This window comes from Macrosteles quadrilineatus, unplaced genomic scaffold (genome assembly GCF_028750875.1).
Source record: "Macrosteles quadrilineatus isolate MER2022 unplaced genomic scaffold, UCM_ALF_1.0 Scaffold_8__2_contigs__length_117827958, whole genome shotgun sequence".
Classification (NCBI taxonomy): domain Eukaryota; kingdom Metazoa; phylum Arthropoda; class Insecta; order Hemiptera; family Cicadellidae; genus Macrosteles; species Macrosteles quadrilineatus.
In genome coordinates this window covers 76,470,263-76,606,657 of record NW_026542601.1, presented here as the reverse complement: position 1 = coordinate 76,606,657, position 136,395 = coordinate 76,470,263, and the positions used below count along the sequence as shown (strand labels likewise).

At 35.3% G+C, this 136,395-nt stretch overlaps 4 protein-coding genes across 8 annotated transcripts; 3 read left to right on the top strand and 1 right to left on the bottom strand.

The window, feature by feature from the left end:
- The first annotated feature begins 27,048 nt into the window (after positions 1-27,048).
- On the top strand, positions 27,049-34,429 carry LOC128999324 (actin-5C). 2 transcript variants are annotated; one of them, XM_054425755.1, is made up of 6 exons: positions 27,049-27,199; positions 31,172-31,380; positions 31,663-31,977; positions 32,331-32,566; positions 33,176-33,464; positions 33,969-34,429. In XM_054425755.1, exons 2-6 carry the CDS (start codon positions 31,191-31,193, stop codon positions 34,067-34,069), a joined length of 1,131 nt encoding a protein of 376 aa, XP_054281730.1. In that variant the 5' UTR covers positions 27,049-27,199; positions 31,172-31,190; the 3' UTR covers positions 34,070-34,429. The 2 variants fall into 2 exon arrangements, with proteins under 2 accessions (XP_054281730.1, XP_054281731.1); XM_054425756.1 differs by lacking the exon at positions 27,049-27,199 and adding an exon at positions 27,917-28,038.
- A 6,010-nt stretch (positions 34,430-40,439) lies between these two features.
- LOC129000159 (leucine-rich repeat protein SHOC-2-like) lies at positions 40,440-61,191 on the top strand. Of its 2 annotated transcripts, XM_054427094.1 has the most exons (9): positions 40,440-40,613; positions 48,801-50,012; positions 50,266-50,430; positions 51,524-51,656; positions 53,579-53,666; positions 54,955-55,019; positions 56,374-56,573; positions 57,685-57,727; positions 59,783-61,191. In XM_054427094.1, exons 2-9 carry the CDS (start codon positions 48,816-48,818, stop codon positions 59,944-59,946), a joined length of 2,055 nt encoding a protein of 684 aa, XP_054283069.1. In that variant the 5' UTR covers positions 40,440-40,613; positions 48,801-48,815; the 3' UTR covers positions 59,947-61,191. The 2 variants fall into 2 exon arrangements, with proteins under 2 accessions (XP_054283069.1, XP_054283070.1); XM_054427095.1 differs by lacking the exon at positions 57,685-57,727 and having other exon boundaries at positions 59,783-59,917.
- A 4,313-nt stretch (positions 61,192-65,504) lies between these two features.
- On the bottom strand, positions 65,505-136,173 carry LOC128999352 (glutathione S-transferase D7-like). Of its 2 annotated transcripts, none has more exons than XM_054425806.1 (6): positions 75,117-75,171; positions 69,975-70,117; positions 68,599-68,657; positions 68,360-68,498; positions 67,623-67,790; positions 65,505-65,882 (listed from the first exon to the last, which is right to left on the bottom strand). In XM_054425806.1, exons 2-6 carry the CDS (start codon positions 70,113-70,115, stop codon positions 65,739-65,741), a joined length of 651 nt encoding a protein of 216 aa, XP_054281781.1. In that variant the 5' UTR covers positions 70,116-70,117; positions 75,117-75,171; the 3' UTR covers positions 65,505-65,738. The 2 variants fall into 2 exon arrangements, with proteins under 2 accessions (XP_054281781.1, XP_054281780.1); XM_054425805.1 differs by lacking the exon at positions 75,117-75,171 and adding an exon at positions 136,096-136,173 and having other exon boundaries at positions 65,507-65,882.
- On the top strand, positions 74,296-126,409 carry LOC128999350 (uncharacterized). Of its 2 annotated transcripts, none has more exons than XM_054425803.1 (10): positions 74,296-74,881; positions 92,931-93,122; positions 97,079-97,483; positions 98,004-98,218; positions 113,951-114,152; positions 114,545-114,904; positions 116,390-116,625; positions 117,571-117,748; positions 118,685-118,787; positions 126,280-126,409. In XM_054425803.1, the coding sequence occupies exons 2-10, from the start codon at positions 92,933-92,935 to the stop codon at positions 126,350-126,352; spliced, it is 1,962 nt and encodes a 653-aa protein (XP_054281778.1). In that variant the 5' UTR covers positions 74,296-74,881; positions 92,931-92,932; the 3' UTR covers positions 126,353-126,409. The 2 variants fall into 2 exon arrangements, with proteins under 2 accessions (XP_054281778.1, XP_054281779.1); XM_054425804.1 differs by lacking the exon at positions 74,296-74,881 and adding an exon at positions 75,452-75,559.
- Positions 136,174-136,395: the final 222 nt, after the last annotated feature.

Below are 136,395 nucleotides of genomic sequence, written 5' to 3'. Positions count from 1 at the left end.
TTGGGATTATAGGAGGGTTGGGTTTGCTCAATAGCACTCCGCATCCAGGTCCTACAGGGAGAACAGGGGTTCGTTACGATGAGCCCTTAGCCAATCAGCAATCAGCGGTCCATGCAGCTATGTTTAGCAGACAAAAAATCCATCTATCATGGACTGTGCATGAGATGAGGTCAGCGAGTAGTATGTTTTCTGTAGCGATGGGCTTCTGGCCCCAAAAACTTCTCATGCCCTTTGGCCTGGGTCGATTGTATCGATTTGGGCTTAAGGGCGAGGCTAGGAGCGCTTTTGAGTCCATATTTACAATTTCAGAGATTTGATATGGCAAAAAAAATGGATGATTAGACACAAGTTTCCCAATCACCATACAACTTTTTTTGTTATTTTTTACATTTTAAAGTTTTTGTTTATTTAATAGGATAAAGTGGTGTGACATCAGTTCTCCAAATCATTCACGTGACACTATTTTATTAGACATTGTAAAGTTCACATTGAACACTGTTAGTGGTCGCCCGTATAAATAACTAGCGTTCGTGCAATACTTGACTGTTTTGCGGGTTGCGGTCACAGTAGCGTATGAATGTTGAAGGCGTCGAGTAAATAAAAAACTGTTGGTATTACTGTTTTTAAACTCTCAGAGATGTGTCGTTAAAACTGATTTGGAATTTAAAATTTGATTCGATCAGATTCTTAGTTATGAAAACGTTTTGTAATTTGTAACGAATTACTTAACTAAAAAAATATGACATTGCCATAAAATACTGATAAAACCCCTTTCATTATTTAATTATGATATCAGTTGAGTGTCCTCCTTTTTCGTTAAGCTACGTATTTTTATGAACTGGCATGAACTTCCTCACTAGATTTTTCCCTCCAACAGTAATTATTTTGAAATCGTTCCTTGAAAATATACCTTATATACCTTACAGATAACTAACGTTAGGGCCTTTCTCAGCAAGCGCTTCTTTGGCGTTAAAGCATAACATACAAGCAATTTTCCAATGGATATCAACAACAAGTCTTTGCATAACAGTATAGAATGGACACGATTTTGTTATTGGCTCTTAAAGCCAACCTCAACATGACTGTCATGGGCACCGGGCACGCCGGCATGCCTTTGATATTTGATTCCCTTTGGCATGTAAACCCTCGTATTTGATGAATAATTGTGTTAAAGCGATTTTCCATCAGCTGATCCACTCATCCTCATGTGGTGTTGTAGTCAGCTGTTTTGTAGTCTGTTGTGTGGTATAGTATGGTTACACAACAATAGACCACCGCATTCACGCATCCTCGCATTGTCCCCGAATCCTAATCGAATTTGGAGATCCACATTTGGGTCGCCCAGTTCACACGACACGCCCATACGCCTGCCTTCGAATGACAAGTTTTCATGAAACATAGTTTCCAATTATAAGAATTTGTGAAATAGAATATAACTACGATTAGGAATAATCTTGATGTTATGGGTTTTTTAGGGTTTTGTTGGAACCTCTATTTGTTCAACTTCAAATTTTACTCCAATTGTAGGTGATAAAATCTTACATCGACATAAAAATGTATATAACATTTAATTTTCTATATAAGGTTCGCTACATACATTTCACTGGGGTTAATGTGTTAGGAAATGTACATTTTAGGTTGTCTTTCTTTCTACTAGCCTAAATTTAATCAAATCATATGATATAATAAAATAATGTGTTTTCATGGAATCACTGATTATTATTTTTGTAAACAAACGTTAGTTGTTGAATTTTAAGTAAGACCATTCAATTGGGTACGACGTCTTGTGATTTTTAGATTATTATTTAGAAACGAATAAACTATTTGGACCCAGAACCATGTATAAGCAATTTTTCTTTTGGGGCTTTGCAACACAACAGTGAGTAACGATATCGTCAGAGTTGTAAGTGTAATTACTGTAGTGAAAATTTCAATGCAATACCTAGGCCTACTAAATAATCTCTCTTCTGTTCTCTTAGTAGTATTATTATATGTATAAAACCTGGACTAATGAGTAGACATGTCCACTCAATCTATAATAAAAAGTAAATAAAATAAGCAATTCATTAAATAGCCCATTTTAGTATGTTTCCCTTTATTGTAGCCCTCCTCCTCAACCTTCTTTTTCTTCGTCGTTTTCTTCATCTACATTATCATCATCAGCATCTTCTCTCTCTCTCTCTTCTACCTTCTATCTTCTTCCTTCTATCTTCTATCTTCTACCTTCTCTCTTCTCTCTCCTCTATTCTCTCTTCTCCCTTCTCTTCTTTCTTCTTTCTTCTTTCTTCTTTTTTCTCTCTTCTCTCTTCTCTCTTCCTTCTCCTTGCTTCTCCTTGCTTCTCCCATTTCTTCTCCTCGTCATCATCTTTATCCTCTTCATCGTAAAGATGGTGACGCCACTTTTGGGTTCCCCTCCTATTCCAATTCCAAACCAATGTAGGTATCCGATTTTCAGTTACCAGAACTGCGGACGTACTTCTGTAGATCGACTTAGTAGAGATGGCAAGTAAAATGCAATTATAGCCGTAGACAGAAATGGACAAAGCCTACGTATCCGAGAAAGACTATTTTAGTCGACGGAACAATCTCTATGATACGAGTTGAGAAAGAAATTTTTCGTCGAAAAACTCTGCTCTAAGTATAAATAAGTAGATAATTGTCATGGTTACTACTTTATTTCAACTATAACCCATATAGGTGTTCAAATAATGTTGAAGCAATATTCTATTGAAGGCAATAGGCAACGATTCAATGTTCGAGATTGACAAAAATACATGGGGAATGATATCGCAGATTAATTCCCAATGCAAGGCTAACTTTTAGCCATGTAGGTACTTTTAACATTTATTGGATACGATTTTCCCAATACAATTTCGTAAAATAACTTATTCACAACCTACAACGTTTCCCCTCTCTATGTGCTTGGCACCTACGGAAATAGGCACCACCTACCTACTTCCCCTATGAAGGAATTCGTTGAAAACCATTCAAAACCTCAGACAAGGAACAAGTACTTATCCCCTTGTCTGTGATAGAATGATAAGAATTTATAAGAATATGAACGAGGAGTGTCTCGCGCAACCACTACGTTGTGCATTATGCCTCTATTGTGGTTTTATAACCTCAATAGAACTGGAAGATCAGATAACACAGGGTTTAGTGCATCACTGCGACTCTGTCTGAGGGAAGGGTCTTGTCAACAGTCAAAGTAAGATATTTGGTGATAAGTATCTGCTCGACAGCCTTGTTATCGACTTGTAGCCGTATGAAGAGAGTAAACATTAACGACTGCAAAAATAGGTTGACTGTTTGGATTCCTCCGTCAACCGATCGTCGTCAGAGATAACCTAGCAACAAATTGAGAAGATTCTTCTTTAGAAATATGGGAAGTCCATGAACGCCAGGTAAAATACATATGTTCAGAGGCACTCCCATATAAATCCCATACTGCTGCTAAGGGTATAGTATTTTAGTCGCTTAACCTAGCAAATAAGTTAGCTAAATTGTCAACGAAATCCTGAACATCACAATATTCACAAGTTCATTTTGTAAGAGATTCGTGTTAGAGTTTCGTTCGTTGTAAGAGATTTGTTCGATTTTGTTAGACATGCGTGTAACATTAGATTCAGAATACTCGACTGAGCGGTAGGAAAAATATAGGGAACTTGGTTTTAGCCAGTTTTATCTTCTATTTCACCTAATTTGCTATCAAATTTTCATTTCACAGGCCTGCTTAACTTAAACGCAGTGTTTCAATTTGAATCGGTACCAGTTTACTCTTAAGAGTCTTCCTTAGTGGTAGCCATGTTGGATTTCTTCCCCATAAGAACAATGTTAAACATTACATCATTTGTGGACACGTAACGGCGTTATTTGTTAAGATATAGCTTTGAAATTTATAATTTGTATTTTTAACATAATAGACTCGTGACTGAGGTTTTTGAATTTCGAAAATCCATTTTCATTTCCTTTCAATAATTAGCTTAATTTTAAGCTAATTAATAATCAATTATTCATTATAAAAATTAAAAATTGTGAAATAAAAAACGTCAATCTCTAGAGGACCGCAATTCCTTAAATTTAACTCCTTATCCATAATTATATGACAATTTGCTGATGAGATATTTGGACCCAAAGTTAACATTGTTCTTATGGGGAAGAAATCCAACATGGCTTCCACTAAGGAAGACTCTTAAAATATCGCTCCGTTTGCTCTACAGACCTTTAGTAAAATGCCATGCTCTTGTGGGAGTGGTGGTAAAAATGTTATCAGTAGCACTCAGTAACCTCGTCCCACTAGATAGCGACCACTTAAGCTCTCGAGGACTGTGATAAGTGATGATAGCTAGACGACATTGACTGGTCGTGGTTTAACAATGTAACACTACTTCACACCAAGGGATACAGATAATGTGCAGTGTTAAGATAGTATATTTGATGCAGTCCGTAACGTTCAAGGTTTAATAATCATACATACTGGGCGACTAAAAATATTAAAATGTTATTATGTGTGATTCAATGTAGCATTATGTATTGATGACAATAAACTCAATAGCTAATTGGACAGTAACTGGTTGCTTGCCGACTCCAAACCTGGTGGTATTTTCTGGCATGTTATCGTACTGAGTCGATTGCCAGCTATTGAATTTTCTCACATTAGGCATGGACCTAGATAAAATGTTATTTATTTTGTAAACCCATAACCGGCAGATAAATTAGACTGTAGCTTTAGATATATTGAACAACTTAAGTAACCCCTGATGGGAATTAATTTTAGTATTGTTTATCATCATATATATTTACAACTAAATGGCCATTAAATTAAGACTATACAAATTACTTGAGGATATCATATCTAAAAGATTACTGAAATATCATTCATGCGTAGCCTACACTAGCTGAATCAACCAAATGAACATACTTTGGCTACATAATGTTGTCATAGCAGTGGCATAGTTCTAAGTCTGCCTACAAAAAAAAGAATACAAGTTCCTCCTTTCAAACATGGATAAATTTCTCTGTTGGAAAACTCGACAGTATAAAAGCAACACGACAATTAATTCTTTACTTTATTATGTAAAATTATGCCTAAGACCATGGAGACATTTAACTCTGGTGTTAGTTAAAGAAAACACAGCCAAACTATGGGGGAATTCTAGCATGTAAGACCCGTTTATAACTGAATCATCGTCTTAACTTCATAACCACGTACCGGTCTCTCTTGTGGTTATTTTAATCCCGGAAATAAAACACATGCCACACGTGTGAAAGGTTCCGGGATGTCACAAGGGTGGGTGACGAGCGTTTCTTGAATTGATGACGTCATCCTTCATACGAGATGTTACACTTGTGTGGCTGTGGAATGGATTTGCCATGAAAATCAATTATTTTGTTATGTCAATTGTTTTTTTACTGGATGCAATAATGTAACACGTTAAGCATTTTCGGATGGACGATTTAGATAAAAAAACTTGATAAGATTATTTTACTAAATAGCTTCTTGATCAGAATTTTACAAGTTATCAAATTTACGGAAAGTAAATAAAAGATATATAATATATATATAATAACAGTTAAAACATATATTTATGCTTACACTGTTACTCACAAGACGGTAAATATACATAAAAGATGGTAAGTGGTGATCGATTTCGATTGGACACTCCAATAGGCCCAATAGGCGAATGACGGTCATTCCACCTATACAATCGAAATCGACCATCTTTATGTATATTTACCGTCTTGTGAGTTAACAGTATAATCGTGAATATGTTTCAAGTATTATAGACGTATCTTTATTTACTTTACGTAATTATTTTACGTCTAATCTGAACAAACTTCGCTCGACCATAGATAGTGTGTTTCATCGTAGATTACCATATCTTATGTATAATCCTATTCTAAACATAGATTGTAATATTTTATCTGTCTGTCCAAGGTCAATATAGTATTACGTAAACTCAAAAGGTTGAATTAATCCATATTAATCTAATTATCTGAAGTGTTGCAAAGTGTACGATAATCATGCATATCTCTACAGTGGTTGTAAGCCTCTTTATTCCCTTAAAGAAGTATACTCTAAATGGTTCCCTTGTTGGCGTTGTTAGTTGTAGAAAACATTCTACTATAGTAGTATGTTTTCTGTGTTGTAGAGGACCTAAATTTGACCACCTTCCCAAATATAATGCCACTCAGTCATCTTGTGAATAGAAGTATCCTAGATGCTGCCCCTTGTTAAAATTAAATATGATGTATTCTTCCCCCTTTTCCCATTTTCAACTTCTGACGAAGGCATGTTTGCTAGACATACAATGCATTATTGACCAAACATTCAGAACTTTTCTTAACTCCATCCAAACTACAAGCTCACGTTCCTGTATCGGTACTGTTCTGCAATTCGGCATTATCTATTGATCAATTTAGCTCAATAAGATTTACTTATTGCAAGGATAGCTTACATTTTTCATAGTTTATTTATTGAAATTGAGTTGTGTTTTGGAAGGATCCAGATTCCTTCTCTGTGAAACCTGTAAGAATTATTTTAAGCTTTCATGTCATGTAATTGTTCGGACTCAGAGTCTGAATGTCACAAAGGGAACCGTGAAGTTTTTACGGATCGCATTATGCGATGCTCTGTCACTTGAAGAGAAGCATATGTTTATAATTGACAATCCAATAGTCAATGCAAGCTTTTAGCATTGACTATTGGTAGTCAAATCTTTTAGAAACTGAAGTGTGCATCTCATATATGAGCCAGCTATAACCAACTTCTGTTTAAAAAGAGCCACAAACCGAATGTGCTACTGTATAAAATTTTAATCAACCCTTGTTTTTTGTTCTGTGATACTAGATTCTATGGTTTAAAATAGGTTGACCTTTCATGTTGAGTTGGTTAGTTGGTTGAAATGTTGCCGTATTTGACAGAATTGGAAGATTGAAATCATCACACTAATTTTTATTCTATCCTGGCTACTTTGGAACCCTAGGAAGTGCTGTATCCGTAGTCAAATGTGTTATGCAGTACCCTGACACACACAACACCGTCGACCGTCTGTGTGTCCTGTAGTACCCATGGGTGCCTCAGCTAGCCCTGGAGTTTATCGCGCACCTTATATAGTCCAGAGGCCAGTCCACTGTCTAGCTGTGAGGGACGAGCTTTGGAACTCTTCCAGCTCTGTTTACTAGAACGTGTGACGTTTAGCATAGAGCGTATTAAAATATGTATACAGGACAAATGAATGGAAAATATAGTAAAAAATAAACCATGAACTCGTGTTTTGTCAAGACTTGACTTAGAGGGAAACATCCGTTCATTCATCAGCTGTAGTCGTTTTAATACTCGTAGAGAATATAGATATGGACCCAACGATCACATATAATTTCCTCCACAGGGCCTTCTTTAAGTGTTCAACCACGTAAAAGGTTGGTGTATAAGACAAACTGAATTTTAATTGGAAATCCAGGATATTACGTGTAGCAAGTGCTCTCTTTCGTTAAACTATGGACACAAAACAATAGTTAAACGTTTATTTGTAACGCACAAACGTGAAAAGTGTTACTTCGCTTAAATTCGTTTTGAACTACAGTTGGGCCTACTACTGTTACACCGAAAGGAAAGATAAAATAATCTGAGTAGTAGCTGTGATGCAGGATTTCAGCGTTCGAAACTCAGTTGTTTATCTTAAACTATTTTTTCATCACTCTGTATTCGAAAATAGCCCATTTCCATACAGTTGAGATTTTCAAAAATCTCCAATTTCCATATACCAAAACCAAACAGTGATCAGCTGACTTTTCCTGACATAAACGTTACTTTCGCTACACAAACAATACTTTGCCTGACATCAACAAAGTTACGTTTTAATTTTGTTAAGTTTGATGAAGTGGTTTTTTCATCGTGATCAAAAGTAGGTACCTACCGTTCAATACTCGTCACGAAATTCTAGTAGTGAAATATACTATTTACTGAGCTTATTTGCATCCCAGAAAGAACTAAATACGTAAATCGATACAGCACTAAAATGATTTTTGTTTCCCGCTATTACCTAAATTTTATTTATTTAGTATACAATATTAACCATTGCACCTATCGTTCGAGGAGTGGCTTGCACTTTCTCTCTGCTACGCCTGATTGCCTTGTAAGGATCGAACCTTGAGAGCTATACATGGTGTTGTGTGAGAACTAAGGAAGTCAGGAAACAGGGGACAAGGTCAATAGCAACCAAATATCCAAATTTGGACACAACAAAAAGTCTTAAAATAATTTACGACAGAGTAACATAGTGTTTTAAACTGGCAAAACAAGACAACACAATTTTATCATCTTGCTAAATAATCAAAACTAATAAACAAATATGCAACTGTGTGAAGATGACAACTGATATCAATACTTGCAAGAGTAAACGATGAAATAATATATTTATAATTATATAATATGTTAAATCAATGTTTTGAATCAATGTACATAAGGCGGGTATCGCATGCTTAAACTCTGCACTATGGAATTATATGATATCACTTTCATTAGATTGGCCTACAGTATTTGAGAACAATTAGATCAAAAAGAATAATATTTCATAAAACCTTTGTCTTTTTACCATATTTTCTTTATAGTCTTATTCAATTTCGTCATGATTAAAAATCAGGACACAAAGTTGCTACCAACAATCAGGATGTTCAGTCGTTTCCGTTTCCAACACCCGTTAAAACACCGAAGATGACAGGATCTATAAAATAACACGCAGGATGGCTTCCACATTCAGGAGATTTTTACTACACTAATTTAATTTGAGAGACTTCTTGTTCGAAGCGTGACAAAAATTGTGTTACAGTGGAAGTTGTATATTACTGGCGAGTGGCGCTAGGCTAGCACATGTAGAAACTGTAGACTACTTGCATTAAAAAAAACACCACCAAATATTTAAAATATATATATACGGATTATGGACCAATTGTACTACGTTATTTTTTGCAAAGAGAGTATAGTTGTTGGAATCTGCTCTATATTCCAGTTATTTACCCAATGTTGGATGTCAATCAAGCTTGTTATGTGGCTTGATACGCAAGTTTGCTGCGTCGAGACAAGTTTTCACTAGAAACCAGCGTTGGGAAAGTGAAGTGAATGTGTATGGCTGATTTTGGCAAAGCATGGCCAAGGTCAAGGTTAAGAGAAAGGAGTGAGAGTACGGAAAAGTGACAAAACACTCACAAAACTATTAAAAGATCCTAGACTTGTAACATGTACATTCTCTCTGACGGAATGAGACTTGATCCCATTCCATCGAAGTTCTCAAACGTTCGATGGATGTAGCCCCGGCCAACAAATCGCCCGCAAAGTGTAAAGTAACTCTAATGCATGTTAACCAATATAACTCATAGAAGGGCAAAAGTCGTCACCAGTTACGTTTTAGAAGCGGAAACTCGGTTGCTCAAAATTCACACAATCAAAGACGCAAACAAAATTTTTTATAAAGTGGATGCCAGGGGTTTTTTCCTAGTCAGTGCCGATTCTAATCAGAGATTTTGATAAGACAAGGATAATTAACATAAAACTATAACACCAGTTTAGTTTTAGAAGCAGAAAATCGTATTCTCTAAACTTAGAAATCAAGACGATAACTCCAAGAGTCCTGAAAACAACAGAGAGTTGAAGTCTGCGGAGTAATTCGTATTTATTTAACGAAGAGAGACGGCGAGACAGAGAGAAAGAGAGAGTGATAGATACGGAACGATGACCGGGTATTTAGTGCAAGATGCTTCAGGCCTTGGATCTCCAGATTCTGGATTACTCCAGAATGTGAACCGTTCACCAAGCGACTTTCTTTTGCCCTTTCGCTCCTGATTTAATTCGGATGAAACTCGCTTGAAAGATTTGCTGAAAGCAAGAGACTTTCCTGAAAGATTATGGAGACATCGCTCTTGTTTTGATATTACAAAAAAAATATTTTATCTATCATGAAATAATTTTCTGGTTGAGGTTGTAGCTAAGTAGGTGGGTGGGCATGACATGAGTCAGGTAGTCGAGTATTCCTGAATTGCGCCAAATGGTGGCCTCTTTGACTATCATTTAGTATGTTAGGTTAGTTTAGATTAGGATATGTTAGGATGACAGGTAAACAAGGACATTCCTTCTTCTGCCGGTAACTCATCCCTACCTGGCTTGGGCTTGGCCCAACTAAGGAACATTTTTCGGACCCTTTGAGGGATTTGGCGCAATTATGGAACTCTTTGGCGCAATTAATGCACGACCAAGTAGGTTTAAAGGAGTTATAGTGACAGTGTTCAAGGACACCGGTTCGATCCTGACAAAAGTATAAGTTTTTTATTGCTCACAACTGGACCCAATTGGAGATCGTCCATGGATCACTAGGAGTTTAATAAATGGAGTATTGGGACACTACCTATGTATTTATCTTCATTCTCCGGCTCTAGCAGAACATAAAGACAGAAGTCATGGCGTTCTCCCATACAAACCTATGTAGCTGTTTAGTCTCCAATAAACAAGCCCGTTTAGTTCTAGAGATAGTTTACAATAAAGCCATATTGTTCTAACGCAAACCTAGTCAAGAGTTGCGTCTTTGCATGTTCAAAACATTTATGATTTTTTTTTTATACCGTAATCAGTGGTGTTAACCAAAGTAAACATGTTCATGTTTGGTGAAATAGATTAGCCTATAGTACACAAAAATTAAAATGCAAACATAAATTAATCGTCTAAATAAAAAAAGCGTGACAGTCAATTTAGACCTTTCCCGTTGGGGAATGTAACCAGCTCTTTGTAATTTATTTAATAGAGACGAGCGAAGAAGTCAAGGAGGCAGAGAGGAACCGGTTTAGTAGTAGGTTAGTCCGCGTCCAGCCCAGCCGGACTTGACCCCTACCATTCCCCATTCCGACACACCAACCACACCGTCACCGTCACCTGCTACTGGGTCGACGTCGGCAACATTCGCGTTGGAAAAGACACAACACAACTGACACCAGCAGAAGTTATTTGATTTGTGTGATAGAACTTGGGACCCTTCGTCTATTTGGGACTGGGTCGGGCCATTACCATTGGCCCAGGTAGACGAAAGGTTAGCAGACACATTCCATTTTACAGACTGACATCCATCTATTTACCATTCGGGTAATCTTTGTGTCACAAAATGTTGTACGATTGATTCTAGAGCAAGATACCACCGAGTAAATGGTTATTGTGCACACACCTAACAATAATAAGTTCACTGGTTCGATTCTGAAGAAAGTCTGAAGAGTTTTGAGGTACGGCTCTGAACCCAGCTCATTAGGCTGTTTAATGGTGCTGAATAGTCAGCGAGCTAGTCTGATGATCACATTCTATTCTATACCTACTCACATTTAGCAGAAAATACTTTAACACCGTAATCTTATACACTTCTTCGCACGCGAATTCATAATCTATTAAACCACTGTCTGTTGACTAAGGTCAAGGAACTCATTACTGTATGAATCAGGGTCTTTAGTCTAATGTCTAAATGTACTCATGATGAGTTGTTTTCCCTAAGTCCATATAAAGAACTATCTAATTAAACTCTTGTAATACAGTTAGTCTAGGCCTATAGTAACAGAATGGTTAACAGTCTGATGTGCTCCATGATCTGCCATTCTGCTCCTTGTCTTTTTTATCTGGTGTACTCTTTTACAAATCTACTAGTAATTAGTAGGTTTGTAAAATAGTACACCAGATTAAGAAGTATTCTCAATAGCCCTAATGTGTGCACTATTTTTATGGAACAGTTAAACCATGTTATTCAGGGGTGTTCACTTTTACCTTCCACAGCTACCCCTACAGTCTGCACAGCTAAGGTCTTCCTCAGCTAGCACCTATGACGACAATGTTTGAATGTCACGTCTGACTATGCCCTCCTTTTTCTTCTATAACATCTAAATATTCAATTTACATTCATACTGCAAGGAGATGTTTCCTTAGTATATGCTTCTTGTTGAAAAGTCGTGTTGCAATAATACTCCAGTTTTGGTGCACGAACCATTTACTTTTCAAAAAATTACGAACAGTAGGATTTAAGTTACGTCATACATTTTCAAACAGTGGACTTGATGAAAGCGGCAGCAATGATGCTGTATTTCCAAACGTCGCAACTTCAGCAGACGCTCAGGTTTACGTTGTGCCAAGGAAATGTTGCAAGGACGCTATGAAGAGATGAGGATGCTGTTGCGAACACTGTGGACTGCGGAGGGTCAACGAACGCTGCAGTGGTGGTAGCACTGTTCCCTGGCACACTTGTGTATCTTAGATTGGCAACACCGATAATGATTGCATTCCCCCAGGTGTTGCAAGTTGCATTCTTACTACTTTTTTAACAAGGTGATTTCGTTCACTAGGTTAGTCGCCGAGTAGAACTTCTCTGTGGGTTAGTGTAACAGAATTTTAATCAGCAATAGACGCGTTAAGTGTAATCTTTATTTCAGTTGTTTCTTTAACCAAGACATGACAAATGTCTATTTTCGCTGTTTACTTACGGACCTGTATATTCTTTCGGTGCTGAAACTAGCTACCCTGTTCCACTTCTCCTTCGCAACAGTAGTTGACTTTGTGGTTTGCGTTTCCCAAGATTTTGTTATAACCAGTTTCTATGACCTTGACTATGTCTAGTTTTAGTTAACCATATCCGATCTGATAATGGTATATGTTTCGGAAAAAAATTAATGTTTAGATATATCATAAATATTGCCATAGGCAAAAAGAATGAAATATAGACCAACAGCCGTGCTGCGATTATCATAGGTTCTAGCGTCCACCTCTGGTAGCACCGTGTAGTTACGTAGCGCGTACGTCATAACTACATGGCGCTCCTAGCGGTGGACGCCAGCACATTTATTAGTTGCAGCACGGCTGTCGGTCTACATTTAATTATTTTTGTCTATGTTATTACAATCCTAGTTCAGCATAACGTTGAAATATTTAAAAATGTTTCACTTCAATTCATATATAACTTATTTAAATACCCCTACTTCCTCTTATATTTTGTGTTCTAGAATGTCACCGCGTTAAATATAGACATGTTTTTGTTGTTCTAGACATGACAATCTGCTTGTTATAGGTAGTCTTTCTAGTCTGAAGGTCGTTCAAGGACGTACGAAACTTATTTATGGAACTCTGGAATAAAAACAAGTTACTCGTATGTATTGTGTCACACATAAAACCATAATCCATGAAAATTGATTTTTTAATTGTAATCAGAAAATGTTTTTATAATCAAAGTTTATGTCTACTTAACATGACTCATTGTCCGATATCTTATCATGTCATGATAACAAACAGATTACTAGACATTGATTTATGTGCTGTATATTACGATTATTTATCAGGGTCATATTTCGGTTAGATTAGGATAATATGCATTTTTTGCATATGCATATGGGTTAGGGAATTCACGATTTAAAATCTTTTTGAAATCAAAGACAAATCGATATTTTTATTACATTCTTTCCCTTTTGGATTTTGTGTCCAAAATACAATATTATGGTTTATTGCTCTTTTTTACTGGATTGTCTCAAATGGTTTGAATTTACTAGTAGGCCTTTTACTCCACGCTAGAGTACTTACATATGAAATCAGAGTAAGTTTATAAACTAAACATTGTACTGTAGTCGTCGTCTGTTATTAAGTTCCACGTTTAAGTGGCTATACACAGTAGTTATATTTGGCTATGGTCTAAGAACGGCTATGGTCCTACAAGTAATACCGATTGTACAATACGGAATGTGAGTGCTTGTCTGCTGTAAAATTTTAAACAAAATGTCCATCCTCATTTACTTTTTACGCAACGCAAAGAACACGTCACCCTCAAACGGACGATGCCGTCCTAAATTTGGATCCGCGCCAAAAAACAGCCGGTGCCAACAATCAACAATGTCGTCATCAGCGAACCAGCTGATGACTCATTTGGATTGGAATCAATATGTTAACCTGAAGGTAACTTTCCAAGGCAGGATCAATTTCCGAATTTTAATCGTCGTGTATGGCAATGAATTTGTATACAGAGTAGCTACCAATGAAATTAATCTATTTAAGAAAACGTATCTATTTATTTTTATATCCTTTGATATGTAAAAAAGGACCTAAGTTACTGTAATTTACTCTACGTACATTTTGTCAGTATCATTTAATTAATGTGATAACTATTAAAAATGCCCAGCTAGGTTATACTTCACACAGGTTTTTAGAAGTGTAGAGTCGAGTCAAGTTTGTAAGCCATGTTCCACGACTTGTAATATAAAAACCTGATTTTTAACAGTAGCAAATTTTGAAATGGGTGAAAATCCCCTCCCCCACGCCCTTATAAGTTTGTATCTATGGAAGTACAACGCGGATACTTAATTTTAATTGTAGCTAAAACCAAAGCCTTTATTTAATAATCCTAACAGCATCCTTCATATTTGAAGGCGAGCACTAAAACCACTCTTTCTGTAGACAACAATAATAACTTAGCAACCATATAACACGGTTGTACATGTACTTCGACAAAAATTTGAGGGAGTACAGTATACCAAAATTGATCAAAAAATACTTGGGATTTGAATTACGAAATTAAAGTTATCGAATAGCTTTCACTTTCGTTATCGGGGTTACCAAAATAACAAGAATTCCTGCCAATCGAACTACTTTGTCAGCTATGACGCTGGAAGAGTGATTAGTTGTCCGCTCATTCCCTGACTCATCGCCGGCGCTAACTGACGTTTCGTAGTGACTCACGCTGCAGTCACGCCTTCCTCAGGGCTCGCTGTATTGAAGCAAGTGTATTGCTCCTGGAAAAGCAATAAGCTTGGCCAGCCTGTTGCAGCTGGTTCTCAAGTAAAATACTATGACTTTGACTTTTATAGCTAGTTTTACGAGACGTCACGGCTGTTGCAAGTACTTGTAGGTTCTAGCTTCTTGTGAATACTGAAGTAGATATCCCTTCTATATGGACCAGCTGTAGAAATCCATATATAAATCCCAAAGTACCCATGAACTTTTGAGAAAAGTACAAGTCACACTCCCATAAACAACATACTTAAACTAAGAGAGCACAGAATAGAAAACTGTTCATCTTGACGAGAAACCTTGCGCAAAACTATCCATTATTCATAAAATGCCCTTTAAGGTCGTAATTACTTTCTAAAGAGAACTTGCCATATACCTAATTTTAAAAATACCCCAGCTGTACTTATTTGTTTGTTATTCTTTCAATTTATTACCTTATTGAAATCAGGCGTGATTATTTGTTTGTATTACTGTATTCTGTTTTGTTTATTAACTTTGTTTATTAATGTTACGCTAGTGAGTATAAAAAAAACTGCTTATTTATGTCATCAAACTGGCAACAATTAACATGGGAATAGGATGTCCAGTTCTGTTAACAATCAAAGTGTTTTCCAATCTCACTGCTATCTCATTGTTCAAATTAGTTTTGTTTGATTTTGGTCTGGGGCCTAATTGATTTTTATGAGTAGACTAAACAAAACATGAATCGTGTCCGTGGCCCAAAAACTGATTGATAAAGGAAGGAAAGTCCGGCAAAAACTGTTAAAATATCCAAATAACAAGGCTGTAACGAGAAATATCGGTGACGTAATGTTGAAGGCCGTGGCTCGTTGTGGCAATGGAGATGCTATTGAGATGGCGGTGGCAAGACGTTGCAAGGCCAAGGCCCCAGTAACGTATGATGTTGCCGTTGCGTTTGAATTTCAAATTTGAAATTGGCAGTCATATCCAAACGTTTTATTTCAGTTAATGATTGGTCATCGTGACATTTTGGCAACTAATTAATTGTTAAGTATGTGGTTTTGATGTTATTGGAATGTAAAATTGTCTTATAATGTTTACTTTGTTTGCTATAATTGTCCTCCACTTATTCAAATTCTTAAAGATATTTTGTTTGAGGTAAAATCGTGATATTGCTAGACATAGATGATATCGAATTGATAGACATGATAACATCGCTTAACACCAATAATTTCGTTAAACGTCCATGTTCTTACGGTCGTGCATTAATTGCACCAAAGAGTCCTTAATTGCGCCAAGCCCTCAAAGGGTCCCAAAAATGTTCCTTGGTTGCGCAAAGTCCAAGCCAGGTAGGATGTGAGTTGCCGGTAGAAGGAATGTCATTTGTTTACGTACGTGTACTTCTAACCTAACCAACCTAACCTAACCTACTCAATAATACAGTCAAACACGGCCGCCAATTGGCGCAGTCAATGAACATATCGGGTTGCTCACTGGAGTAGTTGGCGCAATTCAGGAATACCCGACTGACTCAGGTCAGTTGGCGCAATTAATGCCCACCCGATGGCTTGAAACCCAAGCTGCGTTGAATGTATCCAGGACTTAAATTATTCCTAGATTAATCTGTAATTTTAGTTTTATTAATAATGTGAACAAGAAGGCTAGGCTGAGCAAACGTGGACTAAAGGTTAAATGCGTTTCTCATATTGTTGAGGAAATAAACATTACAAGCAATAAATCAGCTGAGAATTGAGACCGAAGGCCGAGGTGACTCAGAGACCTCGTGGAAGGAATTTGTTTACAGAAATGTTGTGTTTTATAACATGTTATCGTATTCAGAGTTGATTTAACAACTTGAGGCAGAGGAATGTTCGAGGGCGTACAACAATTTCGCTCCTAGATCGTAATTAACTTTCTTTTTGATCACTGATTGTTCATTTTTCTTGTATATTCTTTTACACTTTACTATTTGGTCACTACACTAGGGCCAAACAAAACTTGTATTTAAAATTGATTTGTTATTTAGTTAAAATTGGTTTCATGGTTGCGAAACAATAAATAACAAACAAAAACACCATCTACGTATTGGACAGAAATATAACCTACAAAATTGTCTAATGAAAAACTTATGTGAGAGTATTATATGTACGTTGTGATTTTGTTTTGAACTTTACGTCTCTAGGTAAATTATTTTGCCTATATCAATACATTAAAATATCAGGAGGTACAGTATAAATGCAAGACATAAATGGAGCTGTTTGGCTGCTCATTTAGAAGCATAACCTCAAATTAAAACCACACAGCGAATTCCACTAAACAGCTGACTTGTTCAACTTGGAGACTTAATTGTTTAATCAGCTGTCAGAAAGGTCGCTGAGCTGGTGTTTGCAACCGGAGTGGCGCAGTGGAGTATAGATTTGCAAAGATACATCGCTAAATGTATAAATAGATTACATATGCGTAGCTTTTGCCATTATACTCAATGTGAAAACACAATGAAAAAATCCCAATTGTGACGGAATGGAGACACAAAAGAATGGTTGGAAGAAAATTACTTTTTCAGTTCGGTAAGATTTAGTAGGGATAAGAATGGTAACAGTTGTTTACATTATCTCTGTCGAGGGCTTCTTGGACGAATTTATATTTATTTTTGAAACATTTTAAAATGAAAATGTCTATTTTCTGATATCATTTGTATTTACAGTCGAAAATTAATACAACAGCTGATTTGACATGCATTTTATATCTTTGTATGATATCTAATTATAAAATCTATATATAGAGTCCAAAGTACCCATGAACTTTTTAGAAAACTACAAGTCACACCCCCATAAATTATATTATGTACTTAAAATGTTCGTCATGACGAGAAACCTTGCGCAAAACTATCCATTTATTTCATAAATTGCCCTTTGAGGTCATAATTAATTGCTTTCCAAAGGGAACTTTCCATATGCCTAATGTTAAACATACCTCAGCTGTACTTATTTGTATGTTATTCTTTCAATTTATTACAATCAGGTGTGGTTATTTGTTTGTATTACTGTATTCTGTTTTGTTTATTTCAGCTTAACTTAACCAATCAATAGTTTTATTAATACCTATGAAGTCAAACGGGGTGAAGCCCGTGGGTAAGAGCTAGTTTTAGAATAACTACAAAATTATTTTACAATTCTATAAAAGGTTTATTGTATGTATATATTTTCTCAGCTATTCAATTTACCTGCTGTCAAAAATGCGCCAGTCCATTATAAATTTTATCCTACAATAATACAGAACCCATTCAATACTTAGTGGATAAGATTTAATATGTACTAGAGGTAGTCCAGTGGTCGAAAACTCGACCAAAAATATGTAATGTACATACTACCCTATTTTGACTCCACGTTGTAAATCAAACATATGATTGGAATTTCTTCCATTTGTTTTTTTCGGTTTATATTTAGCTTATTTCGTCACTAGCATGGCAACCCATAAGGCCCATGTTAATTTTTTTAAATTCAATTTGTGTGCTTTTTTGTGCATATTTTAATTAATAAAGGGATTCTGCACAACTACAGGAAATTATCTTTCTAACAGTATACGTGAATTTTCCCTCGATGCACACGAGCTGAGAAAAAAGGTCGTGAAACATGCTTGCCTATTACTACAGTATATAGACATTCTAAAGTCTAATGTTTTGCTTAAAAGATAAATTAGCAACTTTTCCCAAACATAAGTAATTATAGTTGTGTATACAAATCCTTGACATTTTCTTAGCTAATATATCCTTTAGTTTGTTGACATACAGTGCATTTTTATTTATCTATAAAGTCAATTGAATAACGTAATGAAATAATCCCTAACAGAATTTTCATATTTTGTAGCTGGTGATTTTATAGTTCTGTGTAAATATTAAATCAAAGTGAATCAGCTGGGGTTTCCTCCAAGATCTTGTAAACTTGATCAATGAGTCACTGCTGCAAGTGTGTGTGAGTGTGTGTGTGTTGTGATTGTGATACTTCAGGGTGTTGGATGAGTCAGAGGCTTGAGTCACATAGGGTGGCTGATCTTTAGCAATCAGCTGTAATCAAACGGAAATGTCGGTCCGGTCAATCAGCACCGGAAATGGTGGTGATAGCACAGAGAAAACTGCGTTTATTCACGCTGTTTTACATGTGTAGTATTAATTATACAACTGTAATAATATTTTGCTCTAGTATCTCTCTAATTTTGCGTTTGTCTGTTTTAAAGTTGGTTTTAATTGTCTTTTGCTAATCTGTCCATGTAAAATTGCCATAATTTTTATTAAATGTAATACTGATTCAATTGTGAATAAGTTGACCATGCTAGATCCCCTGCTGATCTTGAGAAACTCGGACATAAAAACCTATAAATTATCTGTTTCACAGTAGTAAAATACCACTTACAAAATATGTCCCTACTACTTGTATATGTTGACTTTTCCAGATATCGAATCTTTACTAAAAATCAGAGTCGAATTACAAAATTGTACTCACAATTTGTAGCAAAAAACGTTAACTTAAAATTTATTTTAAATTCTTTATCTTTAAAAATTACGAAAAAGTATAAAAGGCATGGAAAGATTATTTATTTATATTTAGTAATGTTTAATTCCACTATTTTACATACAGAACAAGACCATCCAAAAATTGTGACCCTGCTTGGTCTCTTGTACCTAGAAAGATTTAATACTTGGTTAAAATAATTACTTCCGTCATTTTTTAATTGCTTTTCCTGGACGTTAACTTATATGTCCTATCTAGTTTGCACGGATTATCACAATCGACCAAACATTAAATGACCTTAGTAAAATTTGTGTTTCTTAAAAGAACCACCCATACTGCACCAGACACTGAGCCTTAAAAGGCGAGATAAGACGTTATCAGCTGTGGTCCTTATATGGTGAACTCTCTATAAGGCAGTGGCGGGCCTTGGTAGGTCATGGCTGTAGGTTAACCGTGTGAGATCATTAATGAAGATATACCGGGTGTCTGGCGTAATGAAGATGTAGGCCTAGCTAACTTTGCAGTGGTAATTGGGTGTCTAGCATACTATAGAGGCAACTTGCTAGGCATGAGCCTATTTAATTTCAGAGTTAGTGACTATAGCTAGAGTGCTAATTTGTTGTAATCCTACTACAGAATTATTGCCATAGAGTGATAAATGGATGTATGATGTTTAGTAGATGAATATACTACCGTAGATTACCCGTCGTATAGTAATGATCTATTATTTTATTTATAAATTATCGATTTGAGATGGGTACGGTGGACGCCATCTAGGTGCGTATTTCAACCCAAATATGAGTGAAGGATGAGTGTGTAATTGAGTGAGATGATATGTGTAGTTTTATCAGCTATTCCATCAGTCATGGTTATTTAAAGCCCAATGATCATAAAACAGCTGGGTCCGGTTTCGAACCATCAACAAGCTACTGAATTTTTCTCAGGATCGATCAGGCAACCTTTTGATTGTTGTGCGAGCACTAACCCATCCAGTCATATGAAATTATCTTAACCGATATAATAAAGTGCAATGCAGATTTATCAGAAAATACTCGTAGGAATATCAAAAGCTGCTTAGAATGGTGTGCCAACGACCGAGCCGTGTTTCAGAGATATTTATTATGTTTTGGTGCTAACCAGAATCAGAACAAAATTGCCTGAGTATCCGAGTGCTTCCAAGTCTATAGAGCTCACCTAACAATTTGAAGGTCGAATTCGAAGGTTCGATTTCAAGCAATTTCAATTTCTGGTCCTGATGACATTTGCCACAGTGCTATAAATTATGTTATCTATCTAACTAAAGATGCTACAGGTCAAAGGTAAATAGTAGCAAGATCAGAGGTCGGATGGTTACATAAAAAACGTAAAAAATTCCAAAGACGTTTATATGCACAAAAACCGTATTGGAATGCGTTCAAAGGTTCACCATGGTTAAAAAACAAAGACGATATTGAACTTTAATTTATATTTTCCAATAAAAATTTAAAATCCAGCTAATACGCCACTACTGGGACTAGACTTTAACTGAAACATAACAGCATAAACAATATTAGCTGTTCTAAACGTAAAAGTAGGTTGTAACACAAATAAAGTTTTCTTATTATATCCCATAATGCTTAAAATGTTAAATATAAGAAACCAAACTATAATAAAAAAACCAAACATAAGCTGGATTACATATAGGCCTATTACACATACCTGGGTGTTGAATTTTATACATTTTATAATTGTTTATCTATTTAATTAGAGATTTTGACAATTTAACTAATCTTGGGGACATTATAAAAAACTTTGATCAAGATAGTTAATCAATTGATTAATGGTTTTGGGTCCGTGCCAGTACCTAGGTAGACCTGAGGGTTCAGGAGATTCATACCCAGTATAGACTTGGTCAATTTGTTATTTGTTTATTTTTTGTTTAGGCTACTTGGCATTTGGGAGAATGGAGTGAGATGAGTTTATCAAAATCAGTAAGATCAGCTGTTCTTTAGTCAATTGCCATGACCAATCATTTAACTCCTAACAATAAAAAACAGCTGATTGACCTACTGTATTTCCAAACAAAAAAAAACTGCTCACTTTTCTCAGAATCAACCGGAGACTTTTTTCTTTTGTTCCATTCACAAGCGATGAATCCTGAGCACCAAATCCTTTAAGCAGCTGATTGACAAGTCTTCGCAACAAAGGGATGACGTCAGTGGCGGAAGCAGGCTGGCCTTGGCGACCAAGGTGGTCACCGGAAGGCCGCAGAGCGGAAGTCACCGTTGGACGGTGGAAGGTGGAACTTGGACCTCCTTTGGGCATGGAAATCTCATGGCCAATTGCAACGTTCGCCTTGTGACGGTGTGGGTGATGTCACCCTAACTGGCTGGGGTGATATGTTAACGATGTTTGTCGAGGAAAACTGCTTCCAGTGACTTAGAATTTTAGCCCAACCTGAGCTCAATAGTATTGGGTTGTAGTATAATTATATCTGTATGTTCATTCGACATTCATACTGTTAATACTGTTCTATGAAATGGCGACCATACAAAGTAGGTTTAAGCATTGACTATATAGTCAATAGCTTAAGCCAAGTATATGGAGATGAATGTAGGATGAGTGGCGCGATCTTGTAGTCTTGTTAGTGACTAAGGCCGACATTCCTTAGACACAGGCCATACAGCTAATGGCAACTAAGGGACCTACAGTCTATAGTGGAATCCGAACCACATATATCCACCATGATCCTAAGTAGTCTATTATATATGCTACAGTATATTAAAGCCTACACACCCCATGGCCTAGAGGAATGTTGCCGTTGTAGCCATATCCTTGATAAATAAAATACTGTGTGTTATCCTTGACTCAATAATTGCACACAAATTTCTACATAATAAATTATTAATGTTTTTAAATTGATTGAAATCCACCAAACATGTATACTTAATAAGTGTGAAAGATTTTTAAATAACCAAACCATTAATTTAGTATTTCTCAAATGTCATAAAATGGTTAACAATTACTTAACCATTTTTAACGTCCTAATTTTTTTTTGTTTTCTTACAAATACCTCCTACTCAATTGTTTTTGTTTAAATATGTTGTTTATTGTAATGAACCATAGCAACCTCTAATATTCATGTGTACTAGAGAATGCTATGAATGAACACATTAAATAAAGTGTTAACATTAGCTTTATTTTAAGAAACGCTTTATCGGGGGTTAAATTTCATTTACACTAATACCGTATTTGACAGACAAATAAGTGAGTCAGTTTACTTGAGCTTATTTAAATCTGTTAGTCTAGGAGATAAACCAAACTGCAAACACTATCGATTGTGTAAGTTCAAAATCCATTTTACGAGCAAAAACATGTTTCGTTTGACAATGTTCACGTTGGTATCTGTTTGTCAAGAGTGGTGGTGCGAATACATTATCTGTATCTTCAACAATTTACTACTTATTTACTACAAAGTGCCTTCTTGTATAACAACACAATTAGTAACGATAATGAGCCTTGTTCGTTATCACTCAATATGCAAGAGGTGAAACGTTCAAGATAATGTTTGCCAATTTCAAACCACTGGAAACAGTATTAAATCTCTCATTGGATGTTTAGAATTTGTTTATATTTGCGTATTTCAATGCAACCACAATTTTTTGTGTTTGACATCAACTACAGTGACAGAGTGACAAACAAAACCGAAGGGTGATATTATTGCAGCAAAATTTATGTCAGAGGCTAATTTATTGTTGGATACAAAATTGGCTACAGAGCTGGCTCATATATGGGATATTTAAGTGTCCAAAAGTCAACGATAAACCTATGTTTCACTTCAAGTGGCCTATGCAGAGTGCGACAAGTAATGACATACATTTTTTAACTCTGGTTTGAGTTGAGTTCTGTCACTGATTTCTGTTGAACCCTCATTTTTTAAAGCAATGAAAGTTTAAAGAAACACTTCTGTAAACTAGAGTATCAGCTGTGTCAAATACATTTTCTAACTGAGAGAGAAAATTAGTAGCCAGTATTTTTATTTGACAAAATATTGGCTACAGCTGATTTATTCCATATAGATGAATAGATGGGAAGTATAGTTGAGTGAGAAGACAAAAGTCAATGACTAGTATTAACATAGATAAATAACTCAACCGCACAAACAAAATGATTATTTAATTGTTAAAACAATACAATATTAACTATAGCAAACAACAATTAATTGTTGCCGGTAGTCAGCTGATCGTCCCATTGTTGAGGTGCGTTCTGTGTTGACTAGGTCAAACCCCTCCCCGCCCCATTTACCACCCCTTGATGGGCTTAACCTCCGCTCACTGACGATTGAATGGTTTCTGTCTCACTCACACACGAGAACCAACAGTGGAAACTATTTTTGTAATGCCATATCTGAACCAATTTGCTATTTTCGCACTCACGTGAACTATTTTGCGAGTTCTTTTCTTGGAACTCTAGACACTATTCTCAATGTGGTTGGAATGGTTTGGAACTGTTGAATGAAGTATTTACCGACCGATTCCCTGAGTCACCATTATAGTATTGTTTGTAAGCGCAAAGCCAATTAATTTATAACCGCTTGTGTTTCCGAGTGCTAGTTTAGGAATCTTTAAAGGGTAAAAAATCACATATCACTAACATTATGAATTTAAATAAAATTTAAATAAGTATCTTACTCGCATCCCCACTTAAATTTGTTATAGCATATGTTTATACTTAAAAAATTTAGATACCATGGCCATGGATAGCCTATAATCACAGAAAAGGGAAACAAAGTTTATTTCCTTTTATTTCCTTAGTCAATGCTATAATCAACTATAGTCTATGCCATGTCTAATTTTTTTGACTTAATTGATTTTTCTCACACAAGCTTTACTTTTAAACTGTACCAACATTCTGTACTACATTTTGAAAACTCTTATGAAAACCTGTACACATACAACCTTGTATCTTGATTGTAAGTATTTACTATCGAGCTACCAATACTTTAACACTTTTCATTGAATTGGCGACCATACAAAGTAGGTATTTAAGCCAAGTATGAATGGAGATGAGCTGTTTTGCCTAATGAGGTAAAAAATTGTCTTATAAAAATGTGGACTTAACAGCTACGAGATTTTATTACAGTATTCACAGCGAGAAGCGAGAACCATAGAAGTTTGAATTCAGGAATGTTGGTCAGAATTTGATGGGAGAAGAAAGCAACTAAAAATTCAAGTAATTTTACTATGATTTATTGCGCAAGTTTCACCTCGTCTGAGAAAAGTAGAAAACAGAAAGATGCGACGAACTTTCCTCCGATGTAAAAGGCGACGAGGAACTGATGGACCGGATATGGAGGAATTAAAGAACCGGATATGGAACCGCGTCTGGTAACAGGAAACAAGTGGTTTCTTCTCTCCGCTCCGCATTGTATATAGGTCAGTTGGATGATTGGTTCTTTGGACAAGGATTAATTAATTAGACTATGCATTTATTTGTAAAGAGTTAAGTTGAAGAACATTTTAAACTGCTGTTTATTATCTGGAGACACTAATTGCATATTATGTTTTATTGTTTTGACAGTGGTGTTACTGACAAGACCTTAATTCATAAATAAATCATACATCTCCACTCGCATTATATTTTTCCTACAGTTACTAATAGGCTTTAAATAAATTTTCCAAACACTGTCAGAACGTTTTTAAGTTATGTTAAATCAAACGTTGGTTGAACGAAATGGTAAACGCTACACCAGCTGATAGTAGTCGTAGTATATATATATAAGTGTGTTGCCAACTTAATTTCAAGCGTACACGTATTACGTGCCTAAAAAAGTATACAGTTTTTGTGTTTTTTGGAGTGTGGCAAAAGTAAGTAAATGCAGCAATTAGCAATTAGCTACTTTGCGTGCTATAATCAGTGCAAGGAAGCCCACTTTGTCAGGTAGCTTAAGAAAAAATAACTTCTGTGCTATAAAACATTTCCTTTATTCTTCGTTTTTGTTAAATTTGTGTCTTCCTTATTATAAATCTGGGTTAAATCTTTGTTCCGTTTGATCCCAAATTAGGTTTGCCTCCCGCGTTGCTACTGTGGGTACCAGATGTCCTTATTTGGCCCCATGTAAACTAACTCCTAAAATGGGATTGGCTGGTACACATCTCGACCGGAATTCCTTGCAAAGACTTGCAGTGGAAAGTAGCCATGAGAACGCAATGCTTGACGTATGAAAATCACAGATGAAAATGCATAACCTCTTTCATTATTCCATATTCCATTCGTCTAGTATCTCCTAGATAAGCCAATTCGAATATTTAGGGAAAGTTTTAATGTTTACGACATTTTCCATGTTATTTAGCTTAGTTTAGACCCATTTTAACTAAACAAAACGATAATTGTCACATTCTTCTAGTGTATACCACCCAAAAATTAATTTTGTTTAGTAACATAAATGCACGATAGCGAAACAAAACACATGAAACAGTCTTCATATTTTACATTGATGTCGAAATAAAAATAGGAAATATGTCTTACTTTTTGCATACAAGGATACAAGTAGTAAAGAATAACTATTGTCGAGGTATAGAAGGTCATGTGAAACCTCTCAGTTATTATGTATTGGCAGGCGAGAAGTGTGTATTCAACGTACGCCAATTAACTAATTACAGTTTTAATTGCCAATTAACTCTAACATGCCAAACTGGATAAGTAGGTCCCTTTCTTCTTTCTTCTGCCCCGTCACTACAAAATGGTATAAACGTGAAAACAGCTGTTTACGTTAATTATTTTTCATGGTTAGGATTTTTAAATCGTATCTTTCATTGACAAACATTTCTTTTGGGTAAGTAGTTTTAATTATTATTCAATTCAAAGTTGTGTAGCGTTTATGTATTATACGTGGGAAAAGACTGCGAAATAAATTAAGTTGGTGCACCTAATTCATATTTAGATAAAGATTAGAATTTATTTGTAGACATCCTTAGTTGAGCAAAATACGAGTTACGGGATTATGATAGTTGGTGAGTAAAATAATTTTAGATGGGTCAAAAATAATTTTTGTTTATACAGTACATATTTTGTTTGTCTCTTGACTTTAACCCTCGTTGCAGATTCTGTCGTAATAAACGACATGCGCACCCAACAATCATCGGCAAAACTTTAATTTTGAGCGAATCCCTAACAAATTGTTTTTTAGAATAATTTTCATCATTTTATACAACTAGAACAATAAATTATACTCGTGTTAAATTTTTCATTTTCTCGTTAAGTTCATATTTACACCAACCCTCATTTACTGTAGAAAAAAGTCAATAATCATCAAATTGCAGATTCCACACGCACACGCGTCGTCTGCAATTTGAAACGATTTCCGATGGAACCCAACCCCAAGAGAAAGGTTGGAAACGAAACAATGCAGTAAAAAGTGAAACCTTTCAACAAACTGTTGATTGAAGAAACCTCTAATTTAATTCTAGTGGGAACGGAACGCTGAGGTATTCATTCGAAATTTCCTACTAGTTTCAAGTACACGCTTGCATTTCGCTTGTGAATCAACCGCCCGAGCCTCTCGACCAATCAGAGAGCGCCATCCGCTTTATAACCATATATGGTATGAGCGGTGTTTGTTACGTGGAGGGGGTTCGGGCGAGTCCAAGTAGTACGGTGGGGGAGAAACCTTCGACTTTTGTGCGACCGCCGACTCGGATTTCATAAAAAACGAGTGAATTTATTTGCTTCTACTGGGATTTGGAGTTATGAAACCATTCTAAACAGATTTATTACTGTTTTTAGCTCGATTTTAGTTTAAATTAGTGAATTTAAGTCGGCTGTATTCCCTTCAGTGTAGACTTCCTCTCCCCGGACGAGTCCATTTTCAGGACGAGACTTTCCCCAACGGTTCAATTGCTCGGTTCACTTGCATCAATTTAGTTGTGGTGCCAGCACTCATTGACGTTCCTCTATTTTAGAGGTAAGTTTAGGAATAATTAAGGTTTACTTCTCAATTTAATGTAGAATTATTCTATGTCTTATTATTTTTCATTAAAAAACAGTTATTTTAGAGATCGGTGGGTACTGGTAAGCTTTTTATATTAATTTGTCTGCTTAGGACTTGAATTGACGTTTTAAAAGAAATTAATACGAGCTCGATGTTTTTGTCAGCTGATGATAATTTTTCATCGGTTCCAGTGTTGCATGTAACCTTAAAGTAAGTGAACGACGAAAATTGCAACTGTACGTTATTCTCGCACACGCCGGCTCGCGCTAGGTTTACTACATAGTAGGGTAGCTATTTTCGTTTTACGCGCATCCATAATTAACTTCATTCATTCCCGCCGTGCTATTTTTAAAGTTGGCACCTCTCTACTAAACAAATAGTTGCTATTTTTACTCCTTCCTTAGATCTTCCAGACATAACCTATTGCCAGTTGGGCGTTGTCCATCTACCGGCGTGATAGTAACCATGAACTTGTACACACTTCATTGATTTAATCTTTCCCTTTGGACTTGGAGAATAAAATAGTCAATATTTTCAGACCCAAGTTACTTAGTAAATAAAGAGTTTCATCGAGATTACCGGCTTTTGAAGATGTTAAGCCACGCCGCAAGCTTTTTCCTTATATGGTAAAGTATGCTGTCATTGGCGCTCCCCCCCCCACCATTGAATATTGGGAGGGGTAGGAAGAGAACTTAGTGAGAGGTTGCTTATAACCTAACCCGTCTGCTAGTGTCAACTTCAGTTCAGTCTAGTCTTGTTAACCAAAAGGTGCAGTTCTGTGCATCCCTATTTTGTACATTTTATTTATTTATGTAAGTTTGAAATATTTTTGTGTCTTCTTGTAGAGTTAAGTGCTTTGTGTTGTGCCATATGGATTACCACCAATGAAGATTCAATCGTTTTTAGTGCCAGCTGTGTTATTTTTAAGTGTGTTTTAAGTTATTCAAGTTGTGGGTAAAAAAACATAATTTTTTAATATTTTAAACTCAAGTTTAGGTTTAAGCTTAAAGCTTTTCATCCTAACCATACTTGAATACCTACAATTTTATTTTTACTATCCGTTTAACTCGATGTAACTTGGAATCAAATCAAACTTAAGTTAGCCTACCTCAGCAGCTTAACTTGTGCTTAAGTATTATTAAGTACCGGTACCCTACTTGTTAACTTAAAGTTTACAGTAAAGAAGTACTTAATAATCTACTTATGTACGGTACTGTACTAACAGACCTGATCTCAGTTTGGATCAAAACATTTTGAATTGTAGCTGAATCTAGCTTCATTTGAGTTAAACTTAATTGAGTTAGTTGGATTGAAGTGAGCGGTTGTTCGGGTCCTTGTTGTATCCATTAAGCCTTCAGATATTTTCCCAAAGAAATTTAACTAATTTATTTAAATTACTGGGTACACTAAGCTATATCTGTTGACACAAACAACCGAATGAGTAATATTGATTGTTCGATTGTTTAATTCGATATATCATTTGGTTAGTTAGGTTAGGTTAACCTTACCTAACTAACCAAACGGTATATCGAATGAAACAATCGAATAATCAATATTTTCATTCAAATGAGTGTAGGACCTAAAGTAAAGTGCAGCCTTCCAATTAAAATTTCAAAATGGCGGCCATTTTAATTTTATAAATTGAAATTCCAAAAAAAATTTATCGAATAATCGATAAGTTATATCGATTGATATTTCCATTACGTTGTTTGTGCCAACAGATATGGAAGTGAACCAAAATTACTTACATTAACTTAATGTAGCCTACTCACATGGCAAGCTAAATTAAGTATTAAGAGTTTTTTTTTTAAGTGTTCTCTCATAGTATGTACAAAGATTTACAAAATTTAGGCTAGGCTAAGTAACTAAAAGTCTTTGGCCTACTTAGTGAAAAGTTGTGAATTAAAGTTAATCTTAATGACAAGCTGCTGTAATTTCAGTAACTTGATTTTGTTTTGTTGTATTTAACTTCCTTTATAACTTTGGCGCTTAGCTTAAACCTAAGTCAAGCATATCTTATCACGTCTGCTGATTAAACCATATAACTACTCTTCATCATTTAATTATTGTGTAGGTGTATCTAATATAGGTGAGCTAACTTTTGATCGCCTAGAAATTAGCCGCACCAATTAATTGTAATTTAACACCTTTTTAACTTAAATAGAGCTGATTACAAACTTTTTATGATAATTAAATCCAGACTATTATTTGTGACGGTTATTGTGTTCAAGCTTAAAAAAAGTTAGTAGTGTTTAATTTGATTAGTTGTAAATTTGATGCTTTTTTGGGGGGCCTAAGGGGGGGGGGATATCTGCCTTATCTACATGGGATCATGATCCTTTTAGGGACCATTAACTCAGGCCTATCCAACTAATATGTCATAGGCCTACTCATTTTCTACAAGCATTCAAGCTTGAACAGAAGAAAAAAACCATTAGGCTACTTAGTTAGTTGTTGTAATTTAATGTTCTTTGTTGTTTGAATTGTTATCCTAGAGAGTCCATTGAAGCTAACGGCCATCTTGGATTTGCCCGCCAAAAGAGCATGCTAATTTCGTTAATTCAAACAGCCATTGAAGAGCTATTTTACCAAAAAAATTTTCAAATGCCAGAGTGATAATATAATTTAAATAGGTATCTAATTAACACGTTCAGTGCGGAATACCTTCAAACAGGCGCTCGATAATGGCGGCGAGGCCCGGGCGAAGCCCCGCAGCGCAACTGAATTGGTGAACGCAATTGGCATTAAAATATTTCAGTCTGACGAATAAAAAAAGAGCAGCGGTGATTGTGCTGTGTTAGCCCGAGAGTGGACGTAGTTCACTGAAACACCCAAAGGTAGTAGCACTGCCTGGATTCGTAGCCAGTGTCTTTGTAAAGTGGCTCGAAAAGAGAAAATTGCCGGAACCGGGACAAAAGTATTGCTAGACGGGATTTTACGGGAAATTTTAGTACCAACCTACACCAGACTAAAGCTACATAATCTAAGCTACAGGCTGGCAACGATTATAACGTTCCCCGGCAATAGCTGAGCTCACACTAAACTAACGTGGAGAGAGTGGCATGACGTCAGCTTTAGCTGATGTCCGCCACCAGTGCTAGTGTCGGACATCATCTATTGATGATGCCCGCACTCAACGTGTTAACTGTGAGTTTAGAAATTGTCTTTGTAGTTTTTTAATTGTTTTACAAGCTAGAACAAAGGACTCTTGGAAATGATATTTAACAGACGAATAGTTGTTGCATTCTTTATTCGTTCAGAAAGGTTTGAGATAACTTGTGTCGAGCAAAACAAAAACTCCTAAATTTACCAAGTCTTGCTGTTATTATAACAGCAGAATTGATATGTGATTATAAGTAATCAATAAAGTTGTTGAAGGCCTAGTCTATGTGCAAGTGATGTGTGAAAAAACTGTCCAAGTTGACCCTGATATAGATCTCTCACCATTTATTGTCAGTAACTTTAAATTTTGTTCAGGTATTCAAAGGCGAGTTCAAAATGTGAACTAACATGATTACTCTTTTGACTTTCCCACATACAATGTAGGAAAATAACTACTACCTGGAAATAAAAAAAATATATTATTTTTTTAAGCTCCATGCATTCAAAAAGTTAAGGATTTAATGTTTTTCCAATTTCCATCAAATTTCCACTTTATCTTAAAAGTAATAAACTAATGTCACAATTTGTACAACAACATATTAATTACCGGTACTCAAATAAACATTTAAGACTTAAGCTTGAAAATGTTAGGCCCTACAAAGATGCATTTAGTAGTTCTTATGTAGTTTTAAGATATGTTGGGATAAACCTTTTGGCACAAACCATAGTCTACATTTAACTTAAGTTAGTCTTACAGTAAACTATCAACAACTTCATCTAGTTTGTAAATTGTATCCATATACTCTTATCAATCACTTGTAACATATTATGTTTTTGTTACAGTTAATTTATTACAATCACAATGTGTGACGAAGAAGTAGCAGCTCTGGTTGTGGACAATGGATCCGGAATGTGCAAGGCCGGGTTCGCCGGTGACGATGCTCCTCGGGCTGTCTTTCCCTCCATCGTGGGACGTCCTCGCCATCAGGGAGTCATGGTGGGGATGGGACAGAAAGACAGCTACGTCGGTGACGAGGCTCAGTCCAAGAGAGGTGTGTTTTTGGAAATACCAAACAACTGTATACATGAAAATATTTTTAAAGGGTTATAGCTAATCTAGGTATTTCACTTCTCCACAATCTCAAAAATAAAAGCTTTACAGGTTACTTAATTTTTTATTGAGGTGCAACTTGTATTTGTTGTGTCGTAAATATTTGTTTTTAAGTTGCAAGATTAGCTATTAATTAGAATTGTAGTGTTTAAATTAATGTAACCATTACCACATATATTATAAAATCCAATGTGAGTGACTTATAATGACGTTCATTTCTCAGGTATCCTTACCCTGAAGTACCCCATTGAGCACGGTATTGTCACCAACTGGGACGACATGGAGAAGATCTGGCATCACACATTCTACAACGAGTTGAGAGTTGCGCCTGAAGAACACCCTGTACTGTTGACCGAAGCCCCCCTCAACCCCAAGGCCAACAGAGAAAAGATGACACAGATCATGTTTGAAACCTTCAACACACCCGCCATGTACGTCGCCATCCAGGCCGTTCTCTCCCTGTACGCCTCTGGACGAACAACTGGTATTGTGTTGGACTCTGGTGACGGCGTCTCTCACACAGTCCCCATCTATGAAGGTAACATATCCAGACGACAGTTCCTAAGTTCCACCATTTGTTAAGTAAAAGTAAGTTATCACAATCAAAGATTTAGAATGAAGATTTTATTTCTATGAAGATTTAGAATGTTTCTCAAATATTAAAGCTTTTGTGTGACAATCAACATTTCCCGCCACCCTCTATAGGTCATTTCTTGTTGACTCGGGTACATTTTATGTACCCATAAATAGTAGGCCTATTTACAAGGTATTGTAAAGCTTTCTACGCCATTTCTAATTTATCAATCTTTGTACATAAAGGTCTTAGGTTGTGTAATGTAGGTTTAACTTTTAAGATGGACTTAAATTTAAATTATATTGTGTGCTGTGCAGGATACGCGCTGCCCCACGCCATCCTCCGTCTTGACCTGGCCGGCCGAGACCTCACAGACTACCTGATGAAGATCCTCACCGAGAGAGGATACAGCTTCACCACCACCGCAGAGAGAGAAATTGTCCGTGATATCAAGGAGAAGCTGTGTTACGTCGCGTTGGACTTTGAGCAGGAAATGGCAACGGCCGCCAGCTCCAGCTCTCTGGAAAAGAGCTACGAACTTCCTGACGGACAGGTGTGTCTTTGCCATTGTTTTGCAATGCCTGTAATGGCCTGTTTAAATGTCCAATTAATTCTCAGAACCTATTAGAAAATGAATAAGCCTAATATTTTTTAATTCTTTGATTTAGCCTATTTACACCTCCTTTAACCAACAGACGTAGACTTCTCATCCCAATGTAAGTTTTAAAGCTTGTTTTTCGAGTCTTATTCATGTTAATGACACTGATCGCTAGTGCCGACGAAATTTAGTTTTTTAATATTTTACGACAATTTTATGATTTGTTATTTACTGTTCTTGGCTATACAACCAAGGAATGAGTTAAGATTTAAGATAAAATTGTTTTATTTGGTTAAATGAGGTTACAAATGACTGAAATGACAAGAAACAAATTGTAAACTAAACACGACCTCTACACAGTGCACCGGACGACCTAACAATAAAAGTGTCTTTAGCTGATCCATAAGTCATGGATGATAAGTCTACTAAAGGAATACTTATTATTTATCTATGCCTGTAGCTTTCTACTGTTTGTTTGTAACATTTTGTCATTTATTTTACTCTTTTAAGATTAAGTTGTCAGTTTCTATTATCGATTATTTATTGATTTATTATTTTTAACAGGTTATCACAATTGGAAACGAGAGATTCAGGTGTCCAGAGGCTCTCTTCCAGCCTTCATTCCTGGGTATGGAAGCTTGCGGTATCCACGAAACCACCTACAACTCCATCATGAAGTGTGACGTAGACATCCGTAAGGACCTGTACGCCAACACAGTCCTGTCTGGAGGTACCACTATGTACCCTGGTATTGCTGACAGGATGCAGAAGGAAATCACTGCCCTCGCTCCTTCCACCATGAAGATCAAGATCATCGCTCCCCCTGAGAGGAAATACTCCGTATGGATCGGAGGTAAGGAACATTGTGGTTTTCAGCTAGATTTAGGATTTGTGTCAGAAATTGAATCATGTAGTATTGTATCATCTTCACTTTTCAAACTTATTCTAATTAATTTTATTTATTTACTTATTCAAATTAATCCTGTTTATTTATCGATGAATGTATGTAATTTCATTTACATGTACAGAATTATTTAAATATAAAAAATAAACTTACTAAGCCAGTTATATAACTTTTGGAACAGGATATGGTTCATGATGAGGTTTTTCTCAATTCCCTTTTGGATCAACTAAAAGACCTATCGGTACCCTAGTTAGTAGAATATTATGATTTCAGTTTATTATCAGTAGTTAACTGATGTTTGTCTGCCACACTTACAGTTGTCTAATACTTGTCATTTCACTTACAGTTGTCTAATGCTTGTCATTTCACTTTCAGTTGTCTAATACTTGTTTTTTCACTTTCGGTTGTCTAATACTTGTCATTTCACTTTCTAATGTTTTTTGTACTTTTCAGGTTCCATCCTTGCCTCCCTCTCCACCTTCCAACAGATGTGGATCTCCAAACAAGAGTACGACGAGTCTGGTCCCTCCATCGTCCACAGGAAGTGCTTCTAAGCGTGACTCTACTGTTAATATGTGAAAAGTTTGCTTCGGTTCGGATCACGGTGATCCGACAGAACTTTATTTATTGATTACAGTTTATAATTTGTAATCGAAACCTTTACAAGACATTTATCGAGTTGTTAAACTTTTATACTGTCTCAGACGTCGTTTCCATTCCATTCGCACTGAGCCGAGAGGTGCGATCCGTTTATGTTGCATTTATGTTAGTCAGTTGATATTTATATAGCCTCTGTGTAAGATTTTGTGATTAAAATGTTCGGTCCTATTTAATTTTTGTCCTGTATATTTTTTATTACGAGCAATAAATGTGAACTGCCTCGAGTGTTGGAAATAAATCGCTTAGATTGCTCATGTCAAGCATTTTCTTTTGAGAACCTTTAGATATACTGATAGGAATTCCCTTACATATTATATGAAGGAGTACAGTAGACTATTCGTTTTAAAATGAATCTATTAAAATATCTGTGGGACTTGAAAAAATTATAGAAATTAAGAAATAATTTACTAAACTTTACCACAGAGAAGTAAGATAAGATACAGAGGACACAAGCTTATAGTACAACCGTGCACATTTAGATCTGGTATGTTGGGTTGAAATGCACTTATACTGAGCAAGGAAGAGCCCGAACCATGATGTCCACTCTCCTACTGCATGAGCGCTGTAGTACGTGATGGTGAGGGGGAAAGACAGTGAAAGGGGGCGACAAATAGAAATGGCTCTAGACACCAGCGACCGGTGCTAGACACCTCAAGTGTACCATTGTATCCTCAGTTTCTTACTTCTCTGTGTCGTCACAAAACTTGATCAATGAAAGACTCTTGGCCATGTTTGTGTGTAGAATAAAGGGATGGCAGGTAGTGTTGAAAAAGTTGCAGTAACTTAAGATCTCGGATGGTCACTAATTAATACAATTTTACCTACGGACAAGAGTTTTTGAGTTACCTGACATGCTAGCTAGCTGAAGGGTTTCCTGTTGTTAATGGCTGCAAATGGGTGCTGCAATAGAATATACTTATGGTGTTTTGTACAAATTAGGTAACTATATTCAAACAAATGTGCCTAATGCATGTAAGCCTCATTATGTAGTGAAACATGACTTATTTGAACCAACAATGGTCTTTCTCACGGAGAAGTAATTATTGCATCAGGATCTACATTAAGGCTAGATGAATCTGAACAGGGAGTGACATGGTAGGTATTGTTGGTAATGGTAACGAATGCTTGACATTCGTGAAATTGCTCACTTATGAACACAATTTAAACCGGCTTAGAAAAGGGTAACTAATATATTCATTGGCAAATAGCTTGAGTTTTATTAGCCTCTGGGTGAAGAAGAAAGGGTTTCCTTTGAGAAACATTTATGCACTCAAATACAACTGCTTAAGTCCAGTAGGGTAGCGACCAGGTAAGAAAAACAAGAGAGCCGACCAAATTACCCTGAGTCAATCAATTTAAACTGGAATATTAGAACCTTATACTGTACAACTGTTATTTTATTTTTTAAGTAAAAGAATCTAGCCTTATTTTATTACTATTTTTGCAATTCAATTACATGATAAAGACTGGACCTATAACCATTGACTATGTTTTATCTATGCCATATAACTCACTGAGCCAAAATAAGTTTAATTTGAATCTGCCAGTTTCTTTTATGCCATAACTCACTGAACCTCTACTGAGTTATGGCAGTGTCCACACCAGAATCAGAAGCGCTGTTGTCACTGAGTTTTATTTCATCGCCCTCCCTACATATAATTGGAGAAAGCGTTATTTTCCTCAACATTTTTGACTATGAGTTATTTATGGTGGACATATCTATTTTGGGCCCCCTGAACCTAAAAAGTGATGTCTGTGTGTGGATGTGTACAAAGCTACAGACAACACCTGTGGTCTGATTGTGATGAAATTTGGTATGTGCATGGATACTTTTCCAAGGTATCCCCAGGCTTTACAATTTTTATTTTTAATATTGATTTTCTCATGGAAAATCTAATTTTACAATAACAGCTCTAACTGTTAAAGTGAAATGTAGCATGTTATATACAGTCCTTTTAACTCTAAACAAAATTATACAACCCCCATTGCTCTAAAAATTATGTTTGAATGTTTTTACAACTGTTGTGCCTATACCCAGTAAATATCAATGTTATTCATGTTATTCCCAGAGCTTACACATACATAGTTGATGACAAGCCAGAGAAAGTTGTGTTAGATTGCTGATATGTTTATTTTAAGTAAGGTAAAAGCCTTAAAGTAATTCAGCTAAGCCAGGCAGATTGTGCCTCTGTAAAATATAGGTACCCGTACATATATTTAATTACCTGTATTTACAAGTGCTCGCCTATAGCAATCAAAAGGTCACAGGTTCGATCCTGAGAAAAGTCGTTAGCTTTTTGATGGTTCAATTCAAAATTGGACCCACGCACGCCTTGACACAGATCATCTCACACCATTCTACACTCATTTTGGTTTAAAATACATACCAAATAGTTTTACCCATCTCAATGATTGGTAATTGATAATAATTAATTGTTGATTGCCTCAACACCGCAGGCAAAATCGGAACCAATTACTGTAAAACATCATAAGCCATTTACACAGTCTCAAAACAATTATTGTACCTACTTACTGTACCTTAGTTGTAAATATGTTGCTGCTACAAGAAAAATTAAGTGTTATTTTTATTGAAATGTACCTATCTATGTTATGGCTTAGAACTTGATTAGAAATAAATACATTTTCAAAATTTGGGCAGCAACTCGTGCCAGGTCACTGTTAGTGACAAAATATTATTGTAGACTACACCATAAGTTTACATACACAATAATTATTAAATATTTTTTAAAAATTGTAAATATTTTAATCTATCAAATAAAAAAATATAAATAACCTATTTGTTCAAATTTGTTGTTTATGAAAGAGAAAGTCAGACTGGAGCCTTCCTTTGAAAGGTTTCTGTGGTACCGCGGGTACCTATCTCCGAAGATGTCGATACTGACCCCCCAGCACCAGTGTGTTTCCAAGACGAATAAATATTGCCAGGGCCAGAGGAGCATGCTGATAATCTTTATTAGTTTATTGACTATAAAGTGCCGCCTGCCGAACAAATCTTGTGAACTGGTTCTAGAAGGCACGAAGATCCACTTGGGCAAGTGAAGCTGGACAATTAATTTGGCCATTGAGCCGTTCGTGGAGGAAAACAACGTCTACAACATAGCGTCTCAAATGAAGAAATTGTAGCTTTGAATTATTTTGCAGAACGGCCACTGGGACTACACAGTACTGCTGCATGCATGCCTTGACAGACACTGAAAAATCTGAGGCATTTCTTCTGGATACCTTCAAGTTTGTTGATGAGCACCAGGTGAAAGCGGTTCCTATCATGGGGGTGGACCAAAACTGGCTGGCGTACTCCAAACAGCTGTCCAATAAGGGAACAAAATACAGAGTCTTCAGAGCAATGACAATTTAGTTCACGGGTAGCACAAAATATAAAGCCTTAGAATCTACATGCTCGATGAAGGAGCAGTCCGATGAGAAGACCACTCTCAATTCTTTTACCAGTGGAGACATCTCTTCAGAGGTTTGTTCATACAGGAGTACTCTGCAATGTGTGGAGTGCGCGAATCTCACTAAAAGTCATACTGATGCAATTAGGACACGTTCAGGAGCATGTTGTTTGAAACATACCAAATCGGGGGGTTTAGGCTAGCTTTGTTGACGTTGACAGAGAGTGTCCTCGGAGTGTAATAAAAAATCAAAATTAACAATTATTTATCCTACGAAAATAAATAGTTAAAAAAATAATATTAAGTTGATGATCCCTACATAGACAAAGCCTGTGTGTGGACCGAGATACTTAAAACAAATCCTAACATCGTCCGCAAACAAAGGTCCTCCACATCAAGCATTTCCACGATGGCATTATAAAGGCTATAAAAGAGGTGAGGAGCCAAAGAGCCTTGGTGCACGGCCGCCTTTAATTACAGGCCGCGGCCTTCGAACTGGCAACGTCGCAAGTGGTGTTGTAACAGCTGATTTTTTTGGAAGCAACTAATGGTATTTGTGTATTTACGAAAGATTGATTAATGGACTATGACAATATTAACTCCGCTTACAAATGTACAGATATATATTTTAATTCATATTGTTTCAATTCTGTATGTTTTATTTTCAATATTTTAATAAATTTATGTTCATAAATTAAAAATTAAATCAATAAAGTGCGAATTAATGATCTGATGTCACCTGTCTGCCATGTTATCTTATGGGACGTCTGTCACTGAACAACACCACTTGCGATGTTGCCAATTCTACCAGGCCGCGGCCTGTAGTTAAAGGCGGCCGTGCCTGGTGACGCCTGAGAGTTGGATAAAATCATTGGAGTTGCCAGCAAAGGGACACTTTTTCACTCAAGCACCACCCCCTCCCCCCCAGTAAGATAGTCTTCCGCCCACTTGAGGATAAATAAACCAAGGGTGTTTAGTAGGTATTTGCAACAAAAATGACGTTCTTCAGATAGTTATAACTTAAAACTATATTTTATTAGGAGGCTATGTAATTCCATAGGCATAGCCAAAACATACTCCTACGTTTTGCAACAAATTGAAAAACTCCAATGTAAATGCAACTTCAGACGTCAAAGCTTCATGAACTACATCCAAGTCTTGATCCAAGTCAGCATTGAAAGGGTAATCAATGGAAATTGGAAAACTTAAAAAAAAGTTTTCTTTGTATACTCTCTCCACTCCTCCCCTCCTAGGAGAGCACAAGTTCACATGTACAGAAACCTTATACTGACGTCATAAATATCGAATGTATATATCGATTGTACCGGGTGGTTACGGGTTTTTCTTCGGAATGTAAGTATCGGTTGCACCGAATAAGTAAAGGGGTTTTTTTTGTAACACTTTATTTGACGAATTGAATACTCTCAGTAGTTTATTCATTATAAATCAAATAGTAGAAATACAATAATATTCTTTACAGGATGGGAATAAAATAATTACTTATACTTTGGATTGAACATCCAAGATGTTTGCAATTGTTTTCGTATTTACCTGACTTATAAAATAAAAACTTGAGTTCACAGGACGTTGAATACTAAGACTTTATTTCATAGCATCCACAATAATACAATAACTGTAATTAAAGTAGACGAATTACAGGAATTATTATCGATTCTAGAAGAGAGTGAAATAATAATTATTGTAACTTTGACATGTTAACGTTATGTTAATGTTTGGGAATGATTTACTAAAAGATATTGCCCATCAGTGTAAGGTGACAATTTAAGAAGCCCAAGAGGACTGTTTTAGATATATTATTTTATGGAATTTACAGTCACGTAAAATAGGCCCTACAGTTTAACCATTGACTAAGTACTGTGAGTACATTAATCAATGGTTTAGGTTTACAGAAAAAAGTAGAGCTTTTTTCTCATTTCCCCCTTTAGTACATCTTAATAAAACACCATAAGTTTTACCCAATTATATTATTCTGGCTCCATTTAATTCACAATAACGTTATACTTACTAAGCCTTATCTTGTTATTTATAAATGAAAGTACTGGGACATAATATAAATAAGGAAACATTAAGTAGTAGTAATCCGATTAATTTGTAGGATAGTTTATTACTTTTTGATCGTACCACATTCTATATTATTCAACTCGAGCCTACGCACAGGCCACTAGTGCCCATATAGTCTCGTTTCCCATCAAATTTATTTTTACGTTAAGGAACCATTTTAATTTTTTTTTTATTAATTATGTTACATGAATTCAATGTAATAAATCAAATTTTTCTCATTTTAGTTATATACCATAAGTCCTTTCATATGTAACATTACTCAATTACTTTTATTTATATATATATTATGTTATGCTTCATATATAATTGCTTTCTTGCATTATTTGTTATTTTTGTATTTTGGTGGAAATAAACCTTGATTAGATTAGAGTGCATTAACATGGTCACCGGGCACAGCAAAGTGAATAAGTGACGATGTAAAGCCGTGTCCCTTCGGCCTTCGATAATCGATTGCATAAACCATCACGATTCCGATAGCTGAAAAGTAGTCGATAGTCATGTGACGTCATTATAAGGTTTCTGTACATGTGAAGAAGTGGCCTCCCCCCTCCTACTCCTAAAGCTAACCTAACCTAATAAAATCCAAATTCCAAATCAAATCCAAATCCAAATCCAAATCCAAATCAAATCAGTGAAGTGAAGTGAAGTGAACTGCTCGATCTGTGACTGACTGTGGCTTACAGTTTTGGATTTTCGTTCGATGTTTCGTTTCCTGCCTGATTTGATTGACTTGACACTGATATGAACGATACGATACTGCTCTCTCCTTAGTCCTTACACAATTAAGAGAACGAACACCATTAAGTAATTTAATAGAGACTGCCTGTTGCCTATTTGTCTCGTTATTATTGTTTGTGCTACGGCTACGGAACGGAGAATTGAAGTCTTATCTTGTTATTCTGCTTTACATAGGCCTAGTTCAGTTCATTTATGTTCTTTAAAGGTAAGTAGGCCTAACAAGATATTCAACTATTTTGACGCTTACGATACATTTAATGGTTAGGGTATGTTTACGCATTCCAATATGGTATTGTTTCAAACTCAAGCAATTAGGTCTACATATTTCTTCTGATTGTTTCTGACACCAACGTAATTGCGTACAATTTTCGTGGGAAAGTGTTTTATAGGCCTACTTTTAACTTAGAGTTTGTCTAGAAAGCCTTAGAGGCCTAGGCCTAGGCCTTAAGTTAGGTATAGAGCATGGAACCGTTTAAATTAATGGTTTAAAGGGGTACACTTCCATATCTGTTGGCACAAACAACCTACTTGTGTGAACCTGGCAATAACTTGGCAATAAGTAGTACGCCCGCCCGCTAAAATCTATTGCTGGCCGTTTTGCGGCAAAATGCGACCGCGTAACATGAAACCGATGATGTCACCAGATAGAGGACAGTTTAACGGACACAACAGTATCAATATCATGTACCTGGGGAATTGGAAAGGGGGGGTAAAGTCAGCAATAAGTAGTGGGCGCGCCCGAAAAAATCTATTGCCGGCCGTATTGCGGAAAAATACGTCCGCGAGCAAAAATAACGACGATGCCAACAGATAGAGGACACTTCAACGGACACGACAGTATCAACATCATGTACCTGGAGAGTAATTTTGGGGGGGTTAAACCAGTAGTGGGCGCGCCCGAAAAAATCCATTCCCGGCCGTTTTGCGGAAAAATACGTCCGCGAGCAATAATAACGACGATGCCAACAGATAGAGGACACTTCAACGGACACGACAGTATCAACATCATGTACCTGGGGAGTAATATAAGGGGGGTAAAACCAGCAATAAGTTGTGCGCGCGCCCTTTCAAATCTATTGTTGGCCGTATTGAGGAGAAATACGTCCGCGAGCAATAATAACGACGACGCCAACAGATAGAGGACACTTCAACGGACACGACAGTATCAACATCATGTACCTGGGGAGTAATTTAGGGGGGGTAAAACCAGCAATAAGTAGTGGGCGCGCCCGAAAAAATCTATTCCCGGCCGTATTGCGGAAAAATACGTCCGCGAGCAATAATAACGACGATGCCAACAGATAGAGGACACTTCAACGGACAGGACAGTATCAACATCATGTACCTGGGGAGTAATATAAGGGGGGTAAAACCAGCAATAAGTAGTGGGCGCGCCCGAAAAAATCTATTCCCGGCCGTATTGCGGAAAAATACGTCCGCGAGCAATAATAACAATGATGCCAACAGATAGAGGACACTTCAACGGACAGGACAGTATCAACATCATGTACCTGGGGAGTAATATAAGGGGGGTAAAACCAGCAATAAGTAGTGGGCGCGCCCGAAAATATCTATTCCCGGCCGTATTGCGGAAAAATACGTCCGCGAGCAATAATAACGACGATGCCAAAAGATAGAGGACACTTCAACGGACACGACAGTATCAACATCATGTACCTGGGGAGTAATATAAGGGGGGTAAAACCAGCAATAAGTTGTGTGCGCGCCCTTTCAAATCTATTGCTGGCCGTATTGCGGAGAAATACGTCCGCGAGCAATAATAACGACGACGCCAACAGATAGAGGACACTTCCACGGACACGACAGTATCAACATCATGTACCTGGGGAGTAATTTAGGGGGGGTAAAACCAGCAATAAGTAATGCGCGCGCCCGATAAAATCTATTGCTGGCCGTATTGCCGAAAAATACGTCCGCAAGCAATATTAACAATGATGCCAACAGATAGAGGACAAATCAACGGACACGACAGTATCAACATCATGTACCTGGGGAGTAATATAAGGGGGGTAAAACCAGTAATAAGTTGTGCGCGCGCCCTTTCAAATCTATTGCTGGCCGTATTGCGGAGAAATACGTCCGCGAGCAATAATAACGACGACGCCAACAGATAGAGGACACTTCAACGAACACGACAGTATCAACTTCATGTACCTAGGGAGTAATTTAGGGGGGGTAAAAGTTATTGCTCGCGGACGTATTTTTCGGCAATACGGCCAGCAATAGACTTAAACGGGCGCGCACACAACTTATTGCTGGTTTTACCCCCCTATATTACTCCCCAAGTACATTATATTGACACTGTCGTGTCCGTTGAAGTGTCCTCTATCTGTTGGCATCATTGTTAATATTGCTTGCGGACGTATTTTTCGGCAATACGGCCAGCAATAGATTTTATCTGGCGCGCGCACTACTTATTGCTGGTTTTACCCCGCTCTTATTACTCCCCAGGTACATGATGTTGATACTGTCGTGTCCGTTGAAGTGTCCTCTATCTGTTGGTATCGTCGTTATTATTGCTCGCGGACGTATTTTTCTGCAATACGGCCGGGAATAGATTTTTTCGGGCGCGCCCACTACTTATTGCTGGTTTTACCCCCCCCTAAATTACTCCCCAGGTACATGATGTTGATACTGTCGTGTCCGTTGAAGTGTCCTCTATCTGTTGGCATCGTCGTTATTATTGCTCGCGGACGTATTTTTCCGCAATACGGCCGGGAATAGATTTTTTCGGGCGCGCCCACTACTTATTGCTGGTTTTACCCCCCCTAAATTACTCCCCAGGTACATGATGTTGATACTGTCGTGTCCGTTGAAGTGTCCTCTATCTGTTGGCATCGTCGTTATTATTGCTCGGGGACGTATTTTTCCGCAATACGGCCGGGAATAGATTTTTTCGGGCGCGCCCACTACTTATTGCTGGTTTTACCCCCCTAAATTACTCCCCAGGTACATGATGTTGATACTGTCGTGTCCGTTGAAGTGTCCTCTATCTGTTGGCGTCGTCGTTATTATTGCTCGCGGACGTATTTCTCCGCAATACGGCCAGCAATAGATTTGAAAGGGCGCGCGCACAACTTATTGCTGGTTTTACCCCCCTTATATTACTCCCCAGGTACATGATGTTGATACTGTGATGTCCGTTGAAGGGTCCTCTATCTGTTGGCGTCGTCGTTATTATTGCTCGCGGACGTATTTTTCCGAAATACGGCCGGGAATAGATTTTTTCGGGCGCGCCCACTACTTATTGCTGGTTTTACCCCCCCTAAATTACTCCCCAGGTACATGATGTTGATACTGTCGTGTCCGTTGAAGTGTCCTCTATCTGTTGGCATCGTCGTTATTATTGCTCGCGGACGTATTTTTCCGCAATACGGCCGGGACTAGATTTTTTCGGGCGCGCCCACTACTTATTGCTGGTTTTACCCCCCCTAAATTACTCCCCAGGTACATGATGTTGATACTGTCGTGTCCGTTGAAGTGTCCTCTATCTGTTGGAGTCGTCGTTATTATTGCTCGCGGACGTATTTCTCCGCAATACGGCCAGCAATAGATTTGAAAGGGCGCGCGCACAACTTATTGCTGGTTTTACCCCCCTTATATTACTCCCCAGGTACATGATGTTGATACTGTGATGTCCGTTAAAGGGTCCTCTATCTGTTGGCGTCGTCGTTATTATTGCTCGCGGACGTATTTTTCCGCAATACGGCCGGGAATAGATTTTTTTGTGCGCGCCCACTACTTATTGCTGGTTTTACCCCCCCTAAATTACTCCCCAGGTACATGATGTTGATACTGTCGTGTCCGTTGAAGTGTCCTCTATCTGTTGGCATCGTCGTTATTATTGCTCGCGGACGTATTTTTCCGCAATACGGCCGGGAATAGATTTTTTCGGGCGCGCCCACTACTTATTGCTGGTTTTACCCCCCCTAAATTACTCCCCAGGTACATGATGTTGATACTGTCGTGTCCGTTGAAGTGTCCTCTATCTGTTGGCGTCGTCGTTATTATTGCTCGCGGACGTATTTTTCCGCAATACGGCCAGCAATAGATTTGAAAGGGCGCGCGCACAACTTATTGCTGGTTTTACCCCCCTTATATTACTCCCCAGGTACATGATGTTGATACTGTGGTGTCCGTTGAAGGGTCCTCTATCTGTTGGCGTCGTCGTTATTATTGCTCGCGGACGTATTTCTCCGAAATACGGCCAGCAATAGATTTGAAAGGGCGCGCGCACAACTTATTGCTGGTTTTACCCCCCTTATATTACTCCCCAGGTACATGATGTTGATACTGTCGTGTCCGTTGAAGTGTCCTCTATCTGTTGGCATCGTCGTTATTATTGCTCGCGGACGTATTTTTCCGCAATACGGCCGGGAATAGATTTTTTCGGGCGCGCCCACTACTTATTGCTGGTTTTACCCCCCCTAAATTACTCCCCAGGTACATGATGTTGATACTGTCGTGTCCGTTGAAGTGTCCTCTATCTGTTGGCATCGTCGTCATTATTGCTCGCGGACGTATTTTTCCGCAATACGGCCGGCAATAGATTTCTTCGGGCGCGCCCACTACTTATTGCTGACTTTACCCCCCCTTTCTTATTCCCCAGGTACATGATATTGATGCTGTTGTGTCCGTTAAACTGTCCTCTATCTGGTGACATCATCGGTTTCATGTTACGCGGTCGCATTTTGCCGCAAAACGGCCAGCAATAGATTTTTTCGGGCGCGCGCACTACTTATGGCTGGAGTTATTGCCAGGTTCACACCAATAAACAACCTAATGAGTAATATTGATTATTTGATTTTTTAATTCGATATATCGTTTGGTTAGTTAGGAAAGGTTAACCTAACCTAACTAACCAAACGATATATCGAATAATTGATACATTGATCGATATTTCATCTGGTTTTTTAAGTGTCAACAGATATGGAAGTGTACCCATTTAAAGTTATGTTAGGGTGAATCTGATTTTATATTTTGCGCTTTTGATTTGGCTTCCAATCTTGATTAAATTATTGAATGTGAAGCAGTGGCGTAGGTAATATCGTGATTATCTCTCGCTGTTGTGGATACATCATCGCCATCTCCTGGAATTACAGCAAAATCCTAAGAAAATTAACTTACCATTGCATAAGCGGTAATTTTCTATCGCCCGATTATTGCAAAAGTGTCTGATATAAGTTAGTTTGTCGGAATCCTTTTTTTTTACGATCGATTCTTGATACCGATACCAAGGTCGTAGTATCCAAGTAATATGGTACAATATTGAGCATTGGTAACTTATCAAGAATCAACACATCCCTAATAAAAATATACCGGTAGGTAGCCTATACTGTATAACTTTGGGGGCGGCCATCTCGGGCCCCCTCCCTGAATACCCCTTTTGTGAAGTAAGTACTAAATGGATAAAAATGAACATTCAATCTGTCACACATTTTAACCTACACCTCCCTGAAGTGTAAAATCTTATTAATTTGCTTAATCTAGATAACTGATGCCTAATGATCTGATCTAGATGATCTTTACCTGTTAATGACAAACCATTTGCAAATTTTAAAACTGGAAAACTACACATCTCAAAGCTTTCATATCCCAAACCTTACACCTGTTGGTTAATAACTCAGCAGACCTTACTGGTATAGTGGCTGTGCAGTATTCACCTAGGCCTAGTTAGTTAGACTCATGTTACAAAAGATTACTAGAGTTATTATTACAGCTAAATGGAGCCTTGACACCTCTATTTAGCCTACAGTTATTGTTAGGGGTATTACATTTTAACTAGCCTACTTTAGTCAAACTTACTTTTGCTCTATGTAAGTTAGGCCTAACTGTTACAAACAAATAATTGGCTTATGTGTCTGCTCTGTGTAATTCCAACAAACATAGAACATGCCATTCACAAATAATGTGTAAATGCTGCTGATGATGATAAACTGTAACAAGTTGGTACTGGAGGCCTTTAATGAACAACCAATGGGCTGACACCATACGTCCTCTGTAATTTGTTAATCAAATCAAATCAATAAAAAAAGGTTTGGTTGTGTTGCTAGTCTAGTGGTTAGCGTCTCGGACTTTGGTGCAGGAGGGACGGGTTCAATCCCTGGCAGTGGCACATCCACTAAACATTTATCTCTCGTAACTCTCTCGTGAAATCCCACTGGCGTTGAAAGAGAAAAAAATCACCAAAGGTGTAAACATAAACATTGAACAGATGCTCCATTATAAATGCTGTTTTGGTTTGCCGTTAAAGCGTTGTTGCCACTTTACGTCTTGTAGCTGCCTTGAAGAGGCTTTGGTAAAACATTTATCACGTAGATCTCTATTTAATACTATAACTGCCTTCTGGTTAGGCCTGTCCATGACTTTAATAAATTAAATGGAATTCTATAAGAAATTGAAGAAATAGTTAATTCGTAATCATAACCAATTTGATTTTAGCGAATTTCCCCTATAGGGAATTGAATAAGCTATTACTGTAGTACTCATGGTAAGACCTGGACCCGGGACCGATTTACTTTTTTGTTTTGAGGTCCCTAGAGACCAAAAATGCCATCCGCTCAAATTCATATATCTATCTAGCCTATATATTAATTACGTAAGCCAATTCTTTGCGTCAAAGTTGTGGGCGACTGGGAAGTCGTAGAACGACGGGAGAGGGCTCAAATTAAAGGTCTCGATCCTGTGACAGCGGGAAAAATAGTGAAATTCCCTAAATTTTAACACAAAATTGGATATAACGTAAAATGTTCTCCATAAGAAATGCATTAGAAGCCATGCATTAGATGCATTAGAGGCCGCCAACCTCTTTAAAAAAAAAAAATTACTGATGATTTTTGTTTACTTCAATACAGCTGATCGTGATTAATCATCAAACCAGTAAGCAATATTACATTTGGATTACTCATTTGCCAGTCAATTCTGCAATGTACTATAGCCTATACGATATAAAACCAGGGATAACTTTAGGCCTACCTATAATAATAAATACTTTTTAGTTACGTCTAAATGTTGAAATCAATTATTTTACTGTACAATTGGTATTATTTACTGTACTCAAATCAAATGAATTAAACTTAGAATGGCTGAAAAAAATTATAAAGTTTTTATCTTCTAACTTAACGGTTATTGTTGTGTTGAAGGAATGTTCAACATGAAATAACTACATTGACTAAATAATAATTGATTCAAGATTGTTGAAAACTTCTGCTTTGTTTTGATTTCAAAACATTTGTTAACGATTTATTCTACACTTTTTTGTATACTTACTAACATTTTTAATTTGAGGTTTATTGTAGTGTTTACAAAAGGAGCATACACTTAGAAATAATAACTGGGTCGGGATGCTAATTTAGCGGTTTTAACTAAGAACTAAGCTTATCTCATCACACCTTTATTTGCCTTTTCATATATGAAGAAGACAATTTCCAATACTTTTATCAGGAAAGCCTTTTTATTATCAAAAGACCAAAGCTACATTAGTAAACTAATATTTATTCACAAACAAGTTTGCTGCCTTTAATAAAAATTACATCAACTAAAGCAAACAAAGACAAATAACAAACTATTTTTTACACAAAAGATATGTTGTACTGGGATTTATATCTGATATATGTATTAGATTTATTTAAGTTTGTTTATACTGTATTACAATAGTTTTTTTTTACATTTGAGCTTTTCAGGGACTTATGTCCCTTTAAGCCACTATATTTATATATGTGTCCTTTAGCGCGATAACTCGAGTATAAACCATCCGATTTTGATGAAATTTGTTACAAACGTGTAAACCTACGTTAATTCGAACGAGTTCGCGAGCCAGCATGATCGGACGATGGGAACAGTGGTCTATGGGGCGTTTTTTGGGGGTAAAAATTGGGTTTTCTCATTTTTGACCCTAAAAACTTATAATTTAGCAATTTCTTTCCAAACAATTTTGTAGCGCTTAAGAAAAATAGATAATTTAATATATTGAAGCGTTATTATGCTCCTAATGGTTATGAAGAAAATTCCAAAAAACTGTAAATTTAAAATTCCCATGTTATTCTCAAGGAGAATAAATAAACTGTTGTTGTTTGCTTGTTTATGAACATATTTTGATCAAATTTGGAAAATGCATTCATTTCATACTAAACTATTAACATTTTACAAAAAAAAACCTTTTTACCCTCCCTATTGCAGCAAACCTAAGTACTCTTTAACTAATGCTATTTAAATAGGGAATAAATGTGATATTTTTAAGTAGACATTTTAGTGTAAATCCAATCAGGCAAATGGAAATTCGCTTAGTCTGCAGGTTTGCTGCGGCGGGGGTATTAAACAAATTATATAGGAAAACCGTTAATTTTCCATTGATTATTATATTTTTTTCCAGGTCTGGTTTTGAAAAATGGATGATTCTGAGTGTGGTTCAATAGTTGAATTGGCTAAAAGTAACTCAGATAGCGGGATTGACGGTTTCCTCTCCGATGGTAGCACTTCATCAAGCAAGTCTGATCGCCTTACTGAGACTTGTAATTTAGATAAGAATTCTCATGGCAAACAGTGCACTTCATCAATTAAGTCTGACCGCCTTGCTCAGACTTGCATTTTTGAGAAGAATTCTCATGGCAAACAGTCAAAACAGTTGTCTAAGCCCCACCATTGCTCCCTGAGTCATTACAGCATATCTGGAAGATGTATCGAAACACTTAGCCCAAAAACCTTTCGCTACCTTTCAAGTTGTGTGAGAGTACTCGATTTAAGTAATAACAAAATCAAAACCTTACCAGAAACCGTAAGCGAACTACAAAATCTCCAAGAGATAAATTTGTCTTGCAATCAATTGGTCAATTTGCCCGATTCATTTGCAAAACTTCAAAAGTTGCAAACCCTGAATCTGTCTGAAAACATAATTTGTGAGCCACCTCGATGTTTAGAGTTTGGTCTTGAACGATTAACCCACTTAGACTTGTCAAAAAATGGCATAACTAAGTTTCCTAAATCACCCAAATGTTCTCCACTACTTCAGTGTTTGAACTTGAGCCATAACGACATAAACTTATTGCCTTTGTGGCTACTTAGCGAAGAGTGCCGTGCCATAGAGGAGTTGGATGTCTCTTTCAATTTCTGCTTCGACGATCCCGCTTTGGAAAGAAGATTACCACTGTTAAAACACCATCGCACGTCTGCACTCAAGAGTCTGAAGAAACTTTTGATAAACAACACTGGAAGCAAACCAGTCCATTTGTTTGCCCTAAATAGTTTTGAATCTTTACAACACGTGCATCTAGGAAATCTCCCTGGCTCCAAGGAGTCAGAAAACTACATTACAGACTTGGATTTGAAATTGTTTTACGATCCCAATAACATCCTAGAACTTCATCTGCCGACAGTAGGACTAGCCTTATTGCCTGAGAACATTGACAGATTCAAGAACCTACAAGTGTTGGATGCTTCATACAACAAGCTGGATTGGCTTCCAGACAAAATAGTAACATTGAAGTTCCTTAGAGAGTTAATACTTTCAGACTGCAGCCTATCACACCTTCCATCTAACTTCAACGAACTGAAAAGTTTGGAGAAGCTAGTTCTTGACCGTAACCAGGTGAGGTGTTTTTTTAGATTTTTGATCTTGTTTTACGTTAATTTAAACTGCCTATCAGTTGGCCTAAGCTGAATTCTTTTCACACTGTACAATTTTGCATGTCTGTTCTTGTAAGTATAAAATTTAAGATAATTGAATATTAAATGTTAAGTTTTCAGAAGTGATTTGGTTGCTTTTTGACTGCTGTACTTTGGAAATAGCCCAGATCATAGTTTAGCTTCGAGTAAAGTTGTGTTTTACTTATATTTTTCAGCTCACAGATGTTGAGAAGTGTCTTGATGAGTTGCCTAGGCTGGCGTATGTAGATTTGTATGACAACCTTCTGGAGAGTCTTCCTATCTCGCCTGATTGTTTGCCAAACATTCAAATGGTGGACTTTGCTTTCAATTTTGTTAACCTAGAAGAAGCATTGGATAAAGTAAGTACATGCTAGTACTGTATAAGACAATGAGGCTAATAGCCTTGTGCCAAAATGTTTGTACAATACTACTGATTTAGTTTTTCCAGCATTTGAATAAAGTCACAAGATTATTTAATAATGAAAATACCTTTGTTTAGTAACCATTACAGTAGAATCCCTAATTTCCGACCTTGGCATAACCGACTCCTCAGAATATCCGACCTAGTGTTTCACTGTCTACTTGCCGCATGTCCACTTGGGGTTGCCATAGAACTCTTGTTAAAAAAATTGGAATTTTAAAATATAAAATAAAAATTTTTTCTGGTTTTCCCAGCAGCAACATCTGGGGTTTCCTATTGATTCATGGTCACCAAGTACACTTTTTACAAGGGGTCAGGGAGTCTCTGTTATTTTTAGGTCAGATTGGAAAAAAAGTCGTAACAAGAGATCTATTTTGGCCGAATATGATTATCGGGCAAAGCTTGCGTTGAGTCAATCTCAGCCAAGCGTTTATTTCAGCAATCGCGGGTAGTGTTTGCAAAGATGCTTGATTGAAAATTAAAGTTTTTGTCGCTATAGTGGGTGATCTTCACGGTCGTGCCGCAATTGTGGAAGGCGACAATGTCGCTGTTACCGCAAAAGATATTTATGATTTTAATTAGACCGCAAAATATTCTCTCGATTTTGCCATGACTGCAGACAATGTTCACGATTTTGCTGTCACCGTGAAAAGTGTTCTTGATTTTACCATGACCATGAGGTATGTTCTCGATTTAAATGAGACCGCAAGAAATGATCTTGATTTTGCCGTCACCATGGAAGGGATTCACAAATTTATTGTGATGCTGGACCCTGTGTTCACAATGTCGCGTGACTACAGAAGTTGTTTTCGTATTTGCTGTGACTGCAAAAGACATCTAAATTTAGAGGCAAGCATACTCGAAGCTGCAATTTAAAAAAATAATAATAGCCTCAAACAAATACAATGTACAATGTAGCAAGTTTTAGAGAATGATTATTTGTAGAAATTAATAGTATATCTAATTTTTTAAACAGCTTAAAGTTTTATATGTCATAAATCTTGAAAAAAATAAATGGCTCTCATTTTCAGGATGTTAATGGAGAGAATCTTTTTAACATTTACTGTCATCAACAAGAGAGATTAAGGTCATCATCTGCTTCCAAACAGAAGAGATACAGTGAAAGGAAAATCCAAAACATTGCGGCCAGTTTTGAGAGTTTAGGTGAGTTGTGGTATTAGATACATTAGTTAACTTTGCCCAGTTCTTTTTCTTCTCAGAAACCATTTTAGTTGAAAGTCCAAGATATTGTGCAGGTGACTGCGCTTCTTACTACAAGCTAATCAGCTTTGCATGCAATTTATTGATAGTTCAGCAATAGTGCCAGCACAAGATTGTACAAAAACAAATTTAGCTAATATTTATGCTAAAATTCAAAATTTCAAGTTGATAAAAAATGTGTTGAAATATCACAGCTTTATTCCATAAGTCTGTAATCTTTTAATATTATGCTTTGTATTAAAAGTATTAGGTTTCATTCATAGATCTTGCAGCTTTTAAACAAATTTAAATTCAGTAAAAGTATTATTTTGTTCATTAGTGTGCTGACGATTAGAATATGCATCAGTGGTATGGTATCCTCATCAGCTCTATCTTGTAGATGTGATTGAGGCAATTAAAAAAAGATTTTTAAGATTTATGTACGGTATTTTAAAACATTTGGTCACTATACATTTAACATTCCATACCACCAGCTCTTGACCATGTTTGATATGACTAGTCTCAGTGACAGAAGGAAGTTGGCCGCCTTATCTTATCTCCATAAACTGGTGAGGGTAGTTCTGGACGATTGTGACTTGCTGGGACAACTAAATTTTCATGTTCCACGACACAACTCACGCAGCACTCTTGTATTTAGCTCGTTACTCTCGTACCAATATTGGATTCAATTCCCCACCAAATCTAATGTCTCACACTTTTAACGCCTATCAGTTTGATATATTTAACTTGTCTCAAAAAATGTGAAATGTCTGTTTTTCATATTCATTCTGTCATTCTTACTTATATTTTATGTTCTTATATTTATATTTTGAGTAAAACTGTTGAGTATGACTGCCACCATAGAAGACGGACATTTTTCCCTTGTTGTATTTATTTCTATATTGTAACACTCTGTTAACATTCTTTTTGCATGATTAATGCAACAAAGTAAGTGGCATGCGCTGTTTTGTAGCATTGGAAAATAAAGTAAAATAAATATTTTTACAATTGTTTTAACTATTTTTAGAAAAGGTTTAAATACCTGCTATTAAGCCATCCAATTTTGTTGTTAGAACAACTAGTTTCGGTGTCTGTGTGACACCATCATCAGGCTGCACAAGGACAGTTTTCTTTCTTCATACGAAGAGCGTCATATTTACACGAAAATAAATAAACATCTAAACACGACACAAACACGAATACGAGACATTTATGGTAACTGATCAGTTAAGAAAACAGACGACGCTAACCCGGTGGAGTTTGAGTCTAGACTAGTTTGGGGGCAGTCTGGACTCAAACTCCACCGGGTTAGCGTCGTCTGTTTTCTTAACTGATCAGTTACCATAAATGTCTCGTATTCGTGTTTGTGTCGTGTTTAGATGTTTATTTATTTTCGTGTAAATATGACGCTCTTATTATGAAGAAAGAAAACTGTCCTTGTGCAGCCTGATGATGGTGTCACACAGACACCGAAACTAGTTGTTCTAACAACAAAATTGGATTGCTTAATAGCAGGTATTTAAACCTTTTCTAATATTATTTGGCAATCCGGAGGCTAACAACTACAATGTAACTATTTTTGAGCTGTTCAACCTTTCTGCTTGCATATAAATTTCTGGGGACAGTTTTTGTTGTAAGGTCGAGACTGCAATGATAACTTCAGTTAAAAATTAGAAGCAGATGGTCATTTAGGACCAATTGACAATATTAAACTAGGCCTATGTGTTTTTGCACAAATTTTACCTAGGAAGAATTTATGAATGGGGCTCAGGATTTCATAAACTTATACAAGCTCTAGTATTAAATAGCTATTCCATTATTTTTTTATTGACTTCTTAAGTATTGTTCACATAGTTTTACATGTTTGTATCATTTATATGTTTTAGAGTCTGAATTTCGTCATTACACGAGTGAATCGGAGAGTGATGCTGGCATCCCAGATGAAATCTTCTTAGGGGAACCTTGCAACAACGGGTATGTGTAAGATGTGTACAACCATAGATATATTTGAATATTTTAATTTTAAATGGGTAAATTTCTTTACCGATTCTCAACACCACTAATTCCCAAAACCTCTTGAGACATGTTATTGCCATCCAGTTAATATAACATGTTAATAAAACCAGTTCAGTTCCAATCATAGCTATACTACTGTAATGGCTACTCACTCAGATTATTATTTTAGATTTTAACGTACTCTGTGTAAAACATTAAAACTATTTTAATGACAAGGCTTTAGTGTGTGCATTACAGTTGACATTTGATTTTTAGGTAAATTTTCTAGCCCGGGATTGTTTTTCACATTACTTAAGGCTAGACCTAGGAGTTGCAGCAATATCACTTAGATAAAATCCATTGGAGATTTAGTGGCATCTAAACCCGGGACCGAAGTCAATTATTATCAATTATCAATTATTTAAGATGGGGACGCCACTATGTGCGTATTTTAACCCAAATATGAGTGAAGGATGAGTGTAGGATGAGTGGCGCGATCTTGTAGTCTTGTTAGTGACTAAGGCCGACATGTTCCTTAGACACAGCTGTTAATTAATAGCCCATACAGCTAATGGCAACTAAGGGACCTACAGTTTATAGTGGAATCCGAACCACATTTTTCCTTGTAATTTACGAATTGGTATAATTATCAAGATAGTACTGCGGATAGTCATAGTACTCACTAGTGCGGACGTTAATCCACACCAGGGAGCATCGCATCCACAGTGCATCCCTATAAATATCCACAATTCGTGACCTCCTAGTAGCTGGATTACAGGACGACGCCACCCGTCCCAGTCCCGCGCTCTAACGACTAGATCAACTTGCTCTCCCCTAAAAGAATAAGAATAAGAATCTTTATTACCCTTCAAACATTTTACAGTGCAATAGGGTTTGTCATTTGCTACATAATATTAAAATGTAATTAAATATTTCACACAAAATAGTAACAAAGATAATTTTATCAAATTATAATTAACAAGGTACATTGAAATTGCTGGGTTACAAAAAAATCTTATTACTGAGCACCATAGAAAAATACAGTTTTTGTGAGAATAATGGAAATACTGTTCATATGTAGAGTCAAGAGAGCTATTAGAAATACAATCTTTACAACCAGGCATATTTTTAGCATGCGCAACGTCAACCAATTGTCTACAAACTCTGTGGAACATGCCTAGAATGTGAAATTTTACAACAGCGAAGTTTAAAAAAAATTGTTGAAGCTTCATAACACAGTTTTATAACATTTCATTGTCTTTTTCAGGATGAATGTAGATGAAAATTGGGATTTGGACAGCTGTGATGAATCAGATTACTTTGATTGCGCAAGTAAGTTTCAAGTGTTTTTATTAGTCAAAACAATGAATATAATTTGCCCTACATTGAATACTAAATTGTTAAAACATTCTTTAACTTTGATCGTTAGGAGTTGGAACTCTGAATCACAAGTTGTCTCTTTTTAAACCTATAACCTTATTTATTTAAACCTAATATTTTTTTCTAAAACAATAATATTTATTTGAACACTGCAACTTGAAGTATGAATTGTGAATAAATGTATACTAGCGAATTTCCTATAAAGAGAAAAAACTATTACCGCAGGTCTTATGTTAAGATCTAGACATGGGGCCGATTTACTTTTTTGTTTTGATGTTCCTAGAGGCCAAAAAAGCCATCCGTTTGAATTCACAATAGGCCTATATATGTGTCCGGTTAGTACGAAAACTCAAAGAAAAACAATCATATTTTATGAAATTTGGTACAAATGTAAATGTGTAAACCTAGGTTTATTTCAACGAGTTTGCGAACCAGCATGATTGGACCATGGGAACAAGGTTTTTTTAATAAGGGTTTTCTCATTTTTTTAATGAAAATATAGAATTTCCTGATTTCTCACCAAACCATTTTGTAGAGCTTAACAAAACAAATAATTTAGTGTATTAAAGTGTTTTTACAGTTATTTTTTACAAAAAATAAATAAATAAGATTAAAAATTCCAACGTTAACCTTATAGAGAATAAGTAAAATTGTTGTAGTTTGCTTGTTTATCTATATATTGTCATCAAATTTTGTAGATTAGATTTATTTATTTCATACTAAGCTATTGTCATTTTACTAAAACATAATACTTTATTACCCTCCCTGTAGCAGCAAACATAGGTACTCATTAAACATAAAATTTTTCAAATAGGGAATTTATCTTTTTAAGGAAATATTTAAGTGAAAATCAAATCAGGCAAATAGAAATTTGCTTAGTCAGCAGCTTTGCCGTGGCAGGGGGTATTGTTGAAAATTGAACAGCCATATTCAATTAAGATGAAAATCTACTTACGCATGCCAGAAGGTGTCAAATGTAGTCGTCTTTATGATGTACTTGTTTTGAGCTTGTTACAGCCCATCTTTAGCAGCATTCATATATCTACAATAAACCACATCGAGCGATGTTTGTTGAGCATTTCCAAACACTTTCATACACACAGAAATAAACATCACGCATATCGTTTTGCCGGTATTTTCAAATTTTTTTGTACGCACACATGGAGAGTTTTTCACATCAAAACCGGATGACATTCTTTGGCCTGAGGAAGACAGAATTGAAAAATATTGAACTTTTAATTTTTTTACTTTACAATATAGTTTAGAGTGCAAGTTAAATAACTTTGATGGTGACTATTTTTGGTAGGTGTGCCCAGGTACAGCCTGCCCCTAGGGTACATCTTCGGGTGGACTCCCCCAGTCAAGCCGAAGGATTGCCAGGTACCCATTAATCAGCAGGCGTCTGGCTTCCTGTTCATTCCTGGACAGCTGCATCAGAGGACCACGGTGAGGAAGCGTCGTCGGGAGGACCTCCCAGTGGTCGATGGCCAGTTTGATGATGCTTGTGTAAGTATCTAGATTTGTGTTGATGTGTGCTCAGTGAAGTGAGCTTAAGTTTAAAATATGGTAGCGCTGAAAATAATAAAAGTGCGGAAAATTTAAATTGAGCGATTAATAGTAAAAAAAATGTTGGAACCCGCTATTTTGTTTGTTACAACCAGTATTGTATTGTTTTGTTGTGGGGAGCGAGCTGACGTAGTGGTTAGATCGCGGGACATCAGTCCCTGAGGTCCCAGGTTTGATCCCCGCCCCCAATGGATTTTATCTAAGTGATAATGCCGCAACCTCTAGGTCTAGCCTGAAGTAATGTGAAAAACAATCCCAGGCTCGTACCTAGCGTCCTAGGACAACAACAACAAAATATTGTATTGTAATAACAATTTTTTTTTTATAAATACATGAAACAAATATTTCTTCGCAATTATAAAATAAAAATGGAAAATTTTTCTCTCTCAAGAAACATAAATTAAACTCCCACTCAATCTAACTCCGGGGGACCAATAACCAATGATGGATTTACCCATCCCTCCAAGAATACAACCTGACTTGGTGTTCTAGTCTAGAAAGTGTCTTGCTCCAAGGAGAAGTGGGGGAATCACTGTTGGAAGCTGTTAAGTAAAGTGGTTCCCAGCACTGTGGTATCTTTATGTGTGTATCCAGGAATGACCTCTGTATTTTGAACTAATAACCCCAAGTCATTTACAGCTTTACATCCTAATGTATAGAATACTGACATTTTGATGTTTGCAAATTATTTTTCATTGCAAACTGATTCATCAATTTCATTGCACATTTTATCCATTTTACTGTAGCCTACTCCTAAGTACCAATATTTTTTTTTCTTTCAAAATTCAGGATGATAAAATAGATACTATAGATAAAGGGTATAATAGTAGAGTAAATATATTTTTAACTAAAAGTAAAACAAAAATTATGTCTCAAATGGAAGATTGTGGACTTTCTGGATTAACTTGATTTTTGTGTTTAATATGGGTTAAAGGGATCTTCCGGCCAAGGGGTCAGACTGTTGTTTTTGTACAAATGTTACAAAAACTGACCCTTCATAGATCCTATTACCTTTTTAATGTTCCAAATGTTTACCTTATTTTCCTACTAGGTGGATACATATGCGGGTTTACAGAGCGGCAAAACATTGATTGGTAAGTATTTTTTGGTTATTGGGCTGCAGGTGCTTTTCCATGCTTTGCCATGTTTAAATGAAAATCACTCATTTAAACTAATCACACAAAACTGTAATTAGAATTGTAATCTTCTGCATCTTAACTATACAATTTTACTGTTATGAGTTTTGCTGTTAACATTGTAAGTCACTAACAAATAAATAGTAGCTAGAGAGGGTCGTAGCTGTAGAAATTATTATTGTAGAATTTTTAGTTTTTTATTAGGCCTACATGATTGCAGAATGTTGTGAGGTGGGGTGAACGAAAACGAGCACTAGATTTCCCTCCTAGTGATGAAAACTACTTTAATTATCATTTGATAATTTATAAGACATGCTGTTGTCACCAATTATGCCATCTAGTTTTGCCTACATTTTACCAACTAATCGAACCAATGAGTTATTGGAAGCTGAAAATGCATCTCTGTACCAGAGAGCAAATCACTTGCTAGAACCAGACGTCTAACAAAAACACTCATTGGTGTGATTTATACGGCAGTGGATGTAGCATGAACAAGCGGTGGGAGTAACTATGGTATTTTATGGGTAAAATCACAAAAGCTTAATAACTTTTGAACCGTAATATTTTTACAGCAGTGGGGGTTGTAGGACCATAAAAGGGTAAAATTCAACCAAAATTGTTGGAGCCATTTAACCCTCTAGCTGCTAGTCGACTCGAGCGAGTCGATACGTAAGGTGTCGTTAAATCTACTTCACTCCGTTCCAGTGTACAAGAAACTGGATTGAGTTTGGGATCTCCGTAAACGTCAGATTTCAGGCTTTCTCCCGATACCTGTCTCTAATGCTTTAACCCAACTGGCTGCTTTGTAAAATGACTTGCAAAATTGACATTGTTGCGCCAGCTGTCTGCTGTGCTAACCTGCGTAGTTACCGAGTCTGTTTGTTTATGTCATCCAAAGTGGTTTCTAATGTATTAATTTAGTGTTTTTATGTAAATAATGGATAGTAGTGACATCTGTATGGGTTTTAGTGAGGATCTTAGTGATTCTGACAAAGATTTTTTTGGTGTTGGTAATGAAAACGTACGCATCCTAGGCCTAGGCCTATGCCTATTCTTGATCCTTGGGTGAGGGTTTCTGTCCATAAATGAGATATGATATAATATTTTATTTTTTATTTTATGTGCATAAAAGTATATATTTTCTTGTTCCTTATTACATTAACTACAAAATGGCTACTTTTAATTTTAGTTCAGAGCAAAATAATTTTATTTTTATTATGTGCAAAGTTACAAAATGAAAACAAACTTTTATATTTTGTTTGTTTGTATCTTTAAATATATTTTTATGGAAACATAACCATGCACTAATATGGTATGTTTTTATAGATAATTTTATACTGAACAAGAAAATATATAATATGTTATGATTTGTTTAATTTTTAACTTTATTACTAATTTTTTTTTATTGCCTGTAAAAAATGCTTAGCACCAAGGGCAAATATAACTAGCAGTTAGAGGGTTAAAAAAAATTTGGTTTTACATTATTTTACGGGCTTTATGAAAAAAATCACATCAGCTGCAATAACTTTTGTACTATAATCTTACAGCAATGGGAATAGTACCATTTTTATGAATGGAAAGGGCCAAAACGTACTATAGGCTATTATAATCAAAATCGTTCATGCCGTTTTTATGTAGATCCGAGTTTATTGTTATTTTTTTTCAAAAATCACCGTTAGAAATCAAAATTTCAATGAAATGAAAAAAGGCCTGGAGATACCAGGGATTAGTACCCACATAACTAATTTCATCAAAATCGAACCCCCACACACATAACTTTGAAAACCTCTTTTGGGTTCAGGAGGACCAAAAATGGATATATCCACTCAAAGCCCTAAACTCGAAAATGTGGAAAAAAACAATATTCTCTCCATAGGGGGAGAAAGTAAACAAAGAACGCCATTCTCAGGTAAGAGAATTCTCTGTGTCTTGGACCACATTCTTCAATAAAGGACACATGATGGTTTTTTCCACCGTCTTTGATTATTTCATTAACTCTTGTCGCTTTTACAGCCTTGCTGGAGAAGATGCACATGTTTGTCCGGAACCCTGCAGGGATGAGGACTAGGAGGCGCTGCAGGACCCACGGTCAATACGATTTTTGTTGTTGCCCTGGAGTGTGGTTTCAGCTCAGCCCTCCGTTCAGCTTCATCATTCCATCCTCCTCGGACATGTGATTGTACTTTGTGTTTGTGTTATTGTTCTCACTGATAGTGTTTCTGTTCTGTTGGTAGTGTAGGTGTTGAGCTAGGTTAGGTTAGGATCGACTAGATTCTGAAGTATTCCCGTTCGGTAAGGTAGGATTTGTGTTTGTCGTTGAAATTATTCTGAATTGAATGTGTGAATGACATGACAATCATTAACAATTCGGCAAAGCCATGTAAATTATTGTTCACTTCAGTGCCAATTTTATGTTTATTCGTTGTGTGTAAACTGTGTAAAGTAAAGGTCTATAGTGTTTGTCATTTTCAATGATTGTTTGGATTTTGATCTATGTTTTGTTCATGTCTTGAAGTCTTGTCTGAATTTCCTTTGTATGAAATTACCTATATAGTAGAGCCTAGTAGGCCTACAAAATTTAAAGAAAGAAAAGTGTATGTGTGTGTTATGTAATTTTCAGTGTTTAAGCTGAGGTAAGAATGATTTGATAAATTTGTTTGCACACTTTGATTTTGTTGTGCTATTTCTTTGCTAGATTTAAGAGTGCACATTTTTTATTTGAAGCTCAAGTCATTGGGCAGTTTGTATAAAAAATGTACAGTTTGCTAATGCTATGTAAATATGTCTACTGCGGAAAAAAGATTACATTTTGTATTGTGTTAAGTGTAAATCAAACTGTATGTATTTTTGCATATTGGAAAACATTTTATATTCACATTTTTATACATCAGATTTGAAAGATGTTTTAAAAGTACTATTTTTATAGATTTATGAACAGTTAAAACTTCTCTGTGTCCTTAAATTTTGGTCCCTGTTCTCTCACATGTATCTAGTTCTAGATGGGACCTGTTCACTGTTTTAAGTGCTGGTTTTGGTTGTCACTAGATCTTTAATTAGGGTACACTTTATAATGTCATTAATCTATATCCTTCAACATTTAAAACTTTATTTAGATACTGTATTATTTTACGTCATACAAATCATGATATAAAAAATATGTAGTTTTTAACAACATTCAGGCTATTTAAAGTTTTTATGTTGAAATTTATTTGCATTGTCAGGCAGCGGTTTACTAGACACTAGTTTGTGTTAAACAGTGCTTGTTGAAGCTGAAACCTACATCCTATGACCTCTCTTTACTACTATAACCTCTTCTCCCAAGGAAAGCTTTCTGCTCAACTAAAAAAAAATTAGTAAAGCAAGAAATAATTTGTTAAACAATATTTAGAAAAAGTATCCTGTTCAACTACTTACCTTTTCAAATTCAGCACGTATATACGTTTACCGGTTTAAGTTATACAGCTGTTTGAATTTCACAGTTGTTTTAACGGGTGTATCATTAAGAGATAATACTCAAACTTTGCTAACTCTCAGTCTGATAGTATTTTATTAAAATTTAAACAATACCACAAGAATCAAAATGTCTAGCTTGTATACTTGATTGCATGATTCCAATTAATCGGTAGCTATCCGTCCACCATCGGTTTTACTTCTATTTTTACTCAAGTTCCAGAATATGCTAAGTAGTTTGCATTCATTGAATTTGCATTCTAAATATCAAAGAATAGGTACATAGTAGCAACCACACTGACAGACTCTTGGTCCAATACCAACTTGAGAAACATACTGATAAAGAACTGAGAATTTGTATATAAGGGTGCTATATAAGGGGGTTTGTATATAAGGGTAATTTGTTCTTGGTGTACATTAGTCATGTATCACTAAGAGCAACTACTACTAAAACACATCATATATACTGATGAATAAGAACTGAGTTGTAAATAAGAGATGTATTTCTAAAATTGTTATGTATTACTTTGTAAAAAAACCGTTATTTCTTTAATGTTGTTTGTTAGTGGTTATGTTGTTGATTGCTTATTTATTAAAATCATTTACTCGTTATTGTATGTCTTAAGTTAGTGTGTAAATTTGTTAGTTTAAGTTGTGAAACAAAGTTGTACAAACATGTGTAAAGTACAAAGAGACAGTTTACAAAAAATTAGAATGTTCCAAAATGTAGGTCATTGGTATATTTTTTAAAATTTTGTTTTACCGTGTATTAGCGTACATTTTTGTAGTGATCCAAAACAATTAAAATAAAACTTTTGTATGTGTTTGTGAGGTTCAGCTCCAATATATTATAGAATCGCATAATTTTTACTCACAGAGCTAGAGATACAACTGCAGGTAGTACTGAATAAGAGAATCGAGAGACATCCACTTTATATACTACTTGGTTCATTACGTTGTAGACATTATACTTAATACGTTGCAACTAGGGGCTGAATTTTAATCTGAACCACGGGGTTTGTGGAATTGTAAAATAGCCTTGAGCTGATCAATGCTTGTAGTTGGTAACATGTAAAAATTTATCAGCATCTAATTTTCTAGCAAAGTTGCTGTGCCAGTGCTAACTCCAGTTTTATTTCTAGCTCAGTGTTAACCTCATAATTAGGTCGGTGTGACTCATCTTAAACAGAGAATGAAGTTTGCATTGATTTACAGAATATGTGTTGTGTGGGTATATAATCAGGATAGAGTTTTGTTTTAATTCCTTGATGTTTTTGGCAATCAAAAGCCATGTTTAAATATTTGAGCTTAAAAATGTGGCCTGCATTTTGCACACAGTTCTTAGTTTAGGTTATATTTGTTCGGGTTTTCCATGACTATCTGTAGTTCTCTTTAAAACTGCTATGTTTTGTGTAAACTCATATAATCAAGGGAAAAAATGTTGGTTAGGATATAATTTATTATGCTGATTCCAAGAACTGTAATCAGATTCCTATATTCACTCTTATACAGCATTTGTAAAGGAAAAAATATAACAATTAATTTCAACTTTCATTTCAACTTTATACTTATTTGAACAAAAAGGTACGAATCCTTCTTACAATCGCAACATATGTGAACCCTTTGTATAAACTTAACCTTTGCCTAATGCTCTCTACCGTGTATCCTTTTGTGTGCGATCCTTAATGGAGTTACCAAAATACATTACCATTAGTTTGTTCAGTTTTACAATAAGTATTATGATTTCGTATTTAGTAAAGTCTAGATTATCTACTCTTTGGTCATCCAAACTTGCCTGTTTTCCAATCTTCTGTGTTATCCGACCTACCTTCCATGTTATCTGACCTTCTAAGTTGGGCTATTAATTAACAGCTGTGTCTAAGGAATGTCGGACATAGTCACTAACAAGACTACAAGATCGCGCCACTCATCCTATATTCATCTCCATTCATACTTGGCTTAAATAATACCTAATTTGTATGGTCGCCATTTCATAGAACGTATCCATGTTTTGTCTGACTGTTATCCAGCCTTCCAAGTTATCCGACCCTCTCCTTGAGTGTTCGAGTACCTTGAAATCAAAAGGTTTTTTCGTGTGCACTGTATATTCTTGCGGGTAGGTTGAGACATAATCTTTTTCATTGTCTGTACTCAGAAGATAAGCGCCCTCTGCACCTGACTGTACATTCTGATTGTTTTAGCGCGGTAAATACAGTTACCTTCTACCACCTATTACTCGTCACCTCCCCAAACTAATATAACTCTCTGCTACCTCTCTCATCTGAGTCGTGGTGTAATTTGAGTGAATGAGTATTGCTTTATCTTGAGTTTTTTTTTTTTTTTGTAACAATAGTGGTGTCTTAAGAATCGGCCCTAGACGGTGTTAGGCCCAGTGCAAACATTTAATTTACCGTACTCAAGCTGACTTTACCGCATCCCTTTCTGTAAACAATGACTTTCTGATCCAAGAGAGGTGAAACCAGCTGTTAATCGAGTAGCGTGGTGAAAGTGTGTTAACAATAGTTTTTTTATTATTTTCTGTAATTTCCAATCTTTCTGTTTATCTCATCTTGTGATTTAGTTTGGATAATCGAGACTTTACTTGGCGGAGGTTTCCATTTAATAATAATTTGTAGTTTTATTTTTCTACCCAACTGATTTGTTAAAATGAAAATGGATTGTAATACAATCTGGCTTGGTCTTACGATTGGGTTTAAAAAAATCACATATATTAACAAATAATGGAATCCCTCCAGCAAGTTTTTATAGCAAGAAGCTGCATTTTTTTAGTTACTGTGTCTGAGCTTTGCAGTTTTTGCCAAGTTTTTCAACCTGTAGTTACCTACTTTAAAACTAGAACTAAGTGCTCTTATAGACGGTTAAGAGTTTTACAATTTGTATTCTCTGCAAATTAGACTAATGTTTTCAATTAGGTTAATAGTTTTGATACATTTTTTATAGTAAGAAATTTGACAGAGATTTAATTCAAAAAGATACTTTGGTTTTTAAGAAGAAAATTTTGTTTGATTATATTAGCTTTACATTCATGGAAATGTATCCACTGAACTATATACAATATTCATTTAGTTTTAAGATTTTAAAAAAGGTTTGCTAAATATGAATGTTTTGGTTGATAGTGTAATTCACTATAAGTGTTATTTGACAAAAAGTTGAAAATTATTCATATTTTTAAAGTACTTGAAAACTAGTAATTCCCCTATAATTAAACATGCAATACTGCTCCGTTGGTAATACCATTGATTAATTAACATAAGTAGACTTCTTATTCCATTATAAATTCTGAAACTCATTTTTCCTACAGTCACCCGGCAAAGTTGGCTTTCTTGTTCTGTTTATAGTACAGAAAGCTGTTAATTGCTGCATATTTATACTTTGCCGTACGGTTTATACTTTGCCGCACATCAGGATTCCAACGAAACAACACAAAACAGCGTGGTTCTATTATGCACGTAATCCGTGTACGCTTGGAAATAGGTTGGCAACACTTAAAGATAATAATACTATGAGCAGCTGATTGACTATTATAACTACGATTTAACCTGTCATTTCGTGTTTATAGTTTCGGTATTTCTGAACTTTCTGGACTTTTCTTTTAAACGTTTTTAAAACATTCCTACGATCTTAATAAACAAGAAAATACCTTTAAAGCATTTTTTTTAGGCGCGGAAACCACTTCAAATTACAAAAACATACGGAACTAATGGAACTATATTCTCAAAACGCGGAGCATATTTCTTGCCGAGGAAAAATAGCGGAGTGATACGGACCGCGGGTACTACTTTCTCTAGGGCACCATTTGTGTTGCCAGCTGAACCTAAAAACGTGTTGTATAGTGTTTGAAAGACTAATTATTTATGTGCTTAATAGTGACTGTAGGAAAAATATAATGTGTAACACGAGTGAAAAAGGCCTTTGCTGCACTCGAGATCATTCCGCATAACTAATATAACATGCTCATTAGCTAATTAAAATATAATAACTAATATAATTTGCTCGTGTGCAGCAAAGTGCCACTTTCACCACTAGTTACACAAATAACTATTTCATGTCTAATTCATGTATTGCCGATAGTGTTGCCAACATTTTGTTTCTACGGGTTGATTTTATGACTTGTGTTTTACTTTTTTCGTTATATAGCCAGGGGACGAGCTATTGTTTATGATCAGATTGTTTTATTTGGTTAAAGGTAATACTGTAACTGAAATTGAAAGACAAAACTGTAAGGGACTCCCCTAGTGGCACCAGACTGAACCAATACAATTGTCTTTAGTTGATCCATAAGGATCTAATAAAATCTAATAAGGGAGTATGTTTAATCTGTGGTAGTACTTAGACATTGTTTTCCTCATTGAAGTACAAAAAAATAATAAAGTGGTTTTATAATTTCATTACTGTTTAATTTTTTCCCCCAGTTTATGGTACCAACTTTAAAATTAAGTACAGTATTTCAATTTAAAGCTAAACATTTGATAGATTTGTTCCTCTTTTTCTACTGTATTCACTTTGAAAGCTTTTCTTTGAGTTTTTCTATCAATAGGTCTGCGCCTTTTTTGTTGATTTGATCAAAGTCCTTGATTGTAGATTTACATCGCTGAAACCAAGCTTTAGTTAATGGAAACTTGTCTCCTGTAGGGCGATAGACCTGAAAACAAACAAGAAACATTTTAGTGACTAACACTTCATATTATTTACATCAAATGAAACTGTTGTGTTACTTTTGGAGTAGGGTTTTATCTGGACCAGAGATATAATTTTGCTACATTGCCTCCTTGGCCCTACAACACTGTGAATGTTTCATGATAGTAAATCAAGCTTCCATAGCATTTATAGTTCTTTTATGATTGAAATTCAAATTATCTTTATTTATAGCATGTACAAGACAATAAATAGTGCCAAGCTTAAAGTTACTATGTACAAATACTTAACCTAAACAACAAATGCAGAAAATAAAACTATAGCTGTATACGTTCATAAACAGTTTATCTATAGAGTAGATGGGTATTTCTTTAAAAGAATTCTGCTGCCTGTTGGTGAGATATGACCTCAACCACTGTAAAGGAGTTTTTTTTTTTTAGCGAATTTCCCTATAGGGAAGTAGCTATTACCGTAGGTCTCATGGTAAGACTTAGGCCCGGGACCGATTTACTTTTTCATTTTAATGTCCCCAGAGGCCAAAAACACCATTCGTTAAAATTTTTATATATGTATATATATATATATATATATAGGTATATATATATATAGATTTATATATATATATATGTGTCCGTGAACACGATAACTTGAGTAATTTTTATCCGTTTTTGATGAAATTTGGATTGTAGGTGTAAGGCGGGATAAACTTGAATGAGTTCGCGATCCAGCATGATCGGACCATGAGAACAGGGTTTTATGGGGGGTTTTATGGGGTAAAAATTGGGTTTTCTCACTTCTTACCCTCAAAACACAAAATTTCCCAATTTTTCTCCAAACCTTCTTAAAGAGCTTAAAAAAACAAACAATTCAGTATATCAAAGTGTTTTTGTACGATTATTGGTTACGGAGAAAACTAAAAAAATGATAAATTTAAAATTCCCATGTTATTCTTATGGAGAATATTGTAAAATGTTGTAGTTTGCTTGTTTATGGATATATTTTGATCAAACTTAGCAAATTTATTCATTTTATAGTAAGCTATCAATATTTTACTAAAAACACACAACTTTATTAGTTTCCTTGTAGCAGCAAACCTAGGTACTCGTTAAACCTAATGTTATTTAAATAGATCAATTGAAAATCAATTCGGCCAAATGGAAATTCGCTTAGACGGCAGGTTTGCTGCGGCGGGGGTATTTAATTCCAGGATAATGTGATTTCTGTAGCAGCTGTTCATGTGAAATCCATTAAAATACCAGCAATACTTTCTTGTTTGTATAGTGATTCAATAGTGATTCAGTAAAATTGATCAGGGCTGTGGTGACAGATTTATCTTTACAAAAACCATGTTGTTCGTCATTTGGAAGACTATTTTGTTCTAAAAATGACATAGTCCACCTTGCATGGCTTTTTCAAAAACTTTAGATATTGAAGGGAGAATAGAAACTGGACGATAATGTTCGTTGAACATTAATTTCTTCCCCTTTTTGTAAAATGGAATGATTTTAGAAATCTATAATTTGTCCGGGAAGATGCCAGAAATAAAGAATGAATTTATCAGTTGTAATAAAAATGGCTTTATCAATGCTAACTAACCTTTTCAATTCTATTTTGAACCGATAGTTTGAAAAGATTAACTTTACCGCATTGTTAGTAGGTCTTTATAAAAATACAAGAACTCTAGAAAATTTATTAGTTGTAAAAAAAGAAAAACCAGTTTAATTTCAACATCAATAAAGAGGCCTACCTCTAAAATGTCAACAAGAGTCACATAGCTGAAGTCTGCAACAGTGAGGGAGTCCCCAGCAATGAATGCTTGTCCCTCCAGAAGTTTCTCAATGTTTTCCTGAGTTTGTTTTACCTTTTCCAGCTGCTCATCCAAGATCGTAGTGGCTTCAGAGTACAGAATTCTTTTCTGTAAATATGTCCAGTTAAATTACTAACATCTGAGTAACCGTCAATTGTATAATGATTTTTGTAGGGCTTAAGTATTTGTTTCTATATTGGTTACCAGTACAGATACATCTGTGCTCAGTCCAACTTGTACTAATTTATAAAATTTTATATTCTTAAAATCAGTAGGGTCTATTCAAAATTTGTTATTGAAACAGTTTGTCATATAAAAGAACAAGTTTAGTTTTTATTTGGGATAGCGTTTTATTAAATAACTAAAGTGTATATTATCTTGAAAGTTATTCTTTAATCTACTTTAACAATCAAATATATCCAAGATTTATGATTTATATTAGCTGTCAGTAGCAAAATGTGGTATAAACTCCCCCCCCCCCCACCACCTTGGTTTTACCTATATAAATATTAGATTCATTTACAAGAATTACAAGATCCAATCAGTACCTACACTTTCATTGCTCCAATATCTTGAGCCTTTTATTTTCTAAACTATTTTAGATACCGATGGTATAGATTACTATTAAACTATTGATTCCCTCCTCAATGAAAACCTGTCGGATATGTTAGACTTACAATAATCTGTATGAAAATGTAGAACACATCATTACTGTAGTGAAGTCGTTGATCAACAAGTGCTCTTTTCTGCAAATCTTTCGGGTAGAGAGAATCGTCTTTGCCATACTTGGAGACCAGGTAGGTAAGGATTGCTCGGCTGGAAATTAAACAAAGATTTACAAATTGTTTTGTAACAAAGGCTACAACAACTATCACAATTGAATGGTAAAAATCAGAGTCAAATTGCTCAACCTTACCTCTCCCAAAGTATGAATCCATCATCATCAATGACTGGAATAGTGTGAAGAGGATTTAGCTGTAACAAAATATTTACTATGTTAACAGCTTATTACAAAGGCATTTTTAAAATTTAAATGTATATTATAATCTAAAGCTGCAGAGTTAACTGTGTGGTCGCTTGTTATAATACGTTTTCATTATCATTATGATACTGTTAAGATTTAATTTAATTTAGGAGTTACATGTGAAAAATAGTAATTCTTGATTCAGAAAATTTATTTGAGTTGAATATAAATTTTCGAATAAGCATATTATGAGTGTTATGGTAATAATTTCACCTTTTGTTTGTGTCAGGTGGAAAAACGTCATCTTATTGTCATGGTATTTAAAAAATCTATAATTTTTAATTTTTTATATTATATCTTTGACTTAATCTGTTTCCAATAAACTGTGTTTATTTGTAACACAGTTTTAGCAGGAGTTAATCCAATAAAAAGGAGTGTAAATAACACATTTCTAGAAGTAAAAAAAAAAAAAAAAAAAAAAAAAAAAAAATGGTAATGCCAATATAATTCCACCCATCATAATCGAGGCTACCATAAATTGAAATTAGTTTCTTCATAGTAATTACGAAACGGCTGTTTCATTATAAAAAATAAAATATTACAAAACTATAACAAAAAAAGTTCAAACTATTTCAGCATTAGCCTTCTTCAGGAACAAACAAATAATGTTTAATCTTGCAGTATCAGATGGTTTTAGAATCCAAAATACATCTAATTTAAATGGAAGGATTTAGAAGGAAGGATTTAGAAGGAAGGAGAATTTTTTCATCAAATATAAAAAAGAAAATTTTGATAAAAAGAAAGAAAGAAAAAATTATATACTATCTCAAATGTAGACTAGATGGCGTTTTTAGATTTAAGTGATGGGCTTGCTCATACAGTCTTAATTTTATGTCTGATTTGTCTTTGTCTAATTTTCTCATGCCTTTTAATTTAATGAAAAAACACTGTTGAAAATTTTGAGAATGCTTGTGGATATCAAATACAGTATTGCATTTATTTATCAGGATGGTTTACATCATATCTAATATCTAATAAATTCATTGTATTCATCTGTGCCAAGTGCCGTCCATTCATACAAACTCCAAGAGCGTTGTTTTGCCATGTCGTTAGGACATTTTTTGCAGGAAATTTGGCAAATGACATTGGTAGAATCAGAATGATGAAGGTTTGACGTGATATTTACAAGTGGCACATCGAGGTTGGTGGCATGGATTACAGCCTGAAAGTTTTGCTGGTGGTTGGGAAGTGGGAGATAGTTGAAATTGAAATTAGTTTAGTTGATATGTTAGTTAAGCGCTGATAAATAAAAGCTGCAGACAGGGTACCTTCAAGAACTCGGGCTTTAATTGGTCCTTATGAAACAGATTGACAGTCTTGTATTGAGCCTTGAGTCCTAGGGTGTGTATCAGCAGATCTACGGACCGCACAGGAGGACTTGGGTCCAAATGATACAGAATCAGCACCATATCTGTGCAGAACATACAATGGTGTTATTCATTTATAAGAGCTGAAAGGAGTCGGAATTCACAGTCAGCATTAACAAATCTGATGCTAAAGAACAAACAAATTGTGTTACCAACTTACCATCGCTATTTAATAGTCACCAGCCATTATCAAATCAAATCAAAACATCGTTTATTCATTATGTACAAAATATACATGAATAGTGTCAATTCCTAAGAATACCAACATAAAAATAATATAAATAAATAAGCCGTACAACACTCATCGGAAAAAGTCATTGAGCTTATAGCAACACTTGTTACATAAAAACTTAAATAAACTCTTTTTAAATGACCTGAGGGAAGATGCAGACTTAATGCAATCAGGCAGGTTGTTATAAAATTTAATACCAGAGTAGTGGGGCGAAAGTTCAAAGGTAGAAGATTTGTGTTTGGGATATGTAAGGCAGTCTTTGTGTCTTGTGTCATAATTGTGGTTGTCTGAACTAACAGAAAATTTAGAGATGTTTTGTTTCATAAAAATTAGTAAATTATAGATGTAAAGGCTAGGAAAAGTAAGAATGTTATTGATTTTAAATATATCTTCACATGAATCTCTACTTTTGAGAGAATAAATTATACTAATGATTCGTTTTTGCAATTTAAATACCTTTTTCTTTTTGTCAGAATTGCCCCAAAAAATGATTCCATAATTAAGAATAGGATAAACATACCCATAGTACACCATCATAAGAGTGGAGACATCTACTGATCTAGATAAAATAAGAATTGAAAAATATGCTTTGTTCAACTTTTTTATAACTTCTGCAACGTCAGTTTTCCAAGTTAATTTATTATCTAAAGTTATCCCTAAAAATTTGGTACATTCAGAAAAACAGCATGGTATAGTGGTGTTATCATATTGGAAATTTTTATTGTGGTATTTTTTTTTGAAAGTTGATTAAAAGTGACTTAGAGTGATTCAATAATAGCCCATTAGCTTGAAACCAAAATTTCTAGCTTATAGGATTCTTGTTTTATCAGTTGTGGAAACCTTGATTTGTCAGGATGGGTAAATATTGCAGAAGCGTCGTCAGCAAACATTACTAATTTGGAATCTAAGGCCATAGGCAAGTCGTTTATATAAATCAAAAATAGCAAGGGTCCAAGAATAGACCCTTGCGGAACACCTTCTGTGATGAATTCATAATCGGACTTAAGCCCCAGTGACTGCAGCCTTATACACTGTTTTCTATGTGATAAAAAAGAAACCAACAATTTAATAGTCCTGCCCGATATACCATAAAACTGCAACTTACGGATCAGGATATCATGATTTACACAATCAAATGCTCTTGACAGGTCACAGAAGAGACCAGCTACATTCTGCGAACTGTCAAGAGCATCCGCTACCTCAGATACAAAGCTAAATATGGCATCTACAGTGCTTTTACCTTTCATGAATCCATACTGATTTACGTTAAAAAGTTGACAATTGTTAAAGTAATCATATTACCTATTATAAACTACCCTTTCAAAAATTTTAGAAAATGCCGGCAGTAATGAAATTGGCCTATAATTAGCTAAATCTTTTGGATCTCCTTTTTTTTAAATTGGTATTACGTTTGACAGCTTTAATAAATCTGGGAACACACCTGTATAAAGAGAAGTGTTAATTAAATGAGCAAGAGGTGTTGAGATGAAAGATGAGCATTGTTTTAAGATAAAAGGTGATATTTCGTCCCATCCTGAAGATTTAGAAGGTTTTAAATCATTAATTATTTGCTGAACTTCTTGAGGATCTGTCATTTTGAATGATATTAACATGGATTCAGGATGGATTCCTTGTTCTAAAAATTTGATTGACTTATCAGCATTGTTTAAAAGCTTACAAGTCTCTATAAAGAATTTATTGACTATATTTAACTGATCCTTAATATTTATAGATTGAGACAAAAAAGGAAATCTGTTCTTGTTACTAGCAGCAGTATTTGTTTCTTTTTTCACAATCTGCCAGGCAGTTTTAGTCTTATTTGAAGATGTTTTAATTTTATTTCTGTGGTATGAAATTTTTTGCTGATTTTATACATTTACTTAGAACTTTGCTGTATTTTTTTACATAATTTTTAAAAGGAGTGCTTGAAGAGCCAGTTACTTAACTGCAAATATAATAGCAGAGTACAAAGTTGTTTTATTTTTAGTACCTATACAATCTAAAACCTGATTAAATAGAAAATTCACAAAATTGTATTAGGTATTAAATATTTCAAACCCAAGAGTGCCCAAGAATTTACAGCGTTTGGCTCAAAACCAAGAACAATGTGAATTTGTATATGCTATTAGTTTGCAGAGGTGCTATTCCAACAAACTTTTTTCGGTGTATATTCCCATTTCAAACTCTTATCATGTATTTCAAAGTCATATAAGTAAATTTGATAATTTTTTATATACCGGTATTAAAACATGGGTCAAAATTTATTTGTATGCATTTTATATGCTTGCTATAAATTTGTAAAAAACAAAGTAATACCATTGACTATACACCTCTACCTATAATTCCTCTATACCTATAATACCTATACCTCTATACCTATAATTCCACACAGCTGGTTCAAACATATTAAATACTGCACGAGAGGGCAACATTACTTAAATTTAACATTACTGAAATGGAGCTGTCAAACCATATGTTAATGTAATTCCATTAGTATATTACTTAATTTGTTTATGTTTATGATCTATTATACTGAGTCTGTTCTAATATTTGTGAAATGCTGTATTAATATTTTACAGGGAATAATTCGTTGTAAACGAAACCATTCATGGATATAGGGAATAAAGATTCTATAGTCATTGCCGTGTCAACCTGGGCCCTTCCTGAGTTTTATGAGGTATATTTTTTAGATTTTTTGTGTAAACAGTAATATACTGCCACAGAAAATCTATAGACTGAGCGAATTTCAATTTGGCTGATTATAATTTCACTAAAATATGCTTTTACAAGTTTTACAAGTTATCATACGATTAAAACATTTACATAAAAATACAAAAATTTGCAAATTGCACAGGAAAAATAATTGATTTTAACATTCTAAGTCATAACAAAATAGTATAAATTTTATATGTCACGTTATTCTTAGTTTCATATATTTTATATAGTTGTATCATTGACTATACGTATAGTCAAAGGTTGTATACAGTAGATTGCAGAATTAGTTGGCAAAAAGGTAATCCAAATTTTACTAGTGTCGGTTATTGCGCATTGACATTGACTTTATTTGCTATGTTATAAATAATTTTAAGTTGTACTGAAGTAAACAATAATCAGCGATAAATGAATTTAAATGATATTGTTATGGAGAGCATTTTACGTTAGATCTAAATGTGTGTTAAAACTTTCGGGAGTTCACAATTCCTTTAAAGGCTGTCACGAGATAGGGACCTTCAATTTGATCTGTCTCCCGTCCCCGTCGTTCTACGACTTCCCAGTCGGCCAAAATTTTAACGCAAAGAAATACCTTACGTAAATTTATGTGTGGATCGTTGGACTAAGTTAATAAACATAAATTAGTATATAAAAATTAAAAATAGTGGATGCCTACGTTGGTAGGCTCTTATAACTTACATTCTCATTAACTTGGGAGTTTTATTTTGACCCATGGAACAATACCTAGAAGTATTCGTCACCAATTCTGAAACAGTAAATAAAAAAGTCCCTACGTTTTCACCAACATACGTTAAACACACGCACTCGAAATCGACACGACACACCGGTCAAAACTAACGACGACGTGCACAACCGTTACGACCGTCGCCGTGCTCAAACATTTGCGAACTGAAGTTTGGCAACAATACAGCTTTTAACATTTTGGTGTCAAACTAAGGGATGAAGGAGATGGCACAAAAACTTTATGACACGTCACTCAAAGGTAGCGAGCGGCATGTCATGTCCCAACGAATTGAGACGGGGGAACTCGCACCCTACACCGTCAGGGAACGGACTACTTACACATGCCTAGTCCCCTAATTCAAATCTGTGGTTTTGACTCATTGTAGCTATTTCTCATAAAAAATAAGTATCATAATTACTCTGTTAAAATTAATTAGAAATAGCGTCTAAGCAAATATTTTTAACACTTCTTTAACTAATCAATAGTGTAACCAATATAGTGTAATCAATAGTGTAATCAATATTTTTAACTTTTTAACTAATCAATAGTGTACAGCAGGCTGTTACATAACTAGATTTACTAATGTTGATTTTTGCCATTTTATATTGTATAGTACAGTTAATGAAAGGTTCATTTTAAAATGTGTATCCGGTGTTGAAATAATCTATTTATTAATGGTGAGGCGTTCCCGAACCGTGTCATGTTGAAAACATCAAGTCAGTTGATACTTTTGTTTAATGGTTTAATGTTTCATTAACAAAAGTTGCATAGTAACAGCTGACTATCGTTACATGAACACGGTGTCAGCAGTGTCAGAGGCCAGAGTTATGTCACTCGACGTTGAGCCCGTGTGGGTGAGATAATGGAAGTGATAGTTTTATTTATTTACATCACTTCCGCCGTCATCGGCCCCGGCGACTGCCGAGCCGAGCGCCGACTAGTCTCGTCTCTCATTGTAGTGTGCTAGTGCTAGTAGCTTTCACATTCTCCGCGCGGGGGCAGCACCAGACAGAACACATGTTTCCGTTATATGACGATAGGTTGCGTTGCTCCGCACCGCTATCTGGTTATCAACTAAATGCATTACATGTTCAATCTAGTAGAGGTGTATAGTCAATGGTAATACAATTTTTACTAGTTTTTTTATGTTTTACAACAGCCTATTTAAAAATAAACTCCGACTAACCAACTTAAGTTTTATCTATGATAAAACGCTTTGCTTTTCCTGCGCTTTAACAGTTGTCATTGATTAGTTAATACTAGTGCACCTGATGCTCGAATTCGAGCAATTGCAAAGTATTCCAGGCGTTATTTCAAAACGAATAGCAGTCATAATTTCCGATTATTACCGTACCTGGACTGGACTGGATGACAGGACAAGGGAAAGTGACTCGACTCTGGGCTGGGCTGACTGACTGGACTCATTGTGTAGCCTTCTCTATTCTATATGACTGTGGAACTGTGGAGTGGATTCAATCGGATCGGATCGGATTGGAATGTAGTACTCACTAACACTCAACTCAGTCACTTCCACTTCACTCCTTCACAACACGTGCTGTTGCTGTTGCTTGAAGCTTGAATTGTGCTTGTTGCGTTGCGTTGCTTTGTTTCTGTGTGGTTCAGTTCAGTTCGGTTCTATCTATTCTATTGTGTGTTTGTGTTTGTTGATGTTGTGTTTTGTGTGATGAAGATGAACAAAATAATCCAAATCCATACTTCGGGAAATGTATTTTTAAATTAGAATATTGTAGATAATTGTTTTTATTTAGAATTTGAAGCTACTGTACTACTTGCTCGGTAAGTTCCTTTATCTTCTCATTATTAGTGCATTTTAACACAGAAAACATACTTAGGCCTACTATAACCATAAGTTACTATACCGGTACTTATAACCATATAAACATACTTTGAGAGAGGCAAAGCTCTCTCAAAGTACTTAACGCTTTTTACCATGCGGTTGGCATTCTGGGTTAAATAGGCCTAGTAGGCTAGTATGTTTTCTGTGATTTTAATGAGAAGCTCTAAAAGCACTGCACAATGTAATAACAAGGAAATGTTTTGTTATGCACCACTCTTCATAATGTAACATAACCTCAATTTCACTTCACTCGCTACTGCGCTTGAAACAAAAACAATTTTATATATTTCCAAACCATAGGTAGGCTATTTTACTAAGTGTTTCCCTTTATTAAATAGGGTAACTTACTATTTTTTGGTTGGAATATGATTCCGAAACATTAATTAAGTTATAAAGGTCCTAAGTTAATTGTACAAGTTCCAATCTGCCTAACTTTATTCAATGATTTTTAGGGTTGCACTTTAGTTTACGTCCTACATTTACTATTGTAGACCTACATTAACTACTCAACAATGAAACTTTTCTAAACTAACTTAACATAACCTCAACCAAACTGCAGTAGGCTAGATACTTATGCGAGTAAACGTAGGACGTAAACTAAAGGTCAGCCCCATTTTTAGAATACCGGTAGGCCTAAGTTTTGCATAAGATATAAACATAATGTTATGATGTTAAGTTAATAGAAAAAAGGGATCTGGTTTAAACTTTAAAACCGCCATAGCCTACCTATCAGTTAGGATACCCAGATTGTCTTATACTCTGGTAAGTTAGGCTAATCTAAGTTAGGCTTATAACTTAGGCCTAGTCAGTTATACCACATAACTTAAATACATCCTACGAGCATCATACAGATATTAACTTATCTAGCATCGTTCATCAGAGAGACTAGTTAACTTAAGTTACTTCTGATGGATTGTAACTTAGAAGGATTTTAACTTAGGGCCTAAGCTATCAAGAAAAAACATAATATTTTCACATTTAACGAAAAACTCTATGAAACGCTAACTTACACATTTGTATTTCAAAGACTTTTGGCAAAGTGTCTAAGTTATCAAATGTATTCCATAGGCTAGGAAAAGTGGTGTAACTTACGGTACTTAGCTATACATTTTTCAGTATAGGAATGCTTAGGCCTACTTTCTTATAAGATTTCATTAAAATATATAAGATTCTTGAAAAAAGCAGAGATCCCACAGATTCCTATTCCAAGTACAAAGTATAGCTTAGAATGTATCAGTCAGTCAGTCATTGTCTATTGTTTCGCTTTTCAAAACTATTAAAAGATACTAACTTGCTCACTGTCTATTTACAATCTTTCTTTCTATTTGTACGCCTAAGATATGGTTTGCTAATTACTTGCATACTTGAAGGTAAGTTTAAATTATCCCACTTGTAGCATTTCAGCCGTGGTCGTTAGTTTGGATTGGATAGTTTGGTAGGCCTAAGGTTCTGAGGCAAGCCGTTGTAGATCCTCAGAGCTATGGTTAGGAAAGCATTCTTTGTCTTTCCAAATTTTGATGAAATTTGGTACAAACGTGTAAACCTACGTTTATTTGAACGAGTTCGCGAATCAGGATAATCGGACAATGGGAACGGGGGTTTATGGGGTGTTTCATGGGCTAAAAATGGGGTTTTCCCATTGACCTTATAAACAAAAAAATTCACAATTTCTTCCTAAACCGTTTTGTAGAGCTTAAAAGAAGAAATAATTTAGTATATAGAGAAGCGCTGTTGTAGCCTATGCCTAATGATAATGGAGAAAATTCAAAAATAGGCTAGTGCAATTTAAAATTCCCATGTTATTCTTATGGAGATAATGAAAACTGTTGAAGTTTACTTGTTTATGGATATATGTTGATACTATGTAGCAAATTTATTTATTTCATCCTGTACTATTGACGAATGGTCAAAAAACACTTTTTACCTTCCCCGTAGCAGCAAACCTAAGCACTCGTTAAATCTAATGTTATTTAAATTGGCAATAAATATGCCTTATTCATGGAAATATTTTAGTAAAAATGTATGAGACAATTTGAAATTCGCTTAGTCTGCAGGTTTACTGCGGCAGGGGTATTTTCTTTTCTTTCCTTTTTCTTAAAGAGTAAGGAAAGAAAAGAAAATACCTCCAAAAAAAAAAGAATAACTTCACACGAAAGCCTACTAGTAATTTAATATTAAAAAACACTGTCAAAGAAATAAGTTACAGTATTAAAACAGATGAAGCTGCCGGAAGTTAATTGGATTAAATTGAGATGTTATGTTTCAACAGGAATTCCTATCCTCATCTTCTGAAGAGTTTGGTTAGGATACTTCTGATTCCTCTGATTAACCTATTGAATAATGCCTAAGTAATAAATTGGATATTTGTGGTTGACATGCTAAAATATAGCACTGTGATATGATATTTTATTAAGTTGTAGGTTTATATTTAGGTAGTAGTTTGCTCTTATAAATGTCCCCCTTCACATGCAGACTCTTAGAGTGGTACCATTTTACATTTTTCTTCAGGCTAGACCTAGAGTGTTGTGGCTATGACATTATCATAGGGATAAAATCCATTGGTGTGCATCCATAAAATCCACAATTTTGATGCACTAGAGTATTAGAGGCTCAAATAAGAAAAGTTTGAGCATATTAATTTAGGCCTAATCAAAATTTAATGGTTACTATTGGTTTGTCTAATTTTGAAAGCTGCCTAGGATAACCAAATCACATTAATTTTTATAAAATTACTGGATCTTTGACGGATTGTGGGGCAGAGCAAAGTTAATTTTTAACACTTCTGATATTTTTCCCACCGCCCTTGTATCTTAAGCCATGATACCTTTTTCCATAGACTAAAAGAATAAAATATAGACCGTCAGCTGTGTAGGTTCTGGCGCACACCGCTGGGAGTGCCATGTAGTTACGGCCTGTTCGCCAGAGAACCTATGGTAACCGCAGCACGGCTGACAGTCTAGGCTATATTTAATTAATTTTGTCTATGCTTTTTCCTAGCTCAAGATATTTTGTGAGGACCGATTCACTTACGGAATTAAATATATAGATTTATTCCCAATCTAAATTTAATGGTTACTGTAGCTATTGGTTTGGGGGGGCCACCAGTTGACCGACAAGATACTTGGTCGTCTGGCCACTAGACCGTCTTTTTTAATTAAATAGATAAATACTGAAAACCAGTACGTCGACAAGTTATTTCATCGTCAGTCCAGTTGACCGGCCTGTAAATCTAAATTATTATATACGAGAAACCAACTTGTCGTCAATCCTCCCGACCGACTTACCACTTGCTCGTCTTTTAGGTGGGGATGTGTTGAGCGGCAGTGCCAGCGGCGCGCGCAGCTGTGGAGGGCACTGCAGGCGTACCAACTTCTGTATCTTGTAGCGGCGGTTTTCATTCCGACGATTTTCAGCTATCACAATGCAGCGGACTAGCGAGGTTCTTATTACGTGTAATTGTTTGTTTCTCAATTGATATTTTGTTATACACAGTACAGTGAATATAAATAGGCCTATATTAGTTTACTTCAATGAAATAAATGTTTTATTTAGCTAAATAAATAAAAATACGCCGATTGAACAAATAAAATTGTTACAGACAACAGGAAGTCCTTAATATGATCAAAAAAGTGTTTATCTTTATTAATAAATTACTGAAATTTGTAAACTTACTGCTGGCGACAAGGGTGGTGCCATACATAGGTTTATCAATAAATAAGATAAACATGGACAACCTTATGCAGCTATAAGTCAGGAAACATTTGTAGAAACATTAAAAAGCAATACCAATTTATGAAATATGATAAAATATTTACAGGAAATGTTGATTACTGTATATACATCGTGAGTATCTCCAGCAGTTACACACTGGTGATCTTTGAGTTGACTCTTTTAAACTCATTGATTATTACTTTTTTTCGTTTTGAAATAAATTCTGTATTACTTTGAAATTGCTCGAATTCGAGCAACATGTACACGAGTTTGAATATTAAATTAACTAACATATTTATGTAATAGGAGGGTCAAATATTGTTAACAGTGGTGAGGTAACTACCGTTACATTTATTCAATTGAGAGATAAATACAAATTGATAATACCGGTTATTTAAAGCTTTGTTGTCTATTTTTCCCTCTTTTAAAAAATAAAATAAAGAATGAATTTAGACTTTTGGTGACATTAGTTTGTACTATTTCTCTTTAAATGACACTGCTGTCTTGGTAAGCAATAGTTATCTCGGTAAACTATTTATTTGCTGAAGTGCACAGTGTGCTACTTAGCCTGAGAAACATCTTTTGTTTTATGATTTTGTTGTAGGCCTATTGAAAACCTTGTCTAGAAGGAATTCCCATTGCCTGTGTTACCGGGGAGAAGTTTTTCTTAGTAAAGTCTGTAGACGTCTTCGGTTTTACACAGAAACATGTAATTATAATTGAAGAAGTACATGTTTTATCCTCTCACGTTGTTGCGTGGACAATACTATGGTGATTCAATTCTGTGTACTTCAATTGTCTAACTGGCCCTAACTGACGCATCCTTGTTTTTTTTTACTAAATAATGTAGTCTTTACTTCCGTGGATCTTTGCGTTTTATTGTTTAACTGTCCTCAAGTAAGTCTGTGTTCTGAGTAAGTACTTCAAATGCACGGCACTACTGTATATTCAGATTTTCTAATGAACTATCATAGATAAAAGGAGTATAGACATGTATGTATGACAGAGTATGTCTACTCCTTTTATCTATGGTACTATTTCCAAGTTCATCTGGACGACCCTGCAAATCGTTTCTATTAAAAAAAATTGTATTTGGTTTATGTTTATGAACTTGTATGAGTGTTGTTAACTAAAGCTAAATTCACATCAAATTAATTAATTTAATTTATTTTAATAGTATTTCTAATTAATTTCAGTTTTAAGAACATATAGTAAATAAATCCTTGTTGAAACGGCTGTACTATCCATGCAATTATTGTCAAACTATATGTTCAAAGATTCCTGGACGGCAATGTTATAATACTAGTTGGAGCAGAGGTACTGGATCTAGGGTTAATACAGTTTTGTGACGTGTAAGGTATATCACTGCAGAAGTAGTTAGCTCAAGAATTATAACGCGGATGACAAAGATTGGTAGTTTTTGCTATAATTATAAAAAAAACCAAGTACATAAAATCATTCACAGTTTTTTTTTTTTTCACAGTCTATTGAATAGCCTGCAGTTAAGTTCACTCTAATGAAGAATATAGACGTGGCCAGAGTTCCAAACGATTTAAGCAACAACTGTTTACATGAACTATCCTATATGTAAGTTTTTTTTTTATAGTGTGCAATGTACTTATTGAATTTTCATTAGTAATATATCATGGCTATATCGTTTATGTAAAAGTATCAAAAGATAGTAAAACGAAAACGAAACAATCAACCAAGACCAGTGACCGAAACAAGTGTCGAGCTGGCGGCGCCGCGCCTACCTCGGGGTTCCCCGAGGGCAATAATTCATCTTTGAAGTAACACCGGTAACACTGACTCACTGGCCGACACGGATACCCGCCTACCACCCCCTTTGTGTCGTCACCCTATGACCACCGGTCGGTCGGCCACCCATCCAAGGAAACTCTAGACATCGGCGGCTCTTTGTCGTTCGTTGACCAGCGTATTTTCTAGAGTTGAATGTATACCCTCACTCACACCAGGGAATAAGTAAACTGTAGTAGTTTTCTTGTTTATGAAAATATTTGCATTAAATTAGAAAAAAATCATTTATTTATTTATAAAATGTTATTATTTTACAAAAAAAAACACACACTTTTACCCTCCCTGTTGCAGCAAACCTAAGTACTTGTTAAACTTATTCTATTTAAATATGGAATAACTGTGATATTTTCAAAAAGTCATTTTAGTGTAAATCCAATCAGGCAAATAGAAATTTGCTTAGTCTGCAGGTTTGTTGCGGTGGGGGTATATTTCGTCATAAACTCTTTTGCCACTTAAGAATCTTCAATAGTAAAGTGGCAACTAAAACGCGACTCCAGCGACCCAATTCTGGCGGCGCTCTAGAACTACCCGAAGGCCTTTTCCGGTATTACGCGTGCCGCATCACACAAGTAGTTTTCCCGCGCCCCTATTCAAACGCTTGTAGGCGAAGAAAAAGAAAGCGAGTTGACGACCGAGGCTAGGTCGACCCGATCGACTTCGACAGCTATTTTACTGTCTCTCTCCCTCTCTCTATCTGTCTTTGGATGTGTAGGGTTGGCGAGGGTTGTAAAATTGCTGAAAGTGAAAGGGACGTGGCTGGCGCTACGTTCCTAGTTTTTGGCCTCTTGATGCTAACACTGGGTCGGCTACTCGAGATCAAACAACAGCGTGTGTTTAGTACAAAATTGGGTCCACAGTCACATCTATACTTATTTAATACGCAAGCAGGATTTTTGTGACAATTATTCCTCCGAAACTACTGAACCGATTGACATGTTTTTGGTGTCATTGGAAAGAGCGTAACGTGAAGTTGTGCAGGAAACTTTCTTTTTAGGTAAATAATTAGAGAGTGAGGCCCTGGGACCCTTTAAAGTTTCGTATTTCTCCATAAGATTAACACGGGAAACAAACATTGTTTTGAAACTCCAGCTGTTGTCAGGAATTAAATATTAATAATTAGTTGCTCCCCATGGAAGCATGAGAGTTCTGTAGAGTTTGTAGCCTACAGCTTATTGTCTACAAATTGGCTAAATAACTTAGGTACAGTACATTATAAAAGCTGACAGACTTTTTATTTTGACTTAAATTGTAAGCTTACCATTTCCCGTCCATGGGCAGTTTGATAGTTAAAAAATAACCCTTTAAACTGGAATAGGACTGTTATGTAAATTGTGAGTATTTCCATTAGTTAATAATCTTTTAGTTGACTCTTTTAAAATCATCGGAAATTATGACTGTTATTAGTTTTTTAACAAGTCATTTGTTTATATGTAACTCCTGTACTTCTTTGCAATTGCTCGATTTCGAGCAACATGTACACTAGTTAAGCTATAATTTTATACAATAGCTAAGATATTCCACATTCCAACCAAATATCTGGCCGAAAGTAGTTTTTGATTGCATTTTAATTGAATAATTTGTAACGAATCAAATTAAACCACGAATCGGACATACCATGATCCGTATGTCGAAATGTATGTTTTAATAGGTGAGGATTCCGATTATGGTATTTTTAAACTTTCGAAAATGTATGGTTTAGGCTGTAGAGATAAAATTACAGTGAAAATCAAATATATAATTTAAACGATTTTTTGTGTTGAAATTCTAAAATAAAATTCTTAACTCCTACCCCAAAATATACCGATTCATAATGTTTATTACAACTATGATCGATGATGTAGCCATAAGGTCGATACAAATTCTTATATTTCGCGCGACTAATATGAAAATATATAGATTTTTATTAAGGAACGGATTGTACAAATATATTGATCCGTATGTCAAAATGTATGTTTTAGTAGGTGAGGAATACGATTTTGGTATTTTAAAAGTTTCGAAAATGTATGGTTTAAGCTGTAGAGAAAAAATTACGGAGAAAATGAAATATTGATTTTAAAAGATTTTTTGTGTTGAAATTCAAATATAAAATTCTTAACTCCTACCCCAAAATATGCCGATTCATAATGTTTATTACAACTATGATCGATAATGTAGCCATAAGGTCAATACAAATTCTTATATTTCGCGCAACGATTATGAAAATATATAGGTTTTTATTAAGGAACGGATTGTACAAATATACTGATCCGTATGTCGAAATGTATGTTTTAGTAGGTGAGGAATACGATTTTGGTATTTTCAAAGTTTCGAAAATGTATGGTTTAAGCTGTAGAGAGAAAATTACGGAGAAAATCAAATATTGATTTTAAAAGATTTTTTGCGTTGGAATTCAAATATAAAATTCTTAACTCCTACCCCAAAATATGCCGATTCATAATGTTTATTACAACTAACTATGATCGAAATTTAAACTGTGTCTATTTAAACTGTGCGTGACACAATGATGATAATATCTTACTTTTGTCATTTTTGGCTAAGCCACTACGGATGATTATTGTCATGATTGTAATACTCTGTTTATTTCTTATGTACTGTACTGTAAAATATTTATGGCTGCTTCACCGCAGGTGAAGCCTTGGGTTGTATTTACTATGCCATTAGATAAGCTAATACGATAAAAATCAATGGCAGCGTTATTAAGAAATGTAAGCATTTCAAGTTGATCGAATAGTGGAACTAATTATGTGGAATGTTTGCTGAATAGCATTAGACACTGTGACGTTTGACTTATTTCCAAAGTCAACGAACACTGATAACCAGTGCAAATTTTAATCCAATATACCATGTGGTCCTATTGTGGTTTAATGTCAAATGCTCTTTCATTTTCTAGATGAGCTCGCTCGCATCAATGAAACACATCCTGGTTGATGTTCGTTTACTACGCTCAATCCGGATATTGTGGCTACACAAATACCAATAAAAATAATCAATTATAATCAGCTATTCGCTTAGTTAATTTTGAAATATTTAAATTGTTCAGATCAGACAAATTGACAACAAAAATTGCGTTGTAAAAAGTCACTATGAGATATTGCTGATGAAGGTATGCGAAGGGGTGGCAAGGTCATCCAACGCGGCTTCTCTTTCATCTACGCAGTTCTAGGCTTCTCTGGACTTCCCCAATACTTTCGTTCTCACGCCGATGAAGGACAGGTCAGGTTGATTGGAAATGGAAAGAAGTTGTAAAAGGTGCTTGTCATATTTATGATAGTCTCTATTCATTTAGGGCTTATAAGGGTGTTGTTAAGTTAGGGAAAGCAGACGCGGTGGCGTTCTTTTGAAGATATTGACCGCCCTAGTGGCAAGTCCCGCACCCGTGGACTTTCCCCGAGGCTTCGGTTCTCACAGTGATGTACGTCCAGAGAATTGTAAATTAAAACTGATTTATATAAGTTCCTCGTTATTTTTACGATAGTACCTTACCTATTCGGTGAAGGTTTTTAGGGGTGTTCTTAAGTAAGAGAATAGGGATGACAGACACGGTGGCGTTCTTTAGAAGTGGTAGGTCCCGCTCCCGTCAACTTAAATATTTGAAGGGTTTGGTATTTTTTTTGTTTGGAGCAAATATAAGCATTTGTAATTTATATAAGGCAAGGACTATACAGATCTTAGCATACACAGCATATACAGACATTATTTTCTTCCGCGTTCTCTTCCCATTGCGATTACTTATATAGTTAAGTCTTTTTTGTTTTACTTGCGATATCAGTAATGCTCCATATTTATTATGTTGCCAATTTATTGTTAATTTGTATTTTTCAAGTTTCTATGTTAGTTTTACCTGATATTCTCACAGCAATGGCCTTTTCGAACAGAAACAAGTAATATTGGCACGGGCTTGGAAATATGTTTCAAATCAGGCGAAAGTACTTTGAATCACACGATTAGCCGACATTTATGTTATAGAAAGGATTTCATGTGTTCTAAATAACAATCTCTCTAGACATCGCCAGAAGTTATTTTACCATCCATGCGATTCGGGCAACTTTGTCTAGCGATCCTTTAAGCTCGTGATACCCAACATCTGTTGACCGTTATTAAGTCACTGGTATCGCGGTTGGTTAGTAAGTATTCCTTTGGTTAGTAATACATCATAAAACCCAAATACATTAAATAATCAATGCTCAATAGCATTCATAGGAATGCCCTTTTCCTTTGTATTGTATTTTGTAATTTGTTACTCTAGTATAGACTAGTTGTTTCCAGTTAATATTAACTATACAGTACCTATTTAAAAATCATTAAAAAAATTTAATTACCTTTTAACTTCTCAATACAAAAAAAGGAAGAATTTTAAGCGCTTAACTTTTAATTAACCGTAAATAAAAATCTTAAGCTCAATACTGTTTTAATAAAGGTTTTTTAATAAAGGTTTTAACAGAGTAGGCTTAGAATACTGACTGACAGACCAGTTAAAATGTTTATCTTACTTTTAAAATGTTAAATAAGAAACTCTTCACATACCATGTCTTTTTGTAAACACTCTAACGTCTTCAGCCAAATGACCTTGGTTTCGTTGTTCTTTAACCATTATTTTTAGATCATCAAAAGTGCGGCATCTTGAAATTGTTACGTACAATTCCCCATGCTGTAAGCTGGGGATGCAGCTCTAGCAGATAAAGACCAACTTTTCGAGGACGAATTTTAGAGGAACACTCGTTTTCCAGCTGAACTTCAAGTAATAATTTCAAGACTTCATCATTCATAACTTTTGCCATTAATCTGGTTCTATTAACCAGTCCTTTTTTTGCATTTAATTTTCTTAGTAAAATTACAATTACACCTTTTTTGACATAACTTGCGAGGAGGTAAACCCTTATCGAGGAGGAAAATATGTCATTCTGAACAGTGTACAGACAAAACTCTAATTTTATTTGCAGATATTTTATATACAGCACCATTTGATTAACTGTATTTTTTCACTTCTATAACAGATTTCGTTTCTCATGACGCTTGATGAACGACTTATACACCTAATAACAACTTACTTAAATAGGCAATCCTAACGAACTACTGTTGCAGTAAACTTAACTGTTACACATGTTTGAAATTTACAACATCTTGCATAATTACAATACTTTGTGCCTGTTGGCTACTATGAATCGTTTGGATTAATTTAAGATATTAAACTTTTTTGATATAGGCCTACACAAGGTAAATTGACCTCCATGTTACCCAAAATTATACACAGGTCCTATATATATACTAGTGTACATGTTGCTCAAATTCAAGCAATTGCAAAGTATTACAGGGGTTATTTCAAAACCAATAACAGTCATATTTAAAAAAGTTTAACTCAAAGTTTAAAAAGAGTCAACTCAAATATTACCATTGTGTAACTCAGACCCTGATTACCTAAATCCCTGATCTTCGTTATTGATAAACCTTAAGCATTCCGGCTGGTTTTCTCCTTCTCAAAATGCCTCGCTGTACAGGCAACACATGTCATTGATAGAGGGTCAAATTGAGAATGAAAAGTCTTTTAGGGGTAGTGTTAGCTCGCATTCGTAACCTAATAGTTGAGATTGTCCAGGGTCAGGTGCTGACGTGTACGCCTCCTTTCTATGTTTCGTTGTTGTCGCGTCGGAGGCATTTAAAAGAAAAAAACAACAAATAAACAAATTATAGCTACACAAAACAACGATAAATGCACAAATTTAAGTTAAAATCATGCTAACACGATCTGTCATAGCGACACAAAGCAACGATAAATATATAAATTCAAGATACAACCATACTAACACGGTCCGTTTTCGTTTTGGGGGTTATGTTTACACAAACTCAAATAGTAAATAAATTTACTCAATGCGTTTCATTGAATCGAAAAATAAATAACAGTAATTAAATTATACAGCTGATCAAAATGTAAACAATTATGTTCTTCATAAGGATAACATGGGAACTTTCAAAGCCACTGGGGCAGAACCCATGAGACTTTGTAAAAAATGTAAGGCCAGTTGGCAAATCTACGCGACACGCTCTTTCCAATGAGATGTCAATGGATAAAATCTGTTAAGAAATGGCGGAGGAGTTCAACCGACAAAGTTTCATGTAGCGTATTAATTATATACTAGTGTACATGTTGCTCGGATTCGAGCAATTGCAAAGTATTACAGGAGTTATTTTAAAACGAATAACAGTCATACTTACCATTAATTTAAAAGAGTCAACTCAAGATTACTGGTGTGTAGCTCAGACCATTTTTGTCTTCGTTATTGATAAACCTAAAGCATTCCTGCCGGTTTTCTCCTTCTCAAAATGCCTCGCTGTACAGGCAACACAGGTCATTGATAGAGGGCCAATTGAGAACCAAAAGTCGTTTTGGGGTAGTGTTAGGGCGCATTTGTAACCTAAGGCCGGGCGTGCACTATCCCGACCACGACCACGACCACGACCAAACGCCCGACCAGTGGTTGTCATTCACCATGCGACCAGAGCACGACCCGACCAAGGCAACGAATGTTTTACAAACTTCAGTGTCAAGATGATTGTTGAAGAAGTAGTTGTTATGGTGCATTTGTATTGTAAGTACGTTAAGCGGAAGAAGACACTATACTGGGTATATCCAATGTTAACTGTTAGGTCTGAAAGGGCATTTTGCAACATTTTATGAAGAGCTACGTCAATATGAAGACAGGTTTCAAAAGTGTCAAAATCCTGCGACATTTTACCAAATGAGTCACTTCACAGAACGGCGCAAAAAACTAGTGCTCACCGTTTGATTAGTCTATGAATACTGGGGGTTGAGTGGTGTACTGGTCGGGTCGGAGGCAAGTCGGGGGTAGTGCGCGTCGTCCCATTACATTGTGTGCTATTTTTGGCTGCAACGACCAGCGGGTCGGGCCCGACCAAACTGGAAAATTTTGGTCGTGCGACCAGGGCCCGACCAGTGTCCGACCAGTCGACCAGTGCGCGCTGTTCCATTTATTCCTATTGTAAAACTGGTCGTATCCGACCAGTCGGAGTCGTGGTCGTGGTCGTGGTCGGGATAGTGCGCGCCGGCCCTAATAGTTGAGATTGTCCAGGGTCAGGTGCTGACTGTGATGAGTTAAGCCTTTACGCGCCACTGTTCTGTAGCTGCGGTTGTTATCACGATTACGCCTCCTGTCTATGTTTCGTTGTCGTCACGTCGGAGGCATTTAAAAGAAAAAAAAACAACAAATAAACAAATTATAGCTACACAAAACAACGATAGATGTACAAATTTAAGTTACAATCATACTAACACGATCCTTCTGAAACATGACTGAGTTCCCAGACCCCAAAATGGGTACGTGGAACTTTTACCAAGATTCTGTGCTCATGAGAGATCTGCAGGTGTTCAAAAAATACAACTGAAATGTGATTAACATCTTTTATTACCAACTCAATTAAAAATATTAACAAATATGCGCCCTTAAACAACAGCGAAATAATATATATACAATTTGGTACAAGACTTAGAATGTAAATCAATACCAGTGTTAGGCCTAAATCATTTACCAAAACATTTATGTATGTAACTTTACCAAAATTGAAGTTCAAGTTTAAGTTTAAGGACCAAGCTGGTAAGTAGAAGAAAATCCTTACTTTAAGTTAGGTTAGGCCTACTCAGAATAAAAAGTTTAGGACAATGAAAAATTTAAAAATATGAATCTTAAAAGGCAAGAAATTGAAAATATGACATAAAACAAACATTGAATTGAAATGACCTACAATGAAATCATTTAAAAATAGTATTAATAGTATTTGACCAAAATATCAACAACAAGTTGCGTTTAAAGAAATACGTTCGAACAAACCTTTCAGTTCAAAATTACACTCAACATTGACATGAAAATATTTAAATAGCAACATAAGACAATTATACACGAATATACACTAACATCAGGATAGAAATTTAATTTAAACAGTAAGAAATAGAATTTTTTTAAATGGCAAAAATTGTGGGGAAGAATTTAGTACTGGTGTTAACCGAAACTGAATTTAGAACAATTGGGCCGAAAGTTTCCCCCGTTAGAACAGAAATATTTAGCCTATTACTAACATAACATGGTACATACACAAAATAATGAAATAAACAAGGAAATGTGACACCCTACTAAATACATGAATTCTTGTAGCTTTGAAACACTCGTAGACCCGTAATATAAATATACTGTATTCTTGTTGACTTTTAGTTAGTTCCAGTTCCACAACTCAACTCGCAGCGATAGAGAAATAAAATCATTTAATTTGAAACAGTAAAACACAGGGGGATTTATAGTCTGTAGTTTAGTCCAGAAATAAGAAGTAGGCCTAGTTAGGGAGACACTAAGTTCAATTTGCTAGGCTACAGAATTTAAGAAGTTGAAACGGTAAAACTTTAAATTGGGGAAAAACTTGATGTAAAATAACTGTTCTTGAAGGTAGGCTGAATGAAAACGTTGGAGTAATAATAACATGGAGTAGATAGCACCTGGTTTGTAGAGATGAAGAAGGCCAAAGTTCTCGTAGAATGTTTCTGGGTGAGGTCCTTCCGCTGCGAGTTGGTTGAGGTTAGGCCTAGTTTAGTCCGGGGGCGACGCCCTCGTCTTGCTCCGAACTAGGTCAGGATCAGGAGGCATGATGTGTCCACTGCTGTCGGTCCAGTACAGGAGCCCTTTAAAATTACACAGGCCTACTTAAAAGTTGAAAATAACCAGTATTTCAGAATGTTTATCAAGCCTAAACCTTTCAAAGAAAATTGACTTGGTCTTTCGAGAGTTTTCGGCAGAGCTAATTTACATAAAATTTTAAGTAAAAATTTAAATATCTGTAGTCATGGTTAAACAAATAATCTCTATTGCTTTTCTTGGCTTAACAAAACAATACATATTTTCATTCAGTTTTCTGTTACTAATACTAATACAATTTCCAGCCTAGGCTTAGCCTGTGGATTTTGTTTAGGAAAAAAAAAACTAACTCTTTCACTTTAGTTTAGTTTAGAAAACCTGTAAACACAAACAATTAACGACTCAGAACAACACAAATAATTAAAATCAACAAATTTACCAAAGTCGAACACGTGTGTCCTGAACACCAACATGAAATTTTCCTGTCTGTGACCAGACAAAAACTAACTTTAAGCACAAAATTTTATTGACAACTACAATTTTAAACATTTGACAAGACAAGTTAAACAATTTAAACAACTTTAAAAGACATTATAAACAACATTTTACACAAAAATATAGAAAAAGGACAAATCTCTTGTGAACGCTTTCAAGAACAGACAAAAAGTTTGAGGGAAAATGGCTAAGTTTAAAAATGAAAAAACGGACAATTAATCTAATACAATGATTTGACATACCTGGCTTGGTGTCAAAAACAAATTTAAGGTTGCATTTTAGGAAGGTCGAACAATATAAACTAGGAAAATCTTCTTTCTTGAGTCTCCATAGTGCCAGTAAAATTTGGAACGTCAAACTTGTTGGAAGATTTCAAGTAGAGAGAGCGTCTCCAAGCAAATCGGAGAAGAAGGGGAGTAAAGACAAAGTGGACTCGCCCACGGCCTTTGGCAAGCGTCGGCGTACAGTGCCTCTGCCGCAATATGTACTATAAGAAATACTCTCCTCTCTCAAACTGAGCCGACTGACACGGCTCACTTCATAGTGACACAAAACAACGATAAATACACAACATTAAGATACAACCATACTAACACGATACGTCTTGGGGGTTATGTTTACACAAACTCAAATAGTAAATAAATGTACTCAATGCGTTTCATTGAATTGAAAAATAACAGCAATTAAATTATACAGCTGATCAAAAAGTAAACAATTATGTTCTCCATAAGGATTACATGGGAACTTTCAAAGCCACTGGGGCAGAGCCCAAGGGACTTTTTCAAAAATGTAAGGCCAGTTTGCAAATCTACGCGACACGCTCTTTCCAATGAGACGTCAATGGATAAAATCTGTTAAGAAATGGCGGAGGAGTTCAACCGACAAAGTTTCGTGTAGCGTATTAATTATATAGATATATACACCATATTACCACACTACAAATGTAATTCTACAATATACGGTACGTAGTTTTATCCAAACAAACGATCAAAACCCCCTAATGATATTGTTATTTGATTCAATAGTCAATGCACATAAGCGAGTCTTATCTTTCAAAGCAGATTAAATAATACAAAGGCAGAGGAATGCGCGAGAACGAGGTCACTTCACGGTTGCTATAGAAACGACAAAACTATCCATTAGAATTGCGCGCCAACGTCAACTAAACTCCAGACTGTATAAACACGCCGAGTGTGTAGTGTTCGACGGAGCTAGGCTACTTTCAGTTAGCAAGACTGGCTTCTAGCCTCGAGCGACGTGGTTCAACCACGAGAAGCGCCTCAAACTCCTGGGTAATCCCCGGTTAGCTCCTCCCACTCTGCCCCCTATCCCCACCTAAAAGACGAGCAAGTGGTAAGTCGGTCGAATCGATTGACGACAAGTAGGTTTCTCGTATATAATAATTTAGTTTTACAGGCCGGTCAACTGGAATGACGATGAAATAACTTGTCGACGTACTGGTTTTCAGTATTTATCTATTTAATTAAAAAAGACGGTCTAGTGGCCAGACGACCAAGTATCTTGTCGGTCTACTGGTAGGCTCCCATTGGTTTGTCTAGTTTCTAAAGCTGCTTAGGAAAACCAAATCATATTAAGTTCTATAAAATTACACCTTTAAGGAACATAATAAAACACATCCATTTTAGTTTCTAGTTTTTAGCATAGCCTATTTTTCAAAGAAATTATTATTAGGAAATAAAAGATAATTATGATCAATAGCTGGGTTTTGTTTGCTCCTGCAAATAAAGAGTATTGTACTGCTACAAACATGATTGAATTTTTTATACGTAGGCTACCGGTACTAAATGCAAAGTTGAAACAATGTGAAGCGTAGAAGAGTGTTTTATCAGTTAAATAATGATCAAATAACTCATGTTGAATTATTTCCAGATTGATGAGCACGACTAAACTGAATTTCAAATGTATTCATTTACTAGCAGGATTCGAACCCGGCACCTTCAGATTATCAGCCGACACGCTATCCACTTCACCACCAAGGCTCATGACTCAGCTGCTCCGTATCGTTGCGGTAATGGTTGACGTCACGCCATCGGCACAGAGCGGTGGTGGGGGGTTTTCCGATCTGATCCACGATCCTCGGAGTTACACTGGCTGCCTAGACGCTTATAACAAAACTTGATCGGAAATGGTTGCGGTTTTTGCAAACAACTTTTAATGTAAACATATCAGTGACAGCTAGAAGTGAGAACTAATCCAAACAGCTGATCGTTATTTCATAAAATGTACGGTAATAGTAAACATTAGGAGAAAATTTGACAAAAATCTAACGAAATTGGGTTATTGATGGTTTGTTATTTTGTTTTCAAAGAAGCGAGGCCATGTTTTTATAGCCAAAGACACTCTCACCAATCCAGTAAATACAGAAAAATGATTAGAACTTTGATCGGTAATCTAGTTTTCTAGGAGAAGGCCGCGTAAAATGACATTTTGGCGTTACAGACGGAGTCACAGAATGGACAAACAGACGTATACAGACAGAAATTGAGATAAGACTCGTTTTGACTTTCTTAGGCTATGAAACGTAAAAATAGCCAAAAACTGCATGATTCTAAGCAATGTACAGACAAAACTCTAATTTTATTTATATGTATAGATATTTGATTGAAAATAAAGAAGATAAATCATTTTTTAGATATGTGGGCTATAATAAGAATTGTTGAAGACTCGACATATGCCGTTGTACCTGTTTCATGGCTAGTGGATGACAATACATGCTATTATCCAGATGTCGATAGCAAAACTTTGAATCTACTTGTGGCCAGAGCCCAGGAACCTGGGACGAATTGGGATGTGGTCCTGATTGAGTTAATGGATAAAAACATTGGTAAGTATAAAATCGTTGTTTTTCCTAGTTTACATTTTATAACTGACAAGTAACTGGTTGTATAGCGTTGTTCTTTTTGTCTAAGCTATATATAAAAAATAAAAAACAAACAGCCTATAGGGGCACAGAGAAGTAAATTACAGAGGAACACGCTGTGGGACAACCGTGCGTTTTCATCTCTGGTATGTTGGGGGGGGGGGGGGGGGAATATATTTAATACGAGCAAGGAAGAGCCCGAATGGTGAGCACTGTGCAGAAATTTCTATGGCACAGGGTCTTTTTCAACTATGAGTTTTGTAGTATATGATAGCGAGGGGGTGGAGAAGGACTTTGCTCTAGACACCAGCACTAGTGCTAGACACCACTTAAGTGTATCATACAGCGTATATTCTGTTCAATACTTCTCCGTGCTATAAGTTACCATTTTTCAAAATGCCTCAATATCTTGAATCTGTTAACAGTTAACGTTAAGATTGATTGATTTTACTGCAATGTATAGGCCTATTAGTATAATAAAACCTAACCAAACATTTGCCACCCATGTACGTCTCTTCAGAGGTAAAATGTTGAAATCACATATAGTACTTTATTGTGTAATGGCAAAATGTTCTGCCTCCTAGAAACTGTCAAATAGTTAATAGTTTAATATCATATGTTTTTGGTTTTGTGTTATGTAAATAAGATCAATAATTATGAGTAGTTATAAGAAAAATCTCCCATTAACCCTCCGAGTGTCCCTTGTTTTGGCCTTAATGTCTGCCTATTTTTTGCTCATTTGCAAGGTTTTATTAAAACGGATCAGAGAAGCTTGAAAACAATGTTAATTATACTGTTCTATAAATACCATTTTGTTTGGAAAATCACGGGCTTCAATATTATACATAAAACATAAGGAACATTTGTTAAAAAAAAAATCTTTAGGTAAAAATAAATATTTTGGAAAAAAAAAAAATAAATAAGTTCGCGCTCAATGAAATTGTATAAATTATAGGCCTATAAATATTTGAAAATTATCATTTTGTTCTAAATTTTATGAGGATTACAAATATATAATAATATAAGGAAGTAGATTTGCAAATAAATAAGTTATGGGCAAAAAACAGATTTCAGTACAGCGTTTACCTAAGAATGCATAGCCTAACCATAGCTAGGAATCTGGCTGATAATCTATATAATTAATACGCTACATGAAACTTTGTCGGTTGAACTCCTCCGCCATTTCTTAACCGATTTTATTGAATGACGTCTCATTGGAAAGAGCGTGTTGCGTAGATTTGCAAACTGATTTTGCCTTACATTTTTTTTAAAGTCCCTTGGGCTCTGCCCCAGTGGCTTTGAAAGTTCCCATGTTATCCTTATGAAGAACATAATTGTTTACATTTTGATCAGCTGTAAAATTTAATTGCTGTTACTTATTTTTCAATTCAATGAAATGAATGGAATACATTTATTTATTTACTATTTGAGTTTGTGTCAACATAACCTCCAAGACGGCCCGGACCGTGTTAGTATGGTTGTATCTTAAATTTGTACATTTATCGTTGTTTTGTGTAACTTAAATTTGTGCATATATCGTTGTTTTGTGTAGCTATAATTTGTTAATTTGTTGTTTTTTTCTTTTAAATGTCTCCGACGCGATGACAACGAAACATAGACAGGAGGCGTAATCGTGATAACGACCGCAACTACAGAACAGTGCGTAATAGGCTTAACTCATCACAGTCAGCATCTGACCCTGGACAATCTCAACTATTAGGTTACAAATGCGCCCTATCACTACCCCAAAAACGATTTTTTGTTATCAATTGGCCCTCTATCGATGACCTGTGTTGCCTTTACAGCGAGGCATTTTGAGAAGGATAAACCCGGCCGGAATACTTTAGGTTTATCAATAACGAAGATAAACATGGCCAACATATGGCTACAAGTCAGGAAATGATTGTAGAAAACATTAAAAAGCAATCCCAGGCAATGAAATATGATACAATATTTAGGCCTACAGGAAATATTGATTACTGTTATATACATCGTGAGTATCTCTATGAGTTACACACCGGTAATCTTTGAGTTGACTCTTTTAAACTCATTGTAAATATGACTGTTATTCGTTTTGAATTAACTCCTGTAATACTTTACAATTGCTCGAATTCGAGCAACATGTACACTAGTTTACATTAATATCACTACCTACTTCTTCAGGATCATCAACCAGCCCTTCAAAATCACTTAAATCTTCTTATAATGCACCACGTATATCACTACTTTTGATTTTTAACACTAAAACAATGATAAACGTAATAAAACACATCAGTCATCGGTCCGAGGTTAACCAAGCTGTTTACAAATACGCACGTCAGCTGTCTGCTACAATATTTTCGGAACTAAAATGTAAAGCGCTTAGAGACAGACCTCCGGAGAAAGCTCTGAATCTGTCAAATAAAACGATACCTAACTCGATCCAGTTCAATCCGATTTTGTCAGTCATAGAGCCTTCGCCGTAAACAGTGTTTGTGAGTCGATGCATTGACACAAAACACTACACAAAGTGTGTTATGTGTCGTTGCATCGACAAATAACACTCGGAGGGTTAATACATACCACTCTTTTGATTATAAAAAATCCAAAAATTGTACATATTCATAATTTTGGTGATTTTATTTTTGGAATATCCAAAATTCAATACAGTAAAGTCTTATTATTTTTCCTAACACTGTATGGAAATAATCACATTGCCATACCGTAAACAAAATAGCTTATTGCCGCTCTAGAGCAAGAATGGATCATACCCCCTAAATAAGCTAAATAAGCTGATCTCGCAATTGTCGTTTGGAGACGAACCACAGCCACGGATTCGGTACATTAAATATGAACCAGTAAGAAATAACACAACCTTTAAAATACCCCCGCCGCAGCAAACCTGCAGACTAAGCGAATTTCCATTTGACTGATTGGATTTACACTGAAATGTCTACCTACTTAAAAATATAACATTTATTCTTGATTTAAATAGAATTAGTTTAACAAGTACTTAGGTTTGCTGCATCAGGGAGGGTAAAACAGTTTTTTTTTTGTAAAATGTGAATAGTTAGTAAGAAATAAAAACATTTTCCAAATTTGATCAAAATATGTTCACAAACAAGCAAACTACAACAGTTTGCTTATTCTCCATAAGAATAACATGGGAATTTTAAATTTACAATTTTTTGGAATTTTCTCCGTAACCATTAGGCGCATAATAACGCTTCAATATACTAAATTATTTGTTTTTTTAAGCTCTACAAAATGGTTTGGAAAGAAATTGCCAAATTTTATGTTTTTTGGGTCAAAACTGGGAAAACCCTATTTTTACCCCATAAAACCCCCCGTAAACCCCCGTTCCCATGGTCCGATCATGCTGGATCGCGAACTCGTTCGAATAAACGTACTTTTACACGTTTGTACCAAATTTCATCAAAATCGGATCATTTTTGCTCGAGTTATCGTGCTGACGGACACATATATATAAATATATAAATATATATATATATATGAATTTGAACGGATGGTGTTTTTGGCCTCTAGGGACCTCAAAACGAAAAAAAAAATCGGTCCCGCGTCCAGGTCTTACCATGAGTACTACGGTAATAGCTTATTCCCTATATGGGAAATTCGCTAAAAGCAAACACAACCTAAATTACATTTAGCCTATATAAACCTAAAAAAAAAATCTTTTTAGAAAAATCTTTTTTTGTGTATTACAAGCACAAGCAGTCATTGCCGCTTTCTAAATGTATGGCCAGCTAAAGCTTCGTGCAGGCATCTACAGTTCTCGAGCCGCAATTACATACTTTGCACTCCTAATACACAAATAGTTATTATACTACTGCTACAGGACTGAGCGATTAATAAACTTTATTCCCTAGTTATAATACCTAAAGTAGCTTAGCCCTGATACATTTTTGCAATACTTATTCCAGATAGCTTTGAATATTGCATGTCAATCATTGCCTGCCTCAAGAAAGGTGTGACATCAGAAAATGAAAAAGCAATGAGCAAACGGAAGAAGTCTTCATCCATGAATTCAGAAAGAAGTGATGACGAATCAGACTCTTCTTTAGATGACATTCAATCGTTTAAAAAAATCCAAACGCCGAAAAAAACTCGAACAATCACCTCAAAACTCGAACCACTTTCCCCAGTGCAAAGTTCTCCTATCATTTCGCCTGCTGCGGCTTTAAGGCCTTCAACAGAACAGGTAGAAGTGTGTTCTACCCAAGAGTCATCCTGCAGACTGCCCAAACAAAGTGAACATTACTGTGTCTTCAAGTCAAAGGAACAGGTTACATTGGAGGCAATAGGGCATGCTCTCTGTGTAATAACACGTAAGTAAAGTTTTTTACATTATCATAGTTACTATTATAGATGTAAGACTTTCTTTGCAAGAGGTATTAGATGGAATCGTGGAAATTGCTATTTTTCATCAATCCGTAGTACAATTTTAATTTTTTTTTAATGTACAAATTTAAATTTGAACAATTTTTTTCTTCTGGATTTTCTATAAAATACTGTAGTTATTTGAATACCGTAGATGATACACCATTCTAAAATATACCTATAAAAATAAATTCTATGGTTCTGAGTGGTTAGTCACAGACACCACCACAACACACCTCAGAGGGGATAATCACTTCTGAACATTAGATTGCTTATATAAACAATATAAAGTTATATAAACAATAATTATTACACTAAACATTTATTCTCTTGTAAAATGCCACTGGCGTAGAAAAAAAACGAATAAAATAACGTTATAAATAATACAAAATTAGAGTAAAAAAATTATCTTAAAAGATCCTTTTTTAATCTACAGTATTTAAAAAATGTAATTCTTATATGTTGTAGGAAAACTTGAAGTTCAGGAAAATAACTCGTCATTTCTTAAAGAAGAACTTCGAGCTATCAGACAGGCTATTGAAGTAAAAGAAAGAGTTCAAGATGTCCCGAATGAACAACTTCAAAACCATGAAGAATTATTTCAAGAACTGCCACTCAATTCAGTTGAAGAGGTGGATTTGTTTGAAGAGCAATTGAAAAGGAAAGATCTCTTTCAAGCTTGTGTAAGTAAGATTGTTTGAATTACAGGGTGTCTACAGCTCCCGGATGGATATCTCCGATCTCTTGGAAAAGTCCCAAATGAATAGTTGAGGCCCAAAGCAGAACAGAATTTTAACTTATTGTGAATCATTGAATTAATACCAAAATAGTAAATATTTATCCGAAGCACAAGATATTTTTATGCTGATTGCGTAAAGTTATTTTTGTTGAAAGTTTTATCACTATAAATTAGATTGATGGTTGTTGGTAGTTGCTCTGTTATTTAATTTCATTTTATTGTGAACTGTTCAATGGAAAAGTCTCCAAATGTATCCTTTGTACGCTGAAAACAGTTGTAGCCCCTGAGCTGTTGGACATAATGTAAGACTAAATTACTTACGTAATTCCCGTCACAGCTCAATAAAATATGTCTATTCAGGACATGTTTCGGTGTTAAAACACCATCGTCAGCTTCAGGTACATAGTGTAGAGTTGATCAGTTGTTAACATCGTCAGAAGAATAAATAAACACAGTACGGACACGAATAAATACATAAAACAATTAAACAAAAAAAAAAACAGGCCTGATCTAACAAAGATGACCGACCACACATTAGCTAGTCTGTCCCTTGCTACCTGTGCGGTCGGTCATCTTTGTTAGAACAGGCCTGTTTTTTTAAAATGTTTAATTGTTTTATGTATTTATTCGTGTCCGTACTGTGTTTATTTATTCTTCTGACGATGTTAACAACTGATCAACTCAACACTATGTACCTGAAGCTGACGATGGTGTTTTAACACCGAAACATGTCCTGAATAGACATATTTTATTGAGCTGTGACAGGAATTACGTAAGTAATTTAGTCTTACATTACTGAAAACAGTGCTTTGAAGTTATGTAAATATTCCACTGCACCTAACAGTGGCACTGGAAAAAATCACCGAATGTGCTGCTGTAGGAAAAATTTTTTAACCGCCCATATAGCAAGGTAAATCAACAAGAACAAGGATCATGCCCTGTTTTATCCTGTTTTTTGGATAGCCTATTAAGGGCAGGCCTATTCAAGTTACACTTACATTTGCTTGAATTAACAGGGCTTAAAATATCATACTAGATTCAAACTAAAATCATGTGTAATAATACCCACAATTCCGTTCCTTAACAACTCTATCGGGACTGACTGGAACCAAGTCCACATTGCTATGACAGCCATTTTCATAAAGAAATCATCTTGTCAGTCAACTTAACCTTTATTTAATTGAATTTAGTTATTTTACTTAGTTTGCTTGATTATGCTGTTATATAGTTACTTTACTGCGTTTATAATTTATTGCAAAATCATAGTAATTTAGTAGGTAGTTTTTATCAAGGAAGATAATTGGCAACAATTAATCCAAAGGTAAGTGCTAGTATATTACATTTTTAGCATGTTTATTTTAATGATAACTGTTTGTGAAGTCAGTTTGTTGTAATATTTTTTGTTTCAATTATAAAAATTAAAGGAACTAGCATCCCAGATAGCAGGGTATTTTTTCGCACAGTTGCCTTAGTTCGACGGGACAATGATTCTTCTGCAACTTTGCGTAAAGTTTTATTCATTTGCCGTGACAAACGTTTTTCTCACTCGTGAAATCAAAGTCGTATCTTTGCAACAGTTTGCCAACACTTAGTTGCGCTTCGTTAGTTCAAGAGTTCGGCACTGAGAGTGCTGATTGTTTTGTTGAATGACGCCACCTTCGCCTGACACCATATTGAATACGGTTCCTCGTATAAATGTCTTTCCATCATTACCTCGCCACTGTTACTGTTAATATCAGTGTGGCGGAATAATAATATGTTTTTTGCAATCTTTCTTGCAACATTAGCTTGCAAATGAACGATCAACAGCTGTATTACGGTAAGTATTTTAAAATTTACTCTCATTTTACTGTTCACTTTTTACATCTCCTTGTTTCTCAACACTTCACACTTCCGAGAAAAATGAGAATAATTTAAAACCTTTGTTTAGTTTCTACATTTTTTTCCTTGAGTTAAAATATTAAAAACCAGGTCTCAGACTCGTTGGTAAGAATAGGATTTTAAGTTATATGTTCTGGGACAGGAGGCCTAGTTGTCATTGAGTGTGCTGCGTAACATTACAGTGATGTGGTTAAAATAAAGTCTTGCATACTAGTATGTGCCAACACATTCAATAAATGCCCCCCAAAGCTTGAGATGTCTCTTTTTCCCGACTGTGATTCATCTAGACAATTCAAAATTGCCCAGTTTAGATTATTTTAACTGTCGTCAAAACCTGATAAATGTTGTTTTCTTTCAGATAGCTCTGTTGTTCTAATTTCATTTTCTCCAATAATCTTAATGCCATGGTTATTCTGTGTCAGGTTTTAGAAAAAAAACAACTAAATTTATGAAGAGCCTCAGTCTCGCTTCTCTCTTGGCATCTTTAAAGTGGACAATTTGTCACCTAATGTTGTCATCAAAGAAGTCTTACTTTTTTCCCATAATCTTGTCTTCCTTGCATTAGATCACCAGAAAATAGTTCTCCCTTACTGCACAGTATAATAGAAAAATTTGACAATGAAACTAAATTTTACTTACCATTATCATTGGATAGCCTACTTTCATTTTTTTAAATTCACTAGTTCATTTTTATAATCCATCAAATTATAAAAAAATATTTTTAGCAGTCAAAGTTTATGATTTAAATAGTTTTCCAATCAATTTTCATTAAAACAGCACCCTTAAATAGTACCATACAATCAATTGTATAATAAATTTGTGTTCTGTAGATATCCAGCAAGTCGCAATATGCCGTTGTGGGATTCCCGGATGAAGATGATGTCTGTGTTATTATACCATTATCCTGGGCTAATATTGAAGAAGGATGGTGTTTCTATCCCAAAATCAAGAATGAGGAGGAGGTGAAATACCACGTCAAAGCCCAAACCAGACCATCTGAAGACTGGGAAAAACGCAACATCCATCTCCTGCAAACATATGGTGAATTTTTTTTGTTTTTATTAGCTAATTTCCCATATAGGGAATAAGCTATTACCGTAGGTTTCAAGGAAAGACCTGGATCCGGGACCGATTTACTTTTTTCCTTTTGATGTCCCCAGAGGCCAAAAACACCATCTGTTCAAATTCATATATGTGTTCAAAAACACCATTTGTTCAAATTCATATAGATATACACACAGGGTGTTAAAAAATGCCAGGATTTGAATAGTATCCAAAGAATTACCATTTAAAATTGCGGCATTCTTTTGTAAACACCCTGTGTATGTGTCAGTTAGCATGATAACTCGAGCAAAAAAGGTCCGATTTTGATGAACATGTTAACCTATGTTTATTCGAACGAGTTTGCCCATGGGAACGGAGTTTTATGGGAGAATTTATGTGGTAAAAATTTGTTTTTGTCATTTTAGACAGTAAAAAATTGCCAATTTCTCCCTTGACCATTTTGAAGAGCTCAAAAACAAATAATTAAGTATATTAAAGTGTTTTTGTATAAATTTATTGGTTACAGAGAAAATAAAAAAAAATAAAATAATAATTTTGTATATTGAAGCGTTGTTGTATGCCTAACGGTTACGGAGATAATTTAAAAAAATTTAAATTTATCATTCCCATGTTATCTTATGGAGAATAAGTAAACTATGGTAGTCATGTTTATGCATATATTTTTATCAAACTTGGCAAATATATTTATTTTGATGTTTCAATAAATCTAGTCAACTTCAAACTTTTTTTTAGTATTTTGTATAACCAATATGATGTACAGTACAGTTATAATTATCATAATTCCATACTAGAACTAGGACGTCCCAGAGTCTCAGGATTGTGCGAGTTTATTTTAACTACGTAGAACAGTTTCCAAATGTAGCTGTTTCAACATACTACGGACGGCATTGCCTATTACCGATATGCCTAAGCATGTTAGGTACTCTACCTAAATATTGTTTTAAAGTAAAACATGTTGCTTATCCTATATTTGCTATATATATATTAAGTCACAGATCCATTTATTACAATTATTCTATTTCTTTTTATGGTCTTATCATTCCTTGACCTTAATACACATGAAATGTCCAAGACATCTGTGATTTTAGTATCCAAGATCTAACTACCTTGTATAATTTTTAGTGTGCTGTATTTGATGTATTAGACATGGTATTTTTGAAAAATCTTATTGTCATTTAAAGCTTTGGGTTTTTTTTTCAGAGAAGTATTCCGATGCACGAACTGAATATAAAGAAGTAGAACTGTCAGTGAACTTAGAATCAGATTACGAAATTACAAGCAAGGCGAGGAAGAGAAAAGCAAGCACAAGGCTTCAGTACCCTGGTGAAGATGGTGTTGGTACAGACATAAGTGATTCTGAAACAGAGGATTGTCAACCAAATAGAAAAGTTAAAAAAACACCGATCAACCCTAATCCTGTATTCACACCAACAATTTTTCCAGAAGAAAATTTAATTGAAAAATCTTCAAACCAAAATACGAAATTGCCTGTACCATCCACTCTTCTTTCATCCAAAAACAGAAACTGTGAAACAACAAAGGAAGTTACTAATTCTCTAGATCAAGGTAAAATATTCTAAATACAGATTATCATAAATTATGTCTGATAATAAACAAACATTGTCTTATAAACTGGTAATTCATTAACTTTGTAGCGTTAGAGTAAGCCTATGCGAGATATTGCTGTGAATGTGATTCAAACATTAGCTGTAATTTTTTTAAGTTAAGTTCATAGTCAACAGGTTTTTTTGGTGTTCAAATGAGGGTTTTTGTCTCAATCTTTTACAAAAATACCCCATCCGCAGCAGACCTACGTACTCAGAGCATTACCTGCTCTTTACAATGTCATAAAATAAATGTATCCACATTCCACATTGTATATATGTTGCAAAATAGGAAATTATACAACATTACTCTATAACATTGGGTATTTAGTGATCAGGTTTGCTGCCATTTGGTACACTGAAAGTTGTTACTTTTCATATAACGATATATTTTCACTACATAAAGAGCTATACCATATCAGGTTTTATTGAAACTTGTTCAAATTTGTAAGTAAGGAGTTTGCTTTATCTCCTCTGATAAACTTGGGAGAGATGCGGAGCTTTGAACACTTAGAATATGTGTTTTATCACGAATAATTAAAAGTTGACCAGATAAAGCTGTATAAACCTTCCCCAACTGTATAATAATACTACAACATTTCATCTTGCCGTTGCCGCACAGAAGTATTATCTTTATTTGATAACTATTAGATAATTTCAGTAGGACTCTTTCAATAGTGTTATCCTAATGATATAGGGTTCACAAAGATTTATACTCTTGTGAGGAAGTCTTGATTATGTTTTTTAATTCACAGGTGAAATTAACAAAATGCTTCAGGCGGCTGTATTTCATAATGTGAGGCGACTTATTTCTATGGAAGAGAAATTAGACAGACTTTTGGCAAAGCCAACAAACAACCCGTGGAGTGAAAATAATGATGTTGATCCACAACAACTATTGGGCCATCTGCCATTTCAGTCTATGGCAGATTTAGAGGCTACAGAGGCGAAATTGAAGGAAACTCCTTCCCTGAGGAACAAGTTTGTGAGTAAAATGAAATCGATAAATATAAAGCTGTATGCGATCAGACACACTGCCATTAACCGTTTTGTAATGAAAGCATCAGAACTCCCACAATATTATTCTTGAACTAGGCTATCATTTGTCCCACTTGGGTTCGCCCTTGATTTGCATATGAAAATCTCGAGGCAGTTAAATATTTAAAAATTAAATTCAAAACTTACATTTCCAGTACAAGTCTAATAAGTTCTTTAATAATTAATTACCAAAACTTTCAAACATTTAGTGTACTGTATCATAAAAATATAGATAAGAAGTATTTAAGTTAATGTGTTTAAAATATCCTGAGGTTAATTATTTAGTTAACATTCGAGCTATGAATAAAGATAGGCCTAAAACTACAGAGCACATAATTAAATTCTTATTGTTCAAAGAGATGCACAACTTACAATTTGTTGAGATCTGCTTCATTCTCATCCCAAAATATTTTTTGGGGAGCGAGCTGGTCTAGTGTTTAGAGCGCGGGACTCCGGTTCCTTGGGTCCTGGGTTCAAACCCCGCCAAATCACCAATGGATTTTACCTAAGTGATATTGCAGTAACCCCTAGGTGTAGCCTGAAGTAATGTGAAAAATAATCCCAGGCTCGTGCCTAGAGCCCCAGGAAAAAATCCCAAAATTTTTAAGCTGCAAAATTTCAAAAAGGAAGCATAGTTTTGAGTTCCCTATTTATTGATTCAACATAACTACACATGATTACACTGCAGTATTTTAAATCTTTTTATCCTATATTTATTAGGTCTAGAGTAAAATGTCCTTAACATAACATATTTGGGAAACGGAAAATTGTCACCATATTTAATAGTCACAAATAAATGGTTACCATATAGAATTAATTTATCTTATTTTTAATTTTCATTTTTTAATTTTACCTTATTTTTGGGTGAAAATATTTAAAAATCATTCTTTGTACCAAAAACAAAAAGGCAAAAAGGCTTATAAGGCTGTTTTTGGGGAATCCACCATGCCGTATAAGCCTGGATTTTCAAGTGTATTATAATTGAAGCAAAGTGTTTTATCCACATGTTTAACAATTTGTTTCAGGTCAAGCTATTTATGGGAGTTGGGGGACATGATATTAAGAATATGTCAATAAACATTATGAGAAGGACATTGACAGACGAACTCGGTCAGAACTTCTCATTCACTGGGAAGAAAGGGTTCACAGATAAAATAGCTTTTGTGAATACCCAGTTATATTCTGTCATTCGGCGTAAGTAACTTAAAAAAAAAATTGTTAAGTTACTTCCTAGGCATTTTTAACATTATTCTATTATAGTTTTTTTCTTTAAAATATCTAAAGCAGTTAATGAATGACAGCCTTAAAGAAGAATATGGTACGTTTGTTAGCAGTTTTGTTTAAGCGCTTTTGAATGCTATGATTTAAAATGGAAATCAAACACTGCCAGGAGAAACTTACAAGCTTCTCATCCTGCACTGAATTCTGGGCACTCAAACTAACCAAATTAGTGCAAAATTAGTTATATATTCACTGTCAATAATTTGTTGTTTTTACTTTTGTTTCAGTTGCAGTATGGAACTGGTATAAGGACAAATTTTGCGAAACTTCTTTGAAAAGACATATTTCAACTTGGCTGCAACAGTCCAAACACAGATTGATCCGAAGGTAAGGATTTTCCACTGTTTTACTTTTAAACTAAAATCTGGTTGCCTTCAGGGCCATGAAGACACCCACATGATAGTGTCATTGCCATGTAACTATCAGGGTGTGTGGTCAGCGCTCATCAATTTCTCTTTTGGCAAATTCCCTTATAGGGGAGTAGCTATTACTGTGGGTGGCACGGTAAGACCTAAAGCCTGACCGTTATTCTTTTTCATTTTGATGTACCTAGAGTAAAAACACTATTCCATCAAATTTTTAAATTTGCATGTAGATTTATTTATATATACAGTATATATATATATATATATATATCTATATATATACATCTGTGAATGCGAAAACTTGAGAAATTTTTGTCCGATTTTGATGACATTTAGTTTGAAGATGTAGGGCAGGATAAACTTGGATGAGTTTGCAAACCAGTATGATAAGATCATGAGAACGGCGTTTCGTGAGGGGTTTATGGGAGTAAAAATTGTTTTTTTTAAATTTTTGACTCCTGAAATACAAAATTTCCCAATTTCTCTTTTAACCACTTTAACCCTTTCCACTCGGATTAGTTGACCCCTTGTTGTCCCATACGCTTGCATTTATTGCCATGCAAAAAAACATGTTTTAAGTTTTGTGTACATATACTGACTAAAATAAATTATTTGTTGTACTTGAGGACTTGATTCTTATTCAGCATAAAATTGTACACAAGTAAAACAAAATATCAAAATAAATATACCCATAAAATATTTTTTGTGTGGTCATAATATAAAAAAAAGTAAAATAAAATGTACAAAATATTTTTTGGGAGGCTTTTTAAAAAACGTTAACACATTTTCAGGATTTGTAAAACTCTTTATCAACATTAGTTATCTAGTTGCCAATTCAAATCAGCCATTACAAGAAGGATTAGGTGTATTTTTAATGAAAAAATGCATTTTCAAACTTAGATTTTTTGGTGATTTTGGTCGTCATGGTTACTATTTACACTTCTCTATTTTTTAATCCACAGCTGACTAAATAAACTTGCAATTATTTTTCAAGCTACCAAAGACATGTAAAATGAATAAGGAAATCATTAAGTATTTATTCAACACAAATTCAAAACATGCAAACACTATATAAATAGGATTTATTAATAAAAAGCCGATGCTGAAAATGTCGCGGCGGCCGCGACATACGAGTGGAACGGTCAGACGTGAATGTCGCGGTAGCGGCGACATACGAGTGGAAAGGGTTAAAGAGCTTAAAAAAACAAATTATTTAGTATATTGAAGTGTTTTTTTTACGGTTATTGGCTACGGAGAAAATAAAAAAAATAGTAAATTTTAAATTCCTATGTTATTTTTATGGAAAATTCAGTAGAACATCCGACCTCAGAATAACCAACTCCGCGGGATATCCGACCAAGTACTTTTTTCCTGCCTGGGGCGATAATGCCAAGTGCGATCGGTTAAATGAATCTCCGATGTTGCCGCCGTTGAGAGAGATGATTAATGAAGTCACGGACACTGCAAGTTACGCTTCTCCCAATATGGCCTTTCTGACCATGGCCCGGTTTGTCATGGTCGGATATGAGGGGTTCTACTGTATTGTAAAATGTTGTAGTATACTTGTTTATGGATATATTTTGATCAAACTTTGGCAAATTTATTTATTTGATAACAAGTCATTAATATTTTACCAAATAACACTCTTTATTATCCACCCTGTAACAGCAAACCTAGGTACTGTACTTGTTAAAACTAATGTTATTTTAAATCGATTTAATTGAAAATCCAATCCGGAAAATATAAATTCGCTTAGTCTGCAGGTTTGCTGCAGTGGGGGTATTTCTACACTCATTAATCACTCTCTAGAAATTACTAAAAATGTCTAATCACATTTACAGCGTTCCTCACATCATGTAATATTTTAATGACCTTGTTTTTTAGATCTATGCTGCTTTTTTGTGAGTATCGCAAAAATTGTATTTTTTTACTCTTAGCCTAAAAAAATAGTCTGAAGATTAAAATCTCATCACAGGTATACACGTGCATACAATGTTTTATAAGAACTAAAACAGTGTATTGTGTAATTCGGGTATTTTAATGTTATACTGTTTGTATTCTTTTCAGGACTGAAAGGAGAAATCTGACGGAAAGTAGAGAATCAAACCAGGAAGGTTTCCCATCCAATGATGAGGATCAGCCTGGAGTAAGCTGCAACTAATTTAAAGCTGTCATAAGGATCAGCCTGGAGTAAGCTGCAACTAATTTAAAGCTGTCATAAGGATCAGCCTGGAGTAAGCTGCAACTAATTTAAAACTGTCATAAATATCACCAGTTGGATATAGGCCTAGTATGTGATTAACCCTAGGACTGCCCTGACCTGATTTATGCTCGGTGCACTGGCAATTTAGGCTATTTTGTAGAGGTTTTTTTTAACAGTTCACAGTGCCTAAAGTACTGTTGATAACCTGGTCATATTCATACTTGTTTAGTTCAGAAAAGAAAGGAGATTACAAACAAAATCCCTGTTGGTGGTTTTTTTTTGCAAAATGTGAAAAAATGAAAACAATTTCAATTTTTTAGAACAATTTTCAAAAGCAGAGGCCTAGCATTTTTACACCATTCTTTTTACAGAAAATCTAAGATATATGAAATGTAGGCAATTTATTTCCTTATGTGGAAATGTTATTGATGTTTCAAATAATTTTTTTACCAAAATTACAGGGGAAAATATGGAAATTGGGGAAATTCAACAAATTTGCGCCGAATATTTGAAACATAAAAATATAATCAGAAGTATACCATACAGAAGTATACAAAAGAGAGGTAACAATACATTTATTCAGAATTATGTCATATTGTACAAAGTTATAACTTTTTTATGACTTTATATGACTTAAAAAAACAAATTTTGGTTTTTCTAAAAACAACAATTAGTTATTCAAAGTTAGATCTAATTTTTGTACTTTACTATAATATGATAAACATTACATGTACCTATTTGTATTGCAGGAAATATATTTCTGAACAAGAAAAAATGCATATATTATATTCAGAAATATAAACAAATAAAGGTTCCAGAAGCATTATTTTGGTGTGAGACACACATACGATTGTAGGCTAGGTTAGGATTTAGGTCTAGCCTAATAGGCATAACCTCTAAATAATCACCATTTCAATGACAAAAATTTTGACATAAATAATAATACTTACCCAGCGTAATATGGATAAATACTACTAACTCTTACACCACCTGACAATACACTTCTTTTACACTAAAACACTAACCTCTGATGAAAATTAACACAGATAATAATGTAGCCGCACTAAAACCTTATTTAGATTACGGCGAAACTTGTTTTCCCAGTTAAAACTAATGTGTCACCTGAATCTCAATACTGAAAGGCACAAAAACATAGAGATAGAACGTTTTCTTTGCTTCAAATAGGTATGACTCTCATCACTCTATGTCAATTATCAACATAATTATTCGAGATTTAGAAACCGCCGTTTGGGCAAAATGGCCAACTGACAAAACAGCTGATTTAAAAAAAGTTCTCAATACAAAAATAAAGAACAACTCAAGTTCTTTCCAATGTTACCAACTACTTCCTGTTTAGGCCAAAATTACGACTTGTTGATGTTTTGTCAAGGAAACGTGTTTTACAAAATTTTGTCGATTGTGGCCCAAAAATTTTACTCGCGCAAAATATTGTTAAAATTATAATAGCATTTATATTGATCTGTTAGTGCTACGAGGTTCCTTGGAAAATAAGAGTTCAGAATCTCTTCTTTCCAACGATATCAAAATTATTACGCTTCTGGATCATTTTCATTGCGTAATAACTAATAAGCGTTTGAAAAAAAAATTTCTGACCCGGCGACCGGTTGGGCATTGAGTGCACACGTCAAACCGCCAACTCAGTCGGCGGAAGGCAGTCCTAGGGTTAATGTTACCAATTTTGTCATGTATAAAAAAGGAAGGGTGTGCATAGTCAGCTAGTATGACATAACTACGGCTTAGGTGCAAACCATTCTTTTGCTGTCCGCTGAACTGTCAGTTTTTTTTATATTTTATTTAGGGATGGACGGGATTGAATTTTTAGTTCGGGACGGGACAGGACGGGATTTTTTTCTGTGCATAGAAAGAAAGTCTTGAGTATTGCAGTTACCAAAAAAGACATACGAAATCAATTTTTACCGTTTGTGGCACTGATCTATAAAAAAAACCAAAAAATGGGTAACAATTTACAGGTACCTATAAAAACTTGTGACTCGCGGTCGAAATTACTGGCGGTCACTGTGGGATCGTCAAAATGACCGCGGTCACGGGACGATCATTGGTATGACTCCGCCGTCAGGGTGTGATCTTCAGTATGAGTATGACTCCGCGATCACGGGGTGATCGTCGGTATGACTCGCAGTCACGGCATGATTGTCGGTATGACTCCGCGGTCACGGCGTGATCGTCGGTATGACTCGTGGTCACGGCGCGATTGTTGTTATGACTCAAGGTCACGGTGCGATCGTCGGTCCATGAATCGCAGTCACGGCGCGATCGTCGTTATGACTCCGCGGTCACGGCGCAATCGTCGAAATGACTTCGTCTCCTACGTTCGCGGACCTTTCACTCGCAATAGCGGCGTCATCGGCACTCGCGAAGGGGCAAAATCGCCGACGATCGGACCAAATCCCGTCCCGAAAAATTCCCGAATCATATGTAATCCTGTCTTGATAATCGGGAATATTTTTTTCCCGAAAAATTCCCAAAATTTCGGGACCCGTCCATCCCTAATTTTATTTTTTTAATAACAAATGTTTTTAATTTGCTTTAAGTTACTTGCACTCTGTCCTTATTGTACATTTTATGGTAAAATGAATCCAATTAAAATTAATTATTTAATTAATGTAATAATTAAATAAAAATAAAAAATAAAATAAATTAAATGTAATAATTAATTTTGTAATTAATAATTAATTATGAATGGTAAATTATTAATCCAATTATTTGTATCACAGTAGCAATGTTTTGTCTCAATAACCGGAGAATTCCATATTGTTTTATTTCTTACTTTTGATGTGCCAACCTAATCTGACACACACTTTCTCCCATTAGCTTGTCATCAACCTTTATCATAGGTGGGAGTAACTATGATATTTACAGAGAAAATCACAAAAAGTTGCAACAGATTTTTGAACAGTAACTTTACAGCAATGGGGGGTTTGAACTATTTTGTTTAAAACTATCATAATCAATTTTCTTGACCTAAACTGATACTTTCTTGGCCTTCAAATTTTGACAAAAACACTATTTTGTCCATGTACATTATACCCGTGAAAGTAAAAAAGAAATGAATTCATTACTTTAACAATTATATGAAAAATATTGTCTTTTCTCATAGTGAGAAATGCATTTTCTAGAACTAGAACTTGTAGCACTTGTATGTGAGCCCAATTACATCATATCAGCTAAATATGTTATACAGTACTATAACACATCCATTTCTTTTCCCCATTTTTCTTTCCATTTTTTTATGATCCTAATAACTGAATTTTTTTATATTTTATATTTACATTAGATTGTAGTCCAATCAAATTTTGTATTTAAAAGATTTTGTCTTGTATAAAATATTCCTGTACTATTGTTGAATAAATATAGCATATTAAACATAATTCTTCCTTCATTTATCCATTCCTAATATTTTACTTTACAATATTTTATAGTGGCATGTTTTCAGAAATTTGTCACGAGTTTGTGGCAAAACTTTATGGTAATTTTACCTGACAATTTTCAGTAGCTTTGCAATGACAACTTTGTGGCAAAGTATTAAAATTGTAATCGGAAATTTTCAAAAAGTTGCTGTAAGTTGCTCTCTAGGATGTAAGTTTTAGGTTATGTCAGATTGGCCAAATTAAAAGAGTTTGTAACTAGGTGTATCCAACCAAACAATTAATATTATGTATAGGTCCTAAAGCAAAGATATTTAAATGTAGCCTATGAAGTTAAGGTCGGACAAAGGCCTAGCTTCTTTCATTGAAAGGCTTTAATTGTGACATCAATATGACAGAACTAGGCTAGGCCTATTCTACATATTATTGATATTATTAGTATCTAGGGATTTTTTCTTTATACAGGTTAATATTATCTTTCAATATTAGTGACAAAATATCAGATAAATACAGAAAGAGTAGCCAACTTTCAGATTTGAGTTTCTGCTGTGAATAGGCTACAAGATCACATTTCTCCTCCGTATTTCCTAACTTGGGTCTACAATACGTTCATTTGACATAATCGCCGGAGATCCACATGTTTTATCTTTAGTTTTTTTGTTTTTTTCTAAGCCAGTAGCATTTTAAGTCGAGTCAAAGTTTGTTTGAGTTTAAACGCTTTTAAGGGAAAGCGCTCCAAACCCATTAAAGTTAAGTGGATGTGCCGGGAATTCCGAGACGCTAGCCAGCCACTAGGCTAGCAAAGCACCCAACCGTGCTGATTTTTACGCTCTTCATAGTGGTTTTAAAACTTTAACTTTGATTTAAGATTTGAGACTTGATTTCTATGTTTTGGATCTGAAATTTATTATTCCTGGATTTTCACTAATGACTGGTGAAGGAAGTGTGTCAACTCAAAAACCAAGATCAGATCATAAATAGTCGATGTATAAGAATCAAGACATTTGTGCATGTACTATGCATTTTCTCATTTTGTATGCTATCATTATAGAATGCCGTACTTTATTTCATCATTATTTAATTTATCTTTTACATTTTGCTATTTATTTGGTTACCACTTAAAGAAAATAGCAAATACAACCAATTTAAGCATTCCAACCATTTAATAAAAACTAAAAAACTAGTTATATGTTTTTTACTTGTTTGGAATGTTTAAAGATTTATTGCAGACATTATCAATCACAATTATAAAATACAATATTCAATGTTTTGGGATCTGAAAACTGATTACAACGAACAATTAAATTAATACTCAAAACCCAGCGTAAGTCGTCTTCATGAGGGAAAATCACTTAAGTGTCATCAAAGTACTTTTCCAACAGATCTTCGGTTTAAGCCGAGGTGAAGCCAAAGCTTTTTGCTCAAACTCCTCCGCTAAGGCTTTATAATGTCATAAGGACTTTAGACAATTCCCTACAGGGAGAATCGCCGTAAGCTAATTATCGGTCTGAGTCAACATTAGGCTTAAAGATTTTAGTTAACTTGTATAATGTACATGTGTGGATTTTGAAATGATGTAGTAAACAAGTCCTTAGCCAGTAAAAACTTGTGATTTTTATGTTCAAGCATTAGAGTATTAGCTATTTAATGTTCAAAAGTTTCTGTGGGATCTTTCTTCAATTGGGTGTATTTACTGGATTGTAGGGTTTCTAACTTTTTTTCATCATATGTCACTGTATCAAGATCCACTGCAGTACCTTTATCCACAGGCAAAATCTTTGCCTTTGCCTTCCTATATATTATTTTCTACTTTCCTACATATCTAGATTTGTTGTGTTTTGTGATTGGTTATATTTTGTATTTTGTATCTTGACTGTTATACAGTGTATATACTTGACAGCTACTCTCTGTAGTGTATTCAAACTTAGGTTGGGTATTGTGTATTGTTAGTTGTAATGTGTTAGTTAAGTTTTTTTTTACCTGAGGATGGGATCAGTTTTCAGATCCCAAAACGTTGTGTTGCATTTTACCATTGTGATGGAAAATGTCCGCAAACATTTAAATAACATAAACTCTTTACAGTATCACCAAGTAAAGAACTTCAAAGAGGAATTGATTAGAATATTTTAATAATCTTTTAATTTTGTTTTATTCTTCTTTCTTTCAAAAATTGGTTTATTCAAATTTATTTGTCCTCTTAAAACATGGAAACACCTAATTTTTATTAGATCCATGCTCTAGAGCTCAAAAAACAATTCTGTTCATTGATGCATTGTTGTACAACTAAAACATCATAACATTCATATACACATTATCACAAATATTGTAATATCTTGGTCGTTTAATTATTGATCTTTACAATTAAAACATCGTTGGAATCTACTAATTTTCAAGATATATAGGATAAAAAGATTTAATATGGTCCCCATTTTGAATTCTTTGAATTTAGAAATCTGGTATTTAGTACAACGGTTTGTCCTATATGTTTGCATTAAGTTTGAAGTCAATCACCTAAGGAGTTTAAATGTTATGGATACTTGTTTAAATCACACAGTGACAGAAAAACAGGCATTTTAGACCCATGGAATAAATACTTGGAATAAATACACAAAAGCATTTCAGAGAGTTTGTGTACCCCTATAATGTCAAAAACGCTTTTAACATGCTTTTAATGGACAAGATATCCCATTACTCATGTACTAAAACCTAAACACAATTGTTTTTTACTTTTTTCTTGGATTCAAACTGATTTAAATTACGATCCTTTTTGGCTGTCTACGATACAATTTTCCTTTAATGTGATGAGGGTGAACTTGAGTTTATTTTTTTCAGATGACAAATGATTATGCCATTTGCAAGTTACAAGGAGATGGTGATGAAATTGTTAACATATGTTCAAAATGGCTGGTGGACGAGAGTAATACATGGTACCCTCCAAAAAGTTATTACCCTTTCCTGAAAAGGTTGCTGAAGAGGAAGTCAACACCAAGTGATACATGGGTCCAATATCCAGTGACAGTGATTTCATACCATGGTAGGTAACTCTGTTATTTTAAACGTTTGACTACTAATACAACCTTCTGTATCCAATAGTCAATGGTTAAACGTTTTGAAATTGGCCCAGTATTTAATACTTTTGGATTTTCCAGACATTTTTAATTTAGTTTTTTTCTGGTTTTATAAGTCACTTTATCTCATGTCTACGAACGGTACAGCAAGGCAAAAGTGTGATGTAGATCAGTGACGTAATTTTGTGTTAACCTGTAGTTTCCTCTAATGGAGACTATTTTATTCCTTTATTCTGAAAGCCTAAAAGTAAAAAAAAAAAAAAAAAAAAACAATTAAGTAATTTTGTAACACGCTTTTAATGACATATTTGTTTTTCATACTGCCATACGTAATTTAATAAGTGAATACATTTCACAGGTACTTTTGAGCAAGCAGAGGAAAAGCTGAGAGAAGCCTACGACATCTCCAATTCAGGGGGAACAACCAATTCAAGGAATGCGGGGAAGAGAAAACATCTCTCGACGGTGTTTCATTTTCCATTTGGTGGCAGCTCTTCAGGAGAGGAAAATAATCCCCCTCCAGTGAAAAAGAGCATGAACACCAGCAGTGGATATACACCTAGGCCTTCTCTCGACTGTTCGCCACTATCTCCTGCAACACCCATCGACAGTCCAGTTCACACCAGCCAATCCCCTAACAACCTACCCCCGGTCAACTCTATTTTTGAATCCAATACGCAAGAAAACGTCAACCAACTACTACAGTGTCCATCACAAGGTAGGTTTGTGTTAGTGAATTTCCCATATAGGGAATAAGCTATTACCGTAGGTCTCATGGTAAGACCTGGACCCGGGACCGATTTACTTTTTTGTTTTGAGGTCCCTAGAGGCCAAAAACACCACCCGTTCAAATTCATATATATATATTTATATTTATATACATATACAAAATAAAAAGCATAGTTAACAAATATATGTATATATGCGTCCGTTAGCACGATAACTCAAACAAAAATAATCCGATTTTCATGAAATTTGATATAAGCGTGTAAACCTACACATTTATTCGAACGAGTTCGCGAACCAGCGTGATCGGACCATGGGAACGAGGGTTTATGGGGTGGGGGGGGGGGGGGTTTATGGAGTTAAAATGGCTTTTCCCATTTTTGACCCTAAAAACATAACATTTTGGAATATTTTTCCCAACCATTTTGTAGAGCTTAAAAAAAGAAATAATTTAGTATAAAGCATTGTTGTATCCCTAATGGTTACAGAGAAAATTAAAAAAAGTGTTAATTTAAAATCCCCATGTTATTCTTATGGAGAAATTGAAAACTGTGGTAGTTTACTTGTTTATAAAATATGTTGATATGTTGATAAAATTTGGCAAATTTATTTATTTCATACTATACTATTGATGTTTGGTCAGAAACACTTTTTACTTTCCCCGTAGCAGCAAACCTAAGCACTCGTTAAATCTAATGCTATTTGGGAATAAATATCTTATTAATAGAAATATTTTAGTAAAAATGTAATCAGACAAGTGGAAATTCGCTTAGTCTGCAGGTTTGATGCGGCGGGGGTGTTTTAATTTTGTTCTGGTAATGATTTAGTAATGTTACTACTGTAGGATTGCATTTGAAATCTTTGACAGTTATTAGACCTATCTGTGTAAAATCATATGACATGTTGGCAATGTCATGTGTCCGATCAAGCAAATTCTTTTTGGCCTAGGACTTTAGGCAGAGCCCGGGATAGTTTTCCACAATATTTCAGGCTAAACCTAGGGGTTGCAGCAATATCACTTAAAAGAACAGATAAAATATATTGGTGATTTGGTGGGAATTTTGGACCCGGGATCTCAGGGATCGAAGTTCCACACTCTAACCTCTCCCATTTCAGCTTGCTTCCCTAGATCAAGCACATTAGCACCAAAGGAAGCGTGTCGTACACCCATTCAAGTTCACCTCTATGTTTTAAGACTGCTCTTTTGACTGTTTTAGATGCGTTCAACACTGTTTTACCTATGAGGCTGCTCAATAGTTTATCTAATCAAATACAAGGATAAAATGTAAAATATATAAATAGAATATATATAACTGAACTAAGATATTTTTTATTTACAAACACATTTATAGGTAAACTCTTTATTTGCTACTTGTTTTATGCAGGGATTGGATCAAAATGAACCTCGTTTCTTTTGTTCAGTTCAAGAAGACACTACTTTTTATGTTAAAAATAAACATTGTTTGACAATTTTCAGATGAAGATAATTCCCTCATCAAAATTCAATCAACATTAGATGATGTGGCGGCCGAACTAAAATGCGTAATGGAGAGGCTGGACCAGTTGACTACCCTGGTCTTACAAAACCTGGTTGCTGAGGACAATAGTCGAATCGTCAGCCTGACAGACGCATTTGGAAGTTTACCACTGAATGAGATGATGACATTCGAACAGTTTGAGGAAGAACTTGACAACCAAAAAGAAACACAGTTGGTAAGTTTTCTCAATAGATCTGATGACGCCTTAGACACTCAAGAAATTTTATAAGATGTAATTTTATAGTTTGAATTTGTGATGTTCTCATCAACAGGGTGTCTACTGGTCTTGGAAGTCCCCTAAAAGTCGCAGATTTTAGTAGAGATTCACAGAATTCACCGAAAGTCATGTATTTCCGGTCGACTAGCAAAAAATTAAACCTGGAGGCAATACAGGTGTATTAGCTTGGAGGCTTCAGTCTTCCTCAACTTATTCTATCTCTATATTTGTTAGGTAATATTATTTAATGGAATATCATTATGTTGAAAAAACATATTTAGAACACAGAAGGATCACTGGGTTAAAGGATTTATTTTATATTTAATAGGTTATGTTTTATATTAGTTGTATAGTAATATACTGTACAGTACGCATCCTGAGCCTGAGGTCACAAATTTTTTTAAAAATTAGGCCATCCGAAGTCCCCAAAACTTCCCCGATTTTACTTTTAAATAGTGATAACTTTTAAACTTATAAGACACCCTGACACAACTTTATCAATATATACTTTAATACTTTCTTATTAAATGGCGACCATACAAAGTAAGTATTTTAAGCCAAGTATGAATGGAGATGAGTGTAGGATGAGTGGAGCGATCTTGTAGTCTTGTTAGTGACTAAGGCCAACATTCCTTAGACACAGCTGTCAATTAATAGCCCAAACAGCTAATGGCAACTAAGGGACCTACAGTTTATAGTGGAATCGGAACCCCATTTTTGCCTTGGTATATACAAATTGGTCTAATTACCAGGATAGGACAGCGGATAGTTGTAGGTACTCACTGGTGCGGACGTTAATCCACACCAGGGAGTATTGCATCCATAGTGCATGCCTATAAATATCCACAATTAAACATAGTATATTGTTCTGTTTCAGTCTGACTAACACACTCATGTTTACAGGTTGATTTGCTGAGCTGCTTGGGTGGAAGGGACCTACAACACTGCATCCACCACATGCTGCGGAGGGTGATGATTGACCAGCTAGCAACCAAATTTTCTTATTCAGGAAAAACCATGGCAGCAAAACATCAAAGCAAGGCAGAGTTTAGGAGGACTAAGCTATACAAATGCATCGTTGGTAAGATTAGATTACATTGAATCTGAACTGATACATTTAAAATTTGCTGTCAATGAAAAAGATATTTGTCATACATGGATTTATTTAAACGTCAATGCAATAAACATGCAATTTTAGAAAGTGAACAGAACCATTAGTTAACTGTAGAACCTCCTTAATAATTTTGCTTAAACGGACAGCCAAATTGCCAAGACACCATTAAATTAGTAAAGTTCAACCAAGATGAACTGAAGACAGCAAAAGTAATCCTATAATATATTAGGTACAGTAAATAATGCGATGCTTTCATATTACAGTACATCACAATCAAGAACCTTCTTATTTTGTATTGTAATTTAATGTAAGTTTACAATACATGTATGTTTATTAATGTTGAATTCTGAATTATCAATGTTTTCCTGTAATCGATAATGTGCCAAAAAATGTATTTTATTCGTAAGTGTAATTTTGTTGTTTAATAGTTGATGTATAAATTATAGTACCAATGGTAATGATCTATTAAGTTCATTGTGTTGTCTAATGTAAAATACAAGGGTAGCAAGCTGGTCTAGTTGTTAGAGCGCGGGACTACGGTTCCTGGCGTCCCGGGTTCAAATCCCGCCAAATCACTAATGGATTTTATCTAAGTGATATTGCCGTAATCCCTAGGTCTAGCCTGAAGTAATGTGAAAAACAATTCTGGGCTCGTGCCTAGTGTCCTAGGACAAAAAAGAAAAAGGAAAAAAATGTAAAATACAAACTGAGCAGACCTAACAATTGAATACCTTAAAACAGCTGATTGGTTTAAATATTAAGAATGATGAGGTAACACGGTCTATTTTTAACATTGCCTCAGAAATTAAACATACCTCTTTAATACTATAAAAAAACTTTAAGCCTTAGTGGTAAACAAACGTACTATCTTGTGTTAAGTCCAAAACATGTAACTTTTTTTAGCTGCTGCACAGAAGGTTTTTGGGACCATGGAGGCATCAGAAGCCAATGTAGCCAACGTTATTTCAAAGTGGCTTCAACAGGCCAAGTGCAGGGTGGAAAGAAGGTAAGATAAAAATATGTTACTGACTATCCGACTCAACACTTGGGTTTTGTTCTTTTTTAGTATGAGTTTAAGAGGAGAATTCCATTGATACCATTACCAACTGGCGATCGTTGACCAGATCTCTGGATTGATCTTGTCAGATAAAATTTACTTATCTGACATGATAGTCTTATGGCACCATGTTTTGTTTTTGTTTAAAATGTTTTTTTACGCGTTGAAAAAAATTAATATATTTTATTCTTGCGGAATGATTTCCAAGTTTAACAGCAATCATGACTTGTAGCTCCCTGAGTTTATAGCTTGCTTGACTTTAAATTCATGCTCATGGACATTTACTTAGGTTAAAAAATAAATTTGGAACAGATTTCTTTGTTATATTCAGGATAACCTACCGATGACCATCAATAGTTATGTATCAAAACAGTCACGTTGATCAGAATGTTGATCGGTCTTGGATGTACAGGGTGACTGAAAAAATGAGTACATTTTTCAAATAAGCACTATCTATTTCTTTTTGTGTCAGTTATAACTTTTATTAGGCCTACATTCAAATGTCTGTTAGCTCTTGCCATTTAATAAACTCACTACTTACTCAACAAAGTTGGCTACATTTTTAGGATTAACGTTACTTATTGAAAACAATGTATGTCAGGTGGTGTCCACTTTAATTCATTCAAGTTTCAATCGTTTCCTAAATTTTTTTATAGCACATCCGAGGAGTATACGGTCACCAATAATTGTCCACCACTTCCTCGTTAATTGTATCCTTAATGTCAACCGGGATTCGAGATTTCAAATAGATCCAATTATTCTCAAATGGTTAATGTACATGAGAATCGTATTTTTGCTGAAAAACGATATATGTAATGACGAAATCAAACCAATAAAATTGCTTCGCTGCCGTAGCAAGTTCGTAGTTTCTCACACACTCATTATAGGCAAACATTCAGTGTTGTATCGTCTAATGCTCTATGGAAACTAAAATGGCATAATATACAGCAAAGAATGAGACCCCTCCCCTATCACTGCAATAGCTCTGGCACAAGTATACTATCCGTTTTAAAAACATACTTTTCCTGTCAGTCACCTTGTATTTTGGTAAATAAATATTTTCATAACAAAATGAGTATGTCATAAATGGTATTTTAATCCGAAAATTGTATTACTAGTCCAGTCAATAAAGGGATTGTAGAGGACATGGAGAGGGGGAAATTTTTTTTCTGCGGGAATGTGTTCGGGGTAGTTAGAAGATAAAAATACCAAAAGTCCCCGCCCCTGGCCCTGCTGCTTCAGCGGGGGGAGGGGGGGAAAGACCCCATTTTTTTAGTTTTTTACTTCTACACTGAAAACCGTGCATCGTACGGAAAAAATGTAAATTACAAAAAGAAAGATGATAAAATTTTCTACAAGAATGGTTATATTCATTTCTTACGTATATGCATTAGTTTAAAAGATATTTTCAAAATAATATAAAAATTCTTAAATAAATTGATTTTTCACGCGGTTTTTGTCAAATAAGTTTATATAATCCATTAGCCTGTTGTTGTTTCACATCAATCAGGATAGAAAACAGGTTTTTGAACACTAACCTATATAATATAATATATCAATCGTATATATTGTGTTAAAAATATCTTACATAAATTTAAATAAATGATGTATATTTGTCATGGAAACAAGTAATTTTGACATAATTATTGCATTAAAAATTAAACAGATTATGTTTGTAGCTATATTTGTCCAGGTTTATTTATATGAACTACCGAAACCAAGACTTAAAACTATTGTTCATGGTCTCTCCATAATCCAATTCTTGTTCATTAGACTCGATATCTATACTGTTAATACTGTTCTATGAAATGGCAACCATACAAAGTAGGTATTTTAAGCCAAGTGTGAATGGAGATGAGTGTAGGATGAGTGGCGCGATCTTGCAGTGTTCCTAGTGACTAAGGCCGACTTATTCCTTAGACACAGCTATTAATTAATAGCCCATACAGCTAATGGCAACTAAGGGACACCTACAGCTTATAGTGGAATCCGAACCACATTGCCTTTGTTAATTACAAATTGGTATAATTATCAAGAAAGTACTGCGGATAGTCGTAGTACTCACCCTTGCGGACGTTAATCCACACCAGGGAGTATCGCATCCACCTTGCATGCCTATAAATATCCACAATTCGTATAAAAGGGGGAACATAACCGTATCTATATCATTATTATAGATATTTTTGAGGTTAATATAAATAATATTTATGCTTAAAACATAATAAACTCTTTAATTATATATTACCCTCATACATGAGCCCAAAACGTTTAATTTGAGACATAAATAAGATCTTTCGGACAATTACTTCAAAAGATACATTTAGATTTAGATTTGTTGTCATGAGAGCCGAAGCCCCCTGACTGCTTACCCGGTACCTATCCTACAGGACATACCCGGGCCCCATGATGTAGGCCGAAGCTTACGCATCAACCTTTAGCACATCATGGGCGGATGACTTAAGGTCATCAGGCTCGCCGGCTGCCGAAGCAGACCCTTCGGAAAGAGGGTTGCCCCTCAATCCTAACCAGGGATTCCGGCTGCTTGTTTAAGCGTCACTCCACCTGGGTTCCACTAGGTCGGAACCTAGAGGTCCATAGTAGAGCGCCCCGACGCATTTAGTGCAAGCAACACTCGGGACCTATCTCATCCCTGACAGGCAGAACCCGCCATCAATAGCCAGGAGGAAGGGGACCATCAGCACGCTGACGGGGGGAACCCCAACCTCCCATTTACACCGCTGCCCGATCGAGGCCTGACCCATTGCTGGGAACCAGAGATATCCAGAGCGATAGATCCCCAGATACCCCTGGCGGGCTCGGACCCAGCACCCGATCTACTTCGTTTGCCCGTCAGACCCAACATCACTGCCAGGCCATCAGGGTTTCCCAAAAGGAGGCAGGTATAGAAGTGGGACCCACCCGGATGAACCTATCCACCAGAGGTGGCGACACCCTTGACTCAATTGAGGTTCCGGGAAGAACCCCCCACACTCAAGATAACCATACCGTCCGTGCTCAGAGACAGGGATAGGTTTGCATAAGTACCTACAAACCGTTGCCCTCACACTGCGGAAAGTTACGTTGCCCTTGAGTGTCCCCGTGAGCTGCGGGTACTTGCCCGTTTTCACCTCCAGGAAAGGTTACTTCCAAAGTCGAGGATTTGCCCACTGAATGCTGGTCGCACACCACAAGCAGGCCGAAGCCCAAAGTACCACAGACACAGGTAGGTTAGAGATTATGATGTACTTCCATCTCTCCTAGAGCTAAACACCCCTCCATCCTGGATAAAGGAATGTCACTGGGACCCGATGCCCAGTCGACCATGTCTGTGGCCAACTTGAAATGCCGATACCAACACGGAGCATTTACCTCCCCTCTGGGGGCTAGGTATTTCACCTCCCAGGACGAGGCTACTTCCAAAGTCGAGGATATGCCTCACAAAATGTCAGTCGAACACAACAGGTAGGACTCAGTCACAACCACAGTTACAGGTAGTTGAGGAGAGGCGGAATTAACGGCGTCACTGAGAGCTAAACACCCCCCCCACCCTGAATGGAGGGAATGTCACTGGAGGCTCCCCCTAAGGGGCTGGCGCTTACCAGTCGTCCATAACTGTGGTCTACCTGAAGTGCCGGGTCTGACACCGGGCAGTTACCTCCCCTCTGGGAGAGCTAGGGTCCGCGTGGTCGCCCAGGCCACGAACCCACGCAAGCGTGAGCCCCCTGCGGTTCAAAAGATACAGCATGAAATCTAAATTCCAAGATGGCGGCAGTTTTTTCAAAATGGCGGCCGTTCCCCAACTGGGATTTCTTGGGACTTTGTGTGGGCCACTCAGGACATTGTTTTGAACATTTCCACCAATTTTCAGCCTGTTATCAATTTTGTCCAGGTCATAACCTAATTGCACTGGATTAATAAATTTCAACTATACAATATCATATACAAAGATAGTTTCTAATCAGAACTCCCCCCCCCCAAGGGACCGCCACTAGTCAGTAAGATATTCATTTGAACAGAGACACCAAAATTATAGTAACCAGGAACAGTTAATCCCTTAACCAAGTTTTTTGCAAATGCACTGAAGATTATAACAGTACCAGATGTGCAATTTGTGCATGCAAGAAAATGTCCAATAAGTGTTCTCCGTTATCCCTTTGATTCACAGTGGTATTATCAGGATACCACTTGTAAAATAATTTTTACTGCATTGATGCATACTGGTATTGTGGAAATACCATACCAGGGGCCTAGTCAGTGCTGTAACCTAGCGTATTTTGGAGGAACTAGTAGCTTCTAGATTAATTTAGTATTAAAGTTGAAGTTTCAAAGCGTCGTTGCATGCTACAGGCTACAGGCTGTTATGCAGAGGTTTTGACTGTCTTGTATACCCTTCTATTACATATAACAAAGTAAGATATAGGCCTATGTTTTTATGTTGAATTAGACACTATGTAATTGTTATATTGCGTCAAAAACACTGTTTTTGTTCAAACTGAAAGTTTATTTTGCCAAATATAGGTGGTATACCTACAATACCACTATGCTACTAACACTAGACATATTTTGTTGTTGCCTTACTAAGCTAAAATATAATTTCAAGTATATTTTGTGATAATTTTCGTTATTTTTTCAGGTAAATGAATCATATAAATTTTACTTACTATATTTTAAATATTTATTTATTATTCTCCGATATCCAAAAGACATGACTGAAGACATCTTACTAACAGAAATTCTAAATGACGGTTGCTAAGATGAAATAGGTTTATCAGATAATTGACCAGATGACAGTAACTTAGTCTCTCTTCGGCAAATATACTCTTCTTCATCGATGAAAATACATAATTTATTTTTATCATTATAAATCGCCTATTGCGTTTGGAATCATAACCCAGGTGAAGCAATTCCGCATCTCCGTCACGAATGGCTTACACTCAAAATCGACGAAAGGCAAAGGAAAGGCTAAATTAAATTTGATCAAACATAAATTTAAAATGCCAGTAGAAAAGAGGCTCAAGGAGAACGTTCACATGCCCATAATATCAACATGGACGAGATGCAACTTATGCAGCACAAAAGAGAAAAAGATTTGCTCATACTGGGAATGTAACGAGCGCAAAGTGTGCTTATGCTAGACAGACAAAAAATGGTTTTTATGAGTTTCACAACTGAACTAAGAAAAAGATGAATCTTGAATCTTAAAATTGGAGAATACGATGTTGTACAATGATTCTCTGGAAACTTGTTATTTTATAACAGACCTTCAAATGTATTCATTATTGTCATACAATTGTATTTACGAGTACAGTACCTACTAATATCTTGAGATAATTCACTATTTTTCACATAGATTAGATAAGTAATCTTTTTATTACAATACATGAACAGGTAAATAATTGTTTCTCATCTGTAACATATTGGTAGGTTTTGCGTTTCAAGGAAGGTTTTTAATATTTTATATGCACATTAGACTACGCACTGATACACAGTGGTATATATAGAATACCACCTCGTTTTTTATTAATAAAAATTATAAAAACAAAATTAAATTTTTTAAATTATTTTTCCTGAGCTCTGACACGGTTAAGGATACCAAAAAACATCAATTCAGTAAAAATTGAAATAAAAAAATTTTACTGTGCATCAAAGGGTCAGAACTGCTAAGGGATCTTTTTACATGAAATGCCCATTCTGATGAATGAGGAAGATGAAGATTATACAGGCCTACACCGAATTCTCACTTTGATAGCCAATATTGAGTCTAATCAACAAGAATTGAATGATGGAGATGTCCTAGATGGTGGTTTTCAGTTCCAGATGGCACCAGTTTTTGGGACAGAAGTCGGAACCTCTCGTCCCAAGTGAGCCAGACCATGAACAATAATATTAAGTCTTGGTTTCGGTAATTGTTATAAATAAACCTGGACAAAAATAGCTACAAACACAATCTTTTCAATTTTTAATGTAATAATTATGCCAAAATTACTTGTTTCCATGACAAATATATATAACTTATTTAAATTTATATAAACTATTTTTAACACAATATATACGATTGATATATTATATTATATAGGTTAGTGTTCAAAAACCTGTTTTCTATCCTGATTGATGTAAAACAACAACAGGCTAATGGATTATATAAACTTATTTGACAAAAACCGCGTGAAAAATCAATTTATTTAAGAATTTTTATATTATTTTGAAAATATCTTTTAAACTAATGCATATACGTAAGAAATGAATATAACCATTCTTGTAGAGAATTTTATCATCTTTCTTTTTGTAATTTACATTTTTTCCGTACGATGCACGGTTTTCAGTGTAGAAGTAAAAAACTAAAAAATGGGGTCTTTCCCCCCCTCCCCCCGCTGAAGCAGCAGGGCCAGGGGCGGGGACTTTTGGTATTTTTATCTTCTAACTACCCCGAACACATTCCCGCAGAAAAAAAATTTCCCCTCTCCATGTCCTCTACACCCCCCTTTTGAGAATTCATTGACTGGACTATACCTTATGCTGAATAAATAAAAATTATTTAGGGCAGTGATTATTTTATTAATTTTACTAGCTGACCCGGCGAACTTCGTATCGCCTAAGTTATAGGTTTCCCCTAAGACAGACCGATGGAAAGAAAGTACCGTTACGTTTAATTTTCAAGATGATCTCGTTCGCATCGCTCAATCACGTCCTGGTTGAAGTTCGTTCGCTACGCTCACTCACCTTTGGTTTGGAGCTCGTTCGCTACGCTCACTCACCTTTAGGTTGGAGCTCGTTCGCTGCGCTCACTTGCCTTCAGGTTAGCTCGTTCGCTACGCTAACTCGCCTCCAGGTTGAAGTTTGTTCGCTACGCTCACTCACCTTTGGGTTGGAGCTCGTTCGCTACGCTCACTCACCTTTAGGTTGGAGCTCGTTCGCTGCGCTCACTTGCCTTCAGGTTAGCTCGTTCGCTACGCTAACTCGCCTCCAGGTTGAAGTTCGCTCGCTACGCTCACTCACCTTTTGGTTGCAAATTAGCTGTTGTCATAAATGTAAAAGAAATAATAGTGCTGCACCCTGTTGGTAATCCTTGTAACTTTAATGCTATTGAACATCATAGAACAGAACCAACTTGTTTAATTGAAACAGCTGTTAAGATTCATTAATTCTATTTCTCATAAGGTAAACATGGGAAACTCCAGAGCCACTGGGGCGGAGCCCTTTTAACGAAACGGGAAATAGTTTACGTCCGATTCGCATACCTACAGAATTTACACACCAAATTTCATAACGATCGGTGAAGTCGTTCCGGAGGAGTTTGCAGACAAACACTGTGACACAAGAATTTTATATATTAGATTAATAATGTACTGATTGTGTGGTAAACAATGTTCATTTCAATACTAATCATTTTGAATAGTTATTCTAAATTCTAATTGATTCTATTTGTTTTGATCTTTTTCAGAGCGAAAAAACCTGCTGTTAGAATGGATGAAAGTCATGAGGAGCTTCCATTGCTGAATGAAGTTCCATCGTAGTAAAATTAACTAACTTTAAGTTTAAAGGAATGTAAATAAAAATCTGTTGTCACAAATGATCTGTTGTGTCTTTTATTTCCCAATTTCTAAGAATTTGTAATTTCGTGAACCGTATAGTTAAATCATGTAAAATTAAATATTAATATTGTTAACTATAATTTAAAATCAAGTAGCAAAAAATGGTTTATCTTATTTTACAACAAAATAAGAAAGACTCTGGATGTATTATTCATAAACAATATTGACTGTATCTTTTGCTAATACAGTCCAACCTTGGTAAAACTAATCTGAAGGGACCAACTGAATATTTGTTATATCAAGGATTTCGTTAAAACTAGGTTACCTATATTGATGTTAGGTTTGCAGGAGGTTTGCTAAGTCGAGGTTCATAAACAACATCAATATAAGTCGGGCTTGACCTTGTTCAAACACAATTAAGTAGCAAAATGCTACTGTATTGTAAAATAGAACCTCGATTATCTTGGGTAATAGAGGGCGGGAGTAGTAATATAAACCACAGTTAATCAAACATGGCATAAAGAATATGTAGACCTATAAAAACTTTATACTACTGTGTGATCTTTTTTAGTTTACATTTTCCTCTTCTATAGACTATATTTTGTTTTAGTGACTTTGTCCTGTACATTGTGTACAATCAATACTTACTTTACTCTAATACTTTTTGATGAAATGGCAACCATACAAAGTAATTGCGCAAGAACGAAATTACAAATCATACATCTTGCTTCAGTTGTTCAAACTGTAACTTGTAAAATAACAGCTTTCTCAAACTCATCTAAAAACCAGCCAAACACTGTATAACAATAAATAACATAAAGAGCACAACGGTAGAATGTTATAATGGGCTAGAGTGAGCTTGAGAAGGTTTTATTCAAGTTTGCAGGTTTAAAATAATTACTGTATGAAACAAGAATTTCCTTATAGCTTAGACATAAAGTACCCATCTTGGAAAATTGCTGATATGTGAACTGAGGGTACATTGCGATAACCCCCCAAAAACACCTGGTTTTGTACGATAGGTGTTGTAAACGCCCTGAATTTTTTGTAATGTATTATTGTTTTTATAATGTATTTTTTATGACCGACGTACCGATTCCATTCGCATTTAGGATATAAAATCTATTCCATTCAAATTTATTGCCAAAGGGACGTAACACAAGTAATCTTATTTTGATGTATTTTAATGCAATAATTTTTAAGAAGAAAAATAAAACTTGGTTCATAAAACTCATACCACACCTTCAAAGAAAAAAATAACAACTGTACTTCAAATTTTCAGGTTGCACAGTTGGCAAGGGCAGCACAATCCTCCAGCGAGTCACGTACTGTCACTAGTATAATGAACAAATTACTTACTTTTGAAGCTGCAATGTACTTCACCTGGAATGGTATGCTTCGTAAAGACCAAAAAGTGTTAAAAAGGCCATTTAAAGTTTTGAATCTCGCCAGTGTGGTATTTGGTAAGTTAGGCATGCACCAATGCATTTTCACATTTATAATAACTAGCTGTTACCCACGGGCTTCACCCCGTTTGACTTCATAAGTATTAATAAAACTATTGATTGGTTGCTAAATAAACAAAACAGAATACAGTAATACAAACAAATAATCACACCTGATTTTAATAAGGTAATAAATTGAAAGAATAACATAGAAATAAGTACAGCTGAGGTATTTTTAACTTTAGGTGTATGGAAAGTTCCGTTTAGAAAGGAATTACGACCTTAAGGGTGCGCTCTACCTCAGCTCGGAAATCTCAGAACGATGTTCGAAGTGTCCGCCAGACTGTGCCGTGTCGGTGCAACCCAGTTGGAGGGGAAGTGGTGGGAGGAGCTAGGAGGTTCGCGAGTTGACTGCTACGCTAGGCAGCGCCCTGCGGAGCTCCCGACGCACACACGCGCAAGCGCAACCGGGTTCTTATTCGTGCGTCCGCGTATCTTTTGCTCAACCTCCATCATGCCCTAGCAACGTGACATTCGCTATCGCTCCCATAAGCTTATACAGTAAAAAGTAAAACATTCCTAAATGTTGAGTCTTGTTTGTCACTATTGAATAAAAAAAAAATACTTTAGTTATACTTTGTAAAGTATCACTACATTAAATTATAGTAATCTTAAGGTTTTTTTACTAAAAAACTACTTTTTTTTTTACTAAATAAATAAATATACTATTTGACCGTAAACTTGATCTTGGCAAGAGGTCATCGGTGCAGAGTAATTTAGTATATTGAAGCGCTGTTGTATGCCTACGGTCAGGAAGAAAATTAAAAAAAAGCGTTGTTAAAATTTACCATGTTATTCTTATGGAGAAAATTAAAACCGTTTTAATTTACTTGTTTATGGATATACCGTATGTTGATAACATTTGGCAAATTCATTAATTTCATTCTACTGACGTATGGTCAAGAAACACTTTTTACCTTCCCCGTAGCAGCAAACCTAAGCACTCGTTAAATCTAATGTTATTTAAATAGGAATAAGTTTGTCTTATTTATGGAAATGTTTTAGTATAAAATACTGTAATCATACAAGTTGAAATTCGCTTAGTGAATAGTTTTGCTGCAACAGGGTATTTTATTTGTAGACCCGTGTTATGACTTGTAGTGGATTTGAACTTGAAGTTGAATGGCTGAGTGGTCAATAGTCTAGCTAGAACATTTGAGGTATCAGATTCAAGTCCCCAACTTGCAGGGGTTAATTACAAAAATTTAAAAATGCTGTTTTAATACAGTACTATTGAGTACTGGTTTTCTTAAAACACTTTTATTATGGTTGTTATTACAACAATCTCATACCCGACGTTTATAAACAAACTTATATTTTGGTAAAGTTTTAAAGCTGTATCTGTGCAAGCAAGTTGCATTGGCTGAGTATAACTGTTTACAAAGAGGACAGTATACTCATATGTGTAAAAACGGCGACGACGCAAAGCTAGAACAGAATCAACCGAGAGGAGGGGAAATATCGATCGATGGCTGTGGTGGGAGAGTCGACGACAGGTTGAGCCGTTGGCCGCATGGCCGCGCCACTGCACGGCGCCTTGAAGAGCGCTTGCAAGCCTTTCGAGTCTGCGTGTTTACATAGTTATCATTCAACTTTTTAGTAAACTAATTCCAGGTTCTTGTTTTTAAGAATCTATTGCAGGTTTCCCGTTTTTTTTTCTCTAAAAACTATTTTAATGTATTAAAACTCATGATAAAAAACGCCTATTTTTACATTTTTCACCAACCTTTGAGCCCAAAATTTTTAAAATAACAAAATTTAAAAAAACGGGAAACCTACAATAACATTTAACGAAAAATATGACACCAAGATCTTTTAAATCGGTTCACAATTGGGGCTACAATCAGGAAGAACTAAAACCCTTACATTTGCGCGCGCCAGACGGGTAGAGCGCACCCTTAAAGGACAATTTATGAAACTAGTGTATCTGTTGCTCGAATTCGAGCATTTGCTAAGTATTAGATGCGTTATTTTAAATAGAATAACAGTCATAATTTCTGATGACTTTAAAATATTCGACTCAAAGATTATGGAAATACTCAAGATGTACATAAAAGATCGATATAATCAACATTTATTGTAAATAGTGTTTTCTACAAATAGTCTTACTCATAGCCGCATTAGGTTTCTAGACACATTATGTGTTCAAAAGCCTAACAGGACAACTCCCTTCCACATACTGCGCTCTGAGCGATAGGGATCATTGAGATTTGCTCTAACCTTTCCTCTCCCCTTCATGGGCAAGTTTTCATTCCTTTTCTTTCTTAGTTTTTGTTTGTTTCTTTTTTTTAATTTTCCCTGGTTTTTCCTATTTCCCCAGCTACTGTTCTAAACGTCACAATTGTTTCCTTGTCACTCATCATGTTTTATTTTCTCATCTCTAGACCTCTCTTATCCAAGACTTATTCCTGTTCTCTCCTATTTGTCTCCTGAAGTGAACAATTTATTTAAATACATGACTCCTTTTTATTTCTCCACATCTACATGCTTCCTCTTCCACCATGTGAAATCTTCACAAATTCACCTTGAAATTGTCCTTGTCATGTGACAAACTGCGTTTCATAATGGCCTATCTCCCAATCTTGTTCCAGTCTCTTTCTGATGATAGGTGTATATTCAAACGTTTACCTTTAAAACGTTAACATAAAACACTCTGCTCCCAACGCATTTGCCACTCATCTCCTTTCTTCTTGTCCGATGTAGTCCTACCTGCCTCCTTGTCTTCCAAAATCAACAGCTTATGCAGCGATTATCCAACAGTCCTAAATTGAATATAAAATCTTCAGGCGGCTGTTGGAGACCACACTTAAACCTAACTTGAAAGGGTGTTTGCTGTATTTGGCTATCAACAATAATACTATTATTTGTATTTCGTTCGCGTCTACCAGTTAAAGTTTGTCGGCCTCCTCCTATTGGCCGTCCTGGTCAACGTCTTCTAGTCTCCATTATGTTGAATGTTTTTTTTGGTTATGTTTTGATTTTGTGAAAATTTTTAGTGTAACCAGCTGTTTCAAATATTAGTGTCAATTTCAAAGTATTCATCTGTTCAAATGTAAACAAACATTTTCTCCTTAAGAATAACATGGGAACTTTGAAGGCCACTTTTGAAATTCCAGTTTTTTTGTTTGATGGCAAAACTACATGCTAAGACCTTTCTAACGACACCTTGGACATGGTGATCGGTAGCACCACCACTCCAAAACTATTATGACAAAAATATGCCTAGCGTATTAAATATATAGATAATGGATAGTTTTGCGCACTGTTTATCGTCATTACCAACATTTTAAGTATATGTTTATGGGAGTGTGAATTTTAGTTTTCTCAAAAGTTCATGGATAACAAAATACATAGTATTTTGTTTTTAAAATCCATATATTATATGGATTTTAAAAACAAAATTCCTCACAAAACTGAAAACTGAAAAATGCAGTTCAAAGAACATTTTTGAAAATAAATGATTTCATGGGCAGCACAGTGACATCTAAATTTGAACAGTCTCAAATTAAAGTGGTTTGTTGTTATTCAACTATTTAATACACTCACTTTAATCCTGATTGTGGCAGTATCAATGAAAATGTTGTTTAGGGTAGGGTGTGTTTATGATCCATCATAAATGAAGTTAAATTAGTCATTTCTTTGTATGTTATGGATGTTTATGTGTTACTTAACCGGTGAATTGTAAATTTAAAAACACAACTTAGACTTTTTTTTAAATCAACAACAATAGATCCATCTCATAGGTTACCTTTTTAATTTGACCACAGCTTTTAAATTCAGACTCAGTAATAAACACATGCATGCATTTTATTATGTAATTTTGTTACAACATTTTGTTGATACCACTCCTATAAAATATCAGAGACATAGCTATTTAGTTTTCATGTCCCATCTATTGGTTGGTTTTGTACTATGTGTGGGATTAATATGTAATAATGTTCCAATTTTGTTTTAGCCGCAACAAAACGCTGCTGGCCAGCACTTGAGAGGGCCAAGATTGAGGTCACAGCTTCAGCCTGGCTTGCTCAGGCAAAACATAGATTAGATAAAAAGTAAGAATTGATTTTGACCATGTTTTTCAAAAGAAAAAAAATGAGAATATCTCTTTAGCTTTACACTTATGTTTTTGAACTTTCAATATCTGTCTTACAACGTTATGGCCATGTAGTAATTATTCCTGAATCTGAATCAACTTACTATTGGATAGCTGTAATCAAACTTTCACTTTGCTATATTTTTTGTAACCACATTAATTTAATCCTACAGTCTTTATTGTCTTTTTGCATTGTAGTAAGACATTTTTGGTTGACGATCTCATATGACAGTCTACTTCTGTTTTCAGGATAGCCAAGAACACCTAAAATAAGGATGAAGAAAGGGAAGGTAATGAAGATGGTGTCTCCAGTGAGTCCAGTGGATCAATTTTTTGTTATTCCATTTAGAATCGCCATGTCCCAAACATCGATCTCTATTATTACAACTGGATCGCGCGCTGTACTGCTCAGAGATACACACGTATCGGTCCGCCGCTCCCCCCACCACGTAAGGTATTTACTGTCTCTCTCTTACTCATTACGTCTTATGGCGTTTCCGCGTTTGCGCTCACAAAATACGCTATATCTCTGTTCATAGTGGCTCGATTGTCAATTTGTTTACACAGTTGTATAATCTCCATGAAATTGCGGGGATTATGGTATATGTTTTATATTAAAATAATTCTTTTTTAGATTATATTAATCCTTAAATCTACTAAATACGGTTTGTTATTGCCACTTTTTAAATTAATTATAAAACTGTTATCATTGCTAATAATTAATTTACTTAATTTAGTATACACACTTATGTTTTTAAAGCTTAATCTTATGTTTTTTATGCATTTAACGTGTAAAAAGAGGACCCATGTTGATCCGCAGCTTTAAAATAAATATATTATCCAAGAAAATCAAATATATGATTTTTGATTGAGCAATACAGTATCTTGAGCTTAACAGATTCAAACGATCAATCAATCAAATTAAAGCTTATACGATACTGATTATTTTGAGTCAAAAACATATAAAAATCATGAACAATACTGGAGCTATTGATTTTTAATCATAGAGATGTAAAGTGTCCCCGTCCCTACATGGAAATCAAGTGTAATATTTAGTTGTTTTTTTGCTTTTGTATTTAGGTCAAGTTGTAACAGTTTCCTTGGTTCTTTTCGGCTTTTTAGGCTTACACTTGTATTGAAATCACGTGATTCGCCATTAGATAAGCCTAAAAAGCCGAAAAGAACCAAGGAAACTGTAGGCGGGCTACACACTGGTATCGCAGACATAATGTTGCCGATATTTCTGATGTCGCGGGCATGATGTCTGCGACATATAATGAAATACAACCATGGGAAGAGGCAAAACTGGCGACATGAAAGTGAAGGAATCACAACATTCATCAGTTTAAATAATGTCATCGTCAGAAGAAGATGATGTGTTGTTGCTATTGTTCTTTCTACAAACACATTAAAGATAACTTCATGGTAATTTTTCCAAAATACATTGTAATTAATTGTATTACAGTACGTAATTTCCTTATGGTGTCAATTGAAGTATTATGTTATCACAATATACATTTCACACCATTAGGCATACTGAATAAGGTTGCTTATAGTTGCCTCATAAGGCAACTATAAGAGGCAATTAAGGAAGTAAAAAAGCGCCAAAACTACTAGAAACGTGTTCTGCGCATGCGCGGGCCCAAGGGACATGAGACAATATGTCTGTCCAAACACCGACCGGTTGGTTAGCTTGAGACACGCGTCTGCGACACGACTGACACGTGTCTGCGACACTGGTGTGTATAGCTCCATAAGTTAACATAGGTTGGTTATCGAGGGGCATGTCACAGACACGAAAAATATCTGCGACATCATGTCGGAGATACCGGTGTGTAACCCGCCTTTACAACTTGACCTAAATACAAAAGCAAAAAAACAACTAAATATTACACTTGATTTAGGGACGGGGACACGCTACATTTCTATGATTAAAAATGAATAGCTCCAGTATTGTTCATGATTTTGATATGTTTTGGTCTCAAAATAATCAGTATCGTATAGGCTTTAATTTGATTTATTGATCGTTTGAATCAGTTAAGCTCAAGGTACTGTATTACTCAATCAAAAATCATATATTTGATTTTCTTGGATAATATATTTTATTTTAAAGCTGCGGATCAGCATGGGTCCTACACGTTAAATGCATAAAAAACATAAGCAGGTATGCAAAATTAAGTTAATTAATCATTAGCAATGATAACAGTTTTATAATTAATTTAAAAAGTGGCAATAACAAACCGTATTTAGTAGATTTAAGAATTAATATAATCTGAAAAAGAATTATTTTTATATAAAACATATACCATAATCTCCACAATTTCATGCAGATTACAACTGTGTAAACAAATTGACAATCGAGCCACTATGAACAGAGATATAGCGTATTTTGTGAGCGCAAACGTGGAAACACCATAAGACGTAATGAGTAAGAGAGAGACAGTAAATACCTTTTGTGGTGGGGGGAGCGGCGAGCGTTCGGACCGAAAACCCAGCACACAGCGCGCGATCCAGCTTTAGTAATAATAGAGATCATGGTCCCAAATTGCTCAGTTGTTTATATTATAATTTATACATTTGTCTTATTTTCATACTAAATTTCTAACAATAATTCATTTAAATAAAAGTAATTTGTATATAATAAAATTTTTATTCAGTATTTAGATAATGTATCTTTTTTGCTCCTGTTTCTATAATCATTTCTCATATTTAGCTAAATTGTGCGCATAATTCTATAATTTGTTTGTTCTAGATATGTTCAAAACCTATTTTTCAATCATGAATCTTATTGACAATTTGAAACTATAATTTAAAAAAAATCTTATTAGTGGTGATAACACTTGTATGTTTAAAATGTTGCAACAACCTTTTCACAAAATTTATTATTGAAATAGTTTTTCACAATTTTTTAAACTACCTTCTTACAACGCTTAATACCTATCTTTTTATTTTTTGGGATTCATGTACATTAAAATCTTTTAAGTACCGAAAAGTCTTCAGAATATTTTGACGTTTAAAAATGCTGTAGAAACTTTGTACGTCAAATTTTTGTCTGTACTGGTACAAAAAGTCTTTTTCACCACACTATGATGTTTTTGGCTGTATTACATACGTTAATTGGTGGCTGAAAGTTACGTTTTGCTGGCCATGCCAGCTGTCATCGTAATTTGGGGACCGAGCAGGTTTTTACAGGTCGGGGCCGCAAAATCAGCTGTCCGCTTACTTACTTAAAACATGAATGCATTTTAAATACACAATCAAAATCCATAGCATTGCAATAGAATTGTGTTATTGTCACCGTTGCCTAGCAACTATTTATTTTTATTTTTGCTGATTCCTCAAATTGTTTCTTCACATACCGGTAACCTTAAAGTTGTAGTTGTGTTGACTATTAGTATTCAGTGTGCATTATTATAGTGGTGAATAGTGGTAATAGGGTATAGTGTGGTGAAAAATAGCGTTCGTACCACGGACCGAAATTGTTTTGCAGCTCTCGGTCGATTTAAGTTCTCGACTTCGTCTCGAACTTAAAAAACAATCTCGAGCCGGCAAAACCTCATTTTCGGCCCTAGGTACGAAATATACTATTTGATAAGCTGTGAAAACACTGTAATAATATATTTTTCAAACAAATTGTGTATGTTTAAACAACTTTATAAAAATGTTTTATACTTATAGATTAAGCTACTAGGGACAGAACCTGTAAATTCGAGTTTTATATGTGTATCATGTATTGTAAACCCATACTGGAAAATTCTAATCAAGGATGAGATCTTATATGCAAAGAGGTATTTTTGCAATTCATCTTCTGATGAAGCGAATCATTTGCTCTTTTGTACATGTTGTCATTAAACAACATTAATAATTTATTCAGCATTGCCTCCAGGATTGATTTAAATATGAAATAGGTCTACCTTCCTCATCAGAATTTTATGTGAGATGACAAGAGGCTTGAAAATGAAACAACTGAGACTAAACTAGGATTGAATTAAGATAAAGTAAACCTATTTTATATTAACATCAACAAGTAGTCATTTAACTTAATAATCCCATATTTTAATTTCAAATACATACAAAGGCTAAACTAAAAACTGTCTTATGTAAGTAAGGTATCTTTAACATGTTACCGGCTTAATGAGTTTGAGGAATGTTGGTTGAGCTGGCACCACACCAAACACTGATAAACTGACCCATAGATAAGAGGTTGGCCTTGAAAATTAGGCTAAAGTAGTGGGGGATTGTTTCACTCTTCCAAGTTTTGTTGGTATAACCACTTGGCTTACTGTTAACTAAGTATTTTTGAAAACATCTCTATTTAGTAACACAGTTGTTAAACTTTTTTGGACATTTCTCTTTGTCTTAAAATTGATTTGATAGCACATTAGAAAGCTATGTAATGTAAGTGTCTGAACTTGAACAATTAGTAC

Excerpts from the sequence above, each read along its gene's own strand:
- LOC128999324 (XM_054425755.1), top strand. The coding sequence starts at position 31,191 with ATGTGTGACGAAGAAGTAGCAGCTCTGGTTGTGGACAATGGATCCGGA. Across the intron at positions 31,978-32,330 it reads CACAGTCCCCATCTATGAAG|GATACGCGCTGCCCCACGCC; the intron begins GTAACATATCCA and ends TGTGCTGTGCAG. Across the intron at positions 32,567-33,175 it reads ACGAACTTCCTGACGGACAG|GTTATCACAATTGGAAACGA; the intron begins GTGTGTCTTTGC and ends TATTTTTAACAG.
- LOC129000159 (XM_054427094.1), top strand. The coding sequence starts at position 48,816 with ATGGATGATTCTGAGTGTGGTTCAATAGTTGAATTGGCTAAAAGTAAC. Across the intron at positions 56,574-57,684 it reads GCCAGTTTGATGATGCTTGT|GTGGATACATATGCGGGTTT; the intron begins GTAAGTATCTAG and ends TTTTCCTACTAG. Across the intron at positions 57,728-59,782 it reads GAGCGGCAAAACATTGATTG|CCTTGCTGGAGAAGATGCAC; the intron begins GTAAGTATTTTT and ends TCGCTTTTACAG.
- LOC128999352 (XM_054425805.1), bottom strand. The coding sequence starts at position 70,115 with ATGGTGCTGATTCTGTATCATTTGGACCCAAGTCCTCCTGTGCGGTCC. Across the intron at positions 67,791-68,359 it reads ACATTTTCATACAGATTATT|AAAAGAATTCTGTACTCTGA; the intron begins GTAAGTCTAACA and ends ACATATTTACAG. Across the intron at positions 65,883-67,622 it reads CTCTTGTTGACATTTTAGAG|GTCTATCGCCCTACAGGAGA; the intron begins GTAGGCCTCTTT and ends GTTTGTTTTCAG.
- LOC128999350 (XM_054425803.1), top strand. The coding sequence starts at position 92,933 with ATGTGGGCTATAATAAGAATTGTTGAAGACTCGACATATGCCGTTGTA. Across the intron at positions 97,484-98,003 it reads TGCTCTCTGTGTAATAACAC|GAAAACTTGAAGTTCAGGAA; the intron begins GTAAGTAAAGTT and ends TATATGTTGTAG. Across the intron at positions 117,749-118,684 it reads GCTATACAAATGCATCGTTG|CTGCTGCACAGAAGGTTTTT; the intron begins GTAAGATTAGAT and ends AACTTTTTTTAG.